Source organism: Taudactylus pleione, unplaced genomic scaffold (assembly GCF_031769625.1).
Source record: "Taudactylus pleione unplaced genomic scaffold, aTauple2 ptg000117l, whole genome shotgun sequence".
In the NCBI taxonomy this organism is placed as follows: Eukaryota; Metazoa; Chordata; class Amphibia; order Anura; family Myobatrachidae; genus Taudactylus; species Taudactylus pleione.
In genome coordinates, this window is record NW_028284519.1 from 20,466,344 (window position 1) to 20,610,522 (window position 144,179).

General features: G+C 45.5%; 2 protein-coding genes across 2 annotated transcripts; both read left to right on the forward strand.

The window, feature by feature from the left end:
• Window positions 1-16,792: 16,792 nt before the first annotated feature.
• On the forward strand, window positions 16,793-53,681 carry LOC148524688 (5-hydroxytryptamine receptor 3A-like). Its single transcript, XM_088471975.1, has 8 exons — window positions 16,793-16,872; window positions 20,190-20,234; window positions 23,658-23,767; window positions 32,350-32,522; window positions 39,356-39,516; window positions 41,715-41,922; window positions 47,657-47,866; window positions 52,569-53,681. The coding sequence occupies exons 1-8, from the start codon at window positions 16,846-16,848 to the stop codon at window positions 52,847-52,849; spliced, it is 1,215 nt and encodes a 404-aa protein (XP_088328101.1). The 5' UTR covers window positions 16,793-16,845; the 3' UTR covers window positions 52,850-53,681.
• Window positions 53,682-73,984: 20,303 nt separating this feature from the next.
• LOC148524689 (5-hydroxytryptamine receptor 3A-like) lies at window positions 73,985-131,120 on the forward strand. The gene is made up of 9 exons (XM_088471976.1): window positions 73,985-74,030; window positions 75,693-75,850; window positions 80,959-81,003; window positions 81,785-81,894; window positions 93,374-93,543; window positions 123,215-123,375; window positions 126,747-126,954; window positions 130,546-130,752; window positions 130,843-131,120. The coding sequence occupies exons 1-9, from the start codon at window positions 73,985-73,987 to the stop codon at window positions 131,118-131,120; spliced, it is 1,383 nt and encodes a 460-aa protein (XP_088328102.1).
• Window positions 131,121-144,179: the final 13,059 nt, after the last annotated feature.

Sequence of the window (144,179 nt, forward strand, 5' to 3'; positions counted from 1 at the left end):
CCAGAACCCAAAACACGGAAGGGTGGTTTTGGCAAAACCAATCCAGATCCAAAACATGAAGAAAGATCCAGATCCAAAACCAAAACACAAAACACGAAAAGTGGCCGGTGCACACCCCTAGTTGTAAGCAGTTGTGAGGTTTAAGTGAATTAGTCACTAGATTTAAAACAGCCATAATTAAAAAGAAAAAAAACATTGCTAAAACCATTTTTTTTTATTGCAGCTTTAAATCTGAAGGCTAAATCACCGAAAAAGCGTTTACATTTATCCATCGAGTCACATTGCAGTGATAAATTGCAATATCTGGGCCTGATTCAGACCCGTTCGCGAGCGCATAGCACTCGCAAGCGGGTCGATGGTGGGCCAGTGCTCGATCCCCAGAGCGAGCGCAAAAAGCACTCGCTCCAGCGCGCGCATCCAAAAGGATGTTCTGCTACGTCCAGATATGCGTCCTAAAAAAATGGGTGACACCAGTTGGCTACGTAAACATAATGGCTGTTTTAAGTGCTTGAGCTGTACTACCTGCAGAGCACCGATTACAGGACAATTCTTCTGTCATCCGCATAATGGGAGTAAAATCTTTCTACAGCACCATTTAACATGTTTATTGGACCATGTGATATATTATTTTGTGTGTCCATGCGGATTATTCTACGTGGGGAAAACGATACGGACATTTCATTGTATGGAGAGTTATGATTGGCAGTATTTAAAAAAATATATATATTTTGAGGCTAAAGCAATATACACCGAGTGGCCAAATTATAATGACCACCGGGTTATGACATTGTTGGGTCACCTTTTGCCCTTAATATGGCTTGCATTCTTCGAGGCAGGGAGTCTTCTTTTGGCATGTTTTCTGGGAATATTAGCCCATACATACGAATTACCGCCGGACACAAGTCTGGCGGTTCAAATCCCGACAGCAGCAGGCCGACACGGCTGAAAATCCCGATCGTCCCCAGGTAAGTATCAGCTGACCTAACCTAACCCCCCAACCCTCCTTAGGGGTACCTAACCTTAACCTTCCCCCAGTCCCTAACCCTAATCCCCCCTCTGTGCCTAAACCTAACCCCCCTTCCCGCCGCCTAAACCTAAGTCCCCCGGGGGGGTGCCTAACCCTAAGTCCCCCCCGGGAGCCCTAAACCTAACCATCCCCCCCCCGCAGCTGTCCGCAGCGGCGCCCGGCATCACTTCGATTGGGATGCCGGGCGCCGGTCTCCCAGCATCGGTAAAATGACAGGCGTCTAGAATTAGACGCCTGTCATTTAACCCTCGCCGGGATAAAGCAATCGGGAAGCCAGCTGTCGGGCTTACGTCAGCCGGCTTCCCGATTGCATACCGCCCAAATGTGATGAACTGCATCTTACAATTCCTGAAGGTTTAATGGCAGTGGATTGTGACAATGCAAGAAGGATTCATGCTTTTGTGCTGTTAGTTGTCTCCTACCCTCACCCTACCATCTACATGAAAACGTGTTTCGGCACACCACATGACCCATTTCCAGTCATTTACTGTCCTATTCCTGTGTTTCTGAGCAACCTGGAAGAGTTTCACCCTGTTTTGGCAATCTCTGGAGCTTTGGCAATGTTGACATCTGTAACCGTGGTGGATGGTCTCCCAGAACGCGAATTGTCAGTCACTCGCGTTTTACCCTCTTTGAAGTGCTTCCACCACCAAAATGCTGCAACACGGCTAATTGTCGCTCCACCGGATGCTTGCCGTAACATTTCATGAGTTTCATTTCCACTTTTTTTCAAGATTAAAACAAAATTCTGTCACACATCTCTGACGTAATCTCACAGACACATCTTCCTCATCTGCCATGATGAAACGTACGAAGGTCTTCCACTCGCTGTGACCAAACAAAGAAGACTACGGCAGTCCAATTACAGGTCAGACACATCGATGTATGAGCTTCACAATAACCAGCATAGCGTTGCCACGTCTACCTATGGGACAGGAAAACAGAGGCAGTCTCATTACTTTTCAATCAGCCTTCGTACATGTATATTAGTATGTATGACAATTTTTGGCAGCACAATACAATGCTGGTCTATTAATACTTGTATTTGTGCGTTGGGCTCGGCATCCCGACGGTCAGAATCCCGACAGTCGGATTGATGGCAGCGGAATGCCGACGTTGAAAATGCCGGCAATTTTCGGTAAGTATTCTAAGGCTAACTCTAGCTCCAAACCTCTCCCCTCCTACAGCCCAATCCTAACCCTCTCTTCCAGCAGCCTAACCCTAGTACTTACTGTTTGAAGTTGTCAACATTTTGACTCGTCAGGATCCCGCAGCCGTTCTAGTGCGCATCGGGATTCTGATTATTGGGATGCCGACTACTTCCTCATATATTTGTTCTTATACTGTATTTATATCTGTAGCAAGGATGAAATAGCATTATCCCTTTGAACAGCTGTACACTGTAGGTTTATTTTATCCCATAGGCTAATGCTTGTCTTGTTGCACTTAAATCATTTTATGTGTTGGTATATTTGTGGGCTGTCACAGAACAGTACTCATGTGCCTACACGAGATCAGCAGAATTGGTTACAATACTTTTTTCTTTCTATTATAACGCGCATATTTTGCTATTGTTCTAAACATGTAATATTCATTGGATAAAATCTAGACAACAGAAATTTAAGGACCACTGTGTGAACTGCCACAAGTGAAGCCAGTGCAGTCAACAGCCCAGGCTGGTGGGCGATCCTATCAAGATCTCCTGTCGCAGCTGCCCCCGGCATTGACTGTAGCCAGGAGACAGAAGGAAAGCCACAACCTTCCCTGATCCCCCTGCTCTCAGACTGCAGGAAGACTGTTTTTGGATTGCCCCCCATCTGCAGCCCGGATGGCAGGAGGAGACTGAGAAGCGGGCTGGACAGGTGGGCTATACCTGGCAACTAGTGTAAAATAAGCTTCCAGCAGCTACTAGCAGGCTCCTCTGACACGGTCGCATCAGATGCAACCATGTCAGGGAGAGCCCACCCTTATGTGGTCACATCTGACGGCAAGTGGCTAAAATATGCATAGGCGGTAGTGGTACTAATTATGCCACTTGTGATTCTATGGGGAGATCTGGAAAACATGAAATGTTATTGTGCCCTGAAGACTTGATTTGAGAAGCACAGCTGTAAATATTCCAATAACATTATTTACCAGTTTTAAATATGTGTTGGAGTTATTCTATTGCTTAGAAACATCTAAAAGAGGTAACCAGCGCTAAAATACTAGGCAATAAATGTATTACTGCCAAATTTGTATGTCATTGTGGGTCGACACTTCAGTCAGTCGCTGTCCTTTCTCCTGAACAACCAGATTAGAATTTACATTCTAATTCTGACTCGACTGCATAAAAAGGTATCTTTTAACTTGTAAACAATCACGAGTATCAGCCCCCCATGAAAAGAAAAAACTTACATTCGGATCCTATCTCGCATGCATGTCAGGGTTTCTTTTTCTTTTAGGGATTACAAGGACATCCACATCCACGATACCAAAATTGGATGATGGTTTACAAGTTAATCATCAGAAGATAGGTGTCCAGCACCTGTCTATGTCAGATTTTCCATCTAATCTAGGAGGAGGACTTTAACTAAACTGATATGACCTATGGAGTTTCCATTATAGAGGGATTAGATATGCCGGTTGTTTCTTATAAAATATAAGTGCATTGTATAAATACATTTTAAAACGTGTCCAGAAGGTCATGCACTATTTTTGTTTTCTGCTCTTTTCCCTATTTTCGGTATTATTCTGAAAGTGGAAGTGGACCTATAACCTGATGAGAAATGATCCACCTGTGAATACCTGGGGGTAGTAATAACATTGTCAACCTTCAACACTTCTTGCACTGACAATAAAAGACTCAAAATTATGGACAAATTCTAAAAGGATGTTTTATGGAATTGGGGTACTTAACCCTGTTTTGAAGCTTAAACAGAGTAAGGCTGGCCACACACTAGACCAACTTACATCCAACCAGCCAACTTGTTGATTGGTTGGAATGAAAATCTGGTAAGGAATAGGAGTAAATGATGATCAGCAATTTGCTCCTAAATGCCAGAAAACAGATAAATGGTTGTCAGACAAGTTTGAACAAATTGTTTAGATCAAACATTTAACAAACAACAGTTTTTGTTAATTTTCCGGCGTTTGGGAGCAAATTGCTGATTGTCATTTGCTATCATTCCTTACCAGATTTTCATTCCAACCAATCAACAAGTTGGCTGGTTGGATGTAAGTTGGTCTAGTGTGTGGCCAGCTTAAGACCTATGTGTGACTAAATATAGGTTGTGGTGACCACACTTCTATGAACCAGCACGAGTGGTGTTTTTAATTCAATTTTCATTCATGGTTTATATGTGAGCGCCTATTTGACGTAATACCTAATTTGTATGTATATTGAATCCGGAAAGCAAGGCAGAATCTTTCTTATTAATTTATTTGTCGAACAATATATAATTTAGTGCGCATATTGACAAATTAACTATAATGATTATAACATACTAAATATATATAATTTTTAGTGACATAGTAGTTAACACGTAATGGGAAATAGGTAGTTTATGCTAATTGCAGTAACAAAGGTCACTTAACAACAATAACAAGTATTAATGTGTGAAAATAAATCCAATTTTAGGCTATTTCTGGTATATTGGTATAAGTTTCTCTATAAAATATTGTATATAGATTTTAGATAATTAGAACAGATAAATGTCATGAGGTCTTTAAAGGTCATTAAAGAGGTCAGATTATATACTTTAACTGATCTGATAATACAATAAAGATAAAGTAATTCACAAATATAAATTAATTCTTCACTTCTAAACAGAACCCAAAAGAATAACATCTAATATAACCTACAAAAGGCACATTTGCACAAATAACACATAATGCATTATACCAAGTAATTGGCACACTTACTGTACTGTGTACATCAGAGGTAATATGATTGTAATGGATTGTTACAAACACACGATTTGTACCTTTTAAACAGGTTTCTCTACTTTTCTTTAGAAAGTCAAGTGTAATCCCTCCCAGTCCCATCAGAAGACTTTAAGTACAAAGCAATTATGAGAGGTCTAACACTCACTTAGACTCATAGAATGTCTCGATTCGGCATCTCCATACTACTTACTGTCATCCTGCTCGGTAAGTCATTTAATATAAAACATATGACAGTTTGTTACTTACATTCCTGGGGCCATGTGAGGACAAGTCAATATGCAGTTTTTGAGAGTTTGTCTGGCAGGTAATGGATAGATGTATAGGTCCAGTATTAGACAAACAGTGTGCATACATTTGTTCTAAAGTGCCTTCAGTGCAGAACTATTTGTTCCCATTCTTTAGATCAAAGCAAATCTAATGCATAAGGGACAGAACACTCTCTTTAGCAGGATATTGTACAGAATGCCTATATATATATATATATATATAGATAGATATATATACTGTATACATATACTCGTATCTATACCTTTATGGAATTTATGATAGGACCTGCCATTTTCCTAGAGCTTTCAGAAATTCTGCATGTTGACCATATATATGTAGAGTATATATACAGTGATAGCTATAAGTGTTACAAACTAGTGAAGGTGAATAGCCTAATGATATTTTTACAGCTTTTGCATCTGTTGTGTTGCAGACTGGTTGTGATGTAAAGTGCTGTTAATACTATGAGGCTTTGTGCACTCGAGCTCTGTGGCATTCAAATAGCAACAATTAAATAGATAGCAGTGACAAAAGTGTGATAAAATAACGCAAACATAATTTCTTATATTATAGCTATCTTACTAATTTATGACAATAAAAGGGTTGTATCATAAATAACTTCCTAAGTTTTAAAGTCAAGTCAACATATCTCAATTATGGCAAAAATTTTCATATTTGCAGTTTAATAACTTCTGACTATACTGTATCTTCATTCCACATCAATGTCATGTTACACCTATCATGGTGCACTAAGGGGTATATATACTAAAGTGAGAGTTTTTAGAAGTGGAGGTGTTGCCCATAGCAACCAATCCGATTCTAGCTATTATCTTCTAGAAGGTGGTAGTTAAATGTTAAGTAGAATCTGATTGGCTATGGGCAATATCTCTATTTCTAAAAACTCTCACTTTAGTAAATATACCCCCAGGTCTTTTTACAGAGCGCAGGAACTATTGTTCATGGGAAGGTATCTTTAGGAGTTAGTCATTTTGATTCACGGTCACATTTTTGGGAGATATCTTATTGGCCTGTACTGACAGCACTGATCACACATTAAGGGGCTTATTTGCTAAGGCCAAAAAAATGTGTTCATGAGGGGGGGTTATTTAACAAGGAACTAATGCAGCAGATATTGGTGAAATCCGCTCTGTTCCCCTTTTATCTGATTGGAAACGCAGTCCTAATGGCTTTCTATGGGGACTGCGCAATTTACCAAGTTCCAAAAAGCTTAGCTTGCAAATGCCATCTTTAGATGGTGTTATCCCATTGTATCCTATTGAGTAATGGGGCTTTCTAATAAATAGGCACCTAAGAAAATACACTGTTAATGACAATAAAGGTATTCATTTATAGCATGTGGACGGAAAAGCTTCACAATGGCAAAGTTAGATTATTCTGGCAATTGGTTAGGCTTTGTTTTACAAAATTCCAGTAGATCATATATCAGTTAGAACTAGAGATGAGCGGTTCGGATTCTGTGGAATCCGAACCGCTCCGAACATTGGGGATCCGAGTCCACCCGAACCCTGTTCGGGTGTTCACCGCCTGACTCGGATCCCCGTTCGGGGCCGAACGGCGGCCGCCTGATGTCGGATTCTCACTAGAGAATCCGACATCAGGTCTCCTCGCGTGTAGGGCAGAGCGCAGTGATAGCGCTCTGCCCTACACAGACACAGACACACAGCCGCCAGCGGCAGCTGTGTGTTTGTTACAGCAGCCAATGAGAGTCACACAGACTCTCATTGGCTGCTGCACGGAGGGAGCCGGCTGGAGCTCACACATGAGCTCCGTCTTCCGGCTCCCTCCTCAGCGTGTGACAGAGCGGACAGCGCGGGAGCGGGGATACAGGTAAGTTTTATTTTTTTTATGTTTTTACTTGTCAAAGGTCCGGGGGCGCTACTGGGGGGGGGGGGGGTTTGCACTACTGGGGGGGTCTGCTACTGGGGGGGGCTATACTACTGGGGGGGCCATACTACAGAGGGGCCTGCTACTGGGGGGGCTATACTACTGGGGGGGTCTGCACTACTGGGGGGGGGTCTGCTACTGGGGGAGGCAATACTACTGGGGGGGCCATACTACAGAGGGGCCTGCTACTGGGGGGGGCTATACTACTGGGGGGGGGTCTGCTACTGGGGGGCCATACTACTGGGGGGGATCTGCACTATTGGGGGGCCATACTACAGAGGGGCCTGCTACTGGGGGGGGGGCTATACTACTGGGGGGGTCTGCACTACTGGGGGGGGTCTGCTACTGGGCAGGGCTATACTACTGGGGGGGCCATACTACAGAGGGGCCTGCTACTGGGGGGGGCTATACTACTGGGGGGGGTCTGCTACTGGGGGGGCCATACTACTGAGGGGCCTGCTACTGGGGGGGGCCATACTACTGGGGGGCCTACTACAGGGGGGGCCATACTACAGGGGGGGGCCCATACTACAGGGGGGCTACTACTGGAGCAGCCTACTACTGGGGGGGCCTGCTACTGGGGCAGCCTACTACTGGGGGAGCCATACTGCTGGGGGGGCATACTACTGGGTGGCATGCTAATGGGGGGCATACTACTGGGGGGGCCTGCTAATGGGGGGCATACTACTGGGGAGCATTCAACTGGGGGCACTGCATAGTGGACCGTACTACTAAGGGGACTGCATAGGGGGCACCACTGCTGGGGGACATTGTGTAAGGGACACCGCTACTGTGGGCATTGTGTAAAAGGGTCACTACTGTGGGCATTGTGTAAAAGGGGCACTACTGTGTGTCGTAACATAAATAAGAGACACTACTTTATGGTGTAATGTGAATCAGGCCCTATGTGCGGTGTAATGCTAATAAGATTGTGCACTGTGACTCCTAGGGCCGTAGCCCACTTTGTAAACAAGTACTGTGACTCTGCTGGCCGTACCCCACTGGGTGGGTGCACTACTTTTCATTTCTGCCACTGCTGTGTGGCAATGTGTCATAGATGTGCTTTATACTGTGGTGTCTGTGTCGTTGTGCCGCTGCTTTGTCGCTTAGTAACCAGTCAGCTCACTGCAACCTTTGGCCAATAATGTTGAAAACAATATTATAAGCTGTGATATGGTCTAAATTGACTGGAAATTTATGTTATTGAGGTTAATAATACTCTAGGAAGAAAAAAAAGACCAATTTATGTGATTTTAGCTTTTTTTGTCAATTTTTGTAAAAAAATCCAAATCCAAATCCAAATCCAAAGCCAGTCACCGCAGTTTGGCAAATCCAAATCCAAATCCAAAGCCGGACAACGAATTAGAACCAAATCCAAATCCAAATCCGGCAAAAATGGTCCGGCGCACATCCCTAGTTAGAACTTAGAAGTACTGTAAGGAAATCCAAGTATGCATCCATTAATTTCTGCACAGCTGGGAAGCTCTTCACCTTCTTCCTAAAAACGTCTGCACCATTTCCATCAGAACAGATATTTTTTTTTATCTTTGATTGTTGATAAGTTCTATTTATTCTTAGAAGGGAGTTTTGGTGACAGATTGCTTATCTCATCTAACATGTCCATTATCACTGACAAAGCACTGGAACATTATTGCACTTATTTCCTCATTGCTGGGTGAATGACGATAGTTTTTGTGTGTGAGTAATGCACAGTTTTCTGTTTCACCTGCTTGTAGCATTTTTACGGTTCACATCACAAATTCAGAAATAAAGTACGCTGTGTCAGTCACTGTATGTACACTGGGTGAGATCACAATGTACTGTATATTTGCAGTTTAATACAAGAAATAACTATATCCTGCAATGGTCCATGTGTTGTAGTGAAGGTGTAAAATGCACGAGAAGACAAGGCTGTTGATATGTGCTATTGGTATGAACCATAGGAGGTAACAATATGCACCTGTGGAATGTGGAAATAGAATTTAGGCCACACGGGTCAGGCATCGGATGCCGGCAGCATTGCTTTGCCCAGGGCCTACACTGCTGTTAAGACAACCCTGGCATCCTTATGTTGTGCTGTGACGGTATAGAGATCACAATGGATTAGCATACTATCGCAGTTGAACTGCGTGTGTAATCACAGCTGCAATCGCAATAGCGATCCTTGCTGAATCGGGCCCTTAGTGTACCTAATTACAGTATGAAAACAATGCTAAAGACATGATATAATAATCCTAACATTCTACAGACAGTGATGTACTGTATTATTTATTATGGGTTTCCTAATGACAACTTCATTAAAGACTGAGGGCCTGATTCAGAGATCAACGCAATGGCGAGTACGTATACAGATTGAGCGATTATTTGCCATCGTGCATGCGTATTAGCCACACTGCAGAATCCATCGCAAAGAGAGTGACAGGTTGACAGCGTTTGACGTGGTAACAGGGGGGTGGTCAGAAAACCGCAGGCGTGTCTGACCATTTAAACGCCGTTACATGGGCGTGCATAAATTAGCCTTTGCGATCTCTTATGCAGCATGAGAGCCCTCTGTTTATCAGGAGAGCTGCCGAGTCTCCGCAAGGGCAACCAAGATGGCTGCTCGATGTGCGTCGGTGTTTCTGATATTTGCACAGATAAGCAACATTGTACGCATGCACGAAGGCAGTGGTGGGCGTCCCTTTGTTTGAGCGATCTTTGGAACTATTAGCATATTTTCACAGCTGCATTGCAAACGAAATCGCAGCTGTGATCGCATTAGCGTCCATCTCTGAACTAGAACCTTAGATCAGTGATTCTCAGTTATTTTCCACCTGGGTACCCCCTAGCAGCCCATTTGCGTTATTTGTACCCCAACATTTGCATTGAGTACAATTGCAAATGTTTATACAGTGATATATAGTAAAGCAATAAATGCTGTGCTACTCTATAAACAAGATAAAGAAAATAGTGACACAAGAATGGAAAGAATAATACATATATACATTTCTCATACTTTTAAACTTAAGAAAAAAATTTAATTGACACTAAAATTATTGTCTACACATGCTTTCTTAGTATTATTTTTAAAGCTACTGTATGTTATGGTATGTTGTAACAAATACAGATATACAGAGCCTGTGAGTGACAGGTAGACAGTGTCTGGGGGAGATAACATGTGGGTGGCTAGAGAAATGCATAAAATAGTCACTACGTTCTTGCTAGCAGCAGGGGAGCCCTCTATGTGGCTGGAGAGTGGAGACCCGCCATGTCTGCAATAGTTTAGACTTAATCATGAGGCTCAAGCATATTGGATAGAGGAGCATATTCTGAGCTCTGATTGGAAGAGTTGAGCACATGCTCCTCTGACATCTAGCCAGCGGGATGCAGTCAGGAAGCCGACGGTCGAAATGCCGACCGCCGACTTCACGACTGTGTAATGCTGACAGGGGACTAATGATAGGCGTCGAAATCCCGATGCCTATTATTATCCTTACGCCGGGAGCCGACGCCTGGCATACGGAATTAAGCTGCGACGGGCGCGGACAGTCGTGGGGGGGAGAGTTAGGGCAGAGGCTCCCGGGGGGGACTTAGGGTTAGGCACCCCCTTGGAAGGGTTAGGGTTAGGCTAGGGGAAGGGGGGATTAGGGTTAGGCATCCCCGGGAGAAGGTTAGGGTTAGGCACCCAGGAGACTTAGGTCTAAGCTGCGGGGAGGGGGGGGGTTAGGTTTAGGCACTTACAGGGGGGTTAGAGTTAGGCACTTGGGGGGGAGGTTAGGGTTAGGCTCCCCTAAGGGAGGGTTAGTGGGGGGAGATTGGTAGTAATAGTTAAAAAACTTACCTGTCGCCCGTCCGGCGGTGTTTCATACCGATCCCCTAGCCAGCAATGGGGCTGATGGGACTTCAGCCCCAGGTTTCCATATGCAGATAGGCCCACCAGTGACTGGTGGGTCACACGACCAGTAGCCCACTGTTGCATCTTGCTGGCAAGCGAAAGTGTGGCTTTCACATCAGCATCCACCCAAAGTAGGTTCCCGTGTGTGCTGTGTGCACATCACGCTGCCTACAGGCACAACATGGGACCTCAGAGGGAAAGCTGTACCCTCATCTAGGATCCTTTCTCCACCCTGACCAGTTGGGTCCTACGGTGTGACAATGGTGAGGGTCTCAGTAGAAGCAGTCACTATCTGTGCGATGTACCACTGGCTCTCCCAAACTGCACCACCACTGATCCCCAGAGGGAGTCACAACAAGGGCGGTAGAGTTCTGGTACCAGATGTTTTGCAGTACCAGAAGCAGGGGACGAGAAGGGGAGTGATGGGGCCATATATATATATATATATATATATATATATATACAGTGTTGAAGGTATGTCTGTTTGCAGTTGCAAAGCCTATTTTGTGTCTCATTGCACTGTGCATACTCCAGAACCAAACGTACCAAACTATGGGCAATGTAGAGTAGTATAGGGTCTGATTCATCACTGATTGCAATTGCAACAGCGTATGCAGATCGGCTGATGGTGCGTACTGCGTATGCACTGCAGTGCGCAGGTTAGCATTGCGATCGCACTGTGATCACACTCACAGATAGAAAGCCATCGCAGAGTGAGTGACGGGACGTTAGCATTTGGGGGTGGTGATGGGGGTGTGGTCGGAGAAACGCAGACGTGTCTGTCCATTTAACTTTAAATGCAATTATACAGGCGTGCATAAATTAGACACTGCGACGGTATACGCAGCTTAAGTACTCACTGTGTGCAACGAGAATTGCAATTTCTGAGACAGGTCAGACCTGTTGTAATTCTGCGTGAGGTTCCAATGTTATCGATGTAACAGATGTATACACAGGACTGGGAGGTCTTACAGATGTGAGAAAGCGGGAGTGGGCGTCTCTATGCTGGCTGAGCAGTTGCAAACATTAGCATATTTTCACAGCAGAATGGCGTGCGTAATTGCAACTGCGATCGCAATAGCGATCCGTAATAAATCAGGCCCATAATCTCCATTTGCGTCTGAAGGAGGCTGTAGTTGGCAGGCAATGTTCAGTGAGTACCTGCTGATGGATGAGGGATATGCAGAGTTGTCCAGAAACATAAATACACCGATAGTGATGGTGGAGTGTGCACTGATGATGATGACTGGGATCAAACAAACGTATGGATAAGGGCAGTCCAATCATGGAGGTGCACATGACTCATTAAATACTGCCAACTTGCATCCCTCTCTACATCAGCCCCTGTATGAGTAAACTGTATTATCCCATTGTATATGTACTTAGTTATGCCCATCCACGGCTCCTACCCGCTTGGACGAGAAGGTCTGCCTGTGCTGCAGTCCAGAGAGGAGACACTGAGTCCTGGCCAGTCCCCAGCACCTGTGCAATGGATCTGGCAGGCCCCTGGACCAGTGCTTGCACGCAAGCAACGGTGGGACTGGCACATGCGCACAACAACGACTTCTATGGACTGAATGGCGGGCTCTCTCTGTTAATCTCAGCCCGGACTGGCAGTCCCAGGGGAAGAAAACACCTCCCAATGGGACTGCATGTCCTTAGTTTGATTGGCAGGTAGCACCTCCAATGGGAAACACTTCCAGTGGCGCCAGTGCATGAACTCATTGGAGGTGGCAGATTTTCTTGGGGGAGGGGAGGGGTCTCAGCTCCTAGATAAAATCTGCCACTAGGAATGCCTATAAAATAGCTCATTATATACAAACAGACTAAGAAACATTTTTGACCACTACTTGTCACTGTCTCTGGGACAGCATTACAATTGCATACAGTACATAGCTAATTTAATATTACTGAAGCATTGCAAAGAAAAATAGTGCTATGGTGCTGTGAATCGTCATTAATGTTATGCAAGGTTTAAAAAAACAACTACAAATAAAATGTATTAGAGACAAGTTTGTACTCTATACGTATTATAGAATGGAATGGGGGAGTATTTGTAAATCCACCCTGTATATTCAATACCATTTTATTTGACTTTGTACCTTCCAGTAATTATTAACTCATGTGCTACTCTTAGAATAATAATGTATTAGATAAGTGGTACAGTACCAACTTAGAAGATAGCAACAGCGATTTTCAGGTATACAGCAACTAGTTGTTTTTGGTGATCAAAAAATTACTGCAAGTAGCCCAAAATTCCACTTTCCACTGATGCTTCATGTGGTTTGCCAGTAAAACGCATTGGTGCCAGGTCATAGTTTTGTGAGTCTAATGCATAAAAATGGTGCACATCTGCTAAATTTGTCTCTTCCTCAGAAGACACATCCACAAGCATATATATTTCCTCGCTGGAATTGATGTCACTTCCAGAATTTGCATCACTATGGCTAATGAACGACATTCTAGTGCCACCTCAGGATGGAGCTATAAAGATTATTGGCTGAAGTCATAGGCGTCTTTATAATGTGTGCAAAGTGTGTGGTGCACACGGGCCCCTGGGTCCAGAGGGGCCCACACCGCACACTCTGCACCCATAGGTAATTATACTTACCTCTCCGCTGATTCCCGAAGTGCTGCTACACAGCGCCGGATCGGCGCTTCAGAGCAGCAAACTCACTGGGAAAATGGCGGCGGCCATTTTCCTAGTGATCTGCGCATGCGCAGGAAAGATGTCCCTGGGAATGTAGGCACGGGTGCCATATTCCCCGGAGACCCACGCATGCGCAGTAGATTCTGGCATGGAGCCAGAATCTACAGCACTTAGTGCTGCTGAGCCACCGACAGAGAGGAGGGGGCCAAAATGGAGGCTGCACCCTCCTCTCTTAAAACACCGCTAGCTGGTTATATGTAAAGTATATTCGAATAAAGCTTTCCACTCATGAACTGTGGCTTCAAGTGTTTTATGTGTTTGAGGCTGAGCACACTGTGGGCTGAGACCACTGGGGGCGCAGATATTTAGAATATTTTTAGGGTTTGTAACTTTTAACTTTGAGATACTTTGGTCATTTTACAAAGATACATATGAATCTTTTGCACAGAGCTCTCTCATCAGTGTTCTTCTCTCCCTTCTCATTCACTTTTCAGAAACTTCTCACGGGGCAACCCAGTCCTGTGAGAAGCCGGTAGACGCAGGAGGGCATTCCGATTACTATCAGTTTGCCACTGTTGCCGGAGAGAGGGAGAATACAGCAGCTGCAGAAATTACTTTTCTGGCTGCCGTAGGTGGGCACCGCGTTACTTTCAGGCCGCAAAAGATGGGACAATGTCACTAATAGGATGACTTGACACGGTCATATTTGCACCTACTCCTGTGACAACACCCATTATATGGACTGATGTGATATTACTGAGACTGTAACCTGTCTATACACTGAATTGATATAAGTCGTATCCCATAAAATGACTTAGTCTGTGTATGTCCAGAATATTGTTAGTGTCCCTTGGTATGTACTAAACACAAATTGGATAATTAGGAGCTTAGATATATAAGTGCCTTTTGAAATCTCTGTGTTAGGGAACAGTGAAGGAATGGAAGAGGCAACAAGTGATGAGCAAGGAGAACAGCCGTGACCTTGACATGTCTTTAATTACAGTCAGGTGCATAAATATTGGGACATTGACAGAATTTTCATATTTTGGCCTCTATTCACCACCACAATGGCTTTGAAATGAAACAAACAAGATGTGCTTTAACTGCAGACTTTCAGATTTAATTTGAGGGTAATTACATCCAAATCAGGTGAACGCTGTAGGAATTACAACGGTTTCTATATGTGCCTCCCTCTTTTTAAGGGGCCAAAAGTAATGGGACTATCAACTCAAAAGCTATTTCATGGACAGGTGTGGGCTATTCCCTCGTTATTTCATTATCAATTAAGCAGGTAAAAGGTCTGGAGTTGATTCTAGGTGTGACATTTGCATTTGGTATCAGTTGCTGTCAACTCTCAATATGAGATCCAAAGAGCTGTCACTATCAGTGAAGCAAGCCATCATTAGGCTGAAAAATCAAAACAAGCCCATCAGAGACATAGCCAAAACATTAGGTGTGGCCAAATCAACCGTTTGGAACATTCTTAAAAAGAAAGAAGGCACCGGAGAGCTCAGCAACACCAAAAGACCCGGAAGACCACGGAAAACAACTGTGGTGGATGACAGAAGAATTATTTCCCTGGTAAAGAAAATCCCCTTCACAACAGTTGGCCAAATCACTCTCCAGGAGGTAGGTGTATATGTGTCAAAGTCAACAATCAAGAGAAGACTTCACAAGAGTGAATATAGAGGGTTCACCACAAGATGTAAACCATTGGTGAGCCACAAAAACAGGAAAACCAGATTAGAGTTTGCCAAACAACATCTAAAAAAGCCATTACAGTTCTGGAACAACATCCTATGGACAGATGAGACAAAGATCAACTTGTACCAGAGTGATGGGAAGAGAAGAGTATGGAGAAGGAAAGGAACTGCTCATGATCCAAAACATACCACCTCATCAGTGAAGCATGGTGGTGGTAGTGTCATGGCGTGGGCATGTATGGCTGCCAATGGAACTGGTTCCCTTGTATTTATTGATGATGAGACTGCTTACAAAAGAAGCAGAATGAATTCTGAAGTGTTTCGGGTAATATTATATGTTCATATTCAGTCAAATTCTTCAGAACTCATTGGACGGCGCTTCACAGTGCAGATGGACAATGACCCGAAGCATACTGCAAAAGCAAGTAAAGAGTTTTTTGAGGCTAAAAAGTGGAATGTTATGCAATGGCCAAGTCAATCCCCTGACCTGAATCCGATTCAGCATGCATTTCACTTGATGAAGACAAAACTGAAGGGAAAATGCCCCAAGAACAAGCAGGAACTGAAGACATTTGCAGTAGAGGCCTGGCAGAGCATCACCAGGGATGAAACCCAGCGTCTGGTGATGTCTATGCGTTCCAGACTTCAGGCTGTAATTGCCTGCAAAGGATTTGCAACAAAGTATTAAAAAGTGAAGTTAGATTTAGGATTGTTTAGTTTGTCCCATTACTTTTGGCCCCTTACAAAGTGGGAGGCACATATAGAAACCGTTGTAATTCCTACACCGTTCACCTGATTTGGATGTAATTACCCTCAAATTAAATCTGAAAGTCTGCAGTTAAAGCACATCTTGTTTGTTTCATTTCAAAGCCATTGTGGTGGTGAATAGAGGCCAAAATATGAAAATTCTGTCAATGCCCCAATATTTATGCACCTGGCTGTATATAGTATCCTCTTCTTATTAACCCAGATGTTAGGAATACTATTATGATGTAAATACCTTTCAAAGTTATTTAAAATGATGAGAGAAAATTTCTTCTGTTCCAGATCATCATCAACATGTTTTATTTGTAAGTGACAGAAATCTCTGTAGCAAAGGACACTTGGTAGCAAATCATAAAAAATACAAGTCATGGATAAAACAGAGCAAGTACATTTGAGGTTGTCAAAGGAGATGAAGACGTGAGAAAGAAGTTTGAAGGTTTACAGTCATGGGTAGTTTAGGAAAGGATGGTGCCCACGTGCAGTCTTCAGAACTTTTGCCTACTTCACTAATGTATGAAAGGAAATGTTTCCTTATTCATTATTAGTTATGTTCTTTAGTATAACATTGCGCCCAGTCAATCTCATGTTTTTTTGTACTGTTCTAGGTACATGCCACTGCCAATCTAACTGCAGTTTTAATAATGTGCTACAGAGTCTGACAGACATCCCGGGTCCTGAAGTGCGGCCGGTGAAGAACTGGAGAACACCCTCTATTGTCTACATAGACATGTCTTTGTACTCCATCATCAGTTTGGTGAGACCTTCAAGGCAATTTATATGCTCTTTATTTTGGACTGTTTCTGTTGTATTGCACAATGATGATGCTGATGACACTGACGACCGAACTCGTTACAGCATAGATGATTGCAGTACTCCAGGGCAAATGTTTGGTTCTACTGTTGCTCTCAGCCACTGAGTCACCACTTCTAGAAAAGGTGTTGGAATTTTATTGGGTAGGATCTTACAAATCCTTGCTCCCTGCTCTCTCACGGCATATGGTTCTAATTGTTTAATGCTGTCTTAGAACCTGGAAATAATAACAGATACTTTTGTGTATTCCTTTATAACTGTAATGTCTAAACTATGTACAAACCTATAAAGAGCTCAGTATCACCTGATAAATACAGAAAATGTTAACTAAATTGTGGCCAGAGAATTTGGGTGATCATTCTACCAAGACTAATCTTCAAAAATCAGGTTTATATCAATCAGACAAGTGTGACAATAAGAAACAGTGGCGTTCATGAGAATGTCTGCTTCCAAATTTGTGGCAAGAATTTGGGTATTTCCATGTTGCAGCATGACCATGCCCTGTGCACAAAGTGAGCTTAACTGAAAAAATTATTTGCTCAGTTTGCTTTGGAAAAACTTAACTGGCCTGTGCAGAGCCCTGACCTCAACTCCAATGATCGCCTTTGGAATGATTACTGTGATTGTGCCTTATCACCCACCATCAATGCTGGACCTCACAAAGGGCCTCAATTACAGTTCCAACTGAATGCAAGTTGTATGAGAAAAATCCACACATAAAATTAGTTTATATTAACCCATATTCAGAGATACTGATACAGCACAGTAAGCGGTATATTTACTAAAGGTCCATTTTAATTTATAATCAATCAAAATTGATCAACATCGATGTTGTTTTTCTGGGGCTTAAACACGCATTTATTAATACTTAAATAAACAAATCCAAAATGATCTGTTAGTGAATGTGTGATTTAGCCACAGAAACACAAAATCGATGTTAATCAATTTTGATCAATTTTAAATTAGTCAAAATCGATTAAAAGCGACCTTTAGTAAATAGACCCCTAAGACACAAGCGGATCAGCGCATAAGAAAGAAGGGGAGGAAAATTCTAAATGAATATACAGTCAGTCAAAAGTGATGTTTGCTGATTACAAGTGACAGCAGCATCACATTCACACAACTGCACACATAAGTTAAAAGTACCATGAAGAAGTAGCTACTGTCATAGATATATGACATAAGAGATGAATCCGCAACTAATAAAGGGGGAGATGTATCAACCCTTCTAAAGAGTAGAGAAATGGCCAAGTTGAGACGTTGCCCATAGATGACATTGGATATAGGAGCCTATGGGCTTCTATATGCAACGCTTGCCCGGAGAGGGATCTGACGGATCCCACTCATCACCCCTCTCTCCCGTGGCTTGTGTACCTGCAGGCCTACAACTGAGCAAGCACAATAGGATTCCTGGGTCATAAACCCGGAAGTCAGAACTCATGCAGCGGAAGACACCCCAGGCGCGACTGGGCCACTCTGAGGTGCAGCGTACAGAGGTTTTTTTTACATTTTGCACTCTGTCCCTCCCTGCACCGGCTGTCACCATGGGGAGGGACGCCACTGCTCATAGTGAACCAGAGGCGCTGGGCTGCAACTTGAACCACACAGGAATTTGTTTTAAACATGTATAGCGTTGCACATGAAGCACAACGAAACTTGGCATGAGAAAAATCTGTGGCCGCTGCATCATAGCTCTTCTTACACAGATTCAGACTCATTTGCACACAGTTGTACAAATGTCGCACATCAAATTGATCAGTGCAATCTAGCACAGTAGTATTTTGCTTACAGTTGTTTTATTTATGTGAATGAGACACACATTTTGAGCAAGAAAGACGCTCAGTGCACCCGAGTCGCCCTGGACCAAGAGGGGTTGTTTGGAGCAACTGAGGACACATCTGTATATCAAAAGAGCAGTCCTAGGTAGTAAGTATTCAAACCAACCAGTGTTATTAAATGCCAGTTTGCATGTGATAGAGTGCGGGATGTATCGCATAGTATATGCTACACTTGATACATCCCACCCTTGTAGTTACACAAGGGGTCAAACAGCTGCACCATGTACCATAGCAACCAATCAGCTTACACCTATTATTGTACAGAAAGTATGATTTGATAAATGCTACTTCAATGCTGATTAGTTGCTATGGACAACTGATCCACTTCTCCGCTCTTTTCACTGTCATTTCATTTAGAAGTCCTGTCTCGATAGCACTATTAACCCCATAAAGCTAGTAAAGCTAGGAGTATATGTTTGGTTGGCCAAACGTGGGGAAGCATACAATGCTCATCAGTATGCTTGCCCATTGTCATGCTTTTAAACCCCAAGGAGGAGTACTAGGATTAGGACACCTGTACTGTATAATTATTAATTATTATTATTATTCACTTTGTCAGCTAAATGAGATGCTATTGTGTAAGTGCCTCTTTTCTATTCAAAGGAATTAGGGTCAACTTAATAAGAATAATTTCAAATAATCTTCTAACCAATCGGGAAATATGCATTTAATTTTTCTCTTATATATTCAGCGGTTGTGAACAATAAACCTATGCCACGCCACAGATTATGCTAGCGGCTTATTTAAAATGAACATGTTTACGATATTAAAAATAAAAATAAAAACAATAGAGCAAAGGACAGTTACAAGTGATACAAGCCTACAGCACCAATTTGTATCTAGATCTTGTTAGGCAATATATTGTAACTTTGTATAAACTGCAACTGGGGGTGGTTAAATGGAATATTTGTTGGGTTTAACAGGGAGTTATTGATACCATGATATGACGTATGAAAGATTTTAATGCATGGAAATGGACTTAATAAATTAAATACACTATAGATATTAAGCGTGTTATTTAAAGTTGGGAGCAAAGAGAATAAATGATGTAACTGCATCTGGAACAAACTTGTTAAAATGTAAGGGGTGCAAATACATTTATTTTGTTTTGCATGCAGGGTAAATACTGGCTGCTTTTGCATGTAGCCTAAAAATACTGGACAGCTTTATTTTTCCATGCAACTTAGTTTCAGCTAATACATGCCACCCCTATCTAAATCTCTCTGCACAATATAAATGTGCACCACCTGCAGTGCAACATGGTTTTGCCAAGTTACTTGTTTGTTTTTTTTGCTTTGCTCCCAACTCTCAGTGGGGAGATGAGCACTGAGAATCATGCATCTGTCACTGTAATCTCCCTGTCCTTGTCATAACAATTGCACTTAAAACTTAAATGTAACTGAAATCTAGTTTTTCTTTCCAGGACACCAGCCTACAGACTCTCACCACATATATCTGGTTCAACATGGTAAGAAGTCAAACTTCCTGTACCTTTTGCATTATTTGACTCTGTTGCTCTAAATTTCACTAAATCAACCTGCCAATGGCTTCTTAGATCTTAGCAAAGTTGTTGATCAACCAGATTTTGGTTATCTCTAAGTTATTCCATTATTGTCCCTGGAACTTTATACTTCTACTGAATCGAGTTTAGTGAAATCTTCAATATATTTCTGCATAATATTCCTACATTCCCGAAGCCTGATTTACCACCTTATGCTAATGTGAGTTTCCGTAGGACTAGTGTGATGAATTATGTGGCTTCAAGCGGGCCACCTACTGTCTTTCTGTCATCATTAGAATTGCCACTTGCACCTGCCCCATGCTAGGCGCAAGAGATCCCTCTGAAACTCTAGTTACATGCCCATGACACTTCCATGACATTCCCACAAAACAGAACAGTTCAGTTCACATGGTTGTTGCCAAGCTCCCGTCCCAAAACACCAGGGACGTGCAGTCAGGGTAGGCAGGGGAGGCAGAGCCTCCCCTGTCACACTCCCTCCCCTATCATACTCACTGTCATGCTCCAGAGTTTTGATATAAAAACTGTGTGTTTATACATGTGTCCCTCCCCAGCCTATGACATAACCACAAGTCACTGCAAAATGCCCATTTCACGAAAGCCAATAATGCCCAAATTGGCTTCTGCACATGCTAAAACTCACTATTTGTATCAGTGAAAAGGGATCCATCCGACTCAGCATCAGCCAGATAGTGCAGAACAGCATTCATGGGGTGGTACAGATAAAGCAGAACTCGAAGATCGTATTCTTGGAACTTAGCACCTCTGAGAATGGGATGTAGTCACCATACCGGCACAGACTATGCCGTAGGACAGAATACCGGCAGCTGCAATCCTGAAGGTGAGTATTAGGGTTAGGGATTAGAGTTAGGCACAAGGGGAAAGGTTAGAGTTAGGCTGCGGGAGAGAAGGGTTAGGGTCAGGCTGCGGGGGGGGCAGTTAGGGTTAGGCTGCTGGAGGAGAGGGTTAGGCTGCGAGAAAGGTGGGTTAGGGGTCGGCTTAAGGGAAGAGTTATAATACTTACCTACTTACGGCTGGATTTCCACCGTTGGGATTTTGCTGCCGGGATTCTGACCGCCAGCATTATCAGTGCCGGGATCATGTACCCAACCCCTGAGAACAATCTAGTTCTTTTGTGAAACCAAATTAAATAGTGATTTTTCTAATTTCTAGTAATAAACTGTGAACTTGTTTAATGTTATTTTTAGCAGGTATATTGTACAGTCCGACATAGTTATCATGCCAAAAACTTTACATGCTACATTGTAGGTGCAGAATACAAAAATGTTATAATAATGTACACAAGTTGCATATGCATGGTTGCAATGCAAAGTGTCATCACATTCTGTAGTGTAATGTTAAATATCACGTAGTAAAGTGTTTATGTATTGACTGAAGTAAGTGTACAACAGAAAAGGCTGGTACAGAATGGACTTTAAATGCCATTTACCAACAACTACAGCCACTTATAACATCAGACTTTAAATAATAATAATATATAAATGTATTTTATTGATGTCATTCTGCATTTTAGGTATGTGTATGCATCTGGTGATGTGAGCATTAGTATAGCTGTTGTGATAATCTGTACTTAAATTGTATAATATTTTGCGTGTTAACTCTGAGTAGGTGGGCTATTTTTATGGACTACTCATAGGGGAATAATTACTAAAGTGCTGGTTTTTAGAAGTGGAGATGTTGCCCATAGTAACTAATCAGATTCTAGCTATTATCTTCTAGAAGCTGCTGGATAAATGTCAAGTAGAATCTGATTGGTTGCTATGGGCAACATCTCCACTTCTAAAAACCTGCACTTTAGTAAATATACCCCATAATGTGGTTGTGTAACAGCTTTTACAATTTGCACCTCTACTTTAATGGTGTGCACCTTGCTAAATTTCTTTTTTTGTCAGGCTCAAGATACTGCACCAAATTTTAAGAAATAATAAACAACTAAAATGTTATATCATCATCTTAACTATTATTCAGTGGCGTCATTAGGGGGGTGCAGAGCTGCTAAGCCATTTTGGTGTCACCTCCTTGGGTGGTGTCACAGAACATCGCTGTAGTGGGGATGGATGATGGACCCATGTGCACCTCATCCACTCTGTGCTGAGAGAGACTGGAGCTTCCCAGCAGTTCCTGGGGCACAGGGCAAGCCCCCAGAGTGATGTGGATGGGATGTGACACACGATCATGCACCCCCAAAACGGAACACATCAGGGGGCATGGCATCACGGGCACAAGGCCACACCCCCTATTGCAGTAAGTGTTGTGCTGGGTGTTACCACACCTGGTGACGCCTCTGCTACTATTCCTGGTTAGTTTAATAAGAATATATCCATCATGGTTACACCCTTCAAATTATGTATTTGCAGTAAGTTCCACAAAGTAAAGCAGTAGAAAATCATTCATATTTAGCATACAGCAGAACGTTGGGCCTGATTCAGCAATCACACGCAAGTGCACCACTCATCACAGACTCCCGATTATCTGGAATCTGTGTGTGCGCAGGACCCATTCTGTGAGTGTGCAGAATGGGTCCTGCGTAGTCGCACGGAGACCATTCAATACCTCTGACTGATTGACAGGCAGAGGCATTTAGGCGGTGCAGGGGTGCCCCGTTTTCCGGGAGTGGCAAGCCCAGGATCTCCGTTGATCGATGAAGAGTCCTGGGCTCGCAAGCCCGGCCAGCCTGAGTAAGCTAAGCTTACTCAGCTGGCCAGAGGCCCGGCGCCATCCACCATCGCGACCATCGACCACCGATGGTCACGATGGTAATCCCAGCATCCGTCGCAGTGCTGGTATCTCAATGCAGCAGGGGGTGTCATACACCTCCTGCTGCATTTGCATTATTGCAAGGACGGAATTGCAAAGCTGCCTGCAGCTTTGCAAATGCGATCATTGCTGAATCAGGCCTTTTGGCTGTCTTATATGCCAGTTACCCCTGCAAGTCATGAGTAGTGATCCCCAACCATTGGTGCAAAAATAACAACCACTGTATTCGTTTATACAGGCTCTGATTGGACAGAATCACGGCTCCTTAAAATTGGTACATGTTTCATAAAGTAATGTAGCACTGTAGAAGATCAGGTGCTGCACTGGCATGATTGAGCACCCTGACCTACAGAGTCCAGAGAACTGGAACCCCACAGTTCTAGCAACAAGGAAAATCACATTGAGAAAAAACACAATGGCTGTATCTAGCCAGCAAGCGTTCAGACTGTAGCGCTAGTGGAAGTCATTGCATAAAATGAATTTATTACTTTCACATGTGATTATAATAGCTCAAGAAAAAATATAAGTAAACATTTTTTGTCTGGTATAGATGACTAAACAGCCTAATTATCCATTCTGCATTTTGACCTGTAGGCTTGGGATAACGAGTTTATATCCTGGAATCCGGACGATTTCTGTGGAATTCAGCTACTCTTGATTCCTAACTCTAATTTTTGGTTACCTGACCTCTACATCTATGAAATGTAAGTGTTATACAAGGAATATGGAAAATGAATAGGCCTATTGTTAAATGAAGGTTAAGGAGGTGATTAGTCATGTGCATGATTCGCCAACTTAAGGCAGTATTGAATTAGTTTTGCACCGGCGATAAAGTTTCCATGCCGAACTTTTTGCCTACATCACGTCTTTTAGCCACGGAAACTTTTAGTGTGTGTACCCGCTATTCGCCCTATTTAATCCCAAAAGACACGAAAACGGCGATACGCGAAGTCAGAACAGGCGGAAAGTGGTATCAGAATCAGAGAAATCAGCCTGAACCCCCTCAAAAAAATCCAGAAACATTGGGGATCAATGTAGTAGTGCCCTATTATTCCTCATAAAACTGTTTGGGGTACTTAAGTTCGCACAATTGCCTCTAATTAGCGTCTTCGCACAAGTGGTGAAGAATGGCATAAAGCAGTATTTTTTTGAGAAAATAAGTAGTCCTGGCAAATTTGGGGTACCTGAAAATGGGTGCAAGCATGTTTTAATGTCTCTAAAGTGAAGTTTTAATAAAGAGAAATTCCTCCCTCATAAAAGCACCTGTAACCCCCAAACACTTGACCCCTTCTTAGAGCACCCCCAGAACCTTATTTTGCTAGTTTGCGAAGTTATCCCCCCACTTTGTGCTTTTTCGCCCCCAAATTCAAAGTACTTTTTGGGGGTATTCTTTTTCCCTGGAATTTTTTTGACACAGTTGACCATTGGGGGGCTGTCCCAAGGGTTTTTGAGTGGTTTCCTCACCTTTGCACCCCAAAATAAAAAATGTACACTTCTTCTCTCCTGCTATACAGAGGCAAATCTTTTTCACTTATTACATTGCATTGACTTTCCACGTACACAAAAAGCAGGTGGAATTGAATACAGAGATAAGTTTCCAACATGACGAAAAGTTGCAATCGGCAACACTTTTTCGCGGATCTCGGCTTTTCACTTCTAATTGAATACGGCCCTTAGGTGTATAAAGAACTAGCACTGCATGCTTATTCTTAGCAGTTTTCTGTTTTTATTCTGACTTTGGCCCACCCAGCCCACATCAAGGTGCAAGCCTACTCTCCACTCCCAGAAGCTCCTCCGCACATGTAGGTGTGCTAGACGCACTTAGCAGAAATATATGTACACAACATAATAATGAATCAAAACACGGTTTTATTACATTATTAGGTAGCATACAAAAGGGAAATGCCTTTTCTGCATTGAGCGCTAACACATGCATCCAATGCTTGCGTGCCCTACATTTCCGTCAGGTGCACATACACACACTGCCCGGAGTACTCTTTGAGGGGTATTCAATATGAAACGTTAACTTCACTGTCGAAGTTAACGTTTCATATCGGAGTTTTTACCTGTGTTAAAGTATCGGGCACGCTCCCGCTTACACCCGTATTCAATATAAAATTAACGAAAACGGGAAACTCCAAAGTTGGATTTGCGTAAAGTTACGAATTTTTCCTTAAAAAAATTGTAAGACCCCCCTAAAGTAGTAAAAACATGGGGGATCACTATGGGTACCCCCGTTTTAGCCTTTAATTGAAAGTAGGGGATTTAAATAGCCGCAGCAGGTGTTTTTTTTCCGACATTGAAGAAGTGATGCAGAAGAGCACTTAGGTTATTTTTTTCATTTTTTTAAGTGGTCCCATCAAATTTGGGGTACATGAAAATGGGTACTAGCATATTTTTATGTCCCTAAAGTAAGTTTTTAAAAATTCTGCAATTGTGCACCTGCCGCTATAATTCTATTCTAGAAAACATCTGCCGCATACTTGCAGAATAGCCCTGAACCTTTTTTCAAACAATTTTTTCCCATTTTTTTTTTTCACCCAAATTTTTAAATACATTTTTTGGGGTGTCCCTATTTTTTAAAAGTTTTTTTGACACAGTTCTTTTTTAAATATCAGTCCCAGGGGTGCAGGCTATTTTTTTTAAGCCTGCACCCCTAAACCCCAATTCTGCACTTTTTTTCGACACCTATTCAATGGTGAAAGTTATCCCCATTTTTTATCAAAGACTTCTCAAAACTGCGATAAGTCTTTTAAATTAAATACGGTGTAAAAGTAAAACCTGCGATAATGACGTCATACTTCCAATATTAACGCAAAAACGATGTTATCGCACCAATATTGAATACCCATTTGTGTAAGTACATTTTTGAGTTGCCCCATCACAAAATGCATACAAATCTATATACAGCTTTTTCTTGTGTGTACATTTTCCTACATATGCCAAAGGTGCATATGTGTCTGCTTCTAAATGTGCCCGATCATTTCTAACCATTATTGGAAATAATGTGTGTGCAGGTGTTGATACTACAGAGTTATATAAGCACAGGCAAGTGATTGACTCAAACTATGAACAGCCCAGTTACTTAACCAGTGGTGTTGGTTTATTGAAAGATAACAGGTACAGCCGTACTTACTGTTACATGTACACTGGTAATTAATCTGAACTTGAGTGGAATAGGGTCCTATTCAGATCACCAGCCGGTGAGTGTAAGCTGCAAATGGGTAGTGGTGCAGGGATGCTGGGACAGCTTTATATCAGGTAATGATCAGGTCTCTCACATGGAGCTAAGCAGAAGACTACTGTCTCCCACCATGACATTCTACACAATACTAATATGGCTGCAGTCACATGTGCAGGAGCACATCAGGTTGAAGGTCAGACCTTCCTGCAGACTCTGGGTCCGAGTGCCCGGCATGTATGTTCAGTGAGTAGAAAATGCAGGAGCGCACTGCTTTTTAACAACCATGGCATTTTCTTTTCAACAATCTGTTTATTATTGATTATTAGCAATTGGAATATTGCTTTAAGGTGCCTACACACTAGGCGATTTTTTACACGATCTGTCGTTCCGATGTGTCCTAATCGTGAGTCTCCACTCACGATCAAGATGCAGATGCGCGTCCCCGCAGGTCGTACATCGCATCTTCAGATCTTGCTGAAGGCAAGATCTGAAAATCTCAGTCATGATGCACTGGAATAGTTAGGATGCATGATAGATCGTGGGCCAATTTGCATAGCTTTAACACCAAATTATGCCCACAACTGCCGGGGAGCTGCCGGGTGAGAAATTGGACACGATATCGGATCGTGACCAGATCGCCTAATGTGTGGGCACCTTTATTTGAAGGTGATCATGAGGCACATAGTCACCCGCACCTTATAAAGCAGCCAAGCAGATTGACAATACAGCCCAATAAAATCCGATATGTGCAGATACACTAATCTGAGGGACCACAAAGGTTATATTTATTGGCCAATGTGGTCATTCTCAGCCAAATGTCTACATTTATGAAAATAATACATGTTTCAAAACAGAGGTAAACAAGTTGCTCATCATCCCAATTGTAAAACAAAATACGCTGGCGCTATATAAGTAAAGGTTAATAACAATAGTAATAAAATTATCATTTCTAACCATGCTTTGCTTTCAATAACTCAAGGGGAGATTTATCAAAGCTTGGAGATGGATAAAGTGGAGAGAGATAAAGGGCTGTATTTACTACAATCCGCATATTGAATGCGGATTGTAGTGTGATATTACCGAGTGAATTCGCATTGCGAATTCAGGCAATATCACAGGGATTTACTATAAATCCCATGCAGGGACAGAGCTTGCGATAAAGCTCAGCCCCTGCGGATCCCATCCGCACTCTAGTCGCGGTATTTTTGGAAAAAATACCGCGACTAAGAGCCCGCGCATGCGCCGACCGACCACCGCTACTACCCCCCACCGATGCTAAGCCCCACCCCCGGCACTAAGCCCCGCCCCCCGCGATCGGGGACCCCCGTGACCCCCCCTCACCCCCCCGCGACCCCCCCTCCCTTCATTACATTTACCTGCATCCTCCTGGCCTCCGGTGATCTTCTCCGGGCTTCCCGATTAGGTGATCTCCCATACTGCACTGGGGCCCGATCACCTGATGACCGGGCCCCAGTGCACTGTGGGAGACCAGCTGACCGGAGTGGAGCCATCACCGGAGGCCCGATCACCGGTCCCTGGAGTCAGGTAAGTAAAAAAAAATGTTTAATTTTTTTTTTCTTTTTTTGACAGTTATCAGCTTGCGGTCTGCTTAGACCACACAGCTGATTACTGGTACTGGCTCCCGCCTCTGCTCTCCCCGTTAGAGCAGAGTGGGAGCCCGGTAACCGGGGGAGACCCTGGATAATGCCACCTCCAGGCGTTATTATCACAGGGCTTCCCCCGGTATTTTTTTACAATTTATTTTTAGTAACTATGGTCGGATCACATTTCCCATTACAATTATGGGAAATGCGATCTGCTTTACTAAAAATAAGTGATACTGGGGGTTGGAGTAGAATTTTACTAATTCTACTCCAATTGCCCTGTAATAACTACAGGTGAAACTAAAATAATGTGAAAAGGGTGTGAAAACACCCTTTTTCACTTTATTTTAGTAAAAATAATGTTAATAAATAGAGCCCAAAGTACCAACCAATCAGCTTCTGGGTTTTTTTTTTCAAATATTGTCTGTAAAATGACAGTTAGAAGCTCAGTTTTCTCTCTCCAATGTTTGATACATCTTTCCTAAGGGAGAAATGTGTTGAACAGTCTAAAGAGTGAAGAAGTTGTCCATAGTAACCAATCATCTTTTAGTTAGCATTTATGAAATACATGCTATAAAAAGATAAGTAGAAGCAGATTGGTTGCTATGGGCAACTACTCCCCTTGTCCACTTCTCCACTCTTTGGAAGGCCCAATACATTTACCCCTATGCTGTGTATCATCAAAATGAGTCATGTGACACAAGTAGCTGGAGCTCATACAGAAGTCAGTTAAATCAGAGAAGTGTAAGAAAGAATTATTCTATTGTGGCAGTATCACCAGAGATGGTGCTGGTGAGCAGCAGATTCTGTGTGGGATTGGAGAGATCCTCCCACACAGGGTAGAAATACTGAGTTGTGACACCTGTGGCTACCTTGTGGAGAGAGCTCAAGTGTGGGCTGATGAGAAGGCAGACCAGCAAGGCTGCTTCTGGAGACAGTCTATGTGGGACTGTGGCAGCCAGAGAGCCCAGTGAAGCTAAGCAAGCCATTGGGGGCCAGGAGGCCTGTGTCTGGACCTTGCAGGAGGCAAGGTTGGACCTTAAACCTCTCAGACTGTGTGACATTGAAGCAGCTGTGTTGTAGGCTGAGGAAGCCAGGGCCTAAACCTGGAGGATACTGGGAAGGCCACCAAGACTGACTGTGTTTGTATAGCTGTGGCAGCCAAGCCAGGTTGGAGCCAGCAATAGACCTGCAGGGAAGCAGGCAGAAACTTTATTGGCAGACTAGCTGCACCTTAATAGAGAGGGTTCAAGAAGTGAGCTTACGGGGTGTGGCTTGGTGGCCTAAGATGGTGGATGCTTTTCTCAGAGCTCCACATCCAGCACCCTAAAGAAGATTCCCCTGCTGAGTTGGGGGAACAAATCCGCCAACCTCTACTGCCCAGAGCCCCGCTGAGGATACAGGGGTCCTGTTGGGTGCATCTGTGGGGCTCCCTGACGGCGTTTCAACCTGCTACCCCACACCAGAGGCCTGCCCTAGGAGTCTCCTGGCGCCATTACCCCGCGCCATTACCCCGCACACACCAGCCTCCTCACCTGACCTGGAGCGGCATCCGGTGCCTGAGCCTGCGCCGCTGACGAGGTGACCAGCTTCCCTGCTCGCGGCCACGGCTGGACGCCGCAGGAGCACACAGCCGCGTCTCCTTCCTCCCTCCCCTCCGAGTGCTGTAGCCAGTGCCTGACGCCTTCGCGCCCTGGGCTCTGGAACTCCCGCTGCCCCGCTTCTTTCTGCCTCTGGCTGAGTCAGTGGTTAGCGGGCACTTCACCTCCTGCCCCCCTGCAGTTTCTCCCGCCGGCGGTGCTCACCTCTGGTTGCCCGGACTCCCTGCTCCCTGCTGGGCCAGCTGACTGCCTCCTTCTGGAAGCTCTGCAACCTCCCCCCCCCCCCTGGGGACAGCCATATACAAGACCAAGATTGTCTCTACTAAGGTCTGTACTACAAAGTTGAATTGGAGACCACTCTTCTTATGTGTCCACCTCCCTGTTACAGACCCTAGATATCTCATAGCATTCCTCCATCTCTACTACATCAACTGTACGAACACACTGCTCCTCCTTTTTGCATCTATATTATAATAATTATACAGTGACTGTGTGGACACATTGCTCCTTTCCTTTCTGCATATATATTATAAGAAGTGAGCTAGTGCCTAAACAAGGGCTAGGTTGCTTTTTATTAGTAGAAATACTGAGTTGTGACACCTGTGGCTGCCTTGTGGAGAGAGCTCGGGTGTGGTCTGATGAGAAGGCAGATGAGTCAGGCTGCTTTTGGAGACAGTCTATGTGGGACTGTGGCAGCCACAGAGCCCAGTGAAGCTAAGCAAGCCATTGGGGGCCAGGAGGCCTTTATCTGGACCTTGCAGTAGGCAAGGGGGGACCATAAACCTCTCTGACTGTGTGACATTGAAGCAGCTGGGCTGTAGGATGAGGAAGCCAGGGTCTATACCTGGAAGATACTGGGAAGGCCACCAAGATTGACTGTATGTCACACTCTGCACAAATTGTGTGACTTGCCTTGCCATTTGCTGCATGTCAGGATTTCTGCCTGACCTTGTTCGGGAACCATGCAGTGACATCACCATCATGCACCATGTCAGCTGATAGCATTCTTCCAGTGAGAGTGCTCCTGCCTAAGCTGACCTCAGCAGCCTATCAGGGACTTGCAGCAGAGTCATATCCCCTGTGAGAACTCCCACTGGTGCCTGAGCAAAGTGTTGCTTCCTAGAGTTCAGTTCTGATCTGTGGCTCCTTTGTGCAGAAAATTCACCACTGCTATTAGGCTCATTTACCAGACTCCAGCGTTCCTGTGATATTCCGTTACCTGTTCCTGACCTTGGATTCGTTTGTGACCCTGATTTCGCCTGACCCCTGGTACTGCATCTGATATCTGGTTTTGACTTCGGCTATTCCCTGTGACCTGTTTACGCCTGCTCCCTGGTACCGTCTAAGTCTGTTTGGTTCTGACCTGGCATGTCGACTAAGCTATACGTCTTCTCCGCTTCCTCCGGAGTTTACCAGCACCTATATAAGGGAACCTATTCTGAGGGCAGAGACCTGAGTGTCGGACGCAGCCAAGCCCATACCTTCTTGCGAGAGTCCCTGCTGAATACCGCCGGTACATTAAACTCCGCGCCTCAGGCTTAGGTCTAGCCAACTCCCTAATACGGGCCGCATCCATAACCATCCGGGAGTTGTGACACTGTGTTTGTATAGCTGTGGCAGCCAAGCCAGGCTGGAGCCAGCAATAGACCTGCAGGGAAGCAGGCAGAGACTTTATTGGCAGACTAGCTGCACCTTGATAGAGAGGGTTCAAGAAGTGAGCTAGTGCCTAAACAAGGATTAGGTTGTTTGTTATTTTCTGTTTCCTGATTTCCATGCTGGAAGTGCAGCACTATTTTCATTTATTTTACTGGAATGCCATGTGCCATGTCTAATTCTGTACCTAATCACTACACCACTGACACCAATCTACCGAGCTAAATACCTTAAGTTATCACATTGTTTAGGGCCGACGTATCAATGTCTAATTGGCTAATTTTCGCCAATAAGTATAATTTTTTATCGCCTCATATAGTGGCAGTAACAAATGGTATCAAAATTCTCTTGCTGGGAAGAGTAAAAAGTAAAGTGAGCACTTTACTTACAGGTTCGGACCCGTCTGCTACTGTCTTTCCGATCGATAACAGAGGGACCAAAGTAGGTATCTCTGATTTCTGCTGTGGTTCTTCTCCAATATCTGTTGCATTACCATCTTATTACAAACTGGCGTAGCCAGCTGTTGACATGAGGAGGTGCATCATTGGAATAAAATGCTCCCCCAGGCCCAGGTTTTTTTTCCAAAATGCTAATATGAACATCTAAATACATTATTTGCATCCAACTGTCACCAATAATTTCTTCTGACATTACATTAATCCCCTCCCCACACTCACATGAACTACAGAAACAATATAAAGCATCCTAGTCAGAACTCAGTCACCGCCATATAGTAAACAGAGCATCCCAGTGATTGTTATACAGTAAACAGTCTTCAGTGACCACCATACTAGAGGCAGAACTATGGGAGACAATGGAGGCACCTGCCACCGGGCTCCAGCTCTGAAGGGGCACCTCCTCCATTGTCCACAACATATTCACCCCACTTAGGGCTGTAATTATATACCTGGAGTGTACCATCATGGCCGCCCAATACATGGCACCCCTTCCCAGCACCTGAGAAGCCACCATACACTACTGGAGACTAGAGCTCCATGTGAGACCATCAGCTGCCGCCTTCTTCTATCTATAGCCTGTCTGCATGCGAATTGATACATTACAGTGTCAGCGGCTGTGATGTGGGGGGGGGAGTAAAACAAATTATAACTTGCCTCCGGGCATCTGGGATGAACGTGCGCCACTGCACCATACAGTACACACGGCAACATAATTCAACCAATACAGTTTGCATGCATTTTCCATAGATTGTGTTTACTATCTGACAGTATTATGTATTTTTCCAGGACAGAAGGTGACAACAGCGTTCCAGTCCTCCAGTACTTGGCAATTATGAGTGATGGAAACATTATTAATGCAAAGCCACTACGGATTGTTAGTTCTTGTGATATGGACATTTTCAAGTTCCCCTTTGATATCCAAACCTGCACTTTGAGTTTTGGCCCCTATATTCATTCAGGTATTTTAATCGTATAAGAAATCAGTCACATGAGATAAGGAAAACACACACAATGGGGCGCTATCGCAAATTAGGCCTACTCAATACACTTAGGAGAAGGTAAAAAATATTTTAATAATCCTTGGTGGACCAGAAAAAAATTATATAAGTGAAATTAAAAGAGACAATACAAAAAGAGAAATAAAAAGAAAAAAATAAGAAAAAAATATACATATACCGTATATACTCGAGTATAAGTCGACCCGAATATAAGCCGAGGTATCTAATTTTACCACAAAAAACTGGGAAAACTTTTTGACTTGAGTATAAGCCTAGGGTGGGAAATGCAGCAGCTACTGGTAGTAATCCCTCCCCTGGTACTGCCCCCAGTAGTAATATTCCCCCTCTGGTAGTGCCAACTGTAGTAATACCCCCCCTGGTAGTGCCCCCAGTAGTAATATTCCCCCTTTGGTAGTGCCCCCAGTAGTAATACCCCCTGGTAGTACCCCCAGTAGTAATACCCCCCCTGGTAGTGCCCCCAGTTGCAATATCCTCCCCTGGTAGTGCCCCCAGTATTAATCCCCCCCTGGTACTGCCCCAGTAGTAATCCCCCCCGGTACTGCCTCCAGTAGTAATACCCCCCCTGGTAGTGCCCCCAGTAGTAATAACCCCCCCTGGTAGTGCCCCCAGTAGCAATATCCCCCCCTGGTAGTGCCCCCAGTATTAATCCACCCCAGTAGTAATCCCCCCCCTGGTACTGCACCCAGTAGATAGAGATGTAATATAAAAAAACAAAACACTTACCTGAAACCCTGCTCCTGGTCCCGACGCTGCTACTGTCTCCTCAGGCCGCTTTGCATTATGGGAGAGACTTCGACGTCTCTCCCATTACCCACTGCGGGAGCCAAAAGATGGCTCCCGCAGTGGGAGCAGCAGCAGCCGATGAGAGTCTGACAGACTCTCATCGGCTGCTGATTACAACAAACACACAGCTGCCGGCTCCGGCGACTGTGTGTTTGGCAGTGTGTAGTGCTGACCGAACTCCGTCCGGTCAGCGCTACACACGCGGTGCATCTGTGTCACAGAGACACAGTCTGCACCGCGGCCCGCATGGTACGCTACTCAGCTGCGTACCATGCGGCTATGACTCGAGTATAAGCCGAGGGGGTGCTTTTTCAGCACAAAAAATGTGCTAGAAAACTCGGCTTATACTCGAGTATATACGGTAATTAATTCAATGAGAAATAAAAATAGAACTGTAAATATGCTTTCTTCACTTCACATTCACAGTTAAAATAGACCTGTCGACCCTTTATATCAGTGGCGTAACTAGGGTATTTGGAGCCCAGGGCAAATTTGAAAAAGGAGCCCCCCCCCCCCCCCCCCCGATATGTGCGGCAAAAAAAAATGGGTGTGGTCACTTAAAAATGGGGCATGAAACACTCATTTATTTTCACGCTGAACATTCCTACCCATATGCACCTTAACCCCAGTAGTGCCCCTTATACTGAACCCGCAGTATGCAGTTGTGGTCCCTCTTATGCAGGCCCATAGTAGTGCCCCTTATACAGTATCCCCACTAGTGGTCACCCTTATACAGCCCCCAATTAGTTCCTCTTATTCAGTGCCCCCAGTAGTGGTCCCCCCAAATGCAGTGCCCCATGTAGTGTTCCCCCTTATGCAGTGCCCCAGTAGCAGTCCCCACAATGCAGTGCGCGTATCCCCTTATGCAGTGCCCTTTATATAGTGCCCCCAGTAGTAGTCCCCCCCATGCAGTGCCCTTTATATAGTGCCCCCAGCAGTAGTCCCCCCCCATGCAGTTTTCCCAGTAGTGGTCCCCCTTATGCAGGCACCCAGTAGTGATCCCCCCCTATCTAGTGCCCCCTGTAGTGGTCCTCCCAGTGCAGTGCCCCTAGCAGTAAGCCCCTTACATAGTGCCCCCAGCAGTAGTACCCCCCATGCAGTACCACCAGTAGTGGTCCCCCTGATACAGGCCCCCAGTAGTGATCCCCCCTATCCAGTGCCCCCGTAGTGGTCCTTCCTATTATTTCCCCCAGTAGTTTTCCCCCCAGTGCAGTGCCCTTAGTAGTGGGCGTCTTTTATAATGCCCCAAGTAGTAGTCCCCAGTAGAGGTTCCCCCTCCCGATTAAGTGCCCCCAGTAGTAGCCCCCCCAGTAGAGGTCCTCCCAGTAATGGTGCCCCCAGTAGTAGCCACCCCCAGTAGAGGTCTCACCAGTAGTAGCCACCCCCCTCCCCCGTTGTGACCCCATGCAGATAGGTTTAAAAAAATATATATATACAAATATACTTACCTGAATCCACGCTGCTGCTCCAGACCGCAACTCCGCTCCCGCCGCCTCCGCCCGCCAGTCCTCCCGGGCTGGCGCGCTCAGCATTATGGGAGAGACGTCATGATGTCATGACATCTGTCCCATTACCCACTGCAGGAGCCGGACGGAAGCCCGGCTCTTGCAGTGGGTGCTGCAGCAGTCAGTGAGACTCTCATTGGCTGCTGTTTAACACACGCATCGCCGCCAGCGCTGGCGGCGATGCGTGTGTTATGCACAGCCTGAGCCCACCTCCTGGCACTATTGGGCAAGCGCTCGGGGAGGGAACGGGCTCAGCTGTGCAGCACAGGACCGGCGCTGGAAGCCTTGCGCCAGTCCTGTGTAAATATGTAGCGCTGACCACACTCACTGCGGTCGGTGCTACACTGGCTAACTATGGCGGACCTTGGCTGTGGCGCCCCCCCCCCCCCACACTTCGCCGGTCCCACAGTGCCCAGGGCAAACGCCCTGCTCGACCCCCCCCCCTAGTTAAGCCACTGCTTTATATTACATCTGTGCTAGGTGGAACAATGTTACCAGTTCGTATCAATTATGTCCTGAAATAGATACAATGTAGGGGAATCATATCTCCTCCAATCTGTCAGTGCTACTCCTGAAAATCAGAGCAAACCGGATAGATTTAGATACATGTATTAGCAGGGGCTTGCTGGCAACTTTTAGCCTGGGGGGCAAATGCATGCAGGCGGCCCTGGCAGAGGAGTGGCGTGTAGCCAGGGTGCCCGAAGAACGTGCGTGCTACGGTGCCCCCCCCCCCCTCAAGTGTTCCAGGTAGGAGGCTGGCCATATGGGATTAATGTAAAGTAGAAATAAACATTAGGGACAGCCCCGTCGTGGTGCCCATATGCAGTGCCCCCATGTGCCCCAGGAGAGGACCCCCTTATGCAGGCCTCCAGTAGTGCCCCCAGTAGTGATCCTCCCTATGCAGTGCCCCTTATACAGTGCCCCCAGTAGTGGTCCCCCCTGTGCAGTGACCCTTGTGCGCCCCAGTAGTAAGCCCCTTATATAGTGCCCCCAGTAGTGGTACCCCCTATGCAGTGCTCCTTATATAGTGCCCCCAGTAGCAGTCCACACCCCATGCAGTGCCCCCAATAGTGGTAACCCTTATGCAGTGCCCCGTAAATAGTGGCCCCAGTTGTAATCTCCCCCCTATGCAGTACCCCCAGTATTGCCCTTTTTATAGAGCCCCCAGCAGTGGTCCCTCGATGCAGTGCCCCCAGTGGTAGTCCCCTCCCCTTGTAGTGCCCATAGTAGTAGTAGTTCCCCCCTTGTAATGCCCCAGTAGTAGTCCCCCTTGTAGTAGTGGTCCCCCCCTTATAGTGCCCCCAGTAGTAGTCCCCCCCCCTTGTAGTGCCCATAGTAGTAGTAGTCCCCCCTTGTAATGCCCAAGTAGTAGTCCCCCTTGTAGTAGTAGTCCCCCCTATGTAGTGCCCCTAGTAGTAGTCCCCTCCCCCTATGCAGTGCCCCTAGTAGTTGTCCCCTCCCCTTGTAGTGCCCATAGTAGTAGTAGTCCCCCCCTTGTAATTCCCCAGTAGTAGTCCCCCTTGTAGTAGTAGTCCCCCCCTTGTAGTGCCCCCAGTAGTAGTCCCCCCAGTTGTAGTCCCCCCCCTGAAGTGCCCCCAGTTATAATCCCCAGTAGTGGTCCCCCCCTGTAGTGCCCCCAGTAGTGATCTCCCCCTTGTAGTACCCCCAGTAGTGGTCTCCCTCTTGTAGTGCCCCCTGTAGTGGTTCCCCCTTTGTAGTGCCCCCAGTAGTAGTCCCTCCCACTTGTAGTGCCCCCAGTAGTGGTTCCCCCTTTGTAGTGCCCCCAGTAGTCCCCCCCTTGTAGTGCCCCCAGTAGTAGTAGTCCCCCCCTTGTATTGCCCCCATTAGTAGTAGTCCCTCCCTTGCAGTGCCTCCAGTAGTGGTCCCCCCTTGTGGTGACCCCAGTAGTGGTCTCACCCCTCGTAGTGCCAGCCTCCTCCCCCCCCAGTAGACACACATAGTAAAAAAATACAAAAAACACTTACCTGAATCCCCGCTCCCGCCGTCGCCATCCGCTCCTCTGTCTCTGTCCTTCCCGGGCCGGGCCGCTCTGCATTATGGGAGAGACGTCATATGACATCATGACGCCTCTCCCATTGCCCACTGCGGGAGCCGGAAGATGGAGCGGCTCCGGCAGTGGGCGCAGCAGCAGCTAATGAGAGTCTGACAGACTCTCATTGGCTGCTGATCAAAACAAACACACCTGCCGGTTCCGGCGGCTGTATGTTTGGCACTTGTGTAGCGCTGACCGAACTCCGTCCGGTCAGCGCTACACATGCTGTGCAGTCTGTGTCACAGTGACACAGACTGCCCGCAGCCCGCATGACGCTGCGACCCGGGGGGCACATCGCACCCTGCCCCCCGGCCCAGCCCGCCACTGTGTATTAGCCACTGTTTTTACAGGGATTTCACACAGTCAAAATACAAGCATATAATTAGAAATTTCCAGAAAAAATAAATAAATTTGAGTTTTTCCCAATAAAAAACGCTGTTGAAACTCCTCTCAATTGGGAGTCACCTGCAGAGAGAGGGTTGACCTTTTCTCCAGCTACAGTATTCAGAGGCAAATCTTTTTCACCTATTACATTGCATTGCGTTTTTGCGTATGCGAAAAGTGTTTGCAATTGAATACGGAGATAAGATTCCGCCTGGTGAAAAGTCGCAATCGGTGATACTTTTTTTTGCGGATTCCGACTTTTCGCGGCTAGTTGAACATTTGCCTTAATTGGATATGCACACAGAAAAACTGAAGATTATGAGATCTCAATTCTAGAATGTACCTTTTCTATATCATGTCAATTTAATGAGAGACACGAATTCCAAACAAATCAGGGGGGGAGTCCACCCAATGGATTAAAAGCAGGTCTAAGTTAACTGGATATATGGGCATTTTACACAGTACTACACTTATTGCACCAACTTAAAGCTAGAGATCAAGGGCATATGTTAAATGAATAGGCCTATTATTAAATGAAGGTTAAGGAGGTGATTAGTCCTGTGCATGATTTGCCAACTTAGGTGTATAAAGAACTAGCACTGCATGCTTATTCTTAGCAGTTTTGGTTTTTATTCTGACATTGGCCCACACAGCACACATCAAGGTGCAAGCCTACTCTCCACTCCCATGAGCTGCCTGGTCTAAAGTGATAGCTGCTTCCACTTTAATATATTTATATTTTTCACAGTGCATCTCTCATGTTTCCTCTCCATACACTACATGTATTTCTAACGTGCGAGAGGCATGACCACATAGAGCAGGTGTGCTCCTTGACATGCGGACAGTAAATCCATACGTTCAGAGCAGCCTATTTACTCAATTATGCTAATGTGAGAATCCGCCACGGTATGCCAAAGATCCGTGCGTCTGCACATATGGAAGACCGGCCCACCCACTTTTCTTACACCTGCAGCCGCAGACCTCATCATTAGTATCTGGACATAGACAGACTCCATGCTGGCTGCAAAAGATCCGTCTGTGTATGGAAAAGCGCCTCAGCAGATCCACATAGTACGCACCTTGTCCATATGCCTAATTAGCAGTAACTGCTCCAGACATTGGACCCCACCCCGTCACTGACAGTCCCATTGAAACAGTCCAGGCTACCAGGACCCATAGTTATGCCACTGCCTCATCCCCTTTTACATCTATGTCTATGTCATAATATGGTGCATATCACAGATTTTTTTTTCATTTGGCCTCTTAGCATCCCTGGAACTCCTTCCCATAGGAAGGAGCTGAGATCCGAGAACAAGCGCCATCTGAAGATGGCACTTATTCTCCCAAGCAAATTCTGAAAATGTTCAGTTTTCAGAGTTTGCTGAATATCAGGTGGTCCATTTGGGAACCCTGATGATGAATGGCCTTGTAACCTAAATATGCGGAAACTAGCTTTTCCGCAGGGTTACCGGGCCAGTGATCATTTCATGAATAGACACCTTAGAGTTTGAACGCAAGTGTGACATACATGTTCCTGCACTGTGTGCACGGGAAAATGCATATATTCAACCACATGCAACGTTGCACTCATCTCTATAGTCAGACCTCTTCTATCCGTACACTGTGTTTCATGTCCGTCACCATCAGCGCGCACTGGAGTCGGCATTATCCTTGGTTCAAAAGCTCTGTCTGAAGATGGGTGTAATTACTCGTACACACAATTCTGCCTAGCCCGCAATTACATCAGCACGCCCTCACTGACCTTAGCCTACAAAAGAACACCCAGATAACACCCATTTAGGCCCCTTTAGCCACAAGGTGAAATGTGACAGCAACTCTTCATCACCCGTAGGTCCCATATGTTCTGCTGCAGAGCATGTGCAGTGCAAAAACATGCAAGATGTGTCAGCAAAACCGACCTGCATTCCAGTCTGCATCAGCCCCATATAGCAGTTCTCTGGCAGTGCTATGAGGTTTTAGCGGAGATGACGGTAACAGCCAGTATGATAATATTACATCTATTACATCTGTCTTGTTTTCTTTTACAGTTGAGGATATCATCATGTTATCAAAATCCAATTCCAGCCAGGTCAGTAAGAACTCGCAGGACATTTTCGTCAGCAAAGGAGACTGGTCATTGATGGACATTATTGTGAATAACGAAAATTTCACAAGCGAACATGTAGTGTACAGTCAGATCATCTACCAGGTAAGAGGTGGAATAAATGTGCTATCAGATACTGGCTTCAGATACTGTATATAAGGCATGGTACAGAAATCCCATTCCACTAAGTGCATAGGTCTGTGCAGATTTTTGTGTTACAAATGTTTTTTTTAAAAATGGCGTGATAGTCCACTCCACACACAATTGATTGCCAACGCTGGACATTTAAGCCTAGGATGGCAGTGAAAACACTGGGGATACAAAGACTATAGGTCCTCACAAGGCTGGACCAGCCAGGACTGGTGAACCATAGAAGCAAGATTGGGTGGGCATCCCCCCATTCCACCAGTCCTAGGCTAGTTGTCACCAGGACTGGTTTCCCCAGGGGAGTGGGACCAGGGAGAGAAAAATGTTGCGAGCTCATCCTCTTGGGTTCATCCAGCCCTAGTGCCAATAACACTAGACCTCTTATTCGTACCTTAAGCCAGTGAATATAGAGATAAGTAAGAGTTAATAATATTGTTCTTTGTTGGTGCACTGCAGGTCTCAGCAAGCCAGTTTTCAGGGCTGTCAGGGTAAAGGTAACATTAAAATAAAAAAAGGACAAACACACCAAATTATAAAAATGTTTTATTGACCTAAAACAATTACACAATCCTCCGAGATAGGTCGCCTTGGGTTTCTGAAACCATCCATGGGTACATGACAAAATATAAATCTATGCAACTTTTCTTCTATTAGAGCCCAACATGAATTAGACGTTACTCATGGAGGTTACTCTCCTACTTTAGGGCCTGCTGTGTTCTGTACAGTAAGTTTGGGTTTCTCCACACTAAACCCTCAAGTACTGTAGACAAGCAGGATGTGTTTTGAAGCCTTTCCTAATCATAAACCAGTCCTGGCCAATTTGGTGCCGTAGACATCCTTAAATAACAGCCATTTCTACCCCCAACATTATGTTCATACGCTCACACAGAAACTACGTACCTTTTATTTATAAAGAAACCAGTGATAAATGTACAAAACACAGAACTAGAACTATAATATAATTATCAAGGTACTACACACAGGAATGTAAATATAATAAAGACATGATTATACCACACATTAATGCCACCAGCTCACATGATTATGCCACACACTAGTTGTCCAGTTTGCATTATTACTCCACACACTACTGCCCCCTGTTCACATGAATATGTCACAAATTGATGCACCCGTCTCCGCACTGGTGACTGGCGCTACTACAGACAGAGATCACGTGGTCTGCTGGTGGCTCCTCACTCACTGGTTCTGACGTGGTGGTGAGATGCACTAGCAGATGTGACCTCTCCCAGTACCAGTGCTACAATCAGTGCATTTTTCTACATTGTAACAATTGTGACAAAAAAGCACTGACTGGCGCTTCCTCCTGTCAATGTCTGCTGGACAACATGGGAGCAGGCTGCCATGCCTGCTGGGAGCCCCCCTGGAGCAATGGTGCCCAGACATTCACCTGTATGGCCAACGCCCATCACTGCAAAAAATTCCAGCCAATCCAACCACAATTCTGTACAGTTACCATTTAGCGTATATACATAAACGATAATCTGCATAAGTCTCTATAGTCAGCCAGCTAGAACCAATATATTACGGTATCCGGATTGAAGATCAACAATGAATAGGTCGACAGTTAATAAGTTTACAATAGATGTTTGACATGCAATCGGTTGTTATGGTCAAAAGGTCAACAGGAACAAAAGGTCAACAGTACAGAAGGTCGACAGGGTTAAAAGTTCAACAAGTTTAAAAGGTCAACAGACAAATGGTTGACACAAAAATAGTCAACATGTTTTCTTCAACATTAGGTTAGGGTTAGGCTGTCTGAGGGGACAGTTAGGGTTAGGCACGAGGGGGAGGGTTATAGTTAGACACAAGGGTTAGAATTAAGGTTAAATCACAAAAAAATGTGTCAACCAATTTTTTGTGTAAAACATTTGTATGTCGACCTTTTGAACCTATTGACCTTCTAACCCTGACAACCTCTTACACTGTCGACCAATTGTCAGTCGCCTTTTTGCACCAGTCGACCTTTTGTCAACATCGACCTATTATATGTCGACCTATTTATTGACAATCTATTATACCACACCCTATATTACAGCCACATACACTGGGTATATTTTTGTGTGAAATTACTTGTTTCACTTTTGATTAAACATTTTTTGTTTACTGAATATTCAAAATTAATTATCTTTCTCCAGATAACCATACAAAGATCCCCAGTAGTTTACGTTATAAACTTGATCATCCCAGCATGCTTCATGGTTTTATTGGACCTTACCAGTATGTTTATCCATATTGGAAATGAGGAAAGGCTTGTCTTCAAAATAACCGTTGTCTTGGGATTCTCTGTGCTCCTGCTGATCCTGAAAGACATGCTCCCTAGCTCGGACAAGCCCCCAGTTTTAGGTATGTGTTATATTTTTACTATCTATTCTCAGAGCTTGGTATTTTGGGTTACTTAGGGCGTGATGCATCAAATAGACAAATGAAGTAATTCTTCTAAAAACCTTAGGTTTACCGTATTGCATATGGATCCCCATGTGTATGAAAAGGACCCACAGCAGATATGATATCGGAGACAACTGCTGCAGTCCCGCGGCACAGCAGTCCCCATGCAATATGCATCAAGCTCTGGAAAAGCATAACCTTCTGGAGCTTATCCCCGCTAGCTAACGCCATCATTACATGGTGTTGGCCACTGAACCTCATTAGCTTCTTTTCACAAAAATCAGAAGAGTCCCTCTCCGTTACTTGTGGCTTCTGCACGGCCATTTTTATCCCTTGGTCATAACCCTGAACGTTTATGCATCAGTGGGACAGCTCTATATCAAAAGAGATGCCCCGGCAAGGAGGTATCCATATTGGTGGTCTGAAATGCTGATATGCTGCCGAATACAGGGAGAGGTGATCACAGTTTATTTCCGAGAAATGATACATCCCCCTTAATCTTCATTAAAGGGGAATTCCATCTGAACTGAATTTTTTTTCTTCTGGATGTGGGCACCATTAAACAATTCAAGTTACCTGATCAGAGCATAGCAAGTCCAGGAGTCCAGTGGCGCGGCAGAAGAACGTGGCACAGGCCCATGGCATACATATATAGGAATCAGTATGTAATGCCGGCTGTCGGGATGCTTCCTGTTACAATACCGACAGCGCATCCCGATGGTTGGTATCCTGACAGGGGTCAGGTAAATATACTTACCCTCCCCCCTTCTCCCCACACACATCATAAATACAGTCACAGACACACAGTCACACACATACATACACACTTATATACACAGTTACACACTTATACATACACATATTTATACACACAAACATAAATACAGTCACACAGACACTACATTGTGCATATTATCCAGGGTGTTCACTGCACTGTATCATACTGTGTATTTTGTTCTTGTGGCTATGGCTGGCAGAGGAAAGAAAAACAAGCAGCCTGATGCTGCTCCTACTCTGGTGTCTTGTAAGTCCAGCTCTGCGGGCTTAGCCACAGAGGACCTAATTCAGGATGGTCTCTGTATTCATTGTTACACAGACCCAGGCCCATCAGCCCTCGTGACTCTCCCTCAGGACCCACTCTGGGCTGCCTTTTCATAAATGCTGGCAAAACTTGCAGACCAAATAGCAGTCCCCGTAGTAGCTCCCGCTATGGGATGGCCAAAGCAGGTACTCCCTGCAAATCCTTTGCCTCCCTCGTGGGTAGACGTACTGTCTACCTCAGTATTAGAGTTTGGCTAATATCTCTACGGTTTTTCAGCAAATGCTGCAAAAAGAAAAGCCTTTACCTACTACGCCTACTAAACGTACTTTGATATCTTCCCAATCCACACAGGTATCTGATTCTGAGATATCATCTGGGGAGCCAGGAGATGCAGATCTCTCTCACTCTGACTGTCTCAGGAGAAGAGGAGCCACCCTCTAAACTAAATATACCTGCTCTTGTGAGAGCTGCTAAAACTATTCTACAAATAGAAGAAGATGTACCCGCTCCTAAGAAAAAACACGCATTTTTTAATCAACAAAAGGTTGTTTTACCAGAATTCCCTCACTCTGACCAGCTATCTGATCACATAAGTGAAGCTTGGAATATGCCCGGTAAAAGGTTTCAAATTCCAAAACGGTTCAGTTCCTTTTACCCTCTTCCAGCTACTGATTGTACTAAATGGGAATTCCCCCAGCAGTGGATTCTTATGTAACATGTCTGGTTAAAAATGCTACCTTACCCATTCACACTGCAACCTCCTTGAAGGAGACTACAGATAGTCATACAGAAGCTTTTCATAAATCTATATACTCTTTTACAGGAGCTACTACTCGTTCTGCTAGGGCTATGGCCTGGGTTTCAAAAGCCATTGAGAGTTGAGCAGAGGCCCTAGAAGAGACTTTTCCCCCTGATGCTTCGAGGGAACAACTGTCCTACATATCTCACATTAGAGATGCAGCCTCCTACTTAGGTGAAGCAGCTATGGATATAGCTCTTCTGGCCTCCAGGATATCTGCTACTTCGCTAGAGGCCCGCCATATTCTTTGGCTACGTTCCTGGAAAGGAGATTCAGAATCAATATGGGCTCTAAAGTCTCTCCTTACGCAGGAGACATCCTATTTGGTCCAGAATTGGATATAATTGTGACTACTTTGGTGGCTAACAAGAAGGCGTTCCTGCCCTCTGCATATAATACAAAGCCTTGGTGTCATCCTTTCAGTCCTTTCGCCCTCAAGGAAAAGCCAATGGTCAGTCTTTTCCATGACAGCAAACATCAATCAAGGCCTCCAAGCCTATAGCCAACAGACCTGGGCTACTAGACGTCCACCTGCCAAGTCGGAGGACAAACCTACAGCCTGACGGAGTGGGCCTCTCCCTGGTGGGAGGCCGACTTCTTCAATTCACCCAGGTTTGGCATCAAACCACGCCAGATGCCTGGGTAAGGGAAGTGGTCTCCAATGGATATGCCCTCTCATTCCTGTGGCGACCCCCCCCAGCAGTTCTTTTACACAGGACCTCCATCAGAAACAGCCAAGGCCCCGCTGCTCCAAAAAGCCATTCAGTCTTTACTGAATTCACAAGTAATTATTTGGGTCCCCTCCTCACTATTTTTCTACCCTTTTCTTAGTTCAGTAGCCCAATCGGTCTCATCGGCCTATCCTCAACCTCAAATCTCTGAACAAGTTTATCAGGGTGCCCAAGTTTCGTATGGAAACCCTCCATTCCATTATCTTAGCTATGGAGCCTGGGGATTTTATGGTATCTCTAGACATATAGGATGCTTACCTACATGTACCTATAGCGCCTTCTCATCAACAATATCTCCAGTCTGCTATACTATAGCAACATTACCAATTTCAGGCTCTGCCATTCAGCCTTTCAACGGCCCCCCGGGTCTTTATCAAGATCATGGCAGTTATGGCAGCCTCTCTTCGCTGTCAAGGGATCAGACTCCCATACTTGGATGATCTCTTGCTGTTGGCCGGCTCCCCAGAGACTCTTCATCGCCATCTACACTTAACCATTGCCTTTCTTCAAACGCACGGTTGGCTGATCAATTGGAAAAAATCTTCTCTAACACCATCTCAAAGGATGGTACATTTGGGAGCCCTCCTGGACTCTCGAGTTCAGAGAATCTTCCTAACATTGGACAAGATTTCAGCAATCCAGCACAGACGCAGACTGCTCCACAAGCGCCGAGTGTCAATTCACTCTGCAATGCAGGCCTTGGGATCAATGGTGTGCACCTTCGACATAGTAAAGTTGGCCCAGTTTCACTCCAAGCCCCTACAACACCTGATCCTCTCCAGGTGGAATGGGCTACCCCATCTTCTCAAATCCCAGACAATGAGCCTCCCCCCAGAGGTTCGTCTTTCCCTAACCTGGTAGCTACAGACTTCCCATTTGAACAGGGGCGTCCCTTTTGGATCCCGGACTGGGCTTTCCTCATCATGGACGCAAGCCTCTGAGGGTGGGGCACAGTAACTGGCAAGGCGCTCCTTCCAGGGCCGATGGTCCCCACTCGAGGCAGTGTTACCAATCAATATCCTGGAACTTTGAGCCATCTACAGAGCTCTCACTCTGGCTCAGAATATTCTGAAAAACAGGCCAGTAGAAATTCAGTCTGACAACGCCACAGCTGTGGCCTACCTCAATCACCAAGAGGGCACTTGAAGTCCATCAGCAATGACAGAAGTGTCCCGCATTCTCACATAGGCCGAAGGCAATCTCCCAGCCTTCTCTGAAGTGTTCATCTTGGGGATTCTCAATTGAGAGGCAGATTTTCTCAACTGTCACGATGTGCATGCAGGAGGATGGTCTCTACATCCAGAAGTCTTTCAGCTTCTAGTGGACAAGTGGATCTCATGGCCTCAAGACACAACAACAAACTTCCAATTTATGGAGGCAGAACACGGGACCCCGACGCGACCTTCATAGACGCATTGTCTGTGAAATGGAACTTCCATTTGGCATATCTCTTCCCTCCAATATCCCTACTTCCTGCCAGCCAGGATTTACCACAGAATATGGCATACGTATTTCCAATGGTGTGCTCCGAGAAACTATGACCTTCAAGTTTTTAAGGTTTCTCGAATTCTTGCCTTTCTTCGGGCCGGACTGGATCTAGGCCTCCGCCTAGCATCTCTGAAAGTGCAGGTCTCTGCTTTGTCTATCTGGTTTCAGCGGAGAATTGCTACTACACCGGATGTTCACATTCTCTATGGGATTTGTCAGTGGTGCTCCAAGCACTTCAGGAACCTCCATTCGAACCCCTGGAATCAGTGGATGTCAAGTGGCTCACTGCGAAGACTCTGTTTCTTCTGGCTATAGCATCTGCCCGTCGTGTATCGGATTTAGAGGCGCTCTCATGTCGCTCCCCCTTTTTAATATTTCATCAGGACACGGCTGTTCTTTGTACATGCCCAGGTTTCCTTCCCACGGTGGTTTCTCGCTTCCACCTGAATGAGGAAATTGTGGTTTCGGCATTTAATTCACCAGACCTCTCGGCATGTGAGGCGTTGTTGGATGCGGTCCATGCTCTGAAGATCTACGTGGACCACACTACTTCCATCAGGAAATCGGACTCTCTTTGTCCTATATGGATTCCACAAGAAGGGATAGCCAGCTAACAGACTCTGGCCAGATGGATTTGCATGACTATCTCACAGGCTTACACGCCGGCTTCAGTATCTGCTCAGTCTACTCGCTCTGTGGGTCCCTCGTGGGCAGGTCGGCATGGTGCCTCAGCTGAACAGCTATGCAAGGCAGCCACCTGGTCTTCTGTCCACACCTTTCTCAGGTTTTATGTTTTATGCCTTTGATTCTTTTGTCTCTCAGGATGCTTCCTTCGGGCGTTGGGTTCTCCTATCAGCTTAGGAGTTCCCTCCCTTGAACAACTGCTTTGGGGCATCCCCAATGTCTCCCTGTGGAGCCCTATGGACCCTGAAGAAGAAAAGGAAAGTTAAGGTGAAACCTACCTTCGGTAACTCTTTCTTTGAAGTCCATAGGGTCCACAGGGCACCTGCCCTGATGCTCCTAGCTTCTATGGGTCTCTTCTCCTGGTCACTTGTTTCCTTCTCTGTGTGAGAGTGTGATTCTTCAGTGTACCAGTCTTCCTTCTCTTCTATCCTGCTCCTGTCTTGGGCTTGTTAACAAAACTGAAGTGCCCTCAGGCTGTAGACGGGGTATAGGCATCCTGGGATTGAAAAGCTTTGCTGTTGGTGTCCGATCCTCAAGGTCCCACCTACACTCCAATGTCTCCCTGTGGACCCTATGGACTTCGAAGAAAGAGAGTTAACGAAGGTAAATTTTAACCATTATTCTCCTTTTTTCAATCAAAAAACTTTGCAGCCCCTACAGAAACCTATGGGGGATGCGGCTGATGTCGGAAATGAAGGAACTGCGATCCCTCCTTCATACATTCGGAGATTTTTAAATCAGGTGTTTTTGGGAGATATGCTGCAAATATTATTTGATAAATAGGCCACTAAAACATATATTGTATGTGAAATTCTTCTTTCTTTAAAATTACTCTTATTGTTGTGGATTTAAAATACTTGTTTCTTTCCAGTAACTGCATTAAAAGTTCTTTGTGTGCTACAAGATTATAGCTAAGACCGATCATCTAACCCTGTGTTTTGTGCCCAGGTATTTTCTGCTGTGTATGTCTTGCCATCATGGTGATCAGTATGATGGGCTCCATTGCGATCTCCTACATGTTGTCATTGTCTGAATCTCAACTGGATGTTCCATCTTGGGTAAAAATCTGGATCATGAAGTATCTAGCATGTGTTCTGTTCTTCAGAGTCAAATCTCATCAGCAAGATCAGCTGGTTTCTGTAGTGGAATCAGGAAAGAGTGAGTAGAGCAAGTACAAAAAGTGATACATCTGCTACTGACTAAAGCAGTGTACAGTAGTAAGCCCTAGCGTTCAAACGGGTTGGGTATGGGAGACCGGCAGTCGCGATGCCGACTGTCAAAAGGCAGACAGTGGCATTCCGATGCTCAGAATCAGACAGGGGCTATGTAAGTAACCTAACCTCTCCCCTTTACCCCCTAACCCTCCCTTCTTGCATCCCAACGCTAACCCTCCCTACCCCTAACCCTCCCCGTTAGTCCCTAACACTCCCCCCTAGTGCCTAACCCCCCCTGTCCGCAGCCAAACCCTAATTAAATTTGCCCCTCCTGCAGCCTAACCCTAAACCACTACACCGCCCCCCCGTGGGGCTTAAACCTAACCCTCCCCCTCGCTTGCGTTCGGGATGCCAGCTATCGGGATTCTGGCGTTGGCATCTCGACTGATGTCAATATGCTGGCGCCGGGGTTCTGGTCGCGGGTCAAGATTCTGGCAAATTTCGACGGCCGACATCTTCATCATAGGTAAATTCACTACATCCCATTCAAACACCCTATCAAATAAAACACAAGACTGTAGGTGACATGTATCAAACCTTGAGAGAGATGGGGTTCTATTTACTAAACTGTGTTAGGAGATAAAGTGAATGGTGATAAGGTACCAGCCAACCAGCTCCTAACTGCCATGTCACAGGCTGTGTTTGAAAAATGGCAGTTAGGAGCTGATTGGCTGGCACCTTATCACCGTTGACTTTATCTCCTAACACAGATCAGTAGATAGATCCCTTAAAGTGGAGAAGTTACCCATAGCAACCAGTCAGCTTCTAGCTATTATTTATCTAGCACACTTTAAAAAATTACAGAAGCTGATGGGCAACTTCTCCACTTTATCTCTCTCAAAGCTTTGATACACCTCCCTCTTTGTAGCTTTGGAGTGAAAGGCTACAGAATCAAAAAATTGTATATAAAATAAAAATATAATAACCTGTGCTGATATACAAAAGCTTCAAAACACTATTGGAGTCTATTTACTGTATCGATGGAAGAAGAGGCATCATTTCAACAAAAAAAAGCCTTGAGCACAATAATGACTTTTTATTAGCTACCTCTGATCAGTGCTGGTCTAGACCAAATTAAGCCCAGGGCAAGAATGTCCTTTGGTGCCCCCCCCATACACACATACACTTACTGCCCCCATAGCCTCACACACACACTGCCTCATAGCCTCACACACACACTGCCCCCATAGCCACACACATGCACTGCTGCCATAGCCTCACACACTGGCCCCATAGCCTCACACACACATTGCCCCCATAGCCTCACACACACACACTGCCCCCATAGTCTCACACATACACTGTTTCCATAGCCTCACACCCACATTGCCCCCATACCCTCAAACACACACAGCCCCCATAGCTTCACACACATACTGCTGCCACAGCCTCACACACTGTCCACATAGCCCCACACACGCACTATTGCCATAGTCTCACACACACACTGCCCCCATAGCCCCACACACACATGTTGCCCGCATAGCCTCACACTAAACACTACACAGCCCCCATAGCCTAACACACATGCTGCTGCCATAGCCTCTCACACACACACTGTCCCTATAGCCTCACACACCCACACACTGACACCCCATAGCCCCACACACGCACTACTGCCATAGCCTCGCACACTGCCCCCATAGCCTCAAACACACATTGCCCCATAGCCTCACACCACTACTGCTGCCATAGCCTCACACACTGCCCCCAAAGCCCCACACACACTACCCCCATAACCTCACACAGACACTGCACCATACCCTCACACACACATGCTACCTGGAAAGCCTCACACACACACACTGCCCCCATAGCCTCTCACACACATGCTGCCGGCATAGCCTCACACACACATGCTGCCCGCATAGCCTCACACACATACACTGCCCCCATAGCCTAACACACACATGCTGCCCGCATAGCCTCACACACATACACTGCCCCCATAGCCTCACACAAATATGCTGCCCGGAAAGCCTCACAAATACACTTCCCCCATACCTTCACACACACACTGCACCCATAGCCTCACACACACATGCTGCCCGCATAGCCTCACACATACACTGCCCCCATAGCCTCACACACACACACTGCCCCCATAGCCTCACACACACATGCTGCCTGCATAGCCTTACACACACGCACAGTGCTGCCATAGCCCCACACACACAAACTGCCCCCATAGCCTTACACACACACACACACACACACACACAGTCCTTATAGCCTCACACACACACAAGTTGTCCCCATAGCCTCACACACACATGCCGCCCCATAGCCTCACACATACACTGCCCCCATAGCCTCACACATACACTGCCCCATAGCCTTACACATACACTGCCCCCATAGCCTCACACACACACATGCTGCCTGCATAGCCTTACACACACACACACTGCTGCCATAGCCCCACACACACAAACTGCCCCCATAGCCATACACACACACACACACACACACACACACACACACACTGTCCTTATAGCCTCACACACACACATGCCGCCCCCATAGCCTCACACATACACTGCCCCCATAGCCTCACACACACACACACACATACACTGCCCCCATAGCCTCACACACACACACACGCTGCCCCCATAACCTCACACACACATGCTGCCCACATAGCCTCACACATACACTGCCCCCATAGCAGTACACACACACACACACACACTGTCCCTATAGCCTCACACACACACATGCTGCCCCCATAGCCTCACACACGCAAAACAAAACCAGCACCACACAGCGAATCAGGGTTACACCCAAATAACCAACATCTGCAACAGAAATTAAAAAAGTAGATCCACCAAGTGCGCTATATATATCAGACAAATGTAATGTGCAGAGGATATTATAGGGGGTCATTCAGACCCACTCGAAAGCGGCAGTACGCTCGCAAGTGGGTCGATGTTCCCCACTGCGCATGCGCACGACGGAGGGAGCTCCGTCGTGTGCATGCGCGAGACCCGGACTGCGACAGCCAAGCTGTCGCTCCGGGTCTCGCACCAAAGGGGGCGTGCTGTCGATGTTGATTGACAGCACGCCCCCTTTGGTGGGCGTGCCGGGGGCGTGCCTGCCAGACGGAGGCGTTCCCATGGGAACGCCTACCGTCTGAAGCCGGCCCCACTGACATCACTAGTGATGTCAGTGGGAGTGATTTTGGCTCTGATAGAGCCAAAATCACTCCAGGGCTTGTGGCTGGGAAACCCTACCGCAGGGTTTCCCTCGCAAGTCCGATGGTCGCGATGGTCAAGACCATCGCGACCATCTTTTTGGACGCTCGTATATGCTGTGGGTGGTCACCCACAGCTATACGAGCGTCCAGGAGGACGCTCCATTTTAATGGAGGAGGGCCCTGATTCAGAGCGAGCGCTCTGGTCAGAGCGTCCGGCTCTGAATCAGGCCCATAATGTCAGAAAAGTACATCCCTTAATGGTTTCAAATATTTCATAACATAAGGAAACAAAGCAAATATAAAACGATTGTGCAGACAGTACACACAATTTATTGTGTGTGTGTGTGTATATATATATAGAGAGAGAGAGAGAGAGAGAGAGAGAGAGAGAGAGAGAGAGAGAGAGAGAGAGAGAGAGAGAGAGAAATTAATCATAAAACAAATAAAAAAACCAGCACAAAAATGGAGATACAGGTAATAAGGTGGAGAATTACCAGAACGTATCTACATATGGGCCTGTAGATATAGTGATGGAGGTTTCCGGGTACCTCATACAGGAACCTTTTGTAGCGGTGGATCTGGTCTGCTCCCCTTAGATATGCTGATCACACTTCTGTCACATGTGCCCAACGCATTTTCGAGAGCAATCTCTTCCTCAACTGCATTTTCGTGGGTTTTACCGTAGTTTCCTTTTTAATACATCTTGGCCTATATACTAAAATAAATCAATTTCTTTTAGTTTATTAAAAATATAATTTTTATCTATTTTTAACACTTTTTTTATTTTTGGGGTGGGAAATAAAACTGAATCCCCCAAGTCTGAGGTTTCAAGTGTTAGAACAAACACAATGGATTCTTGCATTTGAAAAACAAGATTTAAACTAAACCTCATACAATGGGCGAGATGTACTAAAGGAAAAATGCGGTAAAACCCCCGTTTTCTGTGTTTTTACCGCATTTCCATATGTACTAAGCCCTGGCCACCCTATTATCGGTGCGGAGGGTAACGCCTGGCCTTACACTATAGAAGCCTATCGGCTTCTTGCCGCACCAGACGCTACGCCGCTGTCGCCAAGCAATGGCCCCCACTCATCTGATTCTCCATGGTGCCGGCCGTGCTTCTCTTGGGTGCTCCGCCTCCTCCTCCTCCTCCTAATCTTCCTCCGGGTGCAGGGAGAAGGAGGAGCCCAGGATTTCCTGCACATGTGACCAGAGGGCAGTTCCTGGGGCTCGGAGGGGGCGGGGCCCCACGGAGACCCCTCACCTGGCGTCGACTGCTTCGCAAAGGGCAGCTCTTATCGCAAGAGCTGTCCTTTGTGATACTAATCGCATATGTTAGTACATATGCGATTAGTAAGGTTGCGGTGACTGGTGGAATGGTCACAGCAACCTTAGTACTCCCGCCCAATGAGAGAAATGTAACAATATGTATCTTCATTTCTTACAGATATTAGAGATTACAAGAAAAGTGAAGCAGAAATGTCCACGGAGACGCGGAAAAAGAACTGTCAAACGGGCCTGAAAGTTCCAGCAGAAGTGAAACTATTAAAGAAGCTGTTGGAGGAAGTCCACAAGATCCGCAAGGAACTGCTTCTCCCAAAGGCCAAAGATAAATCCAAGTCAGATTGGTACTTTGTAGCAATGATTGTGGACCGGCTCATCCTTATCATCTACTTTATCACAGTTATTATTATGTTTGCTGTTATTATTGTAGTGTGGGGAACATGATGGACATTTACAATGGGTACTAGAACTTTACAAAGATTTGTATACTCATGTAAGCATTCTATGGTTCTAATTATCAAATGTTAGTGAGCAGCAGATGAATAGCTACCACAGTTGTCTTATGCCGCGTATCCACTAGCAGACAGTGGAACGACAGTAAGATTACAACATTGTAATCGTACAGTCGTTCCTGCTCCCCTGTAGTGCCTACACTGAATGATATGTCGGTCAGTGTAGGCACCCTCCCTCATCCCTGAACATGGCCAATCTGTCATTATCGGCAGTTTGACCGGAATGTTCAGGCGATGATTGATGTCGAAAACAACCAGTGGGAGCGCGCATCACTGGTCGTTTTCAACATCTACATGCCTGATTTATGCACGATTAATGAGCGATTGAACAATAACGATGCCGTTATCGTTCAATCGCTCTGTTTAATCAGCAAGTGGATACGCGGCTTTAGGGCCTGATTCAGTGTTGTACGCTATGCATACAGGCAATCGGGTTGTCAGTCAGGCTGTGGCTTAGAGAGCACTGCGTGTGATGACGCTGGACCCGTACTGCACACGCGCATGCACAGTCCACCCACTATCGGACTTGTATGCAAACCATCGAGTTTCCGTCCAAGTCTGAATCAGGTCCTTACAGAGGAACCACAGTATATGTCGCATGTAGTAACCAATTGTGCTACTAATTGTGCTACTAAATATTTATTGTCAAAGAGTGCATATCTAAATGTATATATATATGATATGTGTGTGTATATATCACAAGTTAAACAATAGTGTGCAAATATTTATTTATACCGTGTGAAAGTATTAAACTTTACAGATGATTGAAGTCCAATCCAGCTATTAATTTGCTTACAGGTACTGTATGTGTCTCCATTATTTTGCGTTCACCATATTGGGGAATGTTCCATAAAATGGGAATAATGGAAATGTTGCGGTATATTTACTAGGCGGCAGCTTTTTAAAGATGCCAATTATTAAGAGTTTTGCCCTTGGAATTTAACACGGCAACAACATAAACTGTCAAACCAGCAAAGTTTTGCCATTAATACGGCTGTTTTAAAAACGGTGGCCATAACCGCCGGCTATCGACTGTTTTGAAAGGCCACCGCTTAGTAAATATACTCTGTTATCTTAGTTTGTCTTTAGGACAGTCATTTATAATGCTAATGACTAAAAACTTAGGCCAGGTACACATTACAACGATATCTGCACAATTCGTCGTTTCCAGGCCAGTTGGAATGACAATTCGTGCATATTGTGCAGTGTGTATGCACAATTGCGCGCTCCCACAGGTCATACACGATATATAGATTTGGTTGGTCGTGCTACACGGCCAATCAGAAGATAATGTGTAGGAGGTTGTGTAGTTTAATGAAGGACCGAATGAGATATTGTTCCGTTGTTCGTTAAAGTGCACGTACAGACAATCACGAATGGTCCTGACCATCATCCCAATTGCCCGTCGATATGTTGTGTACCTACTCATAGATTGGTTTAATTCACGCATAACAAAACTCCTCTTAAAGGACCAAAAAAGAAAATGTTAAAATTTTTATAGAATATTGTGGAAAAAATGTCTACTTGGTTTATTTGTGTCTCTGATCAGATGAATGTAGTGATGTTGAACATGGATGCATTGCATATTCCCATGTGTATATACTCTGCAGTCCAGTGTAATCATATTATTTTAATATAATGATTATAATCACAATCCTATCTGTTAGTGCACTGACACAGTAATCTCACGAGACTTAAGGTGGTTACACACCTGACAGATATATCTGCAGATGATGGTCGTTCATGCACACTGTACGACCATCATGTGTTGTGCCCTCAGGTCCCGGCGGCCAGTGGGCGGGACCCGGCAGCCGGTGGGCGGGTCGGGGGCATGTCCAGCCCCCTCTTCGCGGCTGCCACTGTGTGTGAACGCCTGTACACACTTGCCGATGGACAGATATGTCTGTCCATTGGCTGTGAAGCACAGCCAATGCCATATGTCTATGAACGGCGATGTTCACCGACATTTCGTGGGTACACACTGGCCGCCATGCAGCAGATATATTGGCCGATCAATTGATAAGCCAATGTATCTGTCAGTGTGTACCCAGCATTAGGCAAAGTGGTTGCAGGACATACTCCAGTAGATAAATGAATTGATATTTACGTGAATGTGCACAAATGTATCATTTGAGCAAAGTTGCCTATTTATTCACCCTTGGAAAGACCCCGCCACCCTGTCTTTATAATATACTAAATACAATTTGGTTTACAGAGTCTATAGAAAAAGTTACAACTCAATTGAAGGACAGAAAGAATAAATGTAATCATGGGTGTAACTACCATAGGTGCGCGGGGTGCAGCGGCCAAATACCTAGTTACACCTCTGTCAGGAATCCTTGGTTTACTTTATCCAATTAATTCAACCCATTACTTGGAATTTTATTGATTTATTTATTAAATCTCACTTCATTTATCTCTTCCTAACCCTTTACTGCCTCACTTTTTATTTTTCCAAAGATGAAAATAAATGAAATATAATAGTGACAGCTATCATTGTATTGTACACACGTTTTACATTAAATATATTAATTTGTTATATAATATATTATAATTTTGAAATAAAAAAAAAAAATGGCTCATCAAGGCTGGCTCACTGCTTCAGTAGGGAGATGTGTATTATAATAGTACAGGTTGAGTCCCTTTGAAGTCTGTAATACTCTACATGTGAGTAGAGATAGTGGTGTCATGAGAGGGGTGCGGACGGTGCGGGCCGTATCTGGGTGTCACTCTGGGAGGTGGTGACACCAAATTGCTGGCTCCTATGCAGTGACAGGAGCAGAGCGCTGCAGTGTGACATTTTCCTGCAGCACCTGGCTCCTGGCATAGTCAATGGGGGCAGCCCAGTATTTCCAGCACTGCTGAGCTGCCCCCAGAGTGAAGTCATCGTGCTCCCCAGCGAGACCACACCCCTATAATTTAGGCCACACCTCCTATTCTGGCACGGGCGCGCAGGGATAGCCGGAGTGCGCACCGGGTGACAGCAGACCCGATGACGCCTCTGAGTAGAGATGATCAAGGTTACACAAATTGAGCTTTGCAGCTGCACACTGCATTTGTACTTTCACCTTGAACACTGCATTTGTAAATTCACCTATGAGGGAATGAATACAGCTGGGAGGTCAGTAGTCAATACATTATGCTGTGTTGTGAGAATGTATTAGCACTGGTAAGATTTAAGGTGATAGTGCACTTGCAGAACATTGTAAATTAGTGACCAATTGTGGAAAGAGGCAGATATTTTGCTAAACTGTTTTGAAACTTTCACTCATCTTTATCAGTAAATCTACATTACATTACCAAGCAATGCTTTGAGGTCCTGGTATTATTTATCCGTGTACAATGTAACTTTTAATCTGGTATGTTTCAGCCTGAAGCAGAGTCTGACTGCAAAGGAATCCAACCAGCTCAACAGGCCGTCTTAATAGCATTGTAGGCCCTGGGCAAAGCAAAGCACTGGGGCTCCAACCCACCCATTCACGGGAATACAAATGTAACTAGTCAATAAAATGAAACCTTTAGATTTACTGGTACTTTCAACAAAATCAATGTTTAGACATAAAAAAAAACACATGATGTATGTATTGTATACAGTCACATACACAAACACAAGTACAGTCAAACTACTTATATACATAGCTACACACCTAGAGTATACACATACAGTGAAACACACACATATATATATATATATATATATATATATATAAAAAAAATATATGTGTGTGTGTGACAGGGTCAGCATTATTTCACATGAAGTAAATGTGGAATATCCAGATCTCCCAAGTTTGGCAGAGCCTGATGTGAGCTGAAGGCTTAATTGCATTGATCAATCCATGAACCAAAACCCTATTATTTATGTATTATTGTTAGTGATTTAACAATAGTGAGTGCTGAGTTTTCTGTTTTTATTCATTTAAGCAATGTGGTCACTAGCCACTTGCACCCAGGCTTGGGAATGGCGAGTGCAGCTTTGCACCCCAAATCTGGGAGTGGCGAGTGCAGTGGATTTCTGACTTTGTATATTTGGTTAATTTTTAATTAACCTTTTTGTGATCACAGCTTTCTCATGCACCCCTGAGCAAGTTAATTTATATTAACCTGTGTCAGCTGCCTTTTTGATAGTATGACAGAAGCTATGTAAAAGCCATAAGTTACTTGGAAGGTGAGCTTTAAACCAGTTAACATTTTTTAGTATAAACTCTGATAGCAGCTACCAGGTTTCCATAAGTATGACAGATAGTGTAGGACCTGCAGAGAAATGGGGTACCGTGATGTGGACTGCAGGGAAGAAGAAGGAGAAGGAGAAGATTGTATGACATCTTGCCTGTGAAACTGCCATATCCTGTGTACCTGCCTGTGGTGAGCAATAAAAGCTACTGATGGATTTTACCCAGTCTATGTGATTCTTGTCACATCTGGCGCCCGAACAGGGACCTTGCTGGATACTGCTACGCATCAAGAGCCCAGATACAGTGACTGGATCCACCCACAGCGGCAGTGAGATGCTTTGCAGGACGCTGCCCACTGTGCAGCTGCTTGGTGAGTAAGTCGCTTTACTAGCAGCTGGGTGGGTGAGTGTGGCAGGTCAGCCATAAAACGGCAGTTATTCAGTGATAATATGTCTGTGTATATGCAAATTGTGCACAATATAAAAGCTGCTTAATTCCTGTGTATGGGTGAATGGCCAGGGAATGTGGTGCAGTTTTAAGAGAAGCCAGCTGATATAGATTGCTATGTCTGGCATCCAAAAGAGATTTTATAAAGCCTCCTAAGTTTGTCCATTAATCAGAGAGGCAGAACAGAGACCAAATGTAAACCTGAAGGCGCTGCAGAGTTCCACAGCAGAGACTGGTGTATCTGTGCATGTGACCACAACGTACACTCCATAGAGCTGGGCTTTATGAAAGAGTGGCCAGAAAAAAAACATTACTTTTTGGCTGATTGGCTGGCACCTTATTTCTTTTCACTCTGTCTCCTAACACTGCTTAGTAAATAGACCCCTCAGTTATTACATGTAGCGTTAACTGAAATAAGGAAAGGTGGGCATGAGCAAGAGGTATTACAGAAGCTTACTCCATCTGATGACATTGAAGCTTTTCTGTGTACCTTTGAGCATACTGCTGCACGTTTAAAATGGCCTGAGGAGGAGTGGGCTGCCAGAGTTGCTCCCTGTCTCACAGGGGAACCTCAGAGAGCATATGTTGATTTAAATGTGACTGAGACAAACTCCTATCCGCACTTGAAAAATGCCATATTAGTTGGAGTGACTGGACCTAGCAAAGCTCAGGAGTTTCCGGAGTGGCGGTTTAAATCCGTCTGAAGCTCCAAGGCGTGGTTGCAGCCAGATAAGAACTCCGCTCGGTTTATAGTAGAGATGGTGGCTTTGGACCATGCTGTGTGGGTACTAGATCGTGTGGTGCAACAGTGGGCTCTACAGGCTGATCCTTAAATGTTTGAGGAGTTAGCGATGGTGTTTGAACCTGACTTTTGGGAAGTTAAACAAAGCCAAACGGGGATTCCAGCCAGTTCCCAAGCCTAGAACCCAGGTCCCAGTTGGTAAAGCCAACAACCCACCGTCAGTTGTTTTTTTTTTTTTTTAATTGCAGGGAGCTCGGTAATTTGCGCCAGCAATGCCCAAAGCAGGGCGAGCCGATGGACTGTAGTGCTGGAAAGACAACTCGACCAGTGGTCAGCATGGCTGCTGGAAGCACTTCCCCGGCACAAACCACCTTGTTTCGTTTGATGGTGCGAGTGGAAGGCCAGGAGGTCTGGGCCTTAGTGGATACTGGCAGCAAATTAACCATCATCTCTGCCAACCTGGTTCCACCTGGGGCTGATCAGGCGCTGCCCCTGGTAAAGATCATATGTGTACATGGGGATGTAGAAGAATGCCCCCGAGTGCACCTCCCAATAGTGATCAAAGGGCGTTTCCTGAAGCTGTTAGCTGCAGTAGCCGCCAGATCATCCTATCCATTGATCCTAGGTCAGGACTTTCCATTGTTACAAGAGGTGGTTACGTGGCATGACAGCAGAAGGTCCAAATCAGAGATGTCCCAGGATCCAAGCTCTGCTGTTTCCCAAAGCTTGGTGGCTCTAACATCCTCCTTGGCCAGTGAGCAGTTGGAGGGGAGTGAGACCGAGACAGTGGGTTCCCATTGGCAAGGAAGTATCCTTGCAGGACTTTGGCTAGGATCGATAGAATGATGGGAACTTGATAAATGCATTTGAAAACGTTGTAGAGATAATGGGTAAAGTAATCACTGTTTTACCAGTAGAAGGTGTACCATAGTTTGTATTGAAAAATTATTTGTTATATTGTGTAACCTATTTGCAGGGTAAGAAAGTAGACCAATTGTTGGTTCCCCAGAAACAAGAGCAGTTGGTGTTAAGGGCGGCTCATACACACCTGTGGGGTGGCCATTTGGGGGAGGAGATTACTCTCCAGCATATTCATTCGTGCAGCAGTAAAAAAGTATTGTCAGGGATGTCAAGTCTGTCAGAAAACAGCACCCCGGCCAGGGTTTCGGGCACCCTTGGTTCCCTTCCCTGTCATTTCTGTACCTTTTGAGAGAATTGGTCTGGATCAGATAGGGCCGGTGGAAAAATCTGCTGGTGGGCATCAATACATATTAGTGGTGGTAGATAATGCCACAAGGTACCCGGAGGCCATCCCACTTCGTAACATGAAATCTAGCACTATTGCCCAGGAATTATTGATGCTATATATCCTTTTGGGAATACCAAAGGAGATCTTAACAGACCACGGTACCCCTTTTGTCTCTAAACTAATGAAAGATATGTGCCGACTGTTAAAGGTGTATAGGATTACTACCTCAGTTTTCCACCCGCAAACAGATGGGCTTGTTGAATGCTTTAACCAGACCCTTAAACAAATTGTAAAAAGGCGGTGTCTGAGGAAAAGCTAGATTGGAACTTACTCCTACCCTATTTAATGTTTGCAATGCGAGAGGTACCCCAATCCTCTATGGGATTTAGGGCCTCATTCAGAGGCGGTCGGAGGATGCAAGCGGTCGCTCAGAAACTGGGCGGCCACTTGCATCCTGACCGCCTGCCTCTGTTGCGGTCGTTAGGCTGTGGGTTAACACCCACAGCTCTAATGACCGCTTGGGTGATGGTCGCGATGGTCAGAGACCATCGCAACCATCGGGGCTTACGACGAGACCCTAGGGTAGGGTCTCACTTGTCGTAAGCCCCGGAGAGCTTCTGGTGATGTCAGTGGGGCCTCCCCCAAACGGCAGGCGTTCCCATGGGAACGCCTCCATTTGGGCTGCCACCCCCCCAGCCCGCCTACCAAACGGGGCGAGCTGTCAATCAACATTGACAGCTCGCCCCCTTTGGATCGAGACCCGCTACGACCGGCGCTGTCGGTCGTAGCGGGTCTCACGCATGCGCACAAGGGAGCCGGCTCCCTCGTGCGCATGCGCACTGGCAAAACATCGAGGCGGCCGTGCGGTCGTAGACCGTACGGCCGCCTCTGAATAAGGTCCTTAGTCCCTTTGAGCACCTCTATGGGAGGCAACCTAGAGGGATTTTAGATCTGTTGACAGAAGGGTTGGAACAGCAGTTATACCAAGTGCCTAACATCATTCAGCTTGTGATCCAATTGTATGACCATTTAAGGCAAATTGTGCCACTAAAAACAGACGCCCACTACTACAATAAAAACACTGACATCCCCCCTCCTACACTACCAGCACCCAGACACCCCCCCTCCTACACTACCAGCACCCAGACACCCCCCCCCTCCTACACTACCAGCAACCAGACACCCCTCCTACACTAGCAGCATCTAGGCACCCTCCTACTATACTACCAACACCCAGGCACTAGGTGCTACACTAGCAGCACCCAGACACCCCTCCTACACTAGCAGCACCTAGGCACCCCCCTACCTTCCGACTTGTGCTCGCTGCGCCCACTGACCAGAGCAGAGAAAGCAGGTCCCGGGCCCGACCGCCTAGTGTGTGGGCATAGAAGAAAGGAGCCGATAAAGGAGGTAGGAACATGCATGCCCAGTCAGTTTGAAAAGGGGGTGGAGCCAAATTGCGGGAAGGGCGGGGCCTAATTGCGGGCCGGGGCACCGTTAAGATTTAAAAGAAAAGGTTTATTATGGGGATGTGGCTGGGGGCAGTGTGTGTGGGGACCCCAGGACGATCGCCCCTGTCGCCCTGCCCTTAATCCAGCCCTGAATGCTGCACTTGGGTCTGGCATGGGGCTCCGGCAACCTCCCAGAGGGCTATGAACAGGTTGCTGTGACCTCACAAGGAATATGCAGCTGCATATCTAGATGACCTAGTCATCTTTAGCCCCGACTGGGAGTCACACTTACCAAGAGTAGAAGCAGTGTTGTAATCTTTACGGGCACATGGGTTTACTGCTAATCCTGAGAAGTGTGCCATTTTAATGGAGGCAAAATATTTGGGATATATTGTAGGTAGAGGGCAGGTAAAATCTCAGCCCAGTAAGGTGGAGGCGGTCCTCACATGGCCTAAACCCAAATGTAAATCCCAGCTCAGAACATTCCTTGGCCTAGTGGGTTACTACCGCAGATTCATTCGTGATTTCGCCACTAGGGCAGCACCATTAACTGAGTGTCTTAAAAAAACAGTTCCCAGGCAAGATACTGTAGTCTAGAGCAGCAGAAGCTGCATGGAAGGATTTAAGGCACGCCTTGTGTGCAGAACCTATTTTGTACACTCCTAACTTTAAAAAGCAGTTTATATTGCAGACAGATGCCTCGGGTACAGGATTGGGAGCAGTCCTTTCCCAAGTGGTAGAAGGGGAAGAGAAACCCATCCTCTACCTCAGCCAGAAATTGCTGCCCAAGTACTACACTGTGTAGCAAGAGTGCTTGGCAATCAAGTGGGCAGTAGAGTCATTAAAATATTTGTTGGGGCGGGAGTTTGTGTTGGTTACAGATCATGCCCCTTTACAATGGATGCACATGCAATGCTCATGTAACCAGCTGGTTTTTGTCTTTGCAGCCATTTAAGTTTGAGGTACAGCATCGTCCGGGGAAACAGCACCTCAGTGCTGATGCCCTTTCCGGGAAGTTTGTTGGGCCCGATCCTCCAAGCAACCCTTTGGTGAAGCTAGAGGAGGAAGAGGGTGAGGATGGCGAACTGTGGAAAATGGCAGAGAGCTGTGTACCCGGATGGATGGCACAAATAGATGTGGGCGAGGTAGATACTGTAGCTCGCCTTAGTGTTTTAGCTTCACCAGGGTGGTTGAAGCTAAGAGGGGAGGAGTGTGACAGGGTCAGCATAATTCCACATGAAGTAAATGTGGAATATCCAGATTTCCTAGCTTTGGCAGAGCAAAGGCATGAGGATTGTGTAAATGTCCAGTTCAGGTGTAGCCTCAATCAGTGCCTGGAAAGGCAGATGATTAGACACCTGTGAGAAGCTGGTTTAAGAACTGCAGAGACACTGGGGAAACTGAGCTTGACGGTGAAATAGTCGCCCAGCTTATAGGCTTGGGGATGACTAGTGTTAGGGTTCCTGGACCTGCGAGTCCACTGAAGAAATATTGCTGTATTGGAAGACTTTGTATGACATCTTGCCTGTGAAACTGCCATATCTTGTGTACCTACACAGAAAAAAACAGTTTCAAAGTATTACTCAAAACTGATATCCTGGTGCTAATTGGGTGTGTGTGTGTGTAAATATGTGTGTGTGTGTGTGTGTGTGTGTGTGTGTGTAAATATGTGTGTGTGTGTGTGTATATGTGTGTGTGTGTGTATATATATATATATATATATATATATATATACATATAATGAGCGGATTCAGTTCTACTCGGTTCCGTTCGGATTTAAAAACTGAATCTTATTGGGTATCAGCTGTCACGAGTTTTGGATAGCCAATAAGATTTGTTTTTTAAATCCGAACGGAACCGAGTAGAACCGAACCCGCTCACCCCTAAAAATACTAATAATTATGATTTTGCTGCAAGTTCATACAGCCACTTAAGACCAAAAACTTCCGGTGAACTGCGCAAAAACCATATATAACATATCTTCAAATAATATGTTGGATTGACACAAGGCTTCGCTTATATAAAAAAGATTTAATACATAGATCAATTGTATTACATTTTTTTTATAAAGGAAGCCTTGTGTCAATCCAACATATTATTTGAAGATATGGTACAGCATATATGGTTTTTGCGCAGTTCACTGGAAGTTTTTTATATCTTATGTACCTGCCTGTGGTGAGCAATAAAAGCTACTGATGGATTTTACCCGGCCTATGTGATTCTTTTCACAAGATATAGCGATACAATCCCTCCATCACACCTGTAGTATCTTATTCCTCTCCCTCTCCTCTGGAGTAACATATTACCCATACTCACCACTGCAGTAACACATTCCCCTCACTCACACCGTAGCAACACATTTGACATTGCTCTCCCTCACCTGTGTAGTAACACATTCCCCTTCCATACCTGTGTAGTAACACATTCCCTGCCCTCAGTTCTACTGTATAGTACCACATTCCCCTCCCTCATCTGAGTAGTAACACATTCCCCTCTCACCTCTATAGTAACACATTCCCATCTCACTGTTGTTGTAACACATTTTTCTCTCTCACCTCTGTAGTAAAACATCTTAGGAACCAGGACTGGCTGAGCACCTGGGGCTGATTATGCTTTTGGGGGGGACCCTACGTCATTTAAAAAAAAATATATATGAACACTTTTTTTACAGTTGAAACACACAAGCAGCCTTCACATATCTCACTTGTATGTGCAGGCTGCTTGTTCGGGAGAGATAGGCAGAGAGAAGATGCAAATTCTGGTGAGAAATCTCCTTCAAAACTTGATACTCGGGGGATAAATCTCGATCTGCTTCCCCATCGGCCATCTCATTCTCAGCTAAACTCACTTCTTAGTAAATTTGCGAGTTTCAGACGCATCAAATCACCCAAGTTTTGGCGATGCTAATCGAGTTGGAAAAAGAAAAACTCAATGACTCGAATCTTAGTAAATTTACCCCTTAATATTAAGAAATGTGCAACACTTGTTCCACTACAAGTGGCAGCATGCACAAGGGCTGTTAATGCAAACTGACAACATAACATGCAGTTTAAGTTTTCAGGTTCCAAAACAGCTGCATAGTAAAAAAAAATAAAAAAAAAAATTAAATAACAGCACACAAACCACCCTGGGAGAGAAAAACTACAGTGATAGTAACCTGCAACTACAGGGACATTAAATCAAAGAGTACATATAAACTATGTGAACTATTGTTAGCTGTAAAAAGAAGATAAGCTTTTATTTTATCTAACAATCATTATTTCAATTTTTATTCTGTTTGACATAAGAACAAATATATAACAGAAACAAGGGGACAAAATTAACAGGATACAGGACACATGTCATGAATCAAGTACTTAATAGCAATGTTTACTCGTATATGTTATACCATACTTACCTACATTGCTGGGCAGCTTTCCGGGAGCAGCAGGAGGGGACCTGCTGCTCTCCTCTTCGGGGGGCGGGGCCAGACGATAGACGGCATTAGGCCCCGCCCCCTTTACAGAAAACCCCCGTGATTCGCGGGTCCGTGAGGAGGGGGCGGGGCTAAATGACGCGATTTGCCTAATTTAGCCCCGCCCCTTCCCGACGGACCCGATAATTTCAGGTAAAATCTCCCCATCCTGCCCACTTCACTAGGAAGTGGGCGGGATGCGGGAGATATGCCTAATCTTCCGGGATCGCGGGGGGTTACCCGAAAAATCGGGAGCCTCCCGCAATACCCGGGAGAGTAGGCATGTATGTGTTATACTATATTCATGACAGATTGCTTTTCAGTAGCACATGGTACAGATAATGTCATTTTCCATCAGGCTACAGTTTCCAACCTATTATATCTGTTTAGCAACAGTAGGTAAAACAAAATACTGTGACCTGTATAAAAATGTATTTCAACTGTGATGGTTTCCTGCTTGCTTTATTCTAGGAGAGGTGGGGTCCTCTGATTTATGATAGGTTTGGTCATACAAAGACAAACAATTAGTAATACACAGAAAAGAACACGCACACATAATCGTTTTACAACGGAAAAGTCTCTGAAGTTAGTTTACTTACTGTATAACAGAGAAACCAGAGCCGTGACTAGACTTTTTGGTGCCCTGGGCCAAAAAGAGCATTAGTGCCCCCCCACCCCTATTTTTAAAATAGGGACATAGGACACGTGCCTAAAAGGGGGCATGGCCTCGTTTAAGGGCCATGACATCTGATTTGTTATGTACGATGATGAAGGGATACCGATCCCTTTGTATCACTGTTATCCAAGTGTCACTGCCAAATACAGTGTGAATCCAATGGCTGGTGTGGTGGTACACAATCATTGTGCAATATAACTTACCAGCTCTAGATGTAGGAGCGCGCTGGTGAAGCTGTACCTGCAGCAGGATTTGTCCATCAGAGCAGCCGTGCACAAGCCTGGAGCCAGCAGTGTAGATCACCGACTGAAGGTATAGAAAGAGCGCTACTTGTAACGTATATGCAGCAAATATCAGCGGCAGGGAGATCAGTGTGTGTATCCTGCGCCAGCAGCTGAACTCACAGGCACGGGTACTCGAGGTGTGCTGGTAACACCTCAGTTGTGAACTAGTTGCTGTGCTCAGGGTTTGCCATCAGAAATTGTGGGTCAGATAGTGTGTGTTAAAACTAGAGGATGGGACTAAGGGGGTCATTCAGACCCGCTCGCGAGCAAAGGTCGCTCGCAAGCGGGTCTATGTTGTGCGAATGCGCATGCGCACGATGGAGGGAGCTCCGTCGTGCGCATGCGCGAGACTCGGCGAGCGACGAGAAATACGTCGCTTGGGGTCTCGCACCAAAGGGGGCGTGCTGTCGATGGTGATTGACAGCACGCCCCCTTTGGTGGGCGTGCCGGGGGCGTGGCTGCCAGACGGAGGCGTTCCCATGGGAACGCCTACCGTCTGAGTCCGGCCCCACTGACATCAGTAATGATGTCAGTGGGAGTGATTTTGGCTCTGATAGAGCCAAAATCACTCCTGGGCTTGCAGCAGCGAGACCCTACCGCAGGGTCTCGTCACAAGCCTGATAGTCGCGATGGTCTTTGACCATCGCGACCATCATCATGGACGCTCGCATAAGCTGTGGGTGGTAACCCACAGCTATGCGAGCGTCCATGAGGACGCTCCAAAAACAGGTAGGAGGGCCCTGATTCAGAGCGAGCGTGCTTGGGGAGGTGGCCAGATGGAGGGGAGAAGATTGGGGAGGCCAGGAGATTCTGGGGATAAAAGAAGAGGAAGCTACAAATGAAAATGAACATACACAAAAAATTGACAGGCCAGAACCAAACCCATATGATCTGTGGCTGTTTTAATTTCCCATCAGGTTTTACCCCTTTAATTTTTTTTAGACTCATTCTTCTAGGGATAGGCTTGATAAAACCCATTGGACCTCCACTCCTACAGCTGACTGGTCCAATGCTGGATAGCAGTGGAACAATCTTGTTACTCTGGCTGATGGGTACCAGGGTAATAATAAAATAGTAGCACTTCAACTGTCAGATGTGATGACATGCTTCACAGAGCCACGCCCCCTGCACCCCCCCATGTACACAATTCTCAGAGCCACGCCCCCTGCACCCCCACATATACACAATGCTTAAAGCCATGCCCCCTTGCAATTCCCTAATAGATGATTCTCAGAGCGACGCCCCTTGCACTTCCCAGCTACACCTCCCCTCTGACATCTCTGGCAAAAATAAAAAAAAGTGGGTAGATATGAAATAACTGCTGTTAGTAATATATAAAGGCCGTAAATAAAAAAAAATTGCAGTAAAAAATACATTTAATAAATGTGCTTGTGAGGTGAGGGTGTGGAGAGATAAGGCTTCTGTTGGTAGCATATTGTAATAAATCTTTATTTTACTTGAAATAAACTTGGTAAAATATCTCCATAATTCTGCCCTTTAGCATATATTTGCCTTTGATCTCTGCACGCACGTGTTCTGCAGTTTTGTCTTGTCACAATATTCCTTCAAGGGAAAAAATACTTCTAGAACTAAAATGCATATCTTTGTTTCTAGTCCCTATCTCTATTCTCTATATATAGGGCCGTAACTAGGGTAGTGCGGCCTGTGCCATGGCACAGTGCACCGCAGGGAGAGGGGCGTTGTTTGTGCCTGTCAATTTTCTGTTTATTATCATTCTCACTTGTAGCTGCCTCTTATTTCATCCCCAGCATCTCCTGGCCTCTCCTATCTCTTCCCTGGCCCTTCCCCATGAGGCTATTACACTTTTTTTGGGTGCATTATGTCCCTTTGAAAAATGGGGGGCGCCAATGCTCTTTCTGGCACAGGGCATCAAAAAGTCTAGCTATGGCTGTGTGTGTGTGTGTGTGTGTGTGTGTGTGTATATGTGTGTGTGTGTATATATATATACGTATATATATATGTGTGTGTGTGTTTTGGATTTGTATTTTTTTTTAAAAAGCATAAAAACAGCTAAAATCACAGAATTTGTGGGTTTTTCTGCTCCTATGCTATTATTAACCTCAATAACCTTAATTTCCACTCATTTCCAGTCTATTCTGAACACCTCACAATAGTGTTTTTATGTCCAAAAGGTTGCACCGAGGTAGCTGGATGACTATGCTAAGCGACACGAGTGGGGGGGCACAAACACGTGGCCCATCTAGGAGTGACACTGCAGTGGCAGACAGGATGGCAGTTTGAAAAACTAGGCCCCAAACAGTACATAATGCAAAGAAAAAAAAGAGGTGCAAGATGGAATTGTCCTTGGGCCATCCCACCCACCCTTATGTTGTATAAACAGGACATGCACACTTTAACAAACCAATCATTTCAGCGCCAGGGTCTGCCACACGACTGTGGCTAAAATGATTGGTTCGTTTGGGCCCCCACAAAACAAGCTGGCAATTAATCTGTCCCTGCACAAACTGGCTCTACGGAGGCAAGATGTCGTCCTCATCCTCCTCATCCACCGATTCCTCACCCTCTTCAGTGTTGTGTACATCCTCATCCTCACAGAGTATTAATTCGTCCCCGCTGGAATCCGCAACCACAGGTCCCTCTGTACGTTCTGGAGGCTGGTCTCCCTGGAAGAGTTGATAATTCATTTTATGAACATCATCTTCTCCACATTTTGTGGAAGCAACCTCCTACGCCTTTCGCTGACAAGGTTCCCGGCTGCACTAAACACTCTTTCGGAGTACACACTGGAGGGGGGGCAACTCAGGTAAAATAGAGCCACTTTGTACAGGGGCCTCCAAATTGCCTTTTTTTCCTGCAGTACAGGTACGGACTGTCTGACATGCCTACTTGGATGCTGTCACCGATGTAATCCTTTAACAGACAGACACATGCTTGTCGCTGCTGCTTTGAGGATGCAGGTGCGGCTACAGCCCACACAATTCACAAAGACAGAAAAAAAAAGAATTCTTATTTATTTTGTTTGGAGTGCACTTTGGGGGTTACAGCACCCTTTAACGCACGCAGTCGCTGAATGGCGAAAGCGTCCAGAAATTTTTTGGCCACCCAAAGCGTCTCCTGCACGCCCCTGTCGCTTTTCAGAAAATTCTGGCCATGGGACATGCTGGAATTTGCCCAGATGTAATGCCCGCACAATATTGGTGGCGTTGTCAGATATCACAAATCCCCAGGAGAGTCTAAGTGGGGTAAGCCACAGGGTGATGATTTCCCTCAGTTTCTCTAAGAGGTTGTCGGCGGTGTGCCTCTTACTGAAACCGGTGATACACAGCGTAGCCTGCCTTGGAACGAGCTGGGGTTTCTGGGATGCTGCTACTGGTGACGCTGCTGTTGTTGCTGCGTAAGGTGATACATTTAACCAGTTGGCTGTCACAGTCATATAGTCCTTAGTCTGCCCTGTTCCACTTGTGCACATGTCCATGGTTAAGTGGACATTGGGTACAACCGCACTTTTCAGGACACTGAGGACACTTTTTCTGACGTTTCTGTACAGTCTCGGTATCGCCTGCCTAATGAAGTGGAATCTAGACGGGATTTGGAACCGGGGACACACTACCTCCATCAATTGTCTAAATCCCACTGCACTAATGGCGGATACCGGACGCACATCTAACACCAACATAGCAGTCAAGGCCTCAGTTATACGTTTTGCTTCAGGATGACTGCTGTCGTACTTCATCCTCCTCGCTAAGGACTGTTGGAGGGTCAATTGTTTAGTAAAAGTAGTGGTGTTCCTACTTCCTCTCTGGGATGATGAACAACTCCAAGCAGCAGCAACAGCACTAGGAGGAAGTGGTTCTTGATCTTTCCCTATTTTATTTTTATCGGAGAAAGTTTGGTCCTCCATTTATGTTATATTGATATATACGTGCGGCTAAGGTGCACACAAACACAGAAAATTATTTTTTATTTTTGTTGGAGACTAGTGCACTTTGTGGGTTACACCACCCTTTAAGAAATGAGCCAGCCGGCTCTTTACTTATGGGACACAGGCGCACGCTTGGCGCTGCTCCTTTGTTGATGCACGTGCAGCCACAGTGCACACAATTCACAAACACAGAAAATATTTTTTTATTTGGTTTGGAGTGCACTTTGGGGGTTACAGCACCCTTTAACGGTCAAGCCAGCTGGCCCTTTACTTATGACACAGGCGTACGCTTGGCGCTACTTTGTTGATGCATGTGCGGCTACTGCGCACACAATTCACAAACACAGAAAAAATATTTATTTTTTTTGCACTTGGGGGGAGCACCCCTGATGGACAGAGCACACCCTGGACAACACTACAGCACCCCTTTAGGACTGGGACACTGCACAGGACTTTGGAGTGGACACAGCCCCTATGGACAACTGACTGCACAACACAGTCCAGCCAGCCCCTATGGACTTTGGAGGAGTGGACACAGCCCCTATGGACAATAGCAGCACAGCACAACACAGCCAGCCCCTATGGACTTTGGAGGAGTGGACACAGCCCCTATGGACAACAGCAGCACAGCACAACACTACACTACACTACACTACATAACCCAGCCAGCCCTAACTCCCACCCTCCCTCTTCACTGTCCACAGTCGAGTGAGAAAATGGCGCCGACGCGGGTACCTTTATATAGAATCCAAAACCCGCCAGACCCGGAAGGCGGGATGATGACGTTTTGCCTCTATTTCAGATCCGAGTCAGGCGGGAAAAGTCGAGCCTGACTCAGATCGGCTTCGGATCGGGGAGGTTCGGAAATCCGAACCCGCTCACCCCTAATAAAAATATATATATATATCTCAAAATAATGCCGGCACCACAGGTTAAATAACATCCAAATGCCTGGGTGCCCTCTGATGGTCCAAACAGGCCAAAATGTACACATTTAAAAAACAGCGGCACTCACAGGATTTGTAAAGAAGACTCCCAAGCTCAAGTTCAACGTTTCGGTCAAATGACTTTTATCAAGAACTTATTTAATATTTCATTATACTGGAGACAACCTGCCCTTAAAATCTGGGCGTACTGTTTTTGGGGGTTGCACTGTCGAAGCCGGACAATTGGCTGAGACAGGATCGGTTTAAAATTAAATCTGCACAATGCCATTTTGCGAATGGCAATGAGACTCCATTTTGTGACTGGCCGCCCAGCGCCATTTTAGTGAATCTCTCCCATTATAAGTACATACAGCGATGCTATTATTTAGTGTTGTGCGATTCCCACGCAATAGAAAGAAGTTAAAATTCCTCATCATATAAATACAGACAGTCACTAAAACATATAAAATGATCAACCCTGCAAAACACGTACCATGGTGTACTCCACAAATGGTGTACTCCACAAAAACTTAGTCGTCTTTTCCCAAAACCCCAATACTTACACACTGCACACTTACATAAAAGGTTCCCTAGCATTGAAGTGTAATATTCAAGGTTTATTCAGTATTATTAATGTTGTGAAATAAATGTAATTTGATATCTAAGGTTTAGTACATGGTAAGCAGACCGTGTTTGGTGTTGTACTGATCCACTGTGTCTTTGCAGATTTCCCGGTCTCATCGGTGAGAAGAACGCAACATGTGTCTGCAAACTATGGACCATAGAGAGTTAAACATTAAAATGTACTCTGTAATGTAGCCAGCTTAGATTTATTATGCAGCAGGAAACAGGACACAAAGAGCTGGGATACGTTTAAGATGCCGGCGGTTTCAATCCCGACTGCCGGCATCTAGAATCCTTAATCCTGGCTAGGGTTAAATGACAGGCGTTTCTAATCCAGACGCCTGTCATTTTCCCGACGCCGGCGCCTGGCATCCCGATCGAAGGGATGCCGGGCGCCGCAAGCGGACAGCCGCGGGGGGGAGGGTTAAGTTTAGGCCACCTGGGGGGGACTTAGGGTTAGGCACCCCCCCGGGAGGGTTAGGGTTAAGCTAGGGGGAGGGAGGATTTGGCACCCCCATGGGTCTTAGGGTTAGGCACCACCCCTGGGATTTAGGTTTAGGCAGCGGGGAAGGGGAGGTTAGGGTTAGGCACCCCTAAGGAGGGTTAGGGGGTTAGAATAGAATAGTTTATACTTACCTTGAGACGATCGGGATTCCAGCGCTGTCGGTCTTCCGCTGCCAGGCTCTGCTGATTTGTTGGGCTGCCGCAGCCAGGGTTTGAGCTGCTGGTCGTGCGGCATTCCATACCAAATGCAAAGAGCTGTTGGAGGCTGGATTGTGTACATATGAATTGACCTATGAACTGTACTGTAACAGAAGAACCAGGAAGAAGAACCAATGGAATCATGCCAAACTGTTCTATTGTATTGCCTATCTCTGCTAGAGTATATATGTGGGCTCTCTAAACTTGGATGCTGATGGAGGTTTCTACTTTGATGCCGGGATCTGGGTCCAGAGCGCGTGCGTATGTAACCACTGTACCTTGGTTCTATATGATTTATTTGCGCTAATTGTATTTAGATCACAGCGTGTAACCATCTGTTTTTATATTGAATGATAACTTTTTGTGCTTTGGAACCACACTCAAAGTCTGAAAGCATTTATTTCTTGTGCGACTCATAATGCTAAATTGCAACAATTTTAGAAGGTATAGACAGGCAGGAATCGATGGCACTAATAGCCTAAAAGTCATTTTTTTAATAATTATATGTGTTACTTTTTATTTTACTTTTCCCAATTTTCCCTAAAGCACAGTAAGTAAAATGCATTCATTGCCAATGCCATATGCTGTAAAAGAAAACTACAGTATCTGCTCAATTAAAAATGGATATAATATTCAATAGACATGTTGTTATTATTATAACAGATAAAACAATGCATCTCCAAAAACATATTAATACCCCTTTCACACTGACCCGGGATATTGCTGGGGCAACCTGGGTCCTGGCTTGGTCTGAAAGGGTCAGCCCAAGTTGTGTGTCCTGGTTCCTCGACCTCGGTCATGATCACGGTTATTCCCGTAACCGACCCGCTGTGATGTGAAAGGGGTGACCCGGGTTTTTCTACCCAGATTATGTTTGGAAGATTCATGCACGAACATTGCAGGTGAAAATACAATTGTATAAATTAAGTGTCCAGGCCATTCATTAAAAGGGTAATGCAGCAGATATCACAGATATCGCCTGCTTACCTTTCTCTCCTGGAATGGCCTGCTGTCCCCATAAACTAGTATGGGGACAGTATTCATCAAGCTCCGAAAATACAATATTAATAGTCCTCCACCCCTGTCCGGCTCCTTCTTCCAGACGTGGGAACTTTTGTGTGCATGCGTGACCTGTAGGTCACGCATGCACACTAGTGTCACTGCTCCAAAAGGAGCAGTGAAGCGCTTTGGGGAGACAGCTGATCTTCGGAATGATAAATTGCTTTGGCGCTCGCGTCGAGTTAGTATGTTAATTATCAGGGTCCGTCCGCTCCACAATAATTAACATAATGAATAGATCCCTAAAAGCGCCAACTTTTCATGACTCATCTTTGTTAGTCTGTAACGACCACTTTTAATTACTACTAGTTTTGCAGGCCAGATAGAGATGCAGTGTGAAAGGGGACAGCCTGGGAATAACCGGGGTCCAACATGCGTTGTGAAAGGGGTTTGAGCAGCTGTGACGCGGCTTGAAACCGTGTTCATTAACCTGAATCGGACCCAGGGTTTAGGTGTGAAAGGGATTTAATTAGGCAGCACAGATGGTGTAATGGTTAGCATTACTGCCTCACAGCACTGAGGTCGTTGGTTCGACCCCCACTACGGCCCTAACTGTGTGGAGTTTGTATATTCTCCCTGTGCTTGCGTGGGTTTCCTTCGGGTACTCCGGTTTCCTCCCACACTCCAAAAATATAGTGGTAGGTTAATTGTCTCCCAACAAATTAACCCTAGTGTGTATGTGTGTGCGCATGTGGTAGGGAATATAGAGTGTAAGCTCCACTGGGGCAGGGACTGATGTGAATGGACAAATATTCTCTGTAAAGCGCTGCGGAATATGTGTGTGTGCTATATAAATAACTGGTAGTAATAATAATAATAATAATAACTGATCTAAGAATCTGGTTATCATCTGGCTAGATCTATACAATTATAAAGATAATAACCAAGGTTAAGGGAATAAAAGGGCACCATACATGCAAGTTCAGTTCTAGTAATTAGAGTACAATTAATATGTGAATATATGATAGATGGCTTTACTCCTAGTGTTGTACCCCTATTGCAGTGGCACAATAATTAGCATTGCAATTTTCCATGTATTGCATAAGCTTAAAAATCTACTGGAACTTTTCACATCAGATTTATTTTATCTTGAGAATATATAAGTGACTCCCATATTACATTGTCTGTAGGAATTCCTAATCTGTATTTTGCTGTACCCTCGTTGTCTCAATCCTAAACTAATTTATATCAGAGAGTCTGACCAAAGTGAATCTTCAAGTTATTATAACATTTGGATTTTTTTTTTTTTCAAACTAGTTTATCCACATTTTAAACATCCACTGGTTTCTCAGTACATTGAGCACAGTACCTCCCTTTGCTAGAATTTTAGAACACAGACAATTTATCTGAAGAGGAACAAGCTACACTTCACCCAAAATGACTCAACACGGTATTTTCATCCTGATCTCAGTGATCCAATGGGGTAAGTCAATTTATATGGAATATTTAGCAATTAGAACAATTTGTGAGTCCTGGCAGTGTAGAACTATATGGTAAAGTTTTGACCTGTCAAGTGCAAGTAATAGATACTGTGGAGCTTCAGTCGTATTGTTTTTGTGCAATGTTTACATTTAATATACCTTAGTTTACCTTTATACATATAAAATGATCTAATAAGTGAGTACTGTTTAAAGTTTTGACTTCATGACTTCATTAGGGATGCTGTTCTTAAATTCCATATATGGTCATGTCAAACTTACTGTAGGGAATACGCTGTATCTTATAAAAAAAAAACATGCACAAAGGGACTAAAGACTTGCAAGGGTAAGTATGTAACGATTTGTACAACCAAACTATCCTGTAAAATTATTATATATTTTTTAATTTAATAAATAATGATTTTGTTTTGTACAGGTTTATTTTTAATTGTATAATAATAATATTATTTATTATTATTATTAATAATAATAATAATAATAATAATAATTTATTATTTATCAATACTAATATCAGACCTCAGTCTCCGCCCCCCCTATTCAGCACCGCCCTCCTCTCTCTTTCCATCCCCACCCCCTCTCTGCTGTTTCCCACCCCCCACCCAGTTCATTATGACTCCATCACAACTACCCTCCCTCTGTTGTTCTACCTGACTCCCCCTCTGTAGCTTTGTCCCGCTCCCCTCCAGCCTCCATTCTTGCCTCGGCAGTAGGTCCTCCTCTACACGCTCCAAGTCTGTCCTATCTCCATTGCAGTGGCACCCCATGAGGCACTTGCCCGGGCATCCGCTGCATGGGCTTTTATTAGACACGACAGACCTTCTAAAATTACTACATAGACTAATGTAACGGAGCCGGCATATGCTGGGTCACCTCAGTCTCCGCTCACCCTCCCCATCCCAATGCCACCCCATTCCAATGCGGCTCCATTACCACCCCCCTTCCCATTGCTCCATTGCTTCGTTACGCTCCCACTCCCGAACTTACCCTGGTAGCGGGACCTCCTCCTTAAGGAACGCATTTAATAATGAAGCATAACCCCTTTAGCGCTCGATAAAGGGGTTATGTCATCCTTTCTGTATTCAACAAACAGAGGTAATGTAAGATTACAGCTGTGTGCCACAGCATCATTCTTGCCATCTTTAGAAAACAGAAAATTGTATTCGTGCCAAATTTTTTATGTAGTTTTGCTCATCTGTAATGTATACACACACATTATTGTTTGTTTCACGGGCGCAATATATTCCTATTATAGTTGCTTCACAAACCTGTTATGCTGTGTGTTGTCATATAGGATATTACTGTATAACCTGAGCTGATCCAAGTTCTCTCCTGTTAGATGTCTTATTACAGGCTGATAGAACCTGTATAGTTTACATGTTGTTAATACATTTATATTGAAATGCATGGAAATTTCACCTACTGTATCATTGTTCTAAAAATAAGTATATTATAATTATATTTAGTGTTCTGTTAATGCTGGGGTGTGCTGCATACTATGCAATTAATGCTCAGCAAGAAAGTTACTGTTTGTGTAGCTATTTACTTGCCAAGCAGAAAGTGTTCCTGGAAACTTTATTGATATTGATTATATACATATACAGTACTAACGATCCGCATTTCTGTGCTGTATTTGCATTATGCCCTAGGTACATCCCATGAGAATCCTGTCTGCAGTTACTTCAACTTGGAACAAAACTTTACCAATGATAAAAACATTCCGGGTACTATGGTTCGCCCAGTAAGAGACTGGAAAACTCCAACTACAGTGATTATCAATATGTCCCTGTATACAATCATCACCTTGGTGAGGCTATCAGTGTCATGGTTGTATTTTTTTTTTTTTTTTAATTCTGTTCTTAAAAACACTGGGGCAACTTTTTTTTTTTTTTAAATGAATCTAGCCACTGTGAGGCAGAGAATGAGAAGTAAGCCTAAGAGTTTTTGCAGATTTGTGTGATGTACTGTAGCCTGTTTGACTGACATACTCGCCTACTCTTGTATGGGAGACTCCGTAATCTCGGATGGCTCTCCCGCCTGGCCGGAAGAATGGGCTTGTTTTCCAGAAGCTGCCTACCAGGCTGCCCGCTCACTTCTCGGCAACAGTGGTATTGTATAGCAGGGGACGGGGCATCGATGATGTCATAGTGCCATCAAGCCCCCGGCCCCACTCACTTAGCTGTACCACACCCTTAACACTCCCATAACACACCCTTAAGACTGACCACCTTCATGCATCTGAATAGCCACTTCACTATCACTGCCCGGCAAAGCCCAGCACATTTCCAAGACACTTCATATACTATGTGTTTCATTCGGAACTGCACCTCTGTGCGGCACCTGTAGTCAGTGTAAAGCCGGGCTTTACACTGACTCAGAGTGCCGTTTAAAATTTTCACCTGCAATCCACCATAAGCAGCGGCTTCATTAATTCTCCCCAGAGACTCATACTATACGTTAAATGGAATCCATTTTGAACCTTACAAGTACACTGTATATGGAAAAGTTAATTTATAATTCTATCAATTAAATAAAAACTTTCCAATGTACAAAGTTGTCACGACCCAATTATCTCAGAATACTGCACATGCACAAATCGACCAGCACATGTACAAAAAAACTATAAGCACACGCATGTCAAAGAACAGGTCACAGGCAAATACCGTGGCATTCCCAAAATCACGTGTGCTAATCTGATATCATCACTCAGTGATATTTACTGTGACGTCCAACAAGCAGCCAATGGCTAATTATCGTATACTAACTCTTTCATACAGTTACTGCAGATTTTCCTTACTGTCTCCCTTGATTATCCTTGGTAGTGTCTCTTTCTCTTCCTGTCTGGCTCTCACCTGTGACCATTCTTATGCTGGGTACAGTCTCGTCAATATATCGCTCGTTCTATCTATGTACACCCAATATGTCTGTGAACTACGTCATTTACAGGCATATCAGGTCGGCCATGTAGCACAGCCAATGCCAATAGATCCGAAAGATATATCTGTGTGCACGGACGATCCACCGACCACCTGTACCCTGGCTGCAGGGACCTCCGAAACGTAGATCACAACTACTGTAGGTGGGCATTTAAATCTGCCAGCTCAGTTGAGATGTCAGCCCAGACACATCGAGCAGCCGATTGGTTATATAGAGCTTACCAATCGGCTGCTAGAATGGCGGATCGGTCTGCTGACTGATTCGTCGTCAAAGTGTGTACAGTCATGATGTCATAACATTTGTGACGCAAGTGAAACCACGCTGAGGTGGAGTTTGGATGTAAAAAAGTAGAAGATTTAGAAGGTACGTCCAAAGCACACATACTGTAGGAAAAGTGACTTTTAAATTTTGTTCGACCATGCCTATAATTTATATGTGGACCTTAAATTATGTGAAAAGTCGTGCAGCACATTCAATGGGGACATGGCCTAAAAGCAGAATGTTGGTGTGCACATAAGTACATACACTAAAAGGCCACATTTTGAAATCCCTGCTGTCTATATAGTGATTCTAGTACAGAATTGTAGTCAGCATTTTTTAAAAATCTCAAAGTGGGTAAATGTCTTTGTGCTATCTTTGTTCCTCCCAGTAAACAGTGACAATATACTAGGCAGGGCTACAACCAGTGGTGTAACTATGGAGGGTGCAAGGGGTGCACATGCAATGGGGCCCGGCGGCTTAGGGGGGCGGCCCAGTGAGCAACCCACTGCACCGTGCAGCCTTTCCCCCCCGCACTGTTTATTAAAACTCAACAGCGGTATACAGTGACCACAAATGAGGATCGGCGACTCACTTTTTCAGAATGGGTGGATCCCCAGGGACGCACTTCCCTGCCATCCAATCCCCAGCTACTGGTTACATGATTATTGTCTCCCTTGGCCTGGTTGCAGGGAAGGCAAGACATCAAATAGGAGGTGAAGCCAGCCGTTACGCGCCCCTTGATGCAGCTTCTCACTCAGCACTCAGTGTGAGTGGGCTGCCTCGGCATGAAGACTGTGGCCTGGCCCCCGACTTGAAGACAGCACCCTGTATACAAAAGACTCCACGAACCAGGCAAGACACTGCGCGTGAGGCTGCACTCCTTGGGACAGGTAAGTGTAAAGCGGGCAGCGCTGCATTTGGGGTTTGTTGTGGTGCGGGTTGGGCAGGGGGGCAGAGTGACAGATGCCCCGCTGGCTGGTCCACGACTGTCCAGCCAGAAGTACAGTGCAGACGCGTGGCCCCAACCCCTCTCCCCTGCCTGCTATCTGAGGACAGCCCGGCCATGGCCCCAGTAGTCCCCATTTCTGCCTCTAATCCCCGCTTTCCATCTACCTCTAATGCCCAATGGCATCCAGGCCCTTCTCCTTTCCCTGCCTACCCCTTCAACTCCTCCTGTCTGAAGCTCTTCTTCACCTCCAATACCCAGTGGCACCCAGCACTAGCCATACCCACACTGGAGTCGGGAGGGCTGGGAGGGACTTAAATATTTTGCTATGGGGCCCACAAAGTTCTAGGTATGCCCCTGGCTACAAGAAGAATATTAAGTGGTTGGAAGGAAGTGGGAGGGAGGACACAAGAGTCTTTAGTTTATCTTTAACCTATAATGACATTGAAACTCTGCTATGGGAGTAGTTGGATGTATAAAATTAGTCAAGAATAGAATAGACCTTTTTCAGCTCTAAGCGTAACATTTCTTTTACCTAGTCATAATCTTTATTGCACATTTATTCCTGATCCCCAACTGAGTCAAAGGTATTGGCATATGCCTACAAGTTGCTTGGTGCACAATGGATGAGAACAAAGAGGGTAGTATACACATTGATTCCAAACCAAAGTATGATTTATTGAAGATTACATGATACAGGTGATAGAAAATAAACAGCAGTCAGTAGGTCAAGTTAGTAATCTCTTTTTCTTTTGGGCTAAGTACAGTACAGCCGATCAGCACTGTGATGTTCCAATGCACACAGTGACAGGCTTGGGCACAAGCAGACCCATTTATAGAGCTAAGTAAACAAGTCTTGCAGCTGCAGTCTGATTACCCTGACCTTTAAAACTGTTCAATATATTTACTGAGGCACGGGATGTGTTTTCAGACAGATTAGGCATGCACCATGACACAGATATTCCGATGTCAGTGGGTGATCAGTCATGCACAATAACATTCCGTCAAAGAGACAGCTTGTAGCATTTAACCATTTAAATACATGTCAACAAAAGGTTGAAGGTGGTCTCATTAAAAAAACAATGGAACTGCACATCAGTACCATCTTGCACCAGACAAATGGCCGATTCAGACCCAAACGCTAAGCGCGAACGCACGCTATGGGAGATTGTCGCTCGTCTGGGCATGCATAGGCATCGCAGTGCACGAACCAGTCACTGAGTTCGGGAATCGTGCGCTCATTGCACAAAGACTGAGTGCCACTTTGAGTGACAGAATGTGCCGTTTGTGGGTGGTAACAGGGGAAGATGCTTGTGAACGGGGGAGTGGTGCTGCGAACGCAGGCATGTCTAGGCATCAAAACAGAGTTTTATGGGTATGCATAATTAGCATGTAAGCGTCATTGTACACGTCACTTGGTTGTATTTCACTGATCGCAGTGCTTTCAGCGGGGTAGGGTCTATCTCAAGCACTGCGTGCTGCTCCGATGGCTCTCGATGGTTCTGATTAATCATACACTTCCTGGAGATGACTCGTGTTAAGAAAGAAAAGTGGGCATCTTTATACCGGCGTACGCTCACTCTGCCGTCGCTCTCTAAGACATAGAGGGCGTCCTTACACCAGACAGTGCGATCGTGGAATTTGCATACCCGCCCCCTTTTGGCAGCGAGAGAGCGCAGCTTAGCGTCCGGGTCTGAATCGACACCAAAGTTTAACCTTCATCAATTTTGGAAAATTTTAAAAAGAAAATTTTAGAAATAAAATTTGTTTGCTCATTATAGTGGGCATGGAAGAGGCCTGGATAAAATAAAAAAATAAAAAACATTTCTAGCTGTCCAAAACTAAACATTACCTTTGGGCCGAATTCAATTAAATGCGAATATGAATAGCCGCGAGAGGGAGCTCCCGCAGCTATTCAATACACCACTCTGTTTGGGCGGGCTAAAGGATTTTTTCTTGCACCCCCTTGGGGATGCGAGGAGAAATCTGACAAAAGTGCCCGACACGCAACTGTTTGCCGGCTTAACGCGGCGCTGACAGCCACGCGGCCGGCACTTCAGGTGGAGAATGCCGGCTCTCGCGCCTAAACGCCTAGGTTAAGTCGAGAGACAATATTTACGCAGTTAAGCAATGTTTTACTACTGCACATGAATGTAAGTCCAGGAATCCCTTATAGCGCACGTGAACCCAATCGTCCGATGGCATTTGCAATTGCGTACGGCAACGTTTACACTTGCAGAGGGATTTGCGATCCCTGAGTGTTTCAGGGTGGAGACTGGAAGATGACCTAAAGTGATCACAAACGGGCCATTTCATGGGCGTGTAATGGGACTGCCACGTGCCAATCACAAATCCGATGCTTCAGAGGCCATGCTTAGTCGGTTTAGTGGAGAGTAGCTAGTGTAGACCATAGGCTACCACAAAGTTTGATGGTGTGACCTATGTTGAATCGATGTTGCTGTGCTTACGATCTCCATCACAAATGCACAGACCAGGGAAGTGGGCGCCTCACAGCTCATACCCTCCATCACACCGTGCTGCACACAGGGAAGGCTGAGATTAGCATTTGCATATTTCCACAAATGCTTTTGAGAGAGCGACTGCAATACCAACCATCTCTAAATCAGGCCCTTAGTCTGTGTTTTCAAGACATTGCACAGCATGTGAGATTAGTGATGTATACAAAATCAGTATAAATAAAGTGTACTGTGAGTCCATTAATGATGATGTTTCACCAAACTGATCAAATTCTTTTTTTTCTTTTCTTTTAGGACACAACCCTTCAATCATTAATCACATATATCTGGTTTAGCATGGTAAGATACTAGAAATAACCTTTACTTTGATTCACAATATACCAGTGGTTCCCAAACTGTGTACCGCGGCACCATAGGGAGCCTCGGGACACTTGCAGGGGTGCCTCAGGTTGGTGGTCCAGCACCAAATCTAATTATTTATGATCAATGTACTGTATAGATGTGGACAAACAGAAGCACAGACCTGTCCACCACCACATAACTGAGCCTAAATGTGCGTACACACTAGACAATATTTTACACGATTCGCCTGATTTCGATGCATTGGAATGAAAAATCTTGTAAATAATATGTCCAAATTGTGAGTGTCCACTCACGATCACGATGCTGATGCGCGTACCTGCGGGTCGTACATCGTATATTCAGATCTTGCCTGCTGCAGGTAAGATCTGCCAATCTCATACACAATATTGTGCAATAGATAGATTTTGTGCAAGATAGATCTTAAGTCAGATTGGACACTTTTTAGCACCATTATGTGTCCTGGAGTGCCGGGGAGAGTTCAAGGGAAATAGCTCACGATATCGCATTGTTAACACATGGTCTAGTGTGTACACATCTTAAGGATGACAAGTAAGCACAATTTACACATTTTTTCTGAATTTCTCAACAAACAACTTTTGGCTTAGGGGTGCGGTGAAAACAATGCAGATACTCTAGGTTGCTGTGATTCCAAAAAGTTTGGGGACCACTGCAATATACTACTAATGTAAGTGATAAGAGTGAGTTTTATTACATTGCAACAACATTTTTAGACTTACAGATGTGGTTTAAATTTTAGGAATGGCAAAATGAATTTATAAGTTGGAATCCTGATGACTTTTGCGGGATTGATAGTATTGCAACTCCGGGAACAAACCTATGGGTTCCAGATCTCTACATCTATGAACTGTAAGCCTGTTTATTAGAGGGTTTGTGGGTCATTTATATGACTAACTTGCTCAGTATTCTCTAACATTATTATATACAATTCATGTGTTGTGTGTATTTGGCATAGGGGAATTTCTTAATACAGGTATGGTTCGTTCTTACAGAGATACAGATCCTCTAGTTCCGAAGATAAATCTCTTCCAATAATAGCCTCCTATGATATAAAACAAAAGGAGAAATAGAACACAATGGTGTAATACTGATGGGATCTATAAACACCACACGCGTGTACAGATGGTATAGGTGGCAGCAGGTTAATCCCAGTAGACCTTCAGCAGATAGAGTGCTCCCATAGATTGTAAATCACCCAAATGAGATAAGAGGATAGGCACAATTCATATGGATGCTTACACATATGCTTACATAAGCATCGCTGATGGGAAACTCATAAAGGTTTCTTTACTCCTCTCGTCTCTGCTGCATTTTAATCAGGCAACAAAAAAATACCAACCATAGGGCCTAAATCACTACGGATCGTTATAGCGATCGAAGCTGCGACTACACACGCAGGGTTGTTGTGAAAATATGCTAATGACTGCAATCGCAAAGCTTTTATTGAGACGCCCAAAGCCAGCATAGAGACGCCCACTACCGCTTTCGCACATCCGTAACACCTTGCAGTCCTGCGTATACATCGGTAACATCGGCCCCTCACGCACAATTAAAACAGGTCTGAGCTTACTCGGAAATTGCTAACCTCGTCGCACACAGTGAGTACACAAGCTGCGTATACCGTCGCATTGGCTAATTTATGCATGCCCATGCAATGGGGTTCAAAAGGACAGGCTCGCCTGTGTTTCTCAGATCACTCCCCCATCACCAGCCCCCAAACAAGGACATCCCATCCCTGTGTATGCGATGGCTTTGTATCTGCAATGCTAACTTGCGCACTGCAGTGTATACGCATGCGCAGTACGCACCATCAACCAATCTGTGTACGCGGATGCAATTGTGATCCCTGATGAATCAGGCCCAGTAATTAAAATGCAACAAAATGTATTGATATAAAACAAATAGGGTTAATATCCAATCAGAGGGAATGGTATATGTCACACATCCAACTCAGGCAGTCAGATAGATCCAGGGTGTCCTAACACTGAGTAGAACGGGACTACTATATTGGATGCAGCCACAAATGCTCTTCAAACACACTTAGTCACTATGCAACGTCTTTCACCAGAAATAGAAGGATCTAAAATATCCATTTTATTTCTATTAAAAGTCAGGATTTGGTTATTTTGCCTTATATGTAGGTTTTTATATTTACATAATTTTTATATATATTTTTTCTCATCTTTTAATGTTTTGTGTAATTGTTATCTCTGTATATGTTTATATACACCTACTTTGTTTGTGATATGTGTGTTTATATTAGTATTATGTGTGCCATTGAAATATTCATAGTGGCTATTGGTTATTATAATTTCATTATATTGTATTTATTTGTCAATTGCAATCTTGAGAACTTCATATATTTTAAATATACAGCATTGAATCCAACGATCCCAATAATTTCAAAAATATTGGTATTTTATTCCACAGAGAGAAAAAAAGGTACTCACAAAACCAGGATATCCTCACAAGATATAAGTAATAGATTATAAATTCCAAAAGCTATTTTGTTCCATTAGAACAATCCAAAAAAATAGAGATAATATTACAGATTGGGTCCTCCAAAAAAGTATGGTCATGAGGGTTAACCTATCCTTCTCAAGGAAAGTCCTGTTAAATGAAAAAACTACATGGATCCACACAGATGGAGGGTCCCTTTCCACCACCAACGCGTTTCTGACCAATAGGGTCCTTCTTCAGGGAAACGTGAGAACCTTTTTTTCTCTCTGTGGAATAATATACCTATTTTTTTTAATTATTGGGATCTCTGTATATTTAAAGCATATGAAGTTCTCAATGTTGCAATTGTGCCATTGGGATATACAAAGAAACCTTTTGGGGAATGTCTATACCTGTACCCAGGTGAGTTAATTTCCTTAAGGGGGATATATGTATATATTACTTACTTGCTGCACATACTAACGAAGATCGAGAAAAGCAAAGACAGCTTTTGAATAATGCATCTCACCATAATTAGGTGAGTTTAATATAGGTCTCCTGGTCCTGTATTACAATATTTGCGTATACATTGGACTAATCCACAGACTATATTCTTTCTCTTTTCTCTGAGAGGGATGTATGTTGCTATATCTGGGATATAGGGAAGAGCACTTTACTACATACAAGGACTGCGCCCTCTGGACCACTCATTTTATCTTCTATGTATATGAAGGGGTGGTGCTCCTGAGTGCGGACTGGGCTGCAGTCCCGGAGCGCAGGCTGTTGGGTATTTGTTTTGTGACACTATATGAGTCTATTTCAATAACTTTATTTACAATATGGTGCCTGTATACTAGAGATGTGCACCGACCCCCGTGTTTTGGTTTTGGATCTGGAGTGGTTTTGCCAAAACTTCACCTCCGTGTTTTGTTTTCGTGTTTTTGGTTTTGGATCTGGAATTTTTCTTAAAAAATAAAAAAAACAGCTAAAATCACATAAAATTGGCATTTTTTTTGTTCCTACAGTATTAATAACCTCAATAACATTTATTTCCACTTGTTTCCAGTCAATTTTGACCACCTCACAGCTCACAATATTGATTTTTTTTCATCTAGTTAAAGGGCCAAAAGGTTGCATCCAGCTTGCTGGCTCAAAACTGATTGATATGATTATTAATAGAGTTGAGGACTGTGCAAAGATGATGGTTGGGATACCCTTGAGGATTGAAGAATTGATAGTTGACAGTTGATGCAGCCCCTGGCTGTAAAATTGATAATACATTAATTAAAAAACAATTCATTGGTACAGACCTGAGCTAAATAATTAATAATAATTTAATTAAAAAAGTAAAAAACAATTCATTGGGTGCAGCCCCTGGCTGAATAATTAATAAAAAGAAATTCATAGGGGCTAAACCAATCTGTAAAATTGATAATAAATGTAAAAACAAATCATTGGTTTCTAAACCAACCATAACATTAGTTTTAAAATGTCAGGCAGCAATGCCCCAACCAGCACATAATGGAAAGGAAAAATGTGCAAGATGGAATAGTCATTGGGCCCTCTCACCCACCCTTATGTTGTATACAAAACAGGACATTCACAATTTAACAAACCAATCATTTCAGCGACAAGGACTGCCAATTGTGGCTGAAATTATTGGTTTGTTTGGACCCCCATAAAACAAGCTGCCAATGTGATATGGACATGGAAATGAAAATGATCCCATACACAAACTGGCTTTACATTACTAGTTGTCGTCGTCCTCGTCATCCCCATCAGTGTGTACATCCTCTTCTTCACACAATATTAATTTGTCCCCGCTGGAATCCACCATAGGCGCCTCTGTAATTGTTGGTAGAGGTCTTCCTCGTGGAGTTTGTAATTCATTTTAATGAACATAATCTTTTCCACACTTTGAGGAAGTAACATCCTACGCTGATCACAGACAAGATTGCCAGCTGCACTGAAAACTCTTTCGGAGTGTGGGCAACTTAAGTAATACAAAGCCAGTTTGCGTATGGGCCTCCAAATTGCCTCTTTTTCCTGCCAGTACTGAAAGTGACTGTCTGACATGCCTATTAGGATGTTATCTCTGAAATAGTCCTCCACCATTCTGTGAATGGAGACCGTATCACAAATAGTCATGGTAGAAAACCTGTCACTAGTAGGCAGTTCTCTCAGGACCAACCAGATGTAATTTTCTGGTGAACGATCTGCATGACCAACAGGCATTCTGTACGGAAAATTGAGTCTTTTCCTGGCAGCTGCAGAAACTGAAGGAGGAGATGATGGTGTTTCACGTGCAGCTGCAGCTGACAATTTTTTTACCAACATCTCTTTGCACAGTTTTAGATTTCGGTCTGTTGGAAAGAAACTCACAAGGTAGGACTTAAACCTAGGATCCCAAATGGTCGCCAAAATATATTTTTCAGATTTCAATAGATTGATGACTCTTGGATCCTGGTCAAGTGAATCAAGGGCTTGATCCACCAGTCCAACATACTTTGCACAGTCAATCCGTTTCACCTCCTCCTTCAGTTTCTCCAGCTGTTTTTGCAAAAGTCTGATGAGGGGATTGACATGACTCAAGCTGGCAGTGTCTGAACTAACTTCACGTGTGGCAAGTTCAAAGGGTTTGAGAACCTTGCACAACACGGAAATTATTCTCCACTGTGCTTGACTAAGGTGCACTCCCCCTCCATGGCCTATGTCATAGTCCATTATATAGCCCTGGATGGCCTTTTGCTGTTCCTCCATCCGCTGAAGCATATAGAGGGTAGAAATCCACCGAGTTACTACCTCTTGCTTCAGTTGATGGCAGGGCAAATTTAACAGTACCTGCTGGTCATGCAATCTTTGACAAGCATTTGCCGAATGTCTAAAATGTCCGGATATTTTGCGGGCAACGGAGAGCATCTCCTGCATGCCCCTGTCATTTTTTAAAAAATGTTGCACCACCAAGTTAATTGTGTGAGCAAAACATGGGATGTGTTGGAATTCGCCCAGATGTAATGCTCTCACAATATTGGTGGCATTGGTCAAAATCACCAGTCCCGAGGAGAGTCCAAGAGGGGTAAGCCATTTAGCAGTGATTTCCCTGAGTTTTTCAGTTCTCAGCGGTATGCCTCTTAGTGAAACCAGTTATGCAAAGACTAGCCTGCCTCTGTATCAGCTGTCTTTTGGTAGATGTTGCTGCTGCTGTTGCTGTTGTAGGCAATACACCTAGCCAGTGGACTGTCACAGCCATGTAATCCTGAGTTTGCCCTGTCCCACTTGTAGACATATCAGTGGTCAAGTGGACAGTGGGTACAATGGCATTTCTGAAGACCATTAATAAGGTTTTTTTTTTTTTTAATGTCCTTGTACAGATTTAGAATTGCTGTTCTAGCGAAGTGGAATCTAGAAGGGATCTGGTAGCGGGGACACATGACTTCAATTAACTGTTGAAACACCACTGTGGTAATGGAGAATACTGGATGCACAGCAAATACTAGCATAGCTGTTATGGCATCAATAATCCACTGTGCAACTGGGTGATTGCTGTCATACTTGTTTGCCCTTGCAAATTATTGTTTGACAGTTAATTGTTTTTTGGAGGATACACTACAAGTAGTCTTCCTCCTGGTCCCCTTCTGGGATGAAGATCCACTCACAGCAACAGCAGCAGCAACAGGTGTAGTCATCAAGGATCACGGATAGGAGAGGAGTCAATCATGCTTCCAATAACAACATTGGATGCAGCAGGACTACTCCCGATGATGAATGAGGATGTTGATGATGCAGGTGTTGGTGTTGGAGATCGAAGGCGTTTGGATCCCACAGAGAGGGAGCAGATAGGTGACACTGGTTTTGGAACTTGGTGACATATACTTTGATATTTGATGAATGCGCTCCAAGTGACGTAACAAGGAGGAGGTTCCTAGGTGGTTTAGGTCCCTCCCTCTACTCACTATTGCTAGGCAACCGTTACATATGGCTTGACAACTGTTGTCCGGATTGGGGTTGAAATAATTCCACATGTGAGAAGTGGATTTTTTTGTCTTTTGCCCTGGCATGACAACAATGGGCTTTGGCTTTTTCAATCCATGGGCAACAGTTGTGCCTTACTTACACAAAGGACATCCTTGGCGTCAACATCCTCATCATCAACCTCTTCATCAACATCCTCATCATCCTTAGCGCCTTCAACTACCAAAATATCCTCCTCCATGTGCAATTCTACAGAAGCATCCTCAATAACTACGTCTGCAAGGTGTTGACTGCCCTTCCCCACATTTACAGAGGGCACACAAATGTTGGAACTTGGAGGATTCTCCAGTACGCTAGTATTTAGGTCTGGCTCACACATGGCAACCACGGACACACTTGCTCTATCCTCGGGGTTTTGTGATTTCGATTTCTCAGGGCACACAGTTGGTTTTTCCGGAGCTGTCTTAACTTTCACATTTTTAATTGGACCACCACCACTACTACTACAAGCAGAAGGGTTATCAGAATCAGCAGTCTTCATAAAGAAAGGCCAAGGCCTTATCCTTTCCTTGCCACTTTGTGTAGTGAATGGCATATTGCCAATTTTTTGTTTATTTAAAGGCAAATTTCCTTTACATTTTTTGTTGTTAACATCAGTAAAACTTGCTTTACCATATCGATTGCGTGACTTAAGCCTTGGGGCATGGGCCTTCATAGAAGATGACGAGGAAGTTGACGGCCTTGCACTGCTGACAACAGCTACAACATGTGGTTCTTGAACTGGCTCTCCTGACATGTGACAGCCCTCCATATTTTCTGCGGCCTTGAAGCAGTGTCACAAGCACCAATAGTGTAGCCAAGATGTGGTTACAAAATTCACACATGTGCTGTTGTGCGCACACAGACAAAGATTTAAAAAAAAGACAATTTATTTTAAAAAAAATTTCAGCTCCAGAACTTGGGCCCAGAACACCGATTTATGACTACTGGCGTCGGGCAGCACTAGGTTTCAACTTGCGTTGCTGGCTGGATCTTGTGCGGTTAAGCCTAACATGCACGCAAACACACACACAGACAAAGATTAAAAAAAAGACAATTTATGTTTACTTTTTTTCAGCTCCAGACCTTGGGCCAGAGCACCGATTGATGATGACTGGAGTCGGGCAGCACTAGGTTGCAACTTGCGTTGTTGGCTGGATCTTGTGCAGTTAAGCCTCAAATGCGAGCACACAGAAAAATATTACACAAAAAGACACTTTTAATGTTTTTTTTTTCTTTTTTTTTACTAATATATATATATATATATATATATATATAAAAATGTATAGAGTCCAGAACTTGGGCACAGATGTATCTGCACCAGCCCAGATGGACACAGCAGTCAGCACAGCACAGCGCAGGAGCACCAGCACCACTCCCAGCCCTACACTACCCACCTTCCCTGTTCACTCTCCACAGCCGCAGTGAAATGGCGTCCTCCGCGTGGTTCCTATATACTACATTGATCATAGAGACGTAAGCTCGTGAACCGCAAGATTTCCGACTCTATGGTTTTGCCTCGGTTTTGAGATCCAAGTCAGGCGGGAAAGATTGCTTGGATCCGACTCGGTTCTGCTAAATTCGGGTGGGTTCGGATCTCTGAGATCCGAACCCGCTAATCTCTACTGTATATGCATACAGGGGTCAATGTGCTAAGCCTTAGAGAGATATAAAGTGGATGGAGATAAAGTGCCAACCAATCAGCTCCTGCAGTAACTGTCATTATTCAAACACAGCCTGTTAAGTGACAGTTAGGAGCTGATTGGTTGTTACTTTATCTCCGTCCACTTTATCTCTTTCCAAGGCCTAGTACATAGACCCCACACTTCTTTATTGATGACAAGTAACAATGGCTTTCTGGTCTGTTTGTGTAATGGATGTTATGTCACTCCATTTCAATAACTTTTCAGAGCGCAGTGCTTCTTCGCGGTACTGCAAATATTTTTTGTTCTATTTTTGTCTAAGAGGGCCTGGCCATGCCCCCACAATTAGGCCTACGAGCATGTGCATGTGCAGAACGGGTCCTGCGTCATTGCATGCGGTTCTCCCTGAGCTATAGCCTGTAGTTCAAAGGCTCAGATAGCTGTTTATTAATATCCTTAACCAGGGCTCGACAAATCCCGGTCGCCAAGTCGACCAAGATTTTAGTCCTGGCAATTACAACAGCCAGCTAGGTAAATTACTAATAAAGCTATTAGTTTAGGGGGGGGGCGCAACAGTGCGTGCTTGTAACATGAGGATGGAGGAGTGCGTGCCCGTCCGCCACATTCAATCAGTGTGGCTCTGCTTCCTCTGTTCCTGCCAGTGAAAGATACCACCAAGTGAGTGCCCTGGCTGGAGTCCTGTCCTTCACTTCCTGCCACTGCAGCCAGCACAATTAAGGAGGGGCACATGATTGGGCCTTTTACAGCCCCTCCTTTGTCTAATTTGATTATTTCCCCTGTAGGTATAGTCTTCAAAAAGGTGTCAGGTAATTATTGTGTTATTTGTCTTATCTAGAGGGTTCCTCCGTTAATGATGCTATTCTGCCAGACTGTTGTCATGTTAGATGCCAGCATTTAGATGAGGCTCTTGACATGGTGCGGTTGTTTGGACCGGGGGCTCTTTTGATTAAGTTGGATGTTGAATCAGCATTTTGGTTGTTGCCATTATACCCACAATCATTACGATTTATGGGTTTTTAGCTAGACGACGGTTTTTGCGTTGAGAAGTGCATGCCCATGGGTTGCTCTGTATCATCACGTATTTTGAAAAGTTCAGACTCTTGTTTGTTTGTTTTTTTTTAAAACTGGTGCATAGTGGCTTTCATAGGTGAATCTGGGGTCGTCCTCTGCCTCAATGATTTTCTGTTGATTGGCACAGTGCAGAGAATGACAAGGACCAATCTCCTCAAGACTGCTGAAGCGTTATTCATAATGATTGGTGTTCCTATCGGTTGTGATTAAAATGGAGGGTCTGGCATGTTGACTGTCTTATTTAGGCATAAAATCGATACTTTGGATGGCTGTTGTCGCCTTCCTGGTTGGGAAGTCGAGGGACATTAATGCCCTTGCTTTGTTGTCTGATAAAGTTACACTGAGTGCTGCTCAGTCTTTATTGGAGCTTTTGACCTTGGCTTGTAGAGTTATTCCCATGGGCCAAATGTTTTGTCGTATTGGCTACTGCTGGTGTTTGCAGACCGCAACATTTTATTTGTTTATCATCAGAAATCGGGAGGTATCATCTGGTTTGGGAGGAATTTTTGTCTAAGTCTAATGGCGTTTGCATTTGGCCAGCCCCACCTGTACATAATCGTGAATTGCAACTATTCATTGATGCAACAGGGTCCTTTGGTTTCTGCGCTTATCTCGACGGGACATGGGACCTCATTCAGAGCCGCTCGCAAAATGCGAGCGCTCGCTCTGAATGATGGCGGCCGCTTCTATGGTCAGAGCTGGCCTCCTGGCCGCTCGCTAGGCTGTGGGTGACCACCCACAGCTTTAGCGAGCGGCCAGGTTGATGGTCGCGATGGTCAAGACCATCACGACCATCGGGGCTTGCGACGAGACACTTGTGGTAGGGTCTCGTCTACCACAAGCCCCAGTGAGCTTTCGGCTTTATTAGAGCCGGAAGCTCACCACTGACATCACGAGTGATGTCAGTGGGGCCGCCCCCAAACGGCAGGCGTTCCGTCGGGAATGCCTCCGTTTGTGTAGCCACCCCCCCACCCCGCCTACAAAATGGGGCGAGCTGTCGCTCACCATCGACAGCCGCCCCTTTTGTAGTGAGTCCCGGGGTGAGAGAATTTCTCTCTCGCTCCGGGGCTTGCGCACGCGCAGTGCGGCCGCTGCACGTGCGCAGGGCCTCAACATCGACCCGCTTGCGAGCACATAGGCGCTTGTGAGCGGGTCTGAATGAGACCCATGGTGTGCTGCCCCTTGGCTGTGTGACTGGGTGGCAGAAGGCTTGACGAAAAAACCTTCTTTATCTTGAGCCTTATTATAGTGGCATTGGAATTGTGGGGCGATAGGCTGAGAAATCGGCGGATCATATTTCCATGCAATAAAAATTGCTCTTCAATGATCGTATCGCAATATTGTTTTTAAGACGCAGCATATTCAAGAACTATATTGCCGACTTGTTGACGTATTGTGGAGGATTTGATTGGTGTAATTTCAGGAAATTTGCTTTGCATGCGCGGGCAGTTGGTGAGTTGTTCCCTTCTTATGTCTGGCAGGTTATCAGGCTGGCATGGAAGGCTTAGCTCATAACGCTATTGCACCTCTGACTGTTTGGTCTTACCATGTAAGCTGGAATAAATGGCAGCAGTACAGATCCTGCGCATGTGCAGGAACCATCAGAGTTATATGCAAACCATTGGGTTTGTGCACAGCTCTGAATCATGCCATAAGTCACACTGCGCATGCATTCAGGTTCTGTGTGCGATTGAGGCACATGGGAAACACACGGTCTCAGAAATGTTTTGAAAATGTATTGGTTGTTCCTGGGCAGTGGCAGTGGGGTGGCGTAGGCCAAATGTTCTATACATTGACATGCATAGGGAAAAGGGGGTGCGTATAAAGTCTTCAGGCTTTGCTTAGGGTGTTGGATAACAGGTGAGGATCCCATCTGAGCTGCAGTGGGAGATTGGCCATAGGGCGCTCTACGAACTTTCCTAGTGGTACAATGACCTATTGAGCTGGTGATCACATTTTTCTATGCCATTTTTTATCAGGCAGAAAAGGGTATGGGTTATTGGTGTGTGGGGTGTGGTTTGTGCGAATAGGGAGTGTAGGGTCAAGACTGGAGCTGTCTGGAAGTAATGGGGCACCCATCTGGAGAGCAGCTAGTAAGTAATCTACAGTATCTTTGGGCACTACGGTGTGGCATAATGTGACCTAGTTGGGAACTACAGTGTGTCATAATTTGAACTACATGGGGCACTATGGCACTATAGTATAGCATCATGTGTCCGGTATGTAGTTAAGAAGCCGGTGGTCGAAATGCCGACCGCCGGCTTCCCGACAGTGAAATCCTGGCATGGGACTAATGATAGGCGTCTAAATACTGATGCCTATCATTATCCCCACGCCCGGCATACCGAACGTAGGTAAGCCGGGCGTCGGGAGATCATAGCTGCGGGAAAGGGAGTTATGTTTAGGGACTCCCGGGGGGATTTAGGGTTAGGCACCCTAAAAAACCCCCAGGAGGGTTAGGCTAGGTGAAGGGTGGGGGTTAGGGTTAGGCACCCCCCTGAGAGGTTTAGGTTTAGGGAGCGGGAAGGGGGGTAAAGTTTAGGCACCCCTTGGGGGAGGTTAGGGTTATGCACTAGGGGGGAAGTTAGGGTTAGACTCCCCTAAGGGAGGGTTAGGGGGGGGGGGAGGGGTATTGATAGGGTACTTACTTGCCCTGTCGGGATCTTCCCCTTTCGGGCTGCCAACATCTAGATTTCATCCGCTGGGCTGACGTCCGGCAGTCATCCATACCGATTCCATTTGTCCTATTGACCCTTGAACATTTTCAGCCCCAAGCCCATGTGGCACTTAAGCTGGCCCTGCTGTGCATACTGCACAGGGTTTTCTGAAGACACGTGAGTAGCCTAAAAATGCTAATACTCTAGCAGCTCCTGCTTTTGGTAAGGTTATGTATGCAACCTGGTGGGGACACAAGAGGTTGGTGCTCTAGGCCCAAGATTGCTTTCAGTGGCCTGTCTATATTTTATTTCTATTATTTTTAGATGTCTCCCTCTGTAAGAAATATAAATACAATAATTATAAATGATGTCTGCAATCTGCTTGTGCATTGCGATGATAGTGGTACATTTTTGTTCTATCTTGTAGGTCTGATTTGAATATATTTGTAAGTAATGGTGACTTCCTAAATATATTTCATTATACAGGACTTCAGGAGACATCTCTCCGGTGATTCCATATGTCTTCGTCTTCAGCGATGGGCTAATTGGTGAATATAAGCCAATGAGAATTGAGAGTTCTTGTACACTAGACACCTTTAAGTTTCCATTTGACAAACAGACCTGCTCTTTGACCTTTGGCTCCTATATGCATGCAGGTATGTTGAATACAGAGGCATAGGGTTGAGGGCGCCCAGGGTGAATAAAAAAAAAATAAATGTTGCCCTCTTTAAACTGTTGCCTGAATTCTTATGTTGGTACTTAAATAAACACACCATGGGAGCACAAATTAGGGAAAGGAGAAAATAAGACAAAAACCTCAATACAGCAGGGATGAAAATCGAGTGCCATATACATTTTTGTCGAATGGGATTTTAAAGTGAGTGGTCGTGGACCTGGGGGCTGCCTAGGCCGCAGAACCTTTATAGATTTGATAGAGTGAAATTAATTTTACATATTCTTTAATCACTCCTGTTATTAGCTATGATTTAAAAATATTAGTGCATCCAAATGTATTAGTCTGTTGCCTTCTGCAAAGGACAAAGGAGCTTATTCATATTCGGACGCTAAGCTGCGCTCTCACATAGCCAAAAGGGGCCGGGTATGCAAATGCCAAGATCGCACTGTCTGATGGAAGGATGCCCTCTATGCCTTAGAGAGCGACGGCAGAGCGAACGCACGCCAGTATAAAGACGCCCACCTTTCTTTCTTAACACACATCAACTCCAGGAGGTGTGTGATTAATCGGTTACATCGAGAGCCATTGGAGCTACACGCCCACAGCTTAGCTTACGATCAGGGTGATGGTCGCGATGGTCATCACCATCGCGACCATCGGGGCTTACGACCAGACCCTAAGGTTGGGTCTGGGCTCTCGTAAGCCCCAGGGAACTTCCTGCTCTGTTTGAGCAGGAAGTTACCCACTGACATCATCAATGATGTCAGTGGGGCCGCCCCCAAACGGCAAGCGTTCTGACTGGAACGCCTCCGTTTGGCGGGCCCGCCCCTGGCCTGCCCAGCAAACGGGGCGAGCTGTCACTCAACATCGACAGCTCACCCCGTCTACTACGAGACCTCTAGCGATGGAGCGCCCATCGCTAGCCGGGTCTCGCGCATGCGCACGACGGAGCCGGCTCTGTCGTGCGCATGCTCTGTGGGGACCATCGACCCGGTTGCGAGCGCATCGGCGCTTGCGACCGGGTCTGAATGAGACCCAATATCCCATAATGACAATGTGTAAAAAGTTTTTTTTTTGAGATTTTTGCAAATTTTGTTAAAAAAAAAACTAAGAAATCACATGTACATAAGTATTCACAGCATTTGCTCAATACTTTGTTGATGCACCTTTGGCAGCAATTACAGCCTCAAGTCTTTTTGAATATGATGCCACAAGCTTGGCACACCTATCTTTGAGCAGTTTCGCCCATTCCTCTTTGCAGCACCTCTCAAGCTCTATCAAGTTGGATGGGAAGCGTCGGTGTACAGCCATTTTCAGATCTCTCCAGAGATGTTCAATTGAATTCGAGTCTGGGCTCTGGCTGAGCCATTCAAGGACTTTCACAGAGTTGTCCTGAAGCCACTCCTTTGATATCTTGGCTGTGTGCTTAGGGTCGTTGTCCTGCTGAAAAATGAGCCGTTGCCCCAGTCTGAGGTCAAGAGCGCTCTGGAGCAGGTTTTCATCCAGGATGTCTCTGTACATTGCTGCATTCATTTTTCCCTCTATTCTGACTAGTCTCCCAGTTCCTGCCGCTGAAAAACATCCCCACAGCATGATGCTGCCACTACCATGCTTCACTGTAGGGATGGTATTGGCCTGGTGATGAGCGGTGCCTGGTTTCCTCCAAACATAACGCCTGGCATTCATGCCAAAGAGTTCAATCTTTGTCTTAACAGACCAGAGAATTTTGTTTCTCATGGTCTGAGAGGAGTGGCTTCCGTCTTGCCACTCTACCATACAGGCCTGATTGGTGGATTGCTGCAGAGATGGTTGTCCTTCTGGAAGGTTCTCCTCTCTCCACAGAGGAATGCTGTAGCTCTGACAGAGTGACCATCGGGTTCTTGGTCACCTCCCTGACTAGGACCCTTCTCCCCCGATCGCTCAGTTTAGACGGCAGGCCAACTCTAGGAAGAGTCCCGGTGGTTCCGAACTTCTTCCATTTACGGATGATGGAGGCCACTGTGCTCATTGGGACCTTCAAAGCAGCAGATATTTTTCTATACCCTTCCCCAGATTTGTGCCTCAAGATAATCCTGTCTTGGAGGTCTACAGACAATTCCTTGGACTTCATGCTTGGTTTGTGCTCTGACATGCACTGTCAAGTGTGGGACCTTATATAGACTAGCGGTGTGCACCGGCCACTTTTCGTGTTTTGTGTTTTGGTTTTGGATCTGGATCTTTCTTCGTGTTTTGGATCTGGATTGGTTTTGCCAAAACCACCCTTCCGTGTTTTGGGTTCTGGGTTTTGTGTTTTGGATCTGTATTTTTTTTTAAAAAAGCATAAAAACAGCTAAAATCACAGAATTTGTAGGTTTTTTAGCTCCTATGCTATTATTAACCTCAATAACCTTAATTTCCACTCATTTCCAGTCGATTCTGAACACCTCACACCTCACAATAGTGTTTTTATGTCCAAAAGGTTGCACCGAGGTAGCTGGATGACTATGCTAAGCAACACGAGTGGGCGGCACAAACACGTGACCCATCTAGGCGTGATACTGCAGTGGCAGACAGGATGGCAGTTTGAAAAACTAGGCCCCAAACTGTACATAATGCAAAGAAAAAAAAGAGGTGCAAGATGGAATTGTCCTTGGGCCCTCCCACCCACCCTTATGTTATATAAACAGGACATGCACACTTTAACAAACCAATCATTTCAGCGCCAGGGTCTGCCACACAACTGTGGCTGAAATGATTGGTTTGTTTGGGCCCCCACAAAACAAGCTGGCAATTAATCTGTCCCTGCACAAACTGGCTCTACGGAGGCAAGATGTCATCCTCATCCTCCTCATCCACCGGAGTACACACTGGAGGGGGGGCAACTCAGCTAAAATAGAGCCAGTTTGTACAGGGGCCTCCAAATTGCCTCTTTTTACTGCCAGTACAGGTATGGACTGTCTGACATGCCTACTTGGATGCTGTCACCGATGTAATCCTCCACCATTTTGTCAATGGTGACAGTATCATATGCAGTGACAGTAGACATGTCAGAAATTGTTGCCAGGTCCTTCAGTCCGGACCAGATGTCCAAACTTGGTCCTGCCTGCCCTGCATCACTGCCAGCGGGTTGCTTAGGATACCTAAGTTTTTTCCTGGCAGCCCCAGTTGCGGGAGAAAATGAAGAAGGAGCTGTTGACGTGTCACGTTCCGCTTCAGCTGACAGTGTGTTCACCAGCAGGTCTTTGCACCTCTGCAGGCTTGTGTCAGCCGGAAAGAGAGACACCACATAGGCTTTAAACCTAGGATCGAGCACGGTGGTCAAAATGTAGTGGTCTGATTTCAACAGATTGACCACCCTGGAATCCTGGCAAAGCGAATGAAGGGCTTCATCCACAAGTCCCACATGCCGAGCGGAATCGCTCCGTCTTAGCTCCTCCTTCACTTTCTCCAGCTGCTTCTGCAAAAGCCTGATGAGGGGAATGACCTGACTCAAGCTGGCAGTGTCTGAACTGACTTCACGTGTGGCAAGTTCGAAGGGCTGGAGAACCTTGCACAACACGGAAATCATTCTCCACTGCACTTGAGTCAGGTGCATACCCCCTCCTTTTCCTATGTCATAGGTGGATGTATAGGCTTGTATGGCCTTTTGCTGCTCCTCCATCCTCTGAAGCATATAGAGGGTTGAGTTCCACCGCGTCACAACCTCTTGCTTCAGGTGATGGCGGGGCAGGTTCAAGAGTGTTTGCTGGCGCTCCAGTCTTCGGCACGCAGTCGCTGAATGGCGAAAGTGGCCCGAAATTTTTCGGGCCACCCAAAGCGTCTCCTGCACGCCCCTGTCGCTTTTCAGAAAATTCTGCACCACCAAGTTTATTGTGTGAGCAAAACATGGGACATGCTGGAATTTGTCCAGATGTAATGCCCGCACAATATTGGTGGCGTTGTCAGATACCACAAATCCCCAGGAGAGTCTAAGTGGGGTAAGCCACTGGGCGATGATTTCCCTCAGTTTCTCTAAGAGGTTGTCGGCGGTGTGCCTCTTACTGAAACCGGTGATACACAGCGTAGCCTGCCTTGGAACGAGCTGGCGTTTCTGAGATGCTGCTACTGGTGACGCTGCTGCTGTTGCTGCGTAAGGTGATACATCTACCCAGTGGGCTGTCACAGTCATATAGTCCTTAGTCTGCCCTGTTCCACTTGTCCACATGTCCGTGGTTAAGTGGACATTGTGTACAACGGCATTTTTCAGGACACTGAGGACACTTTTTCTGACATTTCTGTACAGTCTCGGTATCGCCTGCCTAGTGAAGTGGAATCTAGACGGGATTTGGAACCGGGGACACACTACCTCCATCAATTGTCTAAATCCCACTGCACTAATGGCGGATACCGGACGCACATCTAACACCAACATAGCAGTCAAGGCCTCAGTTATACGTTTTGCTTCAGGATGACTGCTGTCGTACTTCATCCTCCTCGCTAAGGACTGTTGGAGGGTCAATTGTTTAGTAAAAGTAGTGGTGTTCCTACTTCCTCTCTGGGATGATGAACGACTCCAAGCAGCAGCAACAGCAGCAGCGGCAGCAGTAGGCGTAGCAATGCAGGATCCTCCGGAGGAATCCCGGATAGGAGAGTCAGTCATGCCAGTGACATGGCCTGCAGGACTACTTCCGATCCTGACTAAGGAGGAAATTGACGAGGAGAGAGTTGACGGTGTGGTTTGCAGTCGCTTGGATACAACAGGACAACGGGATTTAGGTGTCCCTGGACTGCTTACGGTCTTAGCCAAAGTTTCTGAACTTGACAGTAACTTTTTATGAACGCGCTGCAGGTGCCGTATAAGGGAGGATGTTCCTAGGTGGTTGACGTCCCTACCCCTACTTATTTCACCTTTACATATGGTACATATGGCAAGACAGTTGTTGTCCGGATTTGGATAGAAATATTGCCAGACCAAAGAGGTGGAATGTTTGGTCTTCTGCCCAGGCATGACCGTGATGGGCTTTTTCATCCCACGGACAACAACTGTCTCCCCCGGAGCCTGATTTAAACAAACCACATCACCATCAGAATCCTCCTCGCCAACTTCCTCCTCAGCGCCAGCTACACCAATATCCTCATCCTGTTGTACTTCAACAGTGACATCTTCAATTTGCATATCAGCAAGTGGACTGTGGGTGCTCCTTTCAGCACTTGCAGGGGGCGTGCAAATGGTGGAAAGAGCCACCTCTTCCCGTCCAGTGCTGGGAAGGTCAGGCATCGCAACCACCACCACACTTGGACTCTCCTTGGGGATTTGTGATATCTTCTTAGAAAGCACAGTTCTTCGCTGTGCTTTTGCCACCTTAACTCTTTTGATTTTTTTAGTGGGAGGAGGGCTTCCATCGTCATGTGAAGCTGAACCACTAGTCATGAACATACTAGGGATCGACCTTAGCCGTTCCTTGCCACTCCGTGTCGTAAATGGCATATTGGCAAGTTTACGTTTCTCTTCAGCTGATTTAAATGTTTTTTTCAAGGTCATTTTCCTGAACTGTGTCATTTGGGATTGTATGTGCCCTCTATTATGACTTTGGGCATCGGCCTTGGCAGACGACGTTGATGGCATGTTATCGTCTATGTCATGACTAGTGGCAGCAGCTTCAGCACTAGGAGGAAGTGGTTCTTGATCTTTCTCTATTTTATTTTTATCGGAGAAAGTTTGGTCCTCCATTTATGTTATATCGATTTGATATATACGTTCGGCTAAACACAGAAAATATTTTTTTATTTTTGCTGGAGAGTAGTGCACTTTGTGGGTTACACCAGCCTTTAAGAAATGAGCCAGCTGGCTCTTTACTTATGGGACACAGGCGCACGCTTGGCGCTGCTCCTTTGTTGATGCACGTGCGGCTACTGCGCACACAATTCACAAACACAGAAAATAATTTTTTTTTTGGTTTGGACTGGAGTGTACTTTGGGGGTTACAGCACCCTTTAACGGTCAAGCCAGCCGGCCCTTTACTTATGACACAGGCGCACGCTTGGCACTACTTTGTTGATGCACGTGCGGCTACTGCGCACACAATTCACAAACACAGAAAATATTTTTTTTTTTGGTTTGGACTGGAGTGTACTTTGGGGGTTACAGCACCCTTTAACGGTCAAGCCAGCCGGCCCTTTACTTATGACACAGGCACACGCTTGGCACTACTTTGTTGATGCACGTGCGGCTACTGCGCACACAATTCACAAACACAGAAAATTATTTTTTTTTTGGTTTGGACTGGAGTGTACTTTGGGGGTTACAGCACCCTTTAACGGTCAAGCCAGCCGGCCCTTTACTTATGACACAGGCGCACGCTTGGCACTACTTTGTTGATGCACGTGCGGCTACTGCGCACACAATTCACAAACACAGAAAATAATTTTTTTTTTGGTTTGGACTGGAGTGTACTTTGGGGGTTACAGCACCCTTTAACGGTCAAGCCAGCCGGCCCTTTACTTATGACACAGGCGCACGCTTGGCACTACTTTGTTGATGCACGTGCGGCTACTGCGCACACAATTCACAAACACAGAAAAAAAATTTTTTATTTGGTTTGGACTGGAGTGTACTTTGGGGGTTACAGCACCCTTTAACGGTCAAGCCAGCCGGCCCTTTACTTATGACACAGGCACACGCTAGGCACTACTTTGTTGATGCACGTGCGGCTACTGCGCACACAATTCACAAACACAGAAAATATATATTTTTTTGGTTTGGACTGGAGTGTACTTTGGGGGTTACAGCACCCTTTAACGGTCAAGCCAGCCGGCCCTTTACTTATGACATAGGCGCACGCTTGGCACTACTTTGTTGATGCACGTGCGGCTACTGCGCACACAATTCACAAACACAGAAAATATATTATTTTTTTAGCACTTGGGGGGAGCACCCCTGATGGACAGAGCACCCCCTGGACAACACTACAGCACCCCTTTAGGACTGGGACACTGCACAGGACTTTGGAGTGGACACAGCCCCTATGGAGAACTGACTGCACAACACAGTCCAGCCAGCCTCTATGGACTTTGAAGTAGTGGACACAGTCCCTATTAACAACAGCAGCACAGCACAACACAGCCAGCCCCTATGGACTTTGAAGTAGTGGACAACAGCAGCACTACACTACACTACACTACACAGCCCAGCCAGCCCTAACTCCCACCCTCCCTCTTCACTGTCCACAGCCGAGTGAGAAAATGGCGCCGACGCGGGTACCTTATATAGGATCCAAAACCCGCGAGACTCGGAAGGCGGGATGATGACGTTTTGCCTCGATTTCAGATCCGAGTCAGGTGGGAAAAGTCGAGCCTGACTCGGATCGGACTCGGATCGGGGGGGCTCGGGGGGGTTCGGATTTCAGAAATCCAAACCCGCTCACCCCTAATATAGACAGGTGTATGCCTTTCAAAATCATGTCCAATCAACTGATTTTGCCATAGGTGGACTCCAATTAAGCTTTAGGAACATCTCAAGGATGGAAACAGTATGCACCTGAGCTCAATTTTGAGCTTCATGGCAAAGGCTGTGAATATATGTATATGTGATTTCTTAGGTTTTTTCTTTATTACATTTGCACAAATCTCAAAAAAACTTTTTACACATTGTCATTATGCGGTATTGTGTGTAGAATTTTTAGAACAAAAATGAATTTATTCCATTTTGGAATAAAGCTGTAACATAACAAAATGTGGAAAAAGTGAAGCGTTCTGAATACTTTCCAGATGCACTGTAGATCAGTCAGTTTAGGCTTATTGGTATTGTTTGCTATATGTAACTTAAATTTAGCCTCATTTTCTAATTTATCAGTCTAGAACTTGCATATGGGTCCTAGCTGGTAAATCTTCAGCAGCCATAGTGTGCCACTTACTGTACCGTGTGCCGTCTCTGGTCCACGTGCCGGGGGTTACTGCCACTTACTGTACCGTGTTCCATCTCTAGCCCACATGCCGGGGGTTACTGCCACTTACTGTACTGTGTGCCGTCTCTGGCCCATGTGCCGGGGGTTACTGCCACTTACTGTACCGTGTGCCGTCTCTGGCCCACGTGCCGGGGGTTACTGCTACTTACTGTGCCGTCTCTGGCCCACGTGCCGAGGGTTACTGCTACTTACTGTGCCGTCTCTGGCCCATGTGCCGAGGGTTACTGCTACTTACTGTGCCGTCTCTGGCCCATGTGCCGGGGGTTATTGCCACTTACTGTACCATGTGCCGTCTCTGGCCCATGTGCCGGGGGTTACTGCCACTTACTGTACCGTGTGCCATCTCTGGGCCATGTGCCGGGGGTTACTGAGCCCTGTGCTATTGGGTAACATCCGTAGGTCTTAATTTCTTTTCTCTTTTGCATTTTTACTTGTTAAATATAACAGCACGTCATTTACTGCACTACAGTATGGGCCTGATTCAGAGTTGTACGCTACTGCCGCCGCTGCTGTTGCAAAAGCAGATGCTATGAGAATGCAACTGTCCGAGATGCCGGGAGATGTATTGAGCCGCCCACCAGTGGCTTTGCAAGTCCAAGCATCTGTGAACAAAAATGCAGCATTTGTCGCAGTCCTGAGTGAACCTATGGCCCCGCAGAATGGCAGAAGGAACTGAGACACCTGAGCTATATATTTTGCATAGACGCAGGATGTGAAACGCCCAGGACCGGTGCAAGGTTTCTAGATGCCCTACACAATACTGCCCCTGCCTCCCCCAATACCCTCCCTCCACCTGCTCACATACAAACTTGACTTTTCAAATTAATATTAGGTTTATTTTTAGATTAACAACATAATTATACCAACAATAAGTAAGACTGTAACAGTAACATCAAAAACATTAATTTCCAGCTATTGAATACCTCACAGTTAAATGCAATCCAAAACATGCGAGATTTGTTTTTTTAAATCTGAGTTCCGAATTGCACCCCAAAGTGATTCCAAACTGTCTCCCTTCTTGAGCCCTCATTATTCTTGGGCAGCTAATCTGCAAACATAAAGGGCCCTATTTACTACAATCCACATTTCAAATGCGGTTGTAGTGTGATATCTTTGCATTGAAAATTTAGGAAATACAGTATCACTGGGATTTATCAAAAATCCCTACTAGGGACAGAGCTTGTGATAAAGCTCTGCCCCTGCGAATCCCCTCCGCAATTTTCTCACTGTATTTTTCGCAAAAAATCTCCTGCACTGTGACCCTGATCAGCTGTTCTATTCAGCAGCTGACCAGAGTCACAGTGCAGGAGCCGGAGACCAGCTGACTGGAGCCCCAGAGAACATCACCGATCACCAAAGCACCAATCACCGGTCCCTGGCTTTAGGTAAGTGTCTTTTTTTTTTCCAGTGATCAGCTTGTGGTCTATTTAGACCAAACAGCTGATCACTGGGGCCCGGCTCCCGGATTAGCTCTGCCTGTTAGAGCAGAGCCGAAGTCGGGGAAGACCCTGGATAACGCCATCTCCAGGTGGCGTTATCACAGGGCTTTCCCAGGTATTTTTTCACATTTTATCTTTAGTAACTTTGCCAGATCACATTTCCCATTACAATTATGGGAAATACGATCTGCTTACTAATAATGTGATAATTAGGGTTTGGAGTAGAATTTTATGACTTCTCCTCCAACTGCCCTTTAGTAAATTTATGTGAAACTCAAATAATATGAAAAGGAGGTGAAAACACCCTTTTAATTTTATTTTAGTAAAAATAATGTTAATAAATAGAGACCAAAGTCTCTCCAGTCCTGTCTCTCACAGGGGGCGAGATGTACTAAGCATCGCATCCGCAATGCGGTACATTCCGCCTCTCACCGGGTACAGAAAATCACAAAGGACAGCTCTCCTAATAAGAGCTGTCCTTTGCGATGCCCCTAGATAGAGAGACTTAAGGGTTTAACACCCAGAAGTCACCCTGGCATCTGACTGCGCTGGCACAGAACCAGAAGGCCGAGATAGGAGGGATCCAATTAGATCCCTCTCAGGGGGAGCATCCCAAAAAAAGGCCATAGGCTTCTATTGGGTAACACCACCTGAAGATGGTGTTACCCACCGGGACGATGCACCAGAATGCATTGCATTTATGTGCTTACTACAGATGTGTCCACATACATCTATCCTCGCACATAAAGCGGGAGCTCCCTGTAAGTCTGTGGTCTTTTCGTGCAACTTTTTACCTTCAAATGTGTCTTATTCGCACAGCGATGCGAATAGGTAACTCAGGCAGCTTCTGCTGATTAAAATGATATGTGGCATGCCTATGTTCTATGTGCAATGCCCCCAGATAGAAGGACTTCCGGGTTTAACACCCAGAAGTCCCTCTGGCATCCGTCTGCCCTGGCACATGCAGTGTTACAGCCACTGACATTGTAAAGTAGCATTTCAAATGCAGATACACCCGCAGTCACTCACAGAATATAGGCATGCTGCATATAATTTTAATCAGCAAAAGCTGCTTGTGCTATCTATTTGCTTTGCTGTGTGAATAAGATGCATTTAAAGGGAAAAGGTTGCATGAAAAATGCTCTGCGCCACCAAGTCACGCCAGAAGGGCTGTTTAACACGCAAGGAGGCTAGATGTATGGGGACATATCTGTACATATGGAAAATGCAGTAAAACCCCCGAAAACTGCATTTTCCACTATAGTACATCCCACCCAGGTAGTGTATATCAAAGGCTCCAGCCTGGCTTGGCTGCTTCAGATGCTCACATGAACAGCCTCACAATCTGGCCTGCTTCCTTGCAGGCAACATAGGCTCCAGCCTACTCACATTCAGATAGCTCAGTCCCAGAGTTTGGTGGCCTTCCCTGTCTCCCACAGGTCTAGGCCAAGCCTCTTCGACCTCCATGGCTTGCTAGCACAATGAGCTCTGTCTGGCTTCCACAACCCCACTTGGACTGTCTGACTGCCCAGTCCTTCCTGGACTGAACCCACAGGGCAGCAACTAGGTGTAGTCATACATTTTGTTTCTTGTGTGGGAGGATCCCTCCAGCCCCATGCAGAATCTGCTTTTCACCAGCACCATCCTCTGGCCATGGTGTCACAGCATCTAAAGCACTGAAATCTGTAAAAGTCTAATGCTGAGAGTACACACTAAACGATGTATACCCAGCACAATGTTTTGTGCGTTTGGTCCTGGCGGGGGTGCCGGCGTCAGCAACTGCGTACACATTTGCCGATTCAGGGAGCGACGGCGCGACAGCGGGGGCCATGCTCCATTCGGCTAAGGAATAATGCAATATTTTATAAAGGTTACCTTTATACCTTATGTCTGTACTATATGGTATTGTATGAAACAATAAGGTTTCTCAGAACTTGCCGTCCTATGAGGAGGTGAACACACCCTCTTTAAACCACGCAAGACACTTTGGTAGTTATTACAATTCTCCTTAAGATGGGTACACACTTGTCCAATTCTCATCCAATCCAACCTCCTACCTACCAGTTGATCAGACATTGGAGTGTGTATGCTCACAGCCTCAAGCCGCATACACACTAGACGATTTTTATGAACAATATGGATGATAACGATATAATTCAATGACATATCGTTCAGCGTGTATGCAGTGAACGACCAACGATGCGTGCTCCCACGGGTCGTTAACGATGTCTTTTGTCGTCTGTACATGCAGGCCAATCTGACGTTATAGTCAAGAATTGCCTGTTCAGAGAAGTGGCAACATCGTTTGTCCTGCACTACAGAAAGTTAAAGGGAAATCTTTCACCAATATCGTTTATACAGCGCATCGTCTAGTGTGTATGAGCCATCACACGTCCTCTGGTTTCATCCAATCCTGCTCATCTGGTCTTGCCAAAAGATTTTTAAACCTGCTGAAAAATCAGGAGACCAAGGCCCTCATTCAGAGCCACTCGCCATCGGCAGTACGCTCGTTCCGAGCGATGTTTGCACATCTGCGCATGCGTACGGTTTTTAGTACGCATGCGCGAACCAGTCAGTGCGGCCGAAAATCATTTGTACGCAATATAGCGAGTGCCTGCTATTTTGAGTGACAGAATGAGGCGTATGTGGGTGGTAACAGGGGAAGGTGCTTGAAAACGGGGAGTGGAGATCCGATCGCAGGCGTGCTTAAAGGTCAAAACGGGCGTTTTATGGGTGTACATAATTAATATAGCAGCGTCAATGACCACGTCACTTGGTTTTTTTTAACTCAGAACTGCTCGCAAAATAGCGGTTGAAAAAACCAACCACAAGAATAGCGAGCAGTTCATATCCTGTTCGATGTACTCGATTAATCTAATAAATAGCGGACATGACGTATGGTGCGAGCGGCCAGGGGGCGTTTTTAAGAAATAAAAGAGCGTATGTTTTGCTCGCTCGTTCAGACTTAGAGGTGTGAACAGACTGCAATGTGCGAACGGATCATTTGCATAGCCACCCCTTGTTTTTGAACGAACGAACGCAAATAGCGAACGGCTCTGAATGAGGGCCCAGATCGCCAATCACCAGGCCAATTTAGAAGTGTGTACTGGTTTGTCCAATTCTTCTCCCAATTCATCCCTGTGAGTGGCAGTCGGTCTGCCAAAGATTGGAAGAGTGTGTACCGTGATACAATCCTTTGGGCAGATTTTTCCAGCATATACAAACTGGAGATCTGCTGCAAAATTGGACAGGATTGTACGCATAGATTGGGTACTGTATCTGTACCTAGGTCTGATGAATAACTCTCAGCATCATGAAGTGGAGAGAGGATTATCTTATGCTTGCAAATGGAGACTTTTGCCTTTATTTGCAAAAAGAATGACAGCTTCACTACTGGTTTACAGCAGTTTGTTGTGGGAATCTGTTGTGTTTTCTAGATAACTCTTTTTCTAGAACCTGCTTCTGCTTATAAATTGATTTTAGCAGCTTCCATTTTGTGTATCCTATTATGTACTACTGTATTCCATTTTGTGTATCCTATTATGTACTACTGTAGGGTCAACTTTCTCTATCCAAGTCTTCCGTTCACGGTCAGTTAGAAATTATGTGTGTGAAGTAGAGGTAAGCGGTTCGGAGTCCGAACACACCCGAACTTCCGTGATCCGAGATACAGCTTGGATCTCCCTGCTGCCTCGGATCCCTACCCGAGCCAAAACCTGGAGATCCCGCTGTCAGATTTTGCGATTTTTGGCTTGGGCCCCAATTTCAAAACTCACATTGAAATCAATGGGCTGACCACCGATTGGCTGAGAGAGCCAATCAGCGCTTCCCCATAGACTTCAATGGGGCAAACAGACGCAAGATGGCAGTCCCCACCGCACCAAAGACACCACCACCCACAGTGCTGACAACGCCAGCACCCACCAACACCGTCACACCCCAGCACTACCGACACCACCAGCAACCCCCCACTGAAGACACCGCTGGCACTTCTGCATTGCCGACACCGCCAGCACTTCTGCACTCAGGCCCTGATTCAGAGCCGGACGCTCTGATAGCGCGCTCGCTCTGAATCAGGGCCGTCCCTCTTGCTTTTTGGAGCGGCCGCTATAGCTGTGACCACCCACAGCTATAGCGAGCGGCCAAAATGATGGTCGCGATGGTCAAGACCATCGCGACCATCGGGCTTGCGACGAGACCCTTGTGGTACGGTCTTGCTCTATCAGAGCCAAAAGCACTCCCACTGACATCACTAGTGATGTCAGTGGGGCTGGCCCCAGACGGTAGGCGTTCCCATGGGAACGCCCCCGTCTGAGCAGCCATGCCCCCGGCACGCCCACCAAAGGGGGTGTGCTGTCAATCACCATCGACAGCACGCCCCCTTTGGTGCGAGACCCATAACGACGGCTTGGCCGTCGTTATTTCGGTCTCACGCACGACGGAGCCGCCTCCGTCGTGTGCATGCGCACTTGGCCAACATCGACCCGCTTGTGAGAGCTCAGCGCTCACGAGCGGGTCTGAATCAGGCCCTCAGAACACTGTCGGCACTCTTGCACTGCCGGCACCCCCGCACTGAGAACACTGCCGGCACTCCCACACTGAGGACACCACCGCCACCCCCGAACTGCCGACACCGCCAGCACTCCCGCACTGAGGACACCACAGCACTGAGGACAACGCTGATACCCTTTGTAACAGTAAGTGCGCCATTGGTGTAACCAGCCCACACTGTGGCCCTGATTCAGAGCCGCTCGTAAGCGGAGTGACAGAATGAGGCGTTTGTGGGTGGTAAAGGGGAAGGTACTTGAAAACGGGGAGTGGAGATCAGAACGCAGGCGTGCCAAAAGGTCAAAACGGGCATTTTAAGGGTGTGCGTAATTAACAAAGAAGAGTCATCGACCACATCAAGTTAGGTGTCTTTTAGCCAGAACTGCTTGCATGATTGCGGTAGGAAAATGCAACCACAAGAATAGCGAGCAGTTCATACGCCTTTCGATGTACTCGATTAATCTAATAAATAGCGGAGATGACATATGATGCGAGCGGCCAGGGGGCGTTTTTTTCAAAATAACGACCACATGTTTTGTACGCTCGTTCAGACATAGAGGCGTCAACAGACCGCAAAGAGCGAACGGTCAATTTAAATAGCCAGCCCCTTTTTCTGAACGAGCGAGCGCAAATACCGTCCGGCTCTGAATCAGGCCCTGTATCCGACCCGCATTGTATTTGACCCACACTGTATCCGACCCACACTGTATCCAACCCACATTGTTTCCGACTCGTGCTGTATCCAATCCACACTGTATCCAACCCACACTGTATCCAGCCCACACTGTATACGACCAGGACTGTATCCGACCCACACTGTATCCAACCCACACTGTATGCGACTGCACTGCATCCGACCCATGCTGTTATCCAACCCGCACTGTATCCGACCCACACTGTATCCCACACTGTATGTGACTACACTGTATCCGACCCGTGCTGTATCCAACCCGCACTGTATCCGACCCACACTGTATCCCACACTGTATCCGACCCATACTGTATCCGACCCACACTGTATCCCACACTGAATGCAACTACACTGTGTCCGACCTGTGCTGTATCCAACCTGCACTGTATCTGACCCACACTGTATCCCATACTGTATGTGACTACACTGTATCCGACCCACGCTGTATCCTGCACTGTATGTGATCCGCACTGTATCCAACCCGCAGGTGGGGAACGCTGTATTTATGGTTGGGGAGATTTTGGGGAACTGCTCAAAAAAGAGGCTGATTGATCACATTACTAATTTGCAAAACATTTGTATACAGAAATAACTGCTGCGTGTTTGTGCCGCTGCTCGGTTGCTTAGTTTAGCCAGCCATGCTTTGGGTTATATTGGTGAACAATATTGTGGGCTGGTCAAAATTGAGTGGAAATTACTGGAAATTAATGTTATTGAGGTTAATAATACTCTAGGAACAAAAAATTGCCAAATTATGTGATTTTTAGCTCTTTTTTTTTGTACATTTTTGGAAAAAATCACAAACCAGTCCCAGTCGTTGTGTCTGGCGTCAATGCTGTTTTTATTGCGCATGTGCAAGGCTTGATTGTAGGTTTTTGTTTCCGGAAATGGGCAATGGATAGAGGCTGGACCACGGCCAAGGTGATGAGATGCTGCAGCCCGGGCAGCCACTACACAGGAGGAAGGTGAGAACCGTTGCTGGTAAAAAGTAATATCATTTGATTTGAAATCCTGTCCCTTTAAGAAAAACATTGAAAACCAGCCTAAATTGTTTCTATTTAAAGGGTTTGTTACCATCCAAATTTTCCTAGTTTAGTTATGTCCAGCTCAGGAGAATATATATGTTAGACAAAGTTTTTATATTGTGTTTCTATGCAGCTGTAGGAAGACTTAGGGTGTCTGGTTGCCCTTTGCTTGCTCTCTGTTATATTTTTGTGTCTTTTCTGGACTAGCCACACTCTCAATGACATCATATGCCACCACCATACCCCACACATTGCCACTAGCCCACATCCATAGGCTTCTGTATTGTGAGATTATCAACCAGGGCCGTAACTAGGGTGGTGCGGCCGATGACGCCGCACAGAGCGCAGTGTGCCCTGGAGCGGGACCGGCCGCCAAATGCAATTTCTATTTTGTCGGGCCGCCTGCTGCTGTGTATATCAGCAACGGTGCATCTGGCTCCTTCACTGCAACTCTGCCAGATGTCTGAGCTCACTAACAGCTCCGCCTGCCGCACTCAGGGCCTGATTCAGAGCCGGACGCTATTTGCGCTCGCTCGTTCAGAAAAAGGGGCCGGCTATTTAAATTGAGCGCTCGCTCTTTGCGGTCTATTGACGCCTCTGTCTGAGCGAGCGAACGAAACATGCGCTCGCTATTTTGTAAAGACGCCCCCTGGCCGCTCGCATCCTACGTCATCTCCGCTATTTATTTGATTAATCGAGTACATCGAAAGGCATCTGAACTGCTCACAGTGCTTGTGGTTGGATTTTCCTACCGCAATCATGCGAACAGTTCAGGCTAAGAAACAACCAAGTGACGTGGTCGATGACGCTGCTTTGTTAATTGCACCTTCCCCTGTTACCACCCACAAACGCCTCATCCTGTCACTCAAATTAGCAGGCACTCGCTATTTTGCGAGCGCTCAATTTCCGACCGCAATGACTGGTTGGCGCATGCGCATTACGACCCATACGCATGCGCAGATGTGCGAACATCGCTCGGAGCGAACGAGCATCCGCTTACGAGCGGCTCTGAATCAGGCCCTCAGTGCACTTTCTGTAGGGACAGGAGACACGTCATGACGTCTCTCCTTTCCAGTGGAAAGAGTGAGGAGCTGTTTTTTTGTCGCACACGCCGGTCCAATACAGTGACAGACTGACAGTGTGACAGTCCATACACAAGATGGTAGGCAGAATCCGTCCGTAGCCCACTTTATAGTCGTCGGCCTCTGCGCCTGGTCATAGAGTACCATTGACCAGATGAGTGCTGACTAGTACATATGGGAGAGAGCACCAGCAAGGAGGGGGATGGGGAGGGGATTCTTCTACTGTGTGGTATAATGTGCAAGGGGGGGATTTTTACTGTGTGGTATAGCGTGTAAGGGGGGGATTTCTACTGTGTGACAATGTGTATGGAGGGGATTTTTACTGTGTGGTATAGTGTGCAAGGGGGGGGATGCGTGGTATAATGTGTAAGTGGGGAATTTCCACTGTGTGGCATAATGTGTAAGGGGGGGATTTCTACTGTGTGGTATAAAGTGTATGGGGGGGATTTTTACTGTGTGGTATAGTGTGTAAGGGGGGGTATGCGTGGTATAATGTGTAAGTGGGGAATTTCCACTGTGTGGCATAATGTGTAAGGGGGGGGATTTCTACTGTGTGGTATAATGTGTATGGGGGGGATTTTTACTGTGTGGTATAGTGTGTAAGGGGGGGATGTGTGGTATAATGTGTAAGGGGGGATTTCTACTGTGTGGTATAATGTGTAAGTGGAGAATTTCTACTGTGTGGTATAATGTGTAAGGGGGAATTTCTACTGTGTGGTATAATGTGTAAGGGGGGATTTCTACTGTGTGGTATGATGTGTAAGGGGGCGATTTCTGCTCTGTGATATAATGTGTAAGGGGGGGATTTGTACTGTGTGGTATAATGTGTAAGGGGTGGAATTCTACTGTGTGGTATAATGTGTAAGGGGGGGGATTTCTACTGTGTGGTATAATCAGGGCCGGCCCTAGCCCAAATTTTTTGGTAAGCGAGTATATTTTTTGGCTCCACCCTATGCAGTGCCCCTTTTACAGTGCCACTGGTAGTGGTCCCCCCTGTGCAGTGCCCCTTGTGCCCCCAGTAGTATTCCCCTTATATAGTGCTCCCAGTAGTAGTCCCCCTATGTAGTGCCCCCAGTAGTGGTACCCCCTATGCAGTGCCCCTTTTACAGTGCCCCTGGTAGTGGTCCCCCCTGTGCAGTGCCCCTTGTGCCCCCAGTAGTAAGCTCCTTAAGCCCCCCCTATGCAGTGCCCCCAGTAGTGGTACCCCCTATGCAGTGTCCCCAGTAGTGGTCCCCCCTTGTAGTGCCACTAGTAGTATGCCCCCCTTGTAGTGCCCCCAGTAGTATTCCGCCCCAGTAGTATTCCCCCCCTTGTAGTGCTCCCAGTAGTAACCCCCCTATAGTGCCCCCAGTAGTAGCCACCCCAGTAGTAAACCACCTCCCCCCCTCCGCAATAGAGACGTAATAAAAAAATAATTAAAAAAACACTTACCTGAAACCCGCTCCTGCTCCCGCCGCCGATATCAGCTCCTCCGTCCGCTGCTTTGCATTATGGGAGTGACATCATGACGTCACTCCCATTACCCACTTCGGGAGCCGGAAGATGTCCGGCTCTGGCAGTGGGAGCAGCAGCCGATGAGTCTGTCTGACTCTCATCAGCTGCTAAAGCAAACACACAGCTGTCGGCGCCGGCGGTTGTGTGTTTGTGCTGTGTAGCGCTGACCGAACTCCGGGCCTGTTTCTGACCCAGTCGCAAGCGCTGAGCGCTCGCAACCGGGTCGATGGTGGCCCAGAGCGCATGCGCACGACAGAGCCAGCTCCGTCGTGTGCATGCGCGAGACCTGGATAGCTACGGGCAATCCGTCGCTCCTGGTCTCGCACCAAAGGGGGCGTGCTGTCGATGTTGAGTGACAGCACGCCCCCTTTGGTGGGCGGGCCGGGGGGGGTGGCTGCCCAGACGGAGGCGTTCCCATGAGAATGCCTACCGTTTGGGGCAGCCCCACTGACATTACAAGTGATGTCAGTGGGAGAGCTTTCAGCTCTGTTTGAGACGAAAGCTCTCTGGGGCTTGCGGCCACGAGACCCTACCACAAGGGTCTCGTCGCAAGCCCGATGGTCGCGATGGTCTTGACCTTCGCGACCATCATCCTGGCCGCTCCATAAAAAAAAAAAAAAAAACGCCCTGATTCAGAGCGAGCGTCTGGCTCTGAATCAGGGCCTCCGTCCGGTCAGCGCTAGATACGCGGTGCAGCTGTGTCACAGAGACACAGTCGGCCCGCATCGTACTCAGCTGAGGTGCCCTTCACTATGTGGCGCCTTACGCAGCTGCGTACCATGCATAACGGGAGAACCGGCCCTGGGTATAATGTGTAAGGGGGGATTTCTACAGTGTGATATAATGTGTAAGAGGGGGGGATTTCTACTGTGTGGTATAATGTGTAAGGGGGGGATTTCTACTGTGTGGTATATGTGTAAGGGAGCGATTTCTGCTCTATGATATAATGTGTAAGGGGGGATTTCTACAGTGTGATGTAATGTGTAAGGGGGGGATTTCTACTGTGTGATATAATGTGTAAGGGGGGATTTCTACTGTGTGGCATAATGTGTATGGAGCATTACTACTGTGTGCACTTAGGGGCCCATTTATCAATGATCGCTTCTGCAGGGACACGGATGGCGTTAGCTGCTAGGGCCAATATCTGGAATGCATCTCATTCCGGGTATTGGTAAATTTGACAACATTGCATCCTCCATAGAAACCTATGGGGGATGCTGCTGCCAGCTGTAATGGAGATATCACAGCAGGTATCCTTAATACATATGGGGGATACATAGTATTTGAGGTAAACCCCAGAAAACGGGTGTTTTTCAGGGATTATAACTCCTCAAATACACTTTGATAAATGGGCCACTTAATGTGTAAGGGGTACTACTACTGTGTGGCGTAATGTGGAGAAGGGACACTACTATGTATTGTAATATGAATAAGGGGAACTACTGTGAATGTTAATGTGAATGGAGGGTACTATATTTTGGCCACACCCCTTCCCAAAGAGACCACACACCATTTTTTGGTACGCGCGCCTGCAGCGCACTGTCCCTGTTTACAATATGGGGGGGCACCAATGCTCTTTCTGGCACAGGGCACCAAAATGTTTATTTACAGCTCTGTTATCAACACCCATCACTTCTGAGGTGTCAATTATCCAGGTGGGCTCCATACAAATATCTTAGGCAGTTTCGAATATAAATTAATTTAATGTTTTGTGAGTCACTGAATTAGTGTAACATTTCTGGTGTATGGCCATCTTTAGACCATGTTCCTCATTCTGTAAGCAGTGAACAAAATACTCTCAGTGCTGATTGAACACACAACCTAAAACACCACACCTGCTGCAGAATAAACAGAGGTATTGCCCACCTCACAAAGGCACTAAAACAAAATAAATGCTAATTCTGCGCTGGTGTGTATATAATTAAAGAAGCGTTTATTTATTAAAACAAATCAGTTAAATAAACAACATGTATATAAAAGGTTTTTTTGCTTGTACAGCAATATAAGTGACATGACCACAATTGTACAAAAAGCATACAAATACAACAGTAAAAATGAGAAAAAAATGAGAAAAAAAGGCCAAACCACGATGAAGAAAAAGTTATTGTTAGTGTCCGTTGTCTGAGATCCACGCTTAGGGCTCTATTTACTACAATCCACATTTGTAATGTAGATTGTAGTGTGATATTACCGACTGAATTCGCATTGCGGATTCAGGCACTATCACAGGGATATACTACAAATTCCTTGCAGGGACAGAGCTTGCGGTAAAGCTCTGTCCCTGCGAATCCCCTCCACACACTCCACACGGTATTTTCGCAAAAAATACAATGACAAGTGCTGACGACCGTTGCTAAGCCCCGCCCCCGCTATCGCGGACCAACCCCCGTGACCTCCCTCCCTTAATTATACTTACCTGCAGTCATCGGTGTTCCGGTGATGTCCTCCGTGGCTCCGGTCAGCTGACATTCCATACTGCATTGGGACCCAGTCAGGTGATGACCGGGCAACAGTGCAGGCTGGGAGCCTAGCTGACCGGAGGGAGGACATCACCCGGAGCCCCGATCACCAATCCCTGGACTCTGGTAAGTTTTTTTTTTTTTTACTATTTTTTTTGCAGTGTATGAGCGTGTGCTCTGTTTAGACCACACAGCTGATCACTGGGGCCGGCTCTGGGCTCTGCTCTGCCTGTTAGAGCAGAGCAGGAGTCCGGTAACCGGGGGAGGCTCTGGATAATGCCACCTCTAGGTGGCGTTATTATCACAGGGCTTTCCCCGGTATTTTTTCACAATTTATTTTTAGTAACTTTGGCCAGATCACATTTCCCATTACAATTATGGGAAATGCGATTTGCTTACTAAAAATAAGTGATAATTAGGGCTTGGAGTAGAATTTTACGAATTCTACTCCAATTGCCCTGTAGTAACTTTAGGTGATACTAAAATAATGTCAAAAGGGTGTGAAAACATCCTTTTTCACTGTTTTAGTAAAAATAATGTTAATAAATAGAGCCTTTAGAAATGTAACTGTCACAAGCCGCACTCGAGACCCCAGAACCGGACCCCATCACTTACCTGTCAGGATGCTACAGCGCGGTGCAGTGGACTCCCGGCGATCAGCTGCTGTGGCTTCCCTCTTGCCTGCCTCTTCACGGTGACTCACCTCTCCTGCTCCCCACCAGCTCCCACATCCTGCCTGCAGCCTCAGGTCCGGCGTCTCCCACGTACCCTGCTGCGGTGATCTGTTCCAGTGGGCGTGGCCATCTTGGATTCACCCATGTGACACTGTCTCCTCCAATAAAGTAATTCCTACCCTGTTCTCGGCCAATCAGCATCCTATAGCTTCTTTAAAAGGATTCCTGTAGCAGTAATGGATTGCCAGTGCTACAAGTTCTTTAGTGGTCTAAAGAGAGTCTCCCCACTGTGCTCCTAGAGTATTTCCTACTTTCCCGTGCTACCACCATTCTCCATACAGCTTCCCAGCCGCATCAAGTAGTCCGTTCTACCACCATTCTCCATCCGGCTTCCCAGCCGCATCAAGTAGGTCCCGTGCTACCACCATACTCCATCCGGCTTCCCAGCCGCATCAAGTAGTCCCGTGCTACCACCATTCTCCATACGGCTTCCCAGCCACATCAAGTAGTCCCATGCTACCACCATTCTCCTTACGGCTTCCCAGCTGCATCAAGTAGCTCCCGCACTACCACCATTCTCCTTACGGCTCCTTAGCCACTCCAAGCAGCCTGTGCTGTCATTAGTCTCCATTCGGCTTCATAGCTGCATTAGCAGCTCCTGAGCTTTCATCTACTTTCAGCTGCCTTCTACACTTGTTCATAGCTTCCTTCCGATTTTAGTTCTTTCATGCGTAGGAACTTCCTTAAACCCAGTCTCCTCCAAAGAACAGCCGAGTTTAACAAGTCAGGTTCAAGACCCAGCCCGGGAACACAGAGTCAAAATCCTTCATCTGTGACAGTTAACAGTGGCCCGATGGACTCGGCAAGTGGTCTGTGATCTGGTGTAGATTCCGCTCAGGATGTTCTTTCATGTCTGGAAAGACAGGAGACTTCTCAAATCCAACTTATCCAATTTATTCAGGATATGTCGTCTCGCTTGGATAGCATTCAGGCTCTATTATCAAACCCTGCTCCGGTTAGTCCTCAACCTGCAATCTCCGCCGCTGAGCCGTCTCAGCCTTCAGTACCACCTGCTGCTTGACTCCAGCTTGCACTCCCCAGCAAGTTTGATGGTAATCCCAAACTATGCAGGGGTTTTTTAAACCAGTGTGAGATTCACTTTGAGCTTCAACTGACCAATTTCCCTACAGCCAGAACCCGAGTAGCATACACAATATCTCTGCTCTCTGGACAAGCCCTTGATTAGGTTTCCCCACAATGGGAGAAATCAGATCCACTACTTTCCAACTACTCTGAATTCATTTCCATGTTTTGCAGAATCTTCGATGAACCTGGTAGAATCACGTCCGCTTCGACTGATATTCTCCGGCAGGGCAGCAAAACAGTCGGACAGTATGTCATCCAATTCCGAACCTTGGCCTCAGAACTCAACTGGAATGAGGACACCCTCATAGCAGCCTTCTGGAGTTGGCTTTCTGAGAGGCTTAAAGACGACCTGGCTTCCCGTGATCTTCCTCCTAAATTGGATGTTTTAATTTCCCTCTGTAACAAAGTGGATCCACGGCTCAGCCTTGGAGAGGGGCAGATTTGACTGTGGAAGATCTCATCCAGTTCCTTGACTGCATTCACCTCCCGTAGGTGAAGAACCCATGCAGGTCAACCGCTCCCAACTGTCTGCGGAAGAACGTCAGAAAAGACAGAGACAGAATCTCTGTGTGTATTGTGGATTATCTCAACATCTAGTCAAAACTTGTCCCATCCGCCCAGGAAATGCCTCATTCTAACTTATGACAGAGAGGTTAAGTTAGGAGTTGCCATTGACTCACCTAGGAAGTCAGATTCCACCATCCAAGCTCAGTTGAAATTTTCTCGGGGTTCTAAAGTTGTCCAAGCTCTTTTGGACTCCAGAGCTGCAGAAAATTTTGTGACTACAGACTTTGTCCATAACCATCGGATTCCTATTGAAGCTTTACCATGAGTCGTCACGTTGACTGCTATTGATGGTAGTCTCATCACTAGTGGCACCGTCACTCATCGCACCAAGCCACTTAAACTTACCATAGAGGTGCTCCATTCTGAGGAGTTGTCCTTCCTAGTGATTCCAAAAGCCTCTCAGTCTCTAGTTCTTGGATCACCCTGGCTACAGAGACATTCCCCACAAATTGACTGGTCAACCATGCAGATAACGTCCTGGAGTTCCGATTATTTTAAGACTTGCCTCCATCGGGTAGTACCTGTTCGATCTTCAGCTCCACAAGCTCCTGAGGGTTTGCCCACACCCTACCTCAATTTCCAAGATGTCTTCAGCAAGCAGAATGCAGATACATTGCCTCCCCATCGGGTGTGGGATTGTCCCATAGACCTGATTCCAGGGAAACTTCCCCCCAGGGGTCGCACATATCAGTTATCCATACCTGAGACTCAAGTCATGTCGGAGTATATCCAGGGAAATTTGAGTAAAGGTTTAATTCAACCTTCCACGTCTCCAGCTGGAGCTGGATTTTTCTTTGTAAAAAAGAAAGATGGAGGTCTCCGGCCATGTATCGATTACCGAGGGCTCAATGATGTAAAAATTAAGAATCGTTATCCACTTCCTCTTATAACCAAACTATTTGACAGAGTCAAAGGAGCCATTATTTTTACCAAGCTTGATTTAAGTGGGGCTTATAACTTGATTAGTATACGTGCTGGATACGAATGGAAGACTGCCTTCAACACCAGAGATGGGCATTCCGAATATCTGGTCATGCCCTTTGGTCTTTGTAATGCTCCAGCCATGTTCCAATTCTTTCTGAATTAAATTTTCCGGGATCTCCTCTACAACTCTGTGGTCATCTACCTGGACGACACCTTGATTTTTTTCTCAAGATCTGGAGAGTCATCGAGTTCAAGTAAAGGAAGTCCTTCTGAGGATGTGCTCCAATCAACTTTTCTGTAAACTGGAGACATGTCTGTTTGAAGTCTCTAATGTACCATTCCTAGGTTACATAATCTCAGGAACCAGCCTCCAAATGGATCCTTCCAAGTTATAGGCCATTCTGGATTGGTCCCCTCCATCATCTCTGAAGTCTACCAGTGGTTCCTAGATTTTGCCAATTATTACCGCAAGTTTGTGAAAGGTTATTCCACCTTGGTAGCACCTATTACAGCCCTTACCTGCAAAGGGGTGGATCCAACCAAATGGTCTGCAGAAGAACTTTTCTTACTCCTAATCTCCGCAAAAAGCTACTACAGTGGGCTCATGCTTCTTATTTCTCTGGACACTTAGGAATTGACAAGATGCTTGAGTTCATCCAGCGTTCTTATTGGTGGCCCTCTATGAAAGTGGATGTGAGGTCCTACGTTTCGTCATGTGTCAAGTGTACCCAACACAAGGTGCCCTGACAGGCACCATCTGGGCAACTTCAACCACTAGCCATTCCCTTGCAACCATGGACTCACTAGTCAATGGACTTCATCACTGACCTTCCCTCATCTTGGGGTCACAATACAATTTGGGTTATAGTGGACAGATTCTTGAAGATGGCTCATTTTGTTCCCCTTACTGGACTACCCTCTGCACCATTACTCACTCAACTTTTCTTAAAGGAGATCTTCAGGCTACATGGATTACCCCAGGAGATCATTTCTGACAGGGGCGTACAGTTCGTGGCAAGATTCTGGAGATCACTCTGTTCGGGTAAAACTAAAGTTTTCCACTGCATACCACCCTCAAACCAACGGGCAAACCAAGAGGGTCAGCCAAGATCTAGAACAGTTCCTTCACACATTCATCTCTTCCTCTCAGGATGATTGGATAGACCTTCTTCCTTGGGCAGAGTTTGCTCACAACAATCATTACCATACTACCACTAAGTCAACTCCATTTCTCACGGTGTTTGGTCGTCACCCTAGAGTTCCAGAATTCACTCCGTTTCCAGTTTTGGATGTGCCTGCAGCTAACTTATCTCTCCAGCGATTCTCTGACATCTGGAGAAAAGTTCATTCCGCTATAACTAAAGCCTCAGCTTGATGCAAAAGATTCACTGATCGTAAGAGATGAGCTGTTCCGAACTTTCAAACTGGTGATATGGTCTGGCTCTCCACTCGCAATCTCAGACTCTGGGTTCCCTCAATGAAGCTGGCTCCACGCTTCATCGGTCCCTTTCCAATAACCAGAGTTCTCAATCCGGTTGCCTACCAGTTGAAATTACCACCTTTTCTTCGTATATCCAATTGCTTCCATATTTCTCTTCTGAAACCATTGATCCTAAACAGATTCCAGGAGACTCTTCCCAAAGCTTCAAGTGTTCAAACCCAGAGCGGTGAGGAGTTCAAGGTTGAAAGAATACTAGACTCTCGTTGTCGTTATAACCATCTTCAATACCTCATTGATTGGAAGAGATATGGTCCAGAGGAGAGAATTTGGATAAACTCTTCTGAAGTCTATGCTCCTTCTCTAGTCAAGGCGTTTCATATGAAATTCCCTATTAAACCAAGACAGTGTCCAGTGGCCACTCATGAAGAAGGGGGTACTGTCACAAGCCGCACTCGAGACCCCAGAACCAGACCCCATCCCTTACCTGTCAGGACACTACAGCACGGTGCCGTGGACTCCTGGCGATCAGCTGCTGTGGCTTCCCTCCTGCCTGCCTCATCGCAGTGACTCACCTCTCCTGCTCCCCATCGGCTCCCGCATCCTGTCTTCAGCCTCAGGTGCGTCGTTTCCCACGTACCCTGCTGCAGTGCTCTGTTCCATGGGTGCGCCATCTTGGATTCACCCATGTGACACTGTCTCCTCTAATAAAGTAATTCCTACCCAGTTCTCGGCCAATAAGCATTCTACAGCTTCTTTAAAGGATTCCTGTAGCAGTAATGGATTGCCAGTGCTACAAGTTCTTTAGTGGTCTAAAGAGAGTCTCCCCAATGTGCTCCTAGAGTATTTCCTACTTTCCCGTGCTACCACCATTCTCCATATGGCTTTCCAGCCACATCAAGTAATCCGTGGTACCACCATTCTCCATCCGGCTTCCCAGCCGCATCAAGTAGCTCCCGTGCTACCACCATACTCCATACAGCTTCCCAGCCACATCAAGTAGTCCCGTGCTACCACCATTCTCCATACGGCTTCCCAGCCGCATCAAGTAGCTCCTGTGCTACCACCATTCTCCATCTAGTAGCGGTGTGCTACCACCATTCTCCTTACGGCTCCTTAGCCACTCCAAGCAGCCTGTGCTGTCATCAATCTCCATTCGGCTTCATAACCGCATTAGCAGCTCCTGAACTTTCATCTACTTTCAGCTGCTTCTACACTTGTTCATAGCTTCCTTCCGATTTTAGGTCTTTCATAGGAATTTCATTAAACCCAGTCTCCTCCAAGGAACAGCCGAGTTTAACAAGTCAGGTTCAAGACCCAGCCCGGGAACACAGCCTCAAAATCCTTCATCTGTGACAGTAACATACTTCAATGTAGCTACTTTCGCAAGTTTTCTTTACCAATTAAATGTCAAGAAATGTAATATTAGAAGTCAATTAATGATATAAAACAGATCATTTAGCATGTGTAATTACCTCCGGTGGATTTGTTGAAATTAGACCCAATAGTTTAATGCTGATGGCACTTGCCTTGATGTCTGGGACCTCTGTGAGTTATGGAAGTCCTCACAAAGCGCACTTGTCCCTGGGGTGCATAGTCAGCCGCGGTTCCAGACAATATCTCTGTGAGCCTGCTTGTAGTGCCAGACGGGCAGGTAATATGCCTCCGTGATTGCCCAATAGCTGTCTACAGGGTGCACGATGACTGGCAAAGGTCTGGTCAGTTGTGCCCAGGTATTGTATATCCATCTGTAGTGACCGGCTTTAATGTCCAAAGGGTGGATATATTCAGGAACTCACCACCGCTGTTGCCGCTGGGCTTAAGATGTCAGGATCTGTGAACACTGGAGGAATAACCGAAGGTGTGGAGCAACTATGCGTTTCGGTCACTCCTGTGACCTTTTTCAAGTTTTGTTTTAGCCTCATTCTGTTAGCAGCAGGTCTATTTATCAGGAGTTTATCACCTGTATATGATGTTATTATTCCTTTCCATGACTAACTCTGCTCTCATTTACCTTGTTAGGCCTCACTGCCACCTCCTCACCTTATTAGAACATTCATTAGTAAAACAAAGACAACATCAAGCAAAATTTATATAAAAATACATTGAGTTTTTATTACAAATCAAATGACACTTTTTTACTTTACATAATAACATGGGGAACTCTGGACCAAGACTGGACTTTGGGGCCTATTCATCATACGTAAAATACCCCGGTAACCATGTGGAAATGCTAGTTTCCACATATTTAACCATCAGGGGTCCGAATAGTGCCCTGCTTCTTCCTATGGGAAGGAGTTCCTCCACCCTGCTTCTTCCTATGGGAAGGGGTGCCTCCGTCACCTCCTTACTGACTCCCTGGCGGCTTTGCCCAGGTGTGATCTCAGGTCCTGCATGCGCAATTGTCGTGCACAGGGGCAGGTAAGTAACGCAGCTACTTCTGTAGCTGCGCTACTAATCACGAGGGCAGCTGCTTTTCCGAGCAGCTGTCCCCACATCGGAGCAATGATGAATTGCTCCAGGGTTAATTATCCCCCACAGCGAGGTGAATACTTCATATGGCCCCCCGATGATGAATAGGCCACTCTGTCTCTTACAAACTTGTCCTACAAGAGGAACAAGATGGTGGAAACCTGATGACTCACAAAGAGCCATCCTTCTGCACTCAGGAGAGGCAAAATCCCCTGTGGAGGAAACCTCTGGGGAACCATGGCTGAAGGACTGCCCTTCCCTCTGGGCATTAGGAGGATATGCAGAGTTTAGTTAGGGGGCTTATTTATCAAATAATAATTGCAGGATACACACAAATATTACGGATCCCCTGAATGTATAAAGGAGGGACTGCAGCAGATATCTCTGATATCTGCTGCAGTCCCTCCATTATTCGAAAGCAACCTCAGCCCCAAGAGGTTTCTGTGGGGGCTGCAAAGCTGTCAAACATACTCCATTCCGGGACGGCCCTGATAAGATAACGGCAGGGCTGGACTTCCCATCTGACACTTCTGGCGAATACCAGAAGGGCCGATGGCCAGATGGGCCGGCGTCATGCCCTGTGAGACATAACAACGTCCCTTTTGAGGCAAGGACACGTGCCTTTTGCGGGCATGCGCAGGGGGACTGCCAGGGCTATTCAGCAGCCCCAGTCCATCCCTAGATAACGGGATGGAATTATCTTACATAATGCTTTACTAAATTGCAGGCGTGGTATGCATCGTTGATCCAAACCAGGATGCAGTGTGATAGCATTCATCTTTATATTCATGAGCGTTTTAAGAGAGGAGTGGGGTGCAGACTCAGTGCGGGCCCCCTCCTCTTTCCTGCTGTGCCGCGAGTGCAGTAAATTTTGGCTAAGTGCCAGAAGCTACTATGCGTGGATCTCCGGGAAAATGTTTTCTCGGGGACAGCAGTACAGCGCATGGGAAAATGGCCGCTGCACGGAGACAACGGACAGGTAAGTATAAAGACTATAATGGGTGCAGGGAGTGCGGTGTGGGCCCCCCTGGACCCAGGAGCTTGTGTGCACCGCACACCCTGCATCCATTATAGAATATCACATCTGCAAGCATTCGCTGAGTCTCCACCTACGTACTGTCTATCATCCTGGAATCAGTCCAGATTGGCTCCTGCCTCTATATCAGGGATGGGGAACCTCAGTCCCGGGGGCCGTATAAGGCCTGCGGAGTCATTTGGTCTGGCCCTTAGAGCTTTTCTCTGCTAGTCTCATCTGGCTTGCAGGGTGCCTAGAATGACACCCTGCAGCCAGAATTTATGCAGCAGTGCCGCCTGGAGTGTCCTTAGGATGCTTCAGACTGTCACAACGCTGCTCTTACAGCTCCCCGGAGCATCATCAGGATGCTCCTGGTATTGCTGTAATCACCGGCGATTGTGGCCCCACCCCATGTGACATCACATGGAGGGAGCGTGGCCTGCACCAGGCCCGCGAATAAGGTTATATATATCAAAATGGCCCTCGGCAGAAAAAAAGTTCCCCACCCCTGCTCTATATCCTGCTGGCGCTAACGCTGCCCCAGTGCCGGTGATAGAGTTTTCAGGCTGGCAGTGAGCGTTTGGGGGCGGTAACGGGGAGATAGACACAACTATATTCAGTAAAAACATTTGATTTACATTCTCTGCTTTCTAGTGTTCCAATTACCACATCCCAAAAGAGAATGCCCTGCAGAAATAGGTCACTGGGGTGTGTGCGCTCTACATGTCTGACGTACATGTTCTGCTTCTTTACAGTGGAAGACATCGTCATGTTACCACAATACAATTCCTCTCAGGTTAACAAACAAACACAGGATATTTTTGTCAGTAAAGGAGACTGGGCCCTGTTGGACGTCAGTGTAAGCAACGCAACGCTATGGACTGAAGGATTTGCATACAGCCAAGTGATCTTCACGGTGATTAATGCTGCTTTAGAAAAATTATGATAACAAAGTTGCAGATAGAGAGTTGAACAGAAATGACTCTAAAAAAAGCACATGCAAAATACACAATATATTCGCCTATAGGGCTGATTTAGAGTTGGACGCAAAGCCGATATTTATGCAGTTGAGCAATTATTGGTAAACTACGCACTGCACATGTGTCAAGGTACATTACCATCATCGCTTACAGCAACATTTACCCTCAATGTGATTGACAGTCAGCGACCGTTTGTGGGAGGTCATTTCCGGCATTGTAAAGCAGGGGTCGGGACTATGATGAGGCAATTCAGCGCGAATCGCATCATCAGATCCCTCTGGACCACCCACTTTCGAAAAGTAAGTTCAGGGGGAGCCGGATAGGCCAATCTGGGAGGCTTGCCCTCTCTTGTGGGGGTCGGGAACACCACACGGTTTTCAGGAGCATCCTGGCCATTGCGAGAGAGTCGGTAAGTATGGCCTATGGAGGTGCAGAATGTTATCTGAACATGGCAACTGAAATCAGTGTAACTGCAGAAAAAGGCACAGTCTATGACGGTGATGCGTCCGCATCTGTCTAGCCACCCTCCTCTTACCTCCCAGAAACTTCCACTGAAATTGCCAAATTCGTTCTGCGCCCTCCAGTGGTAACCATCAGGGCACATGCACAGTACGACACATACACAGACTTAACAAATCTGAATCAAGCCCAGTGTGACACCAGCAGCCAGAAGAAAGTATGTGACCCCAAGCAATCATGATGCATGGCTAACAATAACAATACTAAAGCCGATAAGACCCTGAATGTCCTAAGTACAACACAGCCACCTTGTGTTCCTAACACATGTCATAGTAGCCGTGCAGGTTTATGAGCTCAGGGGTGCAAAGAACATAGGCCAGGGACTACCAAGCAGGTGAGGAAGGTGATATTATACACCCTGTGTGCTTGTTTCTGGTGGTTCCATAATGTAATGGGGCTGTTTTTTTTCTTTCATAACTTCAGTGCAGTTATTCCCTTAGATGGTACCGTCAGTGCCAATCACTACTTACTGGTACTGAGTGATCTTCTTCAACCCATGTTGCAGCATTTCTTTGCTGACCAGATGGATCTTTTCCAAGTTGACAATGGTCCCATTTACACAGTAGGTGTGATTCACACTGTCACTGCCCATTGGTTTGATGAGCATGACCCTGATGTTATCTATAGGTCATGGTTTTCTCAGTCCACAAATCTGAACCCAATGGAGCATTAATGGGATATTCTGGAATGACACCTGACACAGTGTTTGCCAACACCATCAACCAGGCACCATTTGAGGGGTTTTCTTGCTTCATCCTTCCTGTCCAGATCAGACATTGGTAGACTGAAAGCCATTTTTCATGCAAACCTTACTGGCACACTTTGGGTCTGATCCAGATCCGCACAAAAATGCTGATGTTAATGCAGATCGAGCGATTGTTAGCCATTGCACATGAATCAGGACCTTTGTCCACTATTTGCATATAATCGCTGCAACACCATTGTACCTTCAAAGTTTAGTTTAGTTAATATATCACTGCCTGGCCTCCTAGATAGTAATCCTGTTCAGTTTGATTGCTCTCAGTAGCACATACCTTCTATGCAGCCTTACCAACCCTATCACAATTTAAAATTAATTCTAACTTCGGTGCAGGTATGATTCAGACCAGTGGTCAAAGTGGGAATTTAGAAGTATGGAAAATTTAAGGTCGTACTTATGTGCGCATTGGAAAAGGGGACGTGACCACTCACAAGGGGTGTGTCTTGTAGTGCACCACACCGTAGTACACCTTATACACATTATGCCACACAATAGTAGTGCCCCTTATAACACATTATGCTATGAAGCAGGAGTGCCCCTTATACATTATGCCACACAGTAACGCCCCTTACACATTATACACACAGTGCATAATGTGTAAAACACACACACACACACACAGACCCCCACAGGAAAAACACACACACAGGCACCCTGGATAGTATAACTCACCAGGTGATCCTGTAACCAGTCAGCCAAGCTGTCTGCTAAGATGGCGTCTGTGGGTGGCAGAGGTCGAGGGGAACCCAGAGGCGGTGTAGGAAAGTCACAGAAGGAGTGGAGATGAGAAGGGGAGCAGGGAGCGGTGTTCCGACCATCGGTAACTTCCAACCCCGCGGGAGCCAAGAGCAGAAGCAGTCAAGTGAGCAGAAGGGGAGGAGAGGCACAGGGGGAGTGGAGATGAGGAGGGGAGCGGGGAGCAAGCACCAGAGGTCCATCCAGCGGCAACCCAGGAGCAGCAACAGGCAGTCAGGGGCCATCCAGCCTCCGGACCAGAAAGCAGCAGAACTTCCAGCGGGACGCTGTGTTATACAGGCGAGCAACTCTGCAGGACTCTGGTGTGTGTGGCTGTGTGAGTCACATATACAGCAATCAAGCCAGTCCCCCACTGTACAGCTGCTCACGGTACAGATGCAGCTAAACTTCAATCAGGGTCAGTGCAAATCAAAGTAAGGATGGACATCGAAAGCCCACCATCAAATGATGGCTGGGCTTCCACCATTGAAACTTTAAATTAAATGGTAATTTACCATTGCATCAAAAGAATTTGATAGAAAAAACTATTCATATGATTTGTGCATGCCCAAATACCCCTGCAGTGTGGCTGGATGGGGACAGGACTGGGGGCTGGATCAGGGCAGAAACTGGGGGTGGGATTGGGGCAGGGCAACAAGCAGTTACTATGTACTTGCTGCTCCAGAGTTCGAGTGCTGTCCTCACATTCGGCTCCTGGGTGCCTCCATTCAGGCATCACTGTCACCCGCAGGTCCTGGTCGGACTCCCGCAGCAAGGTAATTCCTTGCAGCCAGCTCTTCTGTATCCAGTCTCTGCCCCTTAAAAAAAGGTCCCATCGGAACACCATCAAATCATTACCATTCGATGGTGCCAAACATCGGAAAGCCGCCATTGAATAGTAAAAACACTACCATCAAATAAAAACTTTGATGCTTAGAAACCATCACGAATCGATGTCCATCCCTGAATCAAAGTGCCTGCATGTCATACCGCAGCATACCAGCACACTTTGAACACTGATTCAGACCCAAAGCTGATTCAATCAGGTTGCAGGCAGCATGGGGCAATATATCAATGTCATGCCAAATACTGTTTAGTGCTGCTGTAATGAGATTAGTACATGATGATATATGTGCATAGGTTTCAGAAGCAATTTCCCCAATTCTGATGCAACTGTTTTTTACTCAGAATTCCAAAAATAGAAATGTTCACAGCAAATTAATTAGTTACCTATAGGTATATAGCTAATGCTATAGGCCGATTTGATTTTTATCTTCATATTCTCCTTTTCAGATAAACTTACAACGAGCCCCTCTAATCTACATCCTAAACATCTTCATCCCAGCATGCTTCTTGGTCTCTTTGGACATTATCAGCACGCTTATTCACATTGGACATGGGGGCAGACTACTCTTCAAAATAACAGTGATTTTGGGATTCTTCATGCTCTTGCTGATTCTGAACAACATGCTTCCTGGTACGGACAAGCCCCCAATTTTAGGTAAGTCAATTCTCTATTCCCCACAGGAACTCTGTGGCATGAAACCTCCCATCAATTGGTCGGTGACTCATTAAATATGTTAAAAAAAATTTTTTACAGGAGTACAATCTTTAAAACAGTGTGTTTTATGCCTGTGAAGTAACTTTAAACACGACATTCACTTCCAATTTACAAATGCCATTAAGGCATTGCAGTGTAGGCTGTGCGCTTACTTTTATGGGACAAAAAAATGGTTATTATTATTATTAGAATTTATTTATATTGTGCGACTATATTACACAGTGCTTTACAGATCATATAAAATTATTTACATCAGTCCCTGCTCTATAGGAGTCTGCCACACACAGACATACACACATATAACACACTGATGGCCTGATTCAGCAAGGATCGATGATGCGGCTGCAATCGCGCATGCAGTTCTGCTGTGAAAGTATGCTAATAATTGCAATCGTAAAGTACTCGCACGGACAACACGCATACACCCACTTCCCCTCTCACACATCCGTAATACCTTGCAATCCATCCAAAACATTGGTAACATCGAAGTACATCGGAGCCTCTCGCACCATTACGACAGGTCAGACCTCACTTAGAAATTGCTAACTTTCCTGTACGCAGTGAGCACTCAAGCTGTGTATGCCGACGCAGGGGCTAATTTATGCACGCCCCTGTAACGGCGTTCAAATGCACTGGCACACCTGCGTTACTCTGACCAACCCCCCGTCACCACCCCCAAATGCTCTCTGTCTGGCAATCACTCTGCAATTTCTCTGCGTGATCTCCGTGATCGCAGTGCGATCACAGTGAAGCATTCGTGCACTGCGATACATGTGTGGTACACAATAATCGTCCATCTGCATATGCGATTGCAATGGTGATCCTTGCTAAATCAGGGATCGCCATTTGTGAGCAGCCTATTGTGGAGTAAACAAATTCTCATAAGAATTGGTGAATGAATGTGGGATTTACTAATCAATGAGAGATTAAGGAACAATCTGCATAAGCATGCAAGACAGTGTTTAAAAAAAAAAAAAAAAAATTAAATATTTCACCCTTGAAATTAAGCCAACATTAATATCTCCTTTCTTTCATGAGATGCATTACAGTCATGATAGCAGACTATTGGAGGAAAATGGAATCTTTTTTTTAAGAGACACTTTGGTTGCAAAAACCTACCATAAACTTGCTCCTTGCACCTGTGTATATAAATGGGATCTAGTTTAGTGGCCGCCAGTCACAATCCCGACTGCAGAATGCCGGCAAAGGATTTATGATGGGCGTCAAAAATACCGACGCCTATCATAATCCCGATGCCGGAATCCAGGACGACGCGTGCCTGAACAAGGTAAGTCCGGGGCGTCCGTCCTGTTAGCCACGGGGGGGAGGGTTAGGTTTAGGGCAGTTAGCGTTAGGTTTTGGGAGGGGGGTTAGGGTTAGGCACCCCTAGAGGGGAGGGTTAAGGTTAGGCACCCCGTGGGAGAGGTTAAAGTTAAGCACCCCACCAGGAGGGTTAGTTTAGAGAGCGGTAAGGGGGGGTTAGGGTTAGGCACCATCCCGGGAGGTTGGGGTGGAGGGGAGGGTTAGATCACTTACCTGTCGCTGTCGGGATTTCCTGCTGTTGGGAACACGCTGCCGGGATTTGAACCAGTGGCTAAACAGCCACCGGCATTTCATTCCCATTCCATATAAATTGTGCACTATAACCAGGGGTTAAAATGGGCAAGAATGGGGTGGAACTGAGTTCCATCACCGCTAATGGTAGGTGGAACTAGTTCCACCTCCACCAAATCCCTGCAAAGAAGTCCCACAGACAGAGCCTAGGGAGGCTCAATTTTGTCAGAGAAACCAGTATATAGGTAAGGAAAGAATCAAGCAAAGGCAATACACAGGGGTTGCAAAAAACATTAGGCATCCAAGTGACATAGTCTAGTTTGTGGGGACCCCATAAAAAAATGCAGAGGCACGGCAGAAAAATAACACTGATGATATAGAACATTTTTTTTTTCTTTTTACGTGATCTAACATTGTAGTCTCAGCTGATAGCAGAAGTGTTAAAAAAGCATCTAAAATGCATTTCACATTGTCATAGCCCCCAAAGCTTATGGGGGCCTCGGTGGCCCCCAGCCATTCAATTTACTGTTTCCTATACACAACAATTTGTGAGTGTGTGTGTAAAGAACAGTTTTCACACTTGTCTTGGCCTGTCAGACTAGCATGGCGGAGGGGTGGGGAGTAAGTGGCAGGAAAGATGAGTTCCACCACCTCTCCAGGGGGTTCCGGACTATAGACAGACAGTAACATCTGGTGTCTATCTAGACATTGTCTAACTAATTAGACAGTTAATAGTTAGACAAGGATAAAAGTTCGACACAGACAAAAGTCAGACACACTAAAGTTAGAAACGTAAAAAGTTCGACAGGTACAAAAGATCGACAGGGTCAAAAGTTCGACATGTATAAGACAAAAATGGTCAACACATTATTTTTATTTTTTTTATTAGGGTTAGGTTCAGGGTTAGGCACTTACTGGAGGGTTAGGCACTTACCCCCACGGTTAGGGTTAGCCACTTACCCAGACAGTTAGGCTTAGGCACCAGGAGGGAGGGTTAGGGTTAGGGTGAAGATTAGGGCTAAAAAAAAAAAAAAAAACATTATCGACCATTTTTGTGTCGACCATTTTCATGTCGAACTTTTGACCCTGTCGATCTTTTGTACCTGTCGAACTTTTTACATGTCTAACTTTAGTGTGTCTGACTTTTGTTTGTGTCTAACTTTATTCCCTAACTATTGACTGTCTAACATCTGGTGTCTATCTAGACATTGTCTAACTAATTACTGTCTATCTCTTATACCACACCCCTCTCCAGGACCACTTTAAGCCCTAGTTATAGCACAGTACAGCAGTGCATACATCCACATGCTGCACCACAGGAGCCATGACCTTCTTAAATAACTGCCCTTGTGTTCTTCAATGGACGTGATTGAACCATTCTAAAAATGGTTCTTGAACTAGGTTGTCAAATTTGAAGTATTGTAGGAACTGCTCATATTACTTTCCATTTTGAAAAATTCAACCATGGATTGAGCATGTTTGAAGCTGTTCAAAAAGTCTAAAAAAAATTTCTGTGTTGATAGACCCTGTTCAATGGTTTTTATGATGGTGTCGGACGTCCATCGAGTGCGTCTGACTTATGTGCAGCATATTTGCTGAACACACTCCATGTACATGTGTGATGTTCAGTAAACATCAGCATGGGCCAATCGTGTATGAACAAAGAGCACATTTAACAAACCTCTTACATTTAAGAAGTAGTGACATTCAATGTACAGTGTTCTACCTCTAGTTGGTATTTTATAATCTAGATCATAGAACTTTAGGTCGAACATGCCAAATTGCCCCCAATTCACCACGAACAAGACCAAGACCAGCAAGCCGTCTGGTTTAATGGACCTTCTGCACTTGCTCAAACAGTTCTCTCATCTCTATTCCTCTCCTTACTATTGATGGGAAGCATTTTACCAGTTGCGACTGTACGAACCAGTTGTGAATACAGTTTTGGTGAATGCTTCTTTTGTTCTTTGTGTACAGGTATATTCTGCTGTGTGTGTCTTGCCGTCATGGTAGTCAGTATAATTAGCACCATTGCAACCTCTTATATGCTAATGTTGTCTGAAACTCAATCAAATGTCCCAGCCTGGATAAAGTTCTTGATCATTAGACACCTGGCCCGTATCCTGTGCTTCAAGGTCCAGCCCTCCAAACAAGACATGGCTCCTGTCATTAGAGCCAGAAAGGGTGAGTACAGGCTGGATGGGTGACACAAGCCATGTGCATGTTGAGTAAGAAGATTACCTAACTGCCTACTAACCCTTGTTTCTCTCCTAGGGGGCAATGGTAATGGAAACAAAGCATGTGCTACCCCCCTTCAGTGGAGGACGGACACACAGGACGAGGGAAGAACGCATCTGGAAGTACACATCTTAAAAAGGCTGCTGGTGGAAGTTCTACAGATCCAACAGGATTTGACCTACTCTAAAAACATGGAAGATAACAAGTCAGGGTGGTACACTGCAGCTTTGATAGTGGACAGGCTTTTCCTCAGGCTACATATCATCATTGTCATTGCCATGTTTGTAGTTGTTATTGGCATGTGGATCACATGATACTTACTGACAGAACTCTGGCCAGAGGCCAAACCACAAATCAGCCCCTATTGTGTCATTCTCACACATAGCAGTGTCACCATAAGTCATACATCCTGACTGGTAAAGTTTATGACAGTTAATACATACAGACAGTCTGGTCTGAAAATATATACCCTAAATTGAACACAAAGCCTAATTTCCTTCAGTTTGATTAGGATTCCATGCAATGCCCCTAAACCACATCTAGCGGGAGTAGTATCAAACCTTCCTCAAAGGACAGGTAGAGATGTGGCCCATAGCAACATATCAACTTCTAGCTATTATTTATAGAATGCACTAAATAATACCTAGGGGTAAATTTACTAAGATTCGAGTTTGCTCAAGATTGCAATCTTGGGTGAGTTTAGGCATGTTTTTCAACTCGCAAATTTACTAAAGATAAACGCGGGTGAGTTTGGATGAAATGTCTCTCTTCTCACTGAAAAACTCGGGTGAGATTGCAAACTCGAATAAACTCACCATCGGCCAAACTCCAAAGTACTTTCACTGAAAAAGATAAAACTCGGCAGTTTGGCATGGCCTGGCAGCCATTTCGGCCAGTTATGCTGAATTGGAGCTCCGCACTTTTGGCATCTAATTCCTGCTTCCCCACCTCTTAAATCTGAACAGTGGTCACTCCAGGTGTCCCCAGCACGCCTCGCGCACCTGAGGTGTCCCGTTCTGTGAAGCCGGCGCTTCTCGTGGGTGCCCCCTGCCTGTTCGCGGCCTGAGGCCTGGAGCCGCTGCCCAAGCCTGGGACTGGATTGCTGAGTGGCTACGCACACTGGTGTGCGCCGCTGCACGAGCCCGGACTACACATCACGCTGGGGGCACTCCTCTCTTCTCCTGCTGCTTACCTGTGTGCGGCTGCGGGAGCGCCGTGCACCCTCTGGTTGGGACTTCCTCCCCACGGCCTGCTGCTGCTCTCCATGTCCTGCGGCTGACCTCCAGTGGCGTCTGCCATCTTGGATTCTCTAAGCCCCTGAAGGTACTGGCTAGAGGAGGGAATCAGCTCCAGGTGTGCTCTAGAAAATAAAGCGGGGTCTCTGCAGTCAAAACCCCTCTTACCCTGTGAGGAGGGTGTGTACTTATTGAGCCCTCTTCATTATGCCCCTCTATACCTAATGAAGTAAATATATATACTGCCTGCACCTTCTACCTCAGCTGGAGAGCTGAGTTAATATTTGCCCTGATACCCCCTTGGATGCCACAAACAGAGATTATATTATCACATACTATCTCATCTCTAAGTTACATCTTAGAAGAAAACTTGTTTTTTGAGCTCTATGTGAATTCATAAGTGAGTGTCTATCTCCATCTAGTGGACAGATGCTGCTAATGCAAGTATCCAGACTTAACAGTGCTATATAAGTGCTTGCCAAGAACGTTGGTCTATTTGATGGCTGCCTGATACCTCCATGGGGTCTGACGGGTGGGAATAAACGCTGCTCCTGCTCCTCGATGTTACTGCAATTTATTGGATGAATCAAATTATACATATCACTGGTCACTGAGAGTGAAGATACCGCATCTCCTCTAATCACTCCCGTGTCTTCGGAAACTGATGATCCTCCCTCCAGATACAATCAACTCGCTATGCTGACTGTCTTGCCTTCTAGACCTCTTTCGCAAGAGACCAAGCCTGTTAATACTCTACGCTCCCATCTCTTGTCATTCGAGCAGTGTTTTCATGAGTCGACGAAGAGATCGGGTGTCGAAAAGTACGCCCAAGTCTTCCAAGGACTCCTCTAGAGCTGATCTCCATCGCTTTCTCCTCTTTCAAAAAGACTCCACAATGTGTGCCTCCCCATGCCCCTCTTCACAAGCCAACTCTGCGACTTCAAATACCCCGTCTGGGACTGAAGATATCCTAAGCATGTCTGGTCAAGGCGAGTGTCAGCATTTCCAGAAGGTCCTGCAACTCCTTAAAACTCTGCCCACTAAAATGGATATCCCCTCTAAAGCTAACTTTGCCTCTTTGGAAAATAAATTGCGGGAAGTGATGCATGCTGAAGTTGCCTCGCTTAAGTCTGAGTTATCACACCTAGTTTACGAATTGTGACGCTGGAGGAACGTGGAGAGTCTATGGATGAGTTCCAACATGCTCTTGTTGACCCTATTAAATCGCAAGTGGTAGAAATACAAAACTTGAAAGCCCATCTAGATGACCTGGATAACAGAGGACGTCGTAATAATCTGAGGGTCCGAGGTATTCCGGAGGACATTCCCCACCAAGGGCTGCAAGATGTATTAGCAAAACTATTCAATGAAATCCTGGGACGTGACTCTAATGATTCCATTGTTTTGATAGGGCGCATAGAGCCTTACGTCCTAGAGGTTTACAGTCCGAGCAGCCGAGAGATGTGATTTGCCGTTTACATTATTTCACGCAGAAAGACGACATCTTTCGGAAAATTCGGGTCTTAGACCACTTAAAGTTTGATGATCATCCAATTCAGGTGTTCCAGGATCTTTCTTGGCAAACCCTGCAGCTGAGACATCAACTTAAACCCTTAACGGATGCTCTGCATTCCCGCAATATTACATACAGATGGGGCTTCCCTTTTACTCTCACAGCTACCAATGGAGGAAAGACAGTGATTCTACGCCTCTCTGATGACATCGGTCCTTACTGTTCTGCTCTGGACATTGATCCAGTTCGGGTCCCAGGTTGAAGTTCTTCTCGTTATAACCTCCTTCCACCTCCGGCGCCTTCTAAGATGATGACCTTTCAAAATGTGAGGTCCTCCTCCAGTTCTCGGAGAAGACCGCACTCTACTTTGCCCAACTCTATGATGTCCCAAGCTGTTGGTCCATGAGGTTGGGGTCCTTTGTATTACTTTCTATTGGATGGCTGAAAGACACTTTAGGACTCTCCTTTATGAGTTCTGGTTGGCTTATTTAGCTATGATAGATATACTATTGCCAAAGTCCTAGTTTACAGGTCTGTTGTCTGCCCATAAAACCCTTGGAAAGAGGTCACTGGTCAGTAAAGAGTGACCAGTGGTACTTAAGCTAAAATATAATTTGATCTAATTACTATCCGTTTGATATATATATATATATATATATAGTGCAATAGTACTTGTTACTTTAAATTGTACTTGGGACTGTTTTTTGCTATATTGTTCCTACGTTAATACGTTTTCCAACATAACTTTTTTGAATATTTAAAGGGATTATAGTTGGATTTCTTTGTTAATTGAGGGTGTGACTTCGTTCTCTGCGATTGATTCTATATGCAATATTAAGTATAACTATTCTGATTCATCTATTCATTGATATTTTTCAATGGAGTGATGCGGTTTTCCTGCCTGTCCGTCCCCTGTTGCCTCCTACACCGCATAGGTTGATCCTGGTCCCAGTGGCGAACCTGGTTTTTGCCATTATGTTGTCCAGGTGCGGTGCTATATGTATGTTTCTCTTTTTCACTGTGTTAAGTGATTTTTGTTATCTAAAACACAATCTGTTTTTTCTGTTGTTTTCCTTTTTTTTCTTTTGCCTTTCATGCCAGTGATGTGTAGTAACACTAGATTAATTTGCCATACTGTCTCCAGATTTATTACACACGCCAATGTCTATGATCGTCTTAATTTATCTCCTGTTTTAATGTATATTTCTACCACTCACTATGGCTAATTTAAATATTGTGTCTATCAACGTGAGGGGTCTTAATGTCCCTGAGAGGAGATCTCGAGTATTAAGAGAAATGAAAGCTGAACATGCTGAGGTAGCGTTTCTCCAAGCAACACACTTCAAAGAAGGTGCCGCACCACATCTCAGGAACAGAGATTTTCCTTGTGGATTCTATTCCAATAATCCTGAGGGCAAGTCTTTGGGTGTTGCAATTTTAGTTGCTAAGCATATTCCCATTACTGACATCACTTGTTTACCGCTGATTGCAGGCCCGGTCTTAGTAATAAAATGTAAGGTGTTTACCCAAATATTTACCTTCGCTAATATATACGCAACTAACAAAGTCCAACCGGCCTTTTTCAAAAAGGCATTGGACCTGGTCCAGGCCAACGTAGAAGGTATACTGGTTTTTGGTGGTGACCTTAATTGGTCTTTAGACCCACACCTAGACTCCTCCAACCAATCACCTAGATACTCAGACAGGTTCCATCGTAAAGTGAAGAAAACTCTCCATGCACACCAACTAGTGGATATCTGGCACATACAACATCCTAATACACGAGACTACTCTTTTTTTTTTCTCTCACCCCCACAAGCTGTACACTAGATTAGATTATCTTTTTATTTCGCATAGATTCCTTCATTTGATAAAAGAAACAAAGATTGGCCACATTTCCTGGTCAGATCATGCTCCTGTTTCAATGACTTTTACACTTCCATCTTCTCACCCGATCAGTTTTACTTGGAAGCTGAACGAATTACTGCTTCAAGATCCTTATTGTCAACAACAAATTCGGTCGACCCTGGAAGAATATATAGCCACTAACGGTTTTCCTGACATGTCTAAGATAACCGTTTGGGAAGCACATAAATGTGTTTTAAGGGGGAAGCTAATTCAGCTGGGATCTTAGGGGTAAGAGATGCTCCAGTACAAAAGATTCAAGCTTTAGAACTAACACCCAAATCCTCTTTCCCCTGAGACATTCCAAGCACTCTCTGATGCTCGTCAGGACCTTAATATGCTTATGTCCGATAAAATTAAATCAGATATTCGTAAATGCCATAGTCAATATTTTCTTTGGGGAAACAAACCAGGGAGACTCCTGGCTAGAGCACTTCGGGATCAACGTGCAACCACATTTATTGCCCAGGTAAAATCAAATTCTGGCTCCCTTTGTAACTCCACAAAAGATATTGCAGCAGCATTTCAATTTTATTATTCCCAATTGTACAATTTAAAAGATTCCAAGTCGGGGATTGACATGTCCTCGTGGAAGGCCTCCATCTAGGCCTATTTGGAGGAAATCGGTTTTCCCACTCTATCAGATATAGACATAGAGTCATTCGAAGAGCCATTTACTCCAGAGGAGTTAGAAACTGTGATCAAATCAACACCTAACGGCAAGAGTCCAGGCCCATATGGGTTTACTATTGCCTATTACAAAATGTTCGGAGAGGTGCTTTCCCCCCTAATGCTCCGTGCTTTCAGTGAGGTCTCTGATCTTTCCTGTTTTTCTTCCCAATCCTTCCTTGCACATATCTCAGTGATACCTAAAGAAGGGAAAGACCCAGTCCATTGCTCCAGTTACAGAACCATCTCCCTGTTAAACGTTGACCTAAAGCTTTTCATTAAGCTAATGTCTAACCGTCTCAAATTGTTTCTCCCCAATCTGATCCATTCAGATCAGGTGGGATTGTCCCTGGTCGGGAGGCCAGGGACAATACTACTAAGGTCTTAGACCTGATCCATGAGGCAGTTTCTCGGAAAATCCCAACTATACTTCTGTCTACAGACGCTGAAAGGTGTTTGACAGGGTTGATTTTTTGATGGGAGTCCTGGAGCATATGGGCTTGGGTTCGACGGGCATTCAGAGAATTCGAGCGCTTTACTTCACTCCATCTGTGTGTATGAGGATTAATGGGGACCTGTCTGAGCTGGTTTTGATCACTAATGGCACTCGACAGGACTGCCCTCTTTCACCACTAGTACTTATTTTATGTATGGAGGCCCTGGCAAGGGCCATTCGTCTTAATAGTAATGTAACTGGGCTGACTGTGGGAGGGAGGGAATACAAGTTAGCCCTTTTTGCAGATGATATTTTGGCGGTAATTACAAACCCACGGACTTCAACCCCTAACATCCTACAGGAATTTGACCGATTTGGGGCTCTTTCCAATTTTAAAGTAAATTTGTCCAAATCTAGTGCACTTAACCTCACAGTAGATCAGAAATGCATGAACGATATACAATCTTTCTGCCATTTCTCCTGGCACCCCGCACATATAAAATATTTAGGAGTTTTCCTCCATAAAGATCTCTCTCAAATATTCTCTTCTAATTTTCTTCCTCCTACTTACTAAGCTGTGAACAGATCTTTTTACTTGGCGCCCCAAGAAAATCTCGTGGTCGGGAAGGATAGGAGTTATTAAGATGAATGTACTTCCTAGGGTCCTTTAACTTTTACAAACTCTCCCAATTACAATACCCTGTTCCTGGTTTACCACACTTCACCGAATTGTTCGGGAATTTGTTTGGGCGGCCCGCAAACCCCGCTTCAAACATGATATTCTTTGTAGGAAAAAGCACCAGGGAGGCCTACAATTGCCACATTTTCTCACCTACTATCATGCAGCTCTACTTCTGAGGGTGACGGAATGGAGTAGGTTAAATGATAGAAAGCAATGGACTGATATTGAGGAAGCCTCCTTTCCTTCTGTTGATTCAGGGTTTCCGTGGCCTGCGAGCTTACCTCGAACTAACCACCCTCTACTGAGCCCAATCATCTCCTGTTGGGGTCGTCTTCGGTCACACCCCCTTCTTTCCCCTATTCCTTCTCCTTTAACCCCTTTTATTTGGGGATCCCAGCAAACTCATTTGGATTGTGGCATGCACAGGGGATTCTCAAGATTAACCAGCTATTTGAAGGTTCGGAAGTTATGAGTTTTCCCTCTGTTCAAGCCAAATGGGTCTTGCCTAACAGCGAGATCTGGAAATACCTGAAAATAAAGCATTTTCTCTCGACTTTAGGCTCCCCTAAATCATATGGGAGGGGAAATACTCCAATTGAGAATATGTGTGTAGCTCGGGGATCTCCACCACACCTCTATTTACACATTGTTAATTGAACATATTTTTCCTGATAGACCCAAATGTATTTCTGATTGGGAATCATATCTAAGGGGAATAATAGGAGAGAATGATTGGCCGGAAGTCTTCGGAAATACTTTCTCCGCATCCGCAAATGCGTTAACAATGGAGACACATTACAAAGTCCCCTCACGTTGGTACCGCTACTGAATCTCACTCGAAAACCTTATGCTTACTTCAAAAAGTCACTACTACATCATATACTGAGTGCTTCCAAAGTTGTAATCCCTGTTCACTGGAAATCCAGGTTGGACCCCTCTATGTCTGAGTGGTGTACATGTTAAATCATCCATAGCCATGTTATGATTATATTTACCCCATACAGACGAGGGTAAAAATTTCACTGTGACTTGGCATCCCTGGTTGCAGTATAAAGAGTCAGACCACAATAAGACGCTTAGTCACGTTTTAGGAAGATAACAAACAGTCCCTGGAAAATATCCAGTAGTTCATTAAAAGTAGATGGTCGGATGTATCAGTTTTGCTATCTGGCATGAGGCGTTGTTTTTTTTTCTCTCACTTTTCTTTTCTTTAATTGTCTTCTGTTGTATTTTCTTTTCATTCTGATGTAATTGTTGCCGATAAAGTTTTTGATGTAAATTGTGACCATATTTAGTATTATTCTTAGCAAAATTGACATTCCAAATGTTGACTCTTTTGATATGCTTTCAGTTGGAATTTTCATATGTGAAAGATTTAATGTTTGTATCTTGTTATGGTTCTCAATAAAAACATAATGCGTAAAAAAAAAAACTCAGGAGTTTACCAAGAATCGAGATTACAATCTCGGGTGTAATTGTTGCAAACTCGGAGCTAATTGGAAGTTTCAAATAGACCACCTCCTGAGCTGCGAGTTTGGCAGAAACATTCATAGATCAGTGTGATTTGTGTATGTCTCTGCATAGAATCAGTATTGTAATGGGTAAAAATAATGTAGGGTCCCCTCCCAAAGTATAACCAGCCCCAGGCTGCTCAGCCAGTCCTGGTTTCTAAAATTACGGGGGGAAATACGTGTAGGGTTCCCCCGTAATTTAGAAACCAGCAACTGGCTGCTGGGCTAGTCCTGGTTCTAAATATAGGGGAGGGGGAAATACGTGGGTGTCTCCCTATATATAAAACCAGCACAGGACCCAAACCAACTGGGGTGTAATGCCACAGCCAGGGGACCCTATCACCAGGTCTCCCCAGCCAAAGCATTCACAGCCCAAGCCAGTCAGCCCAAGCTGGGGATCTCAGGGGAAGTGGGGACCCCCCCAAGAAAGGGTCCCCCCTCTCCCTACACCCCAGGCTTAGTCTGAAGCCTGGGGCTCTTCATCGCACCCCTGGAGCGGTGGGTACAGAATAATAATGGTGTAAAAATAGAGAAACTATTGTATTTTACAGTGGAACTACAGGCACAAAAACAATTTTTATAAAAATATATATGATCAAATACGAGTTTCAGTCTAATTAATTATAAGACTTACTTAAGATATGTATGCAAAGGCGATTTTCTATCACTGAAATGCATAATCTGGACCTCTTCACAGTGACCTATTTGCTACAAATTAACCCAGCATGTGCCAGGTCACCTCAGCTGCCCCACATTTGCCCCACCCCATCCCATCTGTCCCACCCCCATCTCATTGTACTTACCCCCTGTTCTGGGTGCTCTGTTTCATGCACCCCGGCTTCCACTGTGCACACCATGCAAGTTAGGGGCAAGTGTAGCCTTGTGTAAGTGTGATGACTGTGTTAGGGAGGGTTAGGGTTAGGCTGTGGCAAAGGTGTGGGAGGGTTAGGGTTACGGTACTTACCTAATTCTGCCGGGATTCTGACTGTCGGGATGCCGCTATCGTTATTCTGACTGCCAGCATCCTGACCGCCGAGATCCCGTACCTAATCCCTGGTTTGATTATGCAATGACATATGAACAAAGTTACCTCTCAGTAATGGGCGTATCTTAGTTCAGAAATGGTGACAGGGCATGGCTAGCAAGAGGGCAAAAGAGCAACTATCTCTCTGACAGTTTTATTTTTTTAGTTCAGATGATCGAATGATTTTACTAGGGTTCCCCTCAGTCCTGCATTTGCATGGAAGTCCCATCATAATGAACTATGTAGCTATATAATGAGCATCTCAAATCTATGTAAATTTCCCCTGAGACAAAGCGTTTACTTTATCTATAAAGGTGGAATTACACAGAACAACAATGGTCTAATCCCCAGAATTCTGTCCTTAACAAGAAAACACAGAAATACACAAGCAAGGAACTCGGGAGTCTATGTACTAATAATCATGGGAACTGCCGCGATTATTAAGTATACATACCGCAGAGGATATTTTCATTTTTAATGAAAATATCCCAGCTATGTACAAAGGGGAACTACCGCAACTGCTGTCCCTGCGAGTTATATCCCTGGCAAATTGTAGAAGTCTTTCATAGTTGTGAAAGACTTCTCAGGGGAAGCTGACACTTCGTATGCGCATATAGTGTTAGCTTCCGGAGCTGGCTGCAGGCTGCGAGCGAGAGAGAACGATCTCTCTCCTGCTACTGGACCCTCCACAGGCTTACAGTATACCATCTGTAAATTACCGGGGCAAAACTCCAAAAAGCTTTGCATAGGGGTCAGATCGTAGTCCCCTTAGATAATAATGGGGACTGTGATCTGCAGGGCTACTTAGCACTTTGCCGGAGATTTCTGTGAAATATCCTGCACTGTGCCATTAGTACATAGCTACAATACATACAATACATACAATACATACAATACATACAATACATACAATTATTCAGAAGCAGATAATTCTACATCATTTTATGTAAAAAAAAAAAGAAAGCTTGATGCATAGTCCCCTGAATTAAAAGTATGAATAATATAGAAAGAAAACAAAGTAGTGAACCTAGGGCCTGATTCAGAGCCGTTCGCTATTTGCGGTCGTTCGTTCAAAAACAAGGGGTGGCTATTCAAATGATCCGTTCGCAAATTGCAGTCTGTTCACACCTCTAAGTCTGAACGAGCGAGCAAAACATACGCTCTTTTATTTGTTAAAAACGCCCCCTGGCCGCTCGCACCATACGTCATGTCCGCTATTTATTAGATTAATCGAGTACATCGACCAGCGTATGAGCTGCTCGCTATTCTTGTGGTTGGTTTTTGCTACCACAATTTTGCGAACAGTTCTGGCTTAAAAATAACCCAGTGACGTGGTCACTGACGCTGCTATATTAATTATGCACACCCATAAAACGCCCGTTTTGACCTTTAAGCACGCCTGCGGTCGGATCTCCACTCCCCGTTTTCAAGCCCCTTCCCCTGTTACCACCCACATACGCCTCTTTCTGTCACTCAAATTATCAGGCATTCGCTATATTGCGAGCACATGAATTTCGTCCGCACTGACTGGTTCGCGCATGCGTATAACGATCCGTACGCATGCGCAGATGTGCGAACATCGCTCGGAACGAGCGTACTGCCGCTGGCGAGTGGGTCTGAATGAGGGCCCTAGTCGCTTGTGACACTATTCCATTGTCAGTCACATTTTTGTTACTAAGGTGTACAAAAAATACTGTTCACAAGGCATTACCATCTGGCAGTGGGTAAGGAACATGAGGAAAAGAGCAAAAATAAAGTAAAAAATTAAGGGGATTTTTGAGAGTAGGAATTCAAAGAACGTAATAAAAATAAGAACGTTTGTATTTTAGGTTATCTTATTGTACGTATTTCAGGCTATTACTTTTAAACATTGGCAATGTCAGCTACAGTAGCCTAGGGATTACATATATCCTGCTGGTATGCATCCCTGCCATCGCACTCCTGCATAAAATGTACTCAATATACAAAAGAGCTACAGCAGACACAATATAATCCTATCAACTAAGGTAAAATGACCTATTAAATACATTTTGTTAAAAATCCTCAGAAAACTGCACGTTTTTTTGTAAGATTTCTAACATTTTTTAAGTATCCCCTACATGTATTAATAGGGTATCACAGAACTATGGGCCTGATTCAGACCCGCTTGTGAGTGCATAGCGCTCGCAAGCGGGTCGATGGTCGGCCAGTGCGCACGCGTGGCGTGCGCGAGCCCCAGAGCGAGTGAGAACTTCACTCGCTCCGGGGCTTGCTACAAAACGGGGCGGCTGTCGATGTTGATCGACAGCTCGCCCCGTTTTGTAGGCGGGAGGGGGGGTGGCTGGACAAATGGAGTTTGCCGTTTGTGGGCAGCCCTACTGACATCATTCGTGATGTCAGTAGTGAACTTCCTGCTCTATTAGAGCAGGAACTTCACTTGGGCTTGCAGGGAACCGAGACCATAATCGCGACCATCGCCAGGCCACTCGCAAAAGCTGTGGGTGGGCATAGTGCTCACAAGCGGGTCGGTGGTCGGCCAGTGCGCACGCGAGCCCCGGAGTGAGTGAGAACTTCACTCGCTCCGGGGCTTGCTACAAAACGGGGCGACTGTCGATGTTGATTGACAGCTCGCCCCGTTTTGTAGGTGAGGGGGGGTGGCTGGATAAATGGAGGCGTTCCCGAAGGACCGCCTGCCGTTTGTGGGCGGCCCTACTGACATCATTCGTGATGTCAGTAGTGAACTTCCTGCTCTATTAGAGCAGGAAGTTCACTTTGGCTTGCGGGAACCGAGACCCTACCACAAGTGTCTCGTCGCAAGCACGATGGTCACGATAATCGCGACCATCGCCAGGCCGCTCGCAAAAGCTGTGGGTGGTCTCCCACAGCTATGTGAGCGGCCTGGAGGCAGATTTTTTTTTTTTAAATCCGCTGTAATCAGAGCGAGCATTCGCAAATAGCGAGCGCCTCTGAATCAGGCCCTATATCTGCTATCTGCTGCGGAACTTGGCTTAGCTTTTTCGGACCCTGTGTTCCGATGGCTAATGCCAACTTTTCATGGCATTAGCCATTGTACAGTAACATATAAACTTAACATCCTTCTCCAATAGTGGCCGCTTGCACATAAACGGTCAGATGGCAACACATGCTCAGTATCTCTGCCGGGTCTGAAGCCAGAAGTAACATGATCACAAAATGTACTAATATTATGATTCTCGCGTGAAAACTTCAGTGTCAAAAAAAGTGTGCAATGTCAGAACACCCCCCAATTGTCCACCCTTCTCTGTGAGGTGTAGTCTTCATAGATATATTACTTGGAGTCTGCTAGTATTAATTTTTACAATCATCTATACAGGACATAAAAAAAAAAAAAATCCCCCTACTACTGTCCTTATCAAGGAAATGTATAAATACATGATCAAGGGAGAAGATTATAGTTGAACAGATTAAAACTACTGAAAACTATTCAAATAATCAAATATAAATGTTCAAAAGCAAATTTAACATCGGGTTAAACAATTCATCTGAGACATTGCGGTATTGTCACTCCCAGCTTTGTTATGTATACATATAGCGGGATGTATCAAAGCTTCTAAAGAGTGGAGAAGTTGTCACTAGCAACCAATCAGCTTCTGGCTAGCATTTATCAATTACAGTTTATAAAATGCTAGCTAGTGGCATCAGTAGTGGATGCGGACTGCACCGGGTGATAGTCCAAGGGAGTGACACCAAATTAGAAGAGCGACTATTTTAGTATTACCCCCTGGAATGGTGTCACGAGCATCGGTGATGGATGACGCGCTCATCCACACTGTGTCAGGAGTTGGGAGAAGCTGGAGGCCCTCCAAAACGCCATACACCAGGGGTTGTGGTATGGCGCACAAAAGACCACTCCCCTTTTGCGTGCACTAGGTAACGCCAACCCTAGTAATGCCACAGATGATAAGTAGAAGCTGATTGGTTGCTATGGGCAACATTTCCATCTATCCACTTCTCCACTACTTAAAAGATTTGATACATCTCCTCCACAATAACCGCGTAAGACGGCAGCAGATGCACAGTATGAAGTAAGGAGGAAATGGTAACGATTGCTTATCTACAGAGAGAAACACAGGGGGGGGGGGGTTTGAGAATAGGATATTGCAGAATGTAGTAAACAATAATTCATATTTTAGATAAGTATCAAATATAACCTGAAGTTTTAGTTAATTTATTACTTTTAAAAATTGGCACTGTTAGTTCATTTAGGCAGCTCCATAACTAGGGATGTGAGGGCGGTGCGCAGAACCCTGGGGGCAGCAGCATCACTATCACGGCCCCCCGTATTTGGCTAGTAGAATGCCTGGAATCACACCCTTCAGGGACAAACGCAGGATTTCTAGAGGGGGGTTTCTAAATGTTTGATTAGAGTGATTGTGGCCA

Excerpts from the sequence above, each read along its gene's own strand:
- LOC148524688 (XM_088471975.1), top strand. The coding sequence starts at position 16,846 with ATGTCTTTGTACTCCATCATCAGTTTG. Across the intron at positions 16,873-20,189 it reads TGTACTCCATCATCAGTTTG|GACACCAGCCTACAGACTCT; the intron begins GTGAGACCTTCA and ends TTTTCTTTCCAG. Across the intron at positions 32,523-39,355 it reads TGGCCCCTATATTCATTCAG|TTGAGGATATCATCATGTTA; the intron begins GTATTTTAATCG and ends TTTCTTTTACAG.
- LOC148524689 (XM_088471976.1), top strand. The coding sequence starts at position 73,985 with ATGACTCAACACGGTATTTTCATCCTGATCTCAGTGATCCAATGGG. Across the intron at positions 74,031-75,692 it reads GATCTCAGTGATCCAATGGG|GTACATCCCATGAGAATCCT; the intron begins GTAAGTCAATTT and ends ATTATGCCCTAG. Across the intron at positions 93,544-123,214 it reads TGGCTCCTATATGCATGCAG|TGGAAGACATCGTCATGTTA; the intron begins GTATGTTGAATA and ends GCTTCTTTACAG.